The 135759-nt window shown below is 44.5% G+C and overlaps 20 protein-coding genes and 1 long non-coding RNA gene across 34 annotated transcripts; 8 read left to right on the forward strand and 13 right to left on the reverse strand.

The window, feature by feature from the left end:
- Positions 1-15912: 15912 nt before the first annotated feature.
- On the reverse strand, positions 15913-22299 carry LOC112897405 (zinc transporter ZTP29-like). Of its 3 annotated transcripts, XM_025965694.1 has the most exons (14): positions 22170-22299; positions 22025-22075; positions 21568-21626; positions 21360-21452; positions 21205-21291; positions 21031-21115; positions 20157-20218; positions 19031-19087; positions 18311-18351; positions 18035-18102; positions 17247-17303; positions 17049-17166; positions 16813-16925; positions 15913-16220 (listed from the first exon to the last, which is right to left on the reverse strand). In XM_025965694.1, exons 3-13 carry the CDS (start codon positions 21574-21576, stop codon positions 16880-16882), a joined length of 723 nt encoding a protein of 240 aa, XP_025821479.1. In that variant the 5' UTR covers positions 21577-21626; positions 22025-22075; positions 22170-22299; the 3' UTR covers positions 15913-16220; positions 16813-16879. The 3 variants fall into 3 exon arrangements, with proteins under 3 accessions (XP_025821479.1, XP_025821478.1, XP_025821480.1); XM_025965693.1 differs by having other exon boundaries at positions 22025-22297; XM_025965695.1 differs by lacking the exon at positions 21568-21626 and having other exon boundaries at positions 22025-22295.
- Positions 22300-22779: 480 nt separating this feature from the next.
- LOC112897155 (probable E3 ubiquitin ligase SUD1) lies at positions 22780-27606 on the reverse strand. 2 transcript variants are annotated; one of them, XM_025965374.1, is made up of 10 exons: positions 27321-27605; positions 26675-27175; positions 26556-26565; positions 25987-26177; positions 25690-25886; positions 25295-25588; positions 24325-24482; positions 24064-24227; positions 23700-23840; positions 22780-23516 (listed from the first exon to the last, which is right to left on the reverse strand). In XM_025965374.1, the coding sequence occupies exons 1-10, from the start codon at positions 27537-27539 to the stop codon at positions 23130-23132; spliced, it is 2262 nt and encodes a 753-aa protein (XP_025821159.1). In that variant the 5' UTR covers positions 27540-27605; the 3' UTR covers positions 22780-23129. The 2 variants fall into 2 exon arrangements, with proteins under 2 accessions (XP_025821159.1, XP_025821158.1); XM_025965373.1 differs by having other exon boundaries at positions 25987-26565; positions 27321-27606.
- Positions 27607-32220: 4614 nt separating this feature from the next.
- LOC112896674 lies at positions 32221-38381 on the reverse strand. Of its 2 annotated transcripts, XM_025964740.1 has the most exons (8): positions 38116-38381; positions 37232-37357; positions 37092-37135; positions 35148-36787; positions 34317-35025; positions 33619-33723; positions 33339-33513; positions 32221-33137 (listed from the first exon to the last, which is right to left on the reverse strand). In XM_025964740.1, exons 2-8 carry the CDS (start codon positions 37343-37345, stop codon positions 32934-32936), a joined length of 2991 nt encoding a protein of 996 aa, XP_025820525.1. In that variant the 5' UTR covers positions 37346-37357; positions 38116-38381; the 3' UTR covers positions 32221-32933. The 2 variants fall into 2 exon arrangements, with proteins under 2 accessions (XP_025820525.1, XP_025820526.1); XM_025964741.1 differs by lacking the exon at positions 38116-38381 and having other exon boundaries at positions 35148-36690; positions 37232-37325.
- A 1307-nt stretch (positions 38382-39688) lies between these two features.
- Positions 39689-43367, forward strand: LOC112897086. 4 transcript variants are annotated; one of them, XR_003229581.1, is made up of 4 exons: positions 39689-40554; positions 41099-41281; positions 41372-42430; positions 43116-43367. It is a non-coding gene; the product is annotated as an uncharacterized LOC112897086 (long non-coding RNA). The 4 variants fall into 4 exon arrangements; XR_003229580.1 differs by lacking the exon at positions 43116-43367 and adding an exon at positions 42564-42719; XR_003229582.1 differs by lacking the exon at positions 43116-43367 and having other exon boundaries at positions 41372-41719; positions 41941-42719.
- A 921-nt stretch (positions 43368-44288) lies between these two features.
- LOC112897085 (ENHANCER OF AG-4 protein 2) lies at positions 44289-54842 on the reverse strand. 2 transcript variants are annotated; one of them, XM_025965283.1, is made up of 13 exons: positions 54289-54842; positions 54112-54188; positions 50982-52859; positions 50401-50866; positions 50115-50223; positions 49907-50019; positions 49644-49831; positions 47634-48336; positions 47076-47556; positions 46901-46996; positions 46553-46653; positions 46268-46417; positions 44289-44702 (listed from the first exon to the last, which is right to left on the reverse strand). In XM_025965283.1, exons 1-11 carry the CDS (start codon positions 54400-54402, stop codon positions 46583-46585), a joined length of 4296 nt encoding a protein of 1431 aa, XP_025821068.1. In that variant the 5' UTR covers positions 54403-54842; the 3' UTR covers positions 44289-44702; positions 46268-46417; positions 46553-46582. The 2 variants fall into 2 exon arrangements, with proteins under 2 accessions (XP_025821068.1, XP_025821067.1); XM_025965282.1 differs by having other exon boundaries at positions 44348-44702; positions 46222-46417.
- A 459-nt stretch (positions 54843-55301) lies between these two features.
- LOC112898499 (B3 domain-containing protein IDEF1-like) lies at positions 55302-58766 on the reverse strand. 2 transcript variants are annotated; one of them, XM_025966836.1, is made up of 9 exons: positions 58310-58766; positions 57567-57866; positions 57033-57178; positions 56829-56948; positions 56597-56686; positions 56397-56497; positions 56110-56156; positions 55925-56001; positions 55302-55721 (listed from the first exon to the last, which is right to left on the reverse strand). In XM_025966836.1, the coding sequence occupies exons 1-9, from the start codon at positions 58491-58493 to the stop codon at positions 55680-55682; spliced, it is 1107 nt and encodes a 368-aa protein (XP_025822621.1). In that variant the 5' UTR covers positions 58494-58766; the 3' UTR covers positions 55302-55679. The 2 variants fall into 2 exon arrangements, with proteins under 2 accessions (XP_025822621.1, XP_025822620.1); XM_025966835.1 differs by having other exon boundaries at positions 57567-57869; positions 58307-58762.
- Positions 58767-59476: 710 nt separating this feature from the next.
- LOC112897630 (high mobility group B protein 7-like) lies at positions 59477-61228 on the reverse strand. The gene is made up of 7 exons (XM_025965976.1): positions 60990-61228; positions 60809-60891; positions 60586-60712; positions 60435-60492; positions 60296-60340; positions 60131-60199; positions 59477-60013 (listed from the first exon to the last, which is right to left on the reverse strand). The coding sequence occupies exons 1-7, from the start codon at positions 61088-61090 to the stop codon at positions 59840-59842; spliced, it is 657 nt and encodes a 218-aa protein (XP_025821761.1). The 5' UTR covers positions 61091-61228; the 3' UTR covers positions 59477-59839.
- Positions 61229-62114: 886 nt separating this feature from the next.
- Positions 62115-62583, forward strand: LOC112896432. Its single transcript, XM_025964398.1, has one exon. The coding sequence runs from the start codon at positions 62115-62117 to the stop codon at positions 62547-62549; it is 435 nt and encodes a 144-aa protein (XP_025820183.1). The 3' UTR covers positions 62550-62583.
- A 152-nt stretch (positions 62584-62735) lies between these two features.
- On the reverse strand, positions 62736-67327 carry LOC112896584 (choline transporter protein 1-like). Its single transcript, XM_025964602.1, has 10 exons — positions 66909-67327; positions 65698-66056; positions 65438-65583; positions 64981-65164; positions 64787-64860; positions 64590-64703; positions 64038-64394; positions 63638-63898; positions 63275-63502; positions 62736-63190 (listed from the first exon to the last, which is right to left on the reverse strand). Exons 1-10 carry the CDS (start codon positions 67109-67111, stop codon positions 62999-63001), a joined length of 2118 nt encoding a protein of 705 aa, XP_025820387.1. The 5' UTR covers positions 67112-67327; the 3' UTR covers positions 62736-62998.
- Positions 67328-68090: 763 nt separating this feature from the next.
- On the forward strand, positions 68091-72120 carry LOC112896585 (protein odr-4 homolog). 2 transcript variants are annotated; one of them, XM_025964604.1, is made up of 11 exons: positions 68093-68291; positions 68371-68577; positions 68649-68747; positions 68834-68916; positions 69203-69319; positions 69487-69592; positions 70230-70314; positions 70408-70517; positions 71070-71200; positions 71409-71505; positions 71608-72120. In XM_025964604.1, the coding sequence occupies exons 1-11, from the start codon at positions 68202-68204 to the stop codon at positions 71917-71919; spliced, it is 1437 nt and encodes a 478-aa protein (XP_025820389.1). In that variant the 5' UTR covers positions 68093-68201; the 3' UTR covers positions 71920-72120. The 2 variants fall into 2 exon arrangements, with proteins under 2 accessions (XP_025820388.1, XP_025820389.1); XM_025964603.1 differs by having other exon boundaries at positions 68091-68291; positions 70230-70517.
- A 323-nt stretch (positions 72121-72443) lies between these two features.
- LOC112896583 (flap endonuclease GEN-like 2) lies at positions 72444-76995 on the reverse strand. Of its 2 annotated transcripts, XM_025964601.1 has the most exons (14): positions 76825-76995; positions 76529-76686; positions 76381-76430; positions 76151-76278; positions 75984-76035; positions 75831-75903; positions 75621-75694; positions 75039-75098; positions 74682-74838; positions 74471-74570; positions 74215-74297; positions 74026-74126; positions 73807-73937; positions 72444-73349 (listed from the first exon to the last, which is right to left on the reverse strand). In XM_025964601.1, exons 1-14 carry the CDS (start codon positions 76890-76892, stop codon positions 72497-72499), a joined length of 2088 nt encoding a protein of 695 aa, XP_025820386.1. In that variant the 5' UTR covers positions 76893-76995; the 3' UTR covers positions 72444-72496. The 2 variants fall into 2 exon arrangements, with proteins under 2 accessions (XP_025820386.1, XP_025820385.1); XM_025964600.1 differs by having other exon boundaries at positions 76151-76430.
- Positions 76996-78638: 1643 nt separating this feature from the next.
- LOC112897017 (probable ascorbate-specific transmembrane electron transporter 2) lies at positions 78639-79821 on the reverse strand. Its single transcript, XM_025965180.1, has one exon. The coding sequence runs from the start codon at positions 79607-79609 to the stop codon at positions 78884-78886; it is 726 nt and encodes a 241-aa protein (XP_025820965.1). The 5' UTR covers positions 79610-79821; the 3' UTR covers positions 78639-78883.
- Positions 79822-81929: 2108 nt separating this feature from the next.
- On the forward strand, positions 81930-85950 carry LOC112896666 (O-glucosyltransferase rumi-like). The gene is made up of 2 exons (XM_025964719.1): positions 81930-82463; positions 84517-85950. Exons 1-2 carry the CDS (start codon positions 82050-82052, stop codon positions 85921-85923), a joined length of 1821 nt encoding a protein of 606 aa, XP_025820504.1. The 5' UTR covers positions 81930-82049; the 3' UTR covers positions 85924-85950.
- Positions 85951-86363: 413 nt separating this feature from the next.
- Positions 86364-88502, forward strand: LOC112896667 (vesicle-associated membrane protein 714). The gene is made up of 4 exons (XM_025964720.1): positions 86364-86784; positions 86994-87184; positions 87275-87438; positions 88014-88502. The coding sequence occupies exons 1-4, from the start codon at positions 86565-86567 to the stop codon at positions 88102-88104; spliced, it is 666 nt and encodes a 221-aa protein (XP_025820505.1). The 5' UTR covers positions 86364-86564; the 3' UTR covers positions 88105-88502.
- A 672-nt stretch (positions 88503-89174) lies between these two features.
- Positions 89175-89958, forward strand: LOC112896789 (casparian strip membrane protein 2-like; the record flags this gene model as incomplete). Its single annotated transcript, XM_025964921.1, has 1 exon — positions 89175-89958. A coding segment is annotated over one exon (564 nt), but the record flags the coding sequence as incomplete, so codon positions are not given.
- A 3-nt stretch (positions 89959-89961) lies between these two features.
- On the reverse strand, positions 89962-90821 carry LOC112896668 (serotonin N-acetyltransferase 2, chloroplastic). The gene has a single exon (XM_025964721.1). It carries the CDS (start codon positions 90753-90755, stop codon positions 90153-90155), a length of 603 nt encoding a protein of 200 aa, XP_025820506.1. The 5' UTR covers positions 90756-90821; the 3' UTR covers positions 89962-90152.
- Positions 90822-91283: 462 nt separating this feature from the next.
- Positions 91284-94302, forward strand: LOC112897009 (SWR1 complex subunit 2). The gene is made up of 11 exons (XM_025965170.1): positions 91284-91442; positions 91531-91600; positions 91736-91807; positions 91964-92007; positions 92107-92344; positions 92524-92599; positions 92716-92835; positions 92973-93041; positions 93180-93222; positions 93691-93756; positions 93925-94302. The coding sequence occupies exons 1-11, from the start codon at positions 91375-91377 to the stop codon at positions 94115-94117; spliced, it is 1059 nt and encodes a 352-aa protein (XP_025820955.1). The 5' UTR covers positions 91284-91374; the 3' UTR covers positions 94118-94302.
- A 326-nt stretch (positions 94303-94628) lies between these two features.
- On the reverse strand, positions 94629-99659 carry LOC112897008 (nicalin). Its single transcript, XM_025965169.1, has 14 exons — positions 99234-99659; positions 98605-98759; positions 98143-98246; positions 97940-98006; positions 97606-97698; positions 97362-97526; positions 97143-97283; positions 96979-97056; positions 96046-96158; positions 95898-95958; positions 95457-95624; positions 95289-95390; positions 95071-95160; positions 94629-94994 (listed from the first exon to the last, which is right to left on the reverse strand). The coding sequence occupies exons 1-14, from the start codon at positions 99499-99501 to the stop codon at positions 94932-94934; spliced, it is 1668 nt and encodes a 555-aa protein (XP_025820954.1). The 5' UTR covers positions 99502-99659; the 3' UTR covers positions 94629-94931.
- A 6601-nt stretch (positions 99660-106260) lies between these two features.
- LOC112897805 (transcription repressor OFP13-like) lies at positions 106261-112002 on the forward strand. Of its 3 annotated transcripts, none has more exons than XR_003229754.1 (5): positions 106261-106381; positions 108692-108786; positions 109090-109421; positions 109535-109756; positions 111616-112002. XR_003229754.1 is itself a non-coding variant. In XM_025966197.1 (2 exons), the coding sequence occupies exon 1, from the start codon at positions 110025-110027 to the stop codon at positions 110844-110846; it is 822 nt and encodes a 273-aa protein (XP_025821982.1). In that variant the 5' UTR covers positions 109977-110024; the 3' UTR covers positions 110847-111439; positions 111616-112002. The 3 variants fall into 3 exon arrangements, 1 of the variants encoding a protein (XP_025821982.1); XR_003229755.1 differs by having other exon boundaries at positions 109251-109421; XM_025966197.1 differs by lacking the exons at positions 106261-106381; positions 108692-108786; positions 109090-109421; positions 109535-109756 and adding an exon at positions 109977-111439.
- A 449-nt stretch (positions 112003-112451) lies between these two features.
- LOC112898512 (NDR1/HIN1-like protein 10) lies at positions 112452-113311 on the reverse strand. Its single transcript, XM_025966852.1, has one exon. The coding sequence runs from the start codon at positions 113129-113131 to the stop codon at positions 112487-112489; it is 645 nt and encodes a 214-aa protein (XP_025822637.1). The 5' UTR covers positions 113132-113311; the 3' UTR covers positions 112452-112486.
- A 1531-nt stretch (positions 113312-114842) lies between these two features.
- Positions 114843-116018, reverse strand: LOC112896184 (NDR1/HIN1-like protein 1). Its single transcript, XM_025964103.1, has one exon. It carries the CDS (start codon positions 115709-115711, stop codon positions 115067-115069), a length of 645 nt encoding a protein of 214 aa, XP_025819888.1. The 5' UTR covers positions 115712-116018; the 3' UTR covers positions 114843-115066.
- Between the last annotated feature and the right edge of the window lie 19741 nt (positions 116019-135759).

The raw sequence follows: 135759 nt of genomic DNA on the forward strand, positions 1-135759 counted from the left end.
GTGATTTCCTGTCACTCGCGCGATATAGGAGTTGTAATGTTTATATTCCTGCAATCACTATAAGGATGACGGACGGGATTTATGTGGAGTATCATGGTTGAGATGATACCCCGTCTGTGTTGGTGAATTTGATAAGGTCGCAGTGTGTGGTAGCGGTGGTTAAGCATTTGAAAGTACTAGCCACATGCCGCGAAATATGGTAAGCGGTAAGCCTAGTACCAATCGGCCCGAGAAGTGGACATACCTCCCACCACTCGTATTTTGGTTTTTCTTGTTACTCGATTCGACATGTAGGAATACGTGTTGCCGGGCAACCAGGAGTACGGCCGTGTAGTCGCTCTACAGGCGTACATCCTGCACACTGGATGTGCGTATAGTCCTACAGTCGCTTGTGGTGGCTCTGATCCACGAGTCGGTGAAAGTACGCCTAGAGGGGGGTGAATAGGCGATCGTCGCTTAAAACCTGCACACAAAAATCTCAGCCCGAGGCTGCCTGGCGGACGGTCGGCTGGGAGTGTCCGCTGGGCACTTCCAACGTCCGCTGGGAGGTCTCGGGAAAGGAATGCAATATTTCGAAGAATAAAACTTGTATACTAAAATCCACTTGAATAGAAAGACTCTAATACAAGTGAGGAACACTAAATGCGGAAGCAATCTAGCTCAAAGTAAGTACACAAGTAGATCAGACAATAATACTAGATGAAGGTAAGAATAACAAAAAACACTAGAATGAAGTAAGATAATCAAGCACAAGAGACACAAGATTTTCACCCGAGGTTCGAATCCACTCAAGGATTCTACGTCCCCGTTGAGGAGTCCACAAAGGACCAGGTTCCTCTCAACCCTTTCTTCTCTCAAGCAACCACAAAGGTCAAACTTGAGCTTTTCACTAGCAACAAGGGTAATACAAACTTCTCAATCCAACCACACCACGAGTTGGTTATTCTTGAGCACCTCTAACCGTCTAGGAGCCAAGCTCCAAGAGTAATAGATGTGGAAAGCGATGGAGAGTGTCAAGAGATGCCCAAGAGAGGTGAATCTCTTGGGAAGAACTTGAATCTTGCTTGGATCTTGCTTAAACCCAACCCTAGACCAAAGATTTGGAGTGGGGAAGCTAGAGTTTCACTTTGGGGAGCTTTGGAGTGCTTAGAATGTGCTTGAGACTCAGTTTCACAGGTTAGGCAAGGGTTTTTTGCGTTTGGGGGTCGTGGGGTATAAATATCACCTCACTGGAAACTAGCTGTTAGGCTGATTTCCAGTGACCTGGCGGACTGTCCGCCAGGAGCACTCGGGTTTGGGCAGTTTAAGTGAACTGGCGGACTGTCCGCCAGGCCTGGCGGACTGTCCGCTAGGAGCTCTCGGATTTGCATAAATTGCTACAAGGCTTACTCTCCGGATTTGATTTATTGGTGATCTTCCACACACTTTCCACATCCCCCTTGATAGTACGGTATACCTAAACTCAAGAAAACATAAAATAAATAAATTTCTCCGCTTGCAACTCTTTTCTTGATCTGGTACCGTTCTCCAACTTTGAATAGTCGTCAAGATTCACTCCTTTTCTTTTCTCCTTTTTGGTTTTTTGACCCCTGCTCATTATACTCAATTGAAACATTAGATACTCATTTAGGTTGTTATTAATCACCAAAATAGGTTATTAGGTCTAGATGCACTTTCAATCTCCCCCTTTTTGGTGATTGATGACAACCCAAATGAACCAATACAATGAATTCAATAGAGCTTGAGGAAATATATATGTGATGAGCTCCCACTAAATCCATGCATCCACAAGATATTCATGAACTCCATTTCATAATGAGCATACCAAATAAAGTTATAGCACCATGATGAGATATAACCAAGATTAGATAAACAAGGATAAGCAATAAGTTCACAATCATAGCATAGCATCATCCATAAATAAGTTATTACAAACCAACTTAGTTCAAATACGAGATAAGCAATAAACACATAGTCTCACATACATCCAAATATCCAAATAAGTTTTTGACGACACTCAAGCTCACACCGACTCTAAGAACACATGCTAGGATACAATCTTTTCTCCCCCTTTGGCATCAAGCACCAAAAAGAGAAAAGACAAATGGAAGCTAGGAGCAGCAATCACTCATCATCCTCATCATCATCATCATCACCTACATCATAATGCTCCCATTCAGCTGGAAAGTCTCTAGGAGGAGAAGGTGGAAATGCGGGCCAATCCGTCTCCTCAATGCCAAGGTGGCGCTCAATCCTGTTGATGCTCTACTGATTTGCCTGAGCGTGAGCGCGAACTACATCATTGGTGTTGCGGCATACCTTGAAGAGAGCTTTCAAGCCAGAAATAAAGGCATTGCCTTTCTTGCGAGGATGAGTCCTAGAAGAGGAAGGCATCACCAAAGTGGAGGGCATATCCATAGTGGGCTGGGGTGGAGAATAAGCTGATGGAGGAGACTCGCCTTCTGATGGAAACTCTTGCTCCTTGGGAGGCTGTGGACAATATGGTGCATGGACAGTGTCGTATCCAAACTCTATTCCCGTCACGGCATTTATCATCCTTTGGATATTAAGAAATCGGGCAGCCCTGCTGGCTGAGCCCGAAGCCTCCTGGCGGACTGTCCGCCAGGAGCTCTCAGCCAGCGAATTCTCTCCACTCTCACGTAACCTATCCAATTATTCAAATAATCTAGAGAGAGATTGGATGTATATGATTTAAGATATTTGGGATATAATACATGGTTTTTCAAGAGAACATCACATAAAATGACCATGTTAACCAACTCGATACAAACGATCAAGAAAATCCAAGATTTTCACAAACAAGGCATACAATATTTTGAAAATCACTTTTTGTTAAAAAGTTTACGATTAGACAAGCAGGTGTGCAACACTTCATTCCAAATTTCTAGAATCAATGATGTTTAGCTCATTCCTTAATGCACAAAATCTTTTCTCATCTAAGGGTTTGGTGAAGATATCGGCAACTTGGTCGTTTGTTCTCACATGAGAGATCTCTATGTCTCCTTTAAAGTTATGATCTCTCAAGAAATGATGCCGGATATCTATGTGCTTGGTTCTAGAATGCTCACATGGATTTTCGGCTATTTTAATGGCTCTCTCATTGTCACATAGGAGAGGAACACGGTTAAAGGTATAACCGTAATCCTTTAGAGTTTGTCGCATCCACAAGAGTTGAGCACAACAATGTGCGGCCGCAACATACTCCGCTTCGGCCGTGGAAAGAGCTACGGAATTTTGTTTCTTGGATGCCCATGATACAAGGGACTTACCCAAAAATTGGCAAGTCCCGGATGTGCTTTTCCTATCAATTTTGCATCCGGCATAATCCGCATCGGAATAGCCAACTAGTTTGAAATTTGAACCTTTTGGATACCAAAGACCTAGGTGAGATGTATGAACTAAATATCTCATGATTCTTTTAACAGCTCTTAAATGGCATTCCTTAGGGTTTGATTGAAATCTTGCACATAAACAAACACTAAGCATAATATCGGGCCTAGATGCACAAAGGTAAAGCAGTGAGCCAATCATGGATCGATATACCTTTTGATCCACGGATTTACCTCCAATGTTAAGATCAAGGTGTCCATTTGTGCCCATGGGGGTCTTGATTGGCTTTGCATGCTCCATGTTAAACTTCTTGAGTATGTCATGTGTGTACTTGGTTTGGCATAGGAATGTCCCTTCCTTGAGTTGCTTGACTTGAAATCCTAGGAAGAAGTTCAACTCTCCCATCATAGATATCTCAAATCGCTTGATCATTGTTTGACTAAACTCATCACAACAAGCTTTGTTAGTAGAACCAAATATAATATCATCGACATATATTTGGCAAACAAATAAATCATCACCGGCTCTTCTAGTGAATAAGGTGGAGTCGGCTTTTCCAATTTTAAAACCATTTTCAATGAGAAAATCCCTAAAGCATTCATACCATGCTCTAGGAGCTTGCTTAAGTCCATAGAGCGCCTTATGGAGTTTGTAAACATGGTTAGGATATACTTCTTCCTCAAACCCCGGTGGTTGCTCTACATATACCTCTTCCTTGATTGGGTCATTCAAAAATGCACTTTTGACATCCATTTGATAGAGCTTAAAGTTATGGTGAGTAGCATGAGCAACAAGAATGCGAATTGACTCAAGCCTAGCTACAGGTGCAAAAGTTTGATCAAAATCCAAACCTTCGACTTGTGAATAACCTTTTGCCACAAGCCGTGCTTTGTTTCTTGTCACCACATCATGTTCATCTTGTTTGTTGCGGAACACCCACTTGGTTCCAACAACATTTTGGTTGGGTCGCTCCACCAATGACCACACTTCATTTCTTTTGAAGTTGTTGAGTTCCTCTTGCATGGCCATTACCCAATCCGCATCTTGTAGAGCATCTTCCACCTTAAGAGGTTCAAGGAAAGAAACAAAAGAGTAATGTTCACAAAAAGTAGCAACACGAGAACGAGTAGTTACTCCCTTTGCAATGTCACCAAGGATGTTGTCCACGGGGTGATCCCGTTGAACACTTTGGTGCACCCTAGGATGTGGCACTTGATTTCTTGACTCCTCTTGTTCGTCATCCTTTTCTTCTTCATCTTGTTCAACACCTCGCCCTTGATCATTGCCATCTTCTTGATGATCGCTATCTTGAGTTGGAGTAGATGCCTTGTTTGAAGATTGTTGACCTTGATCATTGCTTGATTCTTGAGGACGTACATCTCCAATTGACATGTTCCTTAAGGCTGCACTTGGAGCTTCTTCATCATCTAATTCATCAAGATCAACTTGCTCTCCTTGAGAGCCATTAGTCTCATCAAACACCATATCACATGAGATTTCAACACATCCGGAGATTTTGTTGAATACTCGATATGCACGTGATTTTGAATCATAACCAAGTAAAAAACCTTCCATAGTTTTAGGAGCAAACTTAGAACTCTTAGCTTTCTTGTTGAGAATATAACATTTGCTCCCAAAAACTCTAAAGTATGAAACATTGGGTTTGTTACCGGTGAGAAGCTCATAGGGAGTCTTCTTTAGTAGACGATGAAGATATAGTCGGTTGATGGCGTGACAAGCGGTGTTGACCGCTTCCGCCCAAAACCGGTCGGAAGTCTTGTACTCATCAAGCATTGTCCTTGCCATCTCAATGAGCGTGCGGTTCTTCCTCTCCGCCACCCCATTTTGTTGAGGTGCATAGGGAGCGGAGAACTCATGCTTGATTCCTTCTTCATCCAAGAAGTCATCTACTTGAGCATTCTTGAACTCGCTCCCGTTGTCGCTTCTAATCTTCTTGATTTTTAAGTTGAACTCATTTTGAGCTCTCCTTAAGAATTTCTTGAGAACCCCTTGAGTTTCACTTTTATCATGCAAAAAGAATACCCAAGTGAAACGTGTATGATCATCAACAATGACTAAGCCATATTTGTTACCGCCGATGCTTATGTAGGCAATAGGACCAAACAAGTCCATATGAAGTAGTTCCAATGGTCTACTTATTGTCATGATGTTCTTGGCGGGATGGCTTGACCCAACTTGCTTTCCCGCTTGACATGCTCCACAAGGCCTATCTTTCTCAAACACAACGTTGGTTAGTCCAATGACATGATCACCTTTTAGGAGCTTGTGAAAATTTTTCATACCAACATGGGCTAGGCGGCGGTGCCACAACCAACCCATGTTGGACTTGGTGATTAAGCATGTATCAAGTTGAGCTTTATCTTTAGTGAAATCCACTACATAAAGCTTTTCCTTTAGTACACCCTTAAACGCAATTGAACCATCACTTCTCCTAGAGACGATCACACCCTCATCAGTAAAAATACAATTATAGCCCATGTTACAAAGTTGTGATACGGATAATAAGTTGTAGTCCAAGGTTTCAACAAGAAAAACTTTTGAAATGAAGTGTTCGGAAGATATAGCAATGTTACCGACACCCAATACTCTTCCTTGGTTGTTGTCGCCAAAGGAGATTAAGTCGGTTGGATCGTCGTTCTCTTCATAAGTTGAGAACATGTTTCTCTCTCCGGTCATGTGGTTAGTGCATCCACTATCAATGATCCACTTCGATCCACCGGAGGCATAGCCCTGCAAAACAAATTTAGGCTTTGTTTTTAGGTACCCAAATTTGCTTGGGTCCTCTCACATTAGTCACAAGTGATTTGGGAACCCACACACAAGTCTTTGGACTCTTGCGGTGTGTCCCAACATATTTCGCAAAGACTCTACCAAACTTGTTCCTCATAATCACATATGATGCATTAAACTCATGGAAATGCATAATAGGAAGTTTTGATGCAGTAGAGAAAGTGGGACGGGAGGCCGGAAATCTCGGTTGCACCCGAAGTCGTGGTATGTGTTCTTCGAGAAGAGGTCGTATTGGAAACAATGGATGACATCCTCATCGATGATGTTGGCGATGGTGGTGCGCGTCTCGAAGAAACGCCGTGTGTAGGACCTCAGGATCCCGTTCATCTTCTGCTTCACCTGGGACAAGTCGTGGCGAGTGCCCGCCCTAATCATGGATCCCTGGAAGTTGTTGATGAAGGCTCACTTGAGTTCGTCCCATGAGTCGATGGAGTTTGGCTTGAGGCTTTAAAGCCACATGAGGGGCATGGACACCTGAAACGCCACGGTCTAAACAACCGGAGCTAAACATGTATTTAAACACCAGAAAACAGTCTCTGGTGAAAATACATTACACAAGTGGTGCCACAGTAATACATAGCTTTATTTAATACGTTCGATTATAATAATAATATAAACTAGGAATACAACAGTAGCGGTGATAAACGCAAGGGCAAACTCTTCATCTGACATGGTGGCTTCTACTACAATGGCACCACACCAGACTTGGGTATAAGGCACTACTCACCTTCCTCAAGCACGAAATCAGGATCCTCTGCAATAAGTTATAAACGGGTGAGTACACAAGTACTCAGTAAGTTCCACCTCACCCTACGGGAGGGGAATAACATGCACGACGCACATTAAACACAATGCATTAGCAATGCAACCCATGGTATGCAACTCTTTCCGACATAACCCACAGTAGGTAGCTCACTAGTTGTCAGGACCACACCGTAGCCTGTCCATTCCGTGGACACGGTCCATTCGAATGGATTCTACACTCTGCAGAGGTCGTACACTGTACCCACAAGCTCGACTGCCCGAACGGACAACCGACATAGCCGACACCCAGCCGTGGTCACGCCCCAGCCCGGCCGCACAAACCCTCGGGCCCTGACCCCAATGGTCTATACTCATGAACCATCTCTGCGACCATCAGGCTAACCAGTGGGATTAGGCTAAGTCCGGCCCATAACGGGACCTGTGGTCGTACTAAAGTAAGCTAGGTGAGATATCAAAACAACTCGGTCCTTATGGTTCACCAGGGCAGCAACCATCCCTCAACATGTTAACTCGAGCCTACCTCCACGGTAGCACTCACCTGCCAGTCTACCACCACGGTACCGCCGGCTCCAGCATACCCAGCTGCCCTAGCCTCAGCCAAATCCCTTCATATTCTAGTCTCAACTCTAGATATGCATAACTACTCATATGCATGTATGAGCACACTCAATCACTCAAGCACCGATATATGTAATCGATCCTAAACCAGGGCTACAACTAGACATCCTCACATGGATGCAACCGCTCACGTAGGGGTCGATGAAACTTGCCTTCGCTTACGTACGCGGCGGCGGCGGCGGCTTCCTGCTCGGGGTACGGGTCTTCTGGCTCCGGCCCGCTGTACTGGCCTTCGTACTCCTTGGCAGGCTCCTCCTCGGTCACTCCATGATCTACGGTGGAAACGGCACAACCGGTAAACAAACACAAGCAAACTATAAGATAAGCTCAAATGGAGATGAAAATAGGAGGAATAGATAGTATGTGATTTGAGGAGAGTTTAGGAAAAAGAGTTATGTGAAAAGGAGTTGATATGAAGGAGATATTGGGTTTACAGTATTGGTTGGTATTCAAATAGAATGATTTGGATTAGGTGCTCACGGCCTGGTGGGTGTTTTGGGCCTTTATTAGTATTGCGGAGTTAATGGTCGGGGAGCTGCCTGCTATCTCACCTTGGCGCGGAACAGCTCGAGAAAGAGGGTTAACTGTTGGAGCTTCGTCTCGTGAGTGAGCTGGGCTCATGAGAAATAGTTTAGCTAGCGGAGTGAAGCGGCTCGGTGTGCTTGGGCTGATGATAGGGCTCGTCACGGCCTTGCTCCTTTTATAGGCGAGGGGAGTAGCAGCGGCATCGCATAGGGACGGGCGTCGGCGTGGGCTGCGGCAGCTCGCCATCAACTCAAACAGTGGCAACACTGAAGGCACGAGCGTCAAGGCGGCAAAGACGGCGAGGACGCTGCAGCGGCGTGGGCGAGGTGGGGACGCGGAGGTGGGCGGCACGGCGTGGTGCCGACGGCAGTGCGCGGTCCCGTCGTGGGGCCGGCATGTCGCGCGTGCACGAGCGAGAGCGAGCGCGGGTGGGGACGGCAGGGAGGGGCGTCGGCTTCCTTTTATAGACGAGGTGAGGCGGTTCGCGCGGCGGAAAAATATCTCGGCCGGCACTGTGTGCGACGACCTCGATTTATGGCGAGGTGGAGCCTACCAACAGATGAGTCACAACTTATATACTAAGTACTTAAGTTTAACCAGGAGACTAACACTTATAAAAACACTTACCTTATTGGAGCAACAAAGCCACGAAGGAACACACACCTTTAAGTGGCTAGTCTAGCACTCACCCTCCTAGCCTTTCCACAACTTAACTACCTTGCTCATGGGTGGATGCTATGGCAAGGAGGGGGCTCTATTTATAGGTCAAGGGAAGCCATGGTATTAGGACAAGTGTCCCCCCTTCTAGAGAATTCCAAAATTTCCTATTTTCAAAATTTTACTTATTACTAATTCTAGAGTATTCCATAGAAAATATCTCACTCTTGCTTAGTGGAGAAGGAACTGGAGGGTTGCTTTAAAAATATCCCACTCTTGCTTAGTGGAGAAGGAACTAGAGGGTTGCCTTGAAAATATCTTTCAATGGTAATAAAAACTAGGATGTTACAACACCAGATCCACCAGAAAGTAGAGAACTTTTGTAGTGTTGGATCCCCCTAAAACTTCAATGGCGACGGAGTAGCAACGAATCCACTGGCGCGGGTCTTGCTTACCATCATAATTGGGGATTCCGACTAATTTGAAGTCCTTTGGGTAGGACTTGTCGCTGATGCTGGTGGTAAAGGTGGGGAAGCGGTCGCTGTCGTTGTCATCGTGGTGCCTGTTGGTATGGTCCCTTCTCCTCGCTTTAATGACAAGCCGCTCTTTATGGCCTTCATTGATCTTCTGCCTGAGGTCGATCGTGGGAGCGTCGTGGAGGTTGGCCTCGACTGGATCTTGGCCGTGCTGCCTTGCCCCATGCTGGTTGCGAGGGGGTTGTTGTACTTCTTGTTCGTTGTTGCCACGCGTGGACGGGTGGCTCTTGTTGCACTGGAGGTTGTCGTTCCTCCGACTCCCGTGGCCCCCTCCGGGGGTGCGACTGACCAGTGCAGTATCACCATGGTGCTCAGATCTCGAGGGCTGATTCTGACTTGGAGACACTGGATGTTGCCCATCGAGTTGCATGAGTGCGCGCAGGGTCAAGTACTGCAGCCTTTGTATCTGAGGATTGGATGGGAGTTGTTGAGCTAGGAGTGCTGCTTCTACAATGGCGCCAATTAGCGTAAGGTACTCGCGATCCGTGACTGCTGCAAAACCATTATTAAGGTCCCTTGGTATGCGGGCACGATTCTATGCATTGTGCCTGTGTTGAGCGCGCTTGACGTTCTTTGCCCACCGGATCCTGCGGTGCTCCTTATCTTCATCTTGGGGAGCATCAGCTGTGGGCTTGTCAGCTGAGACGTCTGCAAGTTGTTCGTTATCATACTGGGGGTCCAGCTCGTCCTCCTCCGCATTGTGAAGGGAGGCCATGCATACTTGACGATCCGGTGAGTGGTTAGCTCTAAGGCTGTGGTCGAGTAGCTCTGTGCTACTTTCTCCTTCTTCCAGGATGGGAGAAAGAGGTCTACCCTCCTGGAAGGGTAGTTCCTGTGTGAAAGCCACAAGGCGGGAATCGTAATAGAGTAGTTCGGAGGGCTCAAAGCCCTTCCAGTACACGAAATGGCCTTGTGGCATTGATGTGATGGTTAAAACCTAGAATGCTATCCAAAAAAGATTCGGTGTGGCCGTCGGGTTGTGAGTGGTTTTCAAGGGCGAGGGACACCCAACAAGCGGTGACTCCCACGTCTCCAAGTCCTTTATGGAGCTGGCTTGAAGGTGTAGTACTAAGCGGGGAGTACTCTTCATTGGAATCCGAGTAGGTGTCAAAAATGGGGCCGCTTGGCAAGCGGTGGCGCCTACATCCTTGATCTTTAGCAGCAGATCTAAATCCTCCTCCAAGTCGGAGAGGGATTTGGATCGTGAGGTCTTTTCAGATCGGTTTGAACCCGACTCGAATAGATCTGGTGCGTCACGAGTGGAAGTCGCGTTGAAAACGGACATCTTTTCGATCTGCTGGGCCAGATCAGGAAGCAGCATATCATCGAGGTTGTCAATGAAGTCGTCTAGGTCGTTGCTTCGAGTTGATGAAGAGGCCTCCGGCTCTTTGGAGTTGGCTAGGTGGCTGTTGAAGCCACCCGAACCATTGGTGACGCAGATCCAGGAGCCGAAGATGAAAGTTGTGCCCTCGTCGAGCACAACACTGCTGAAGTTAAACGATGCCATCGAGTTCTCCGGCGGATCTTCGATGAGCCCCCCTACCTGGTGCGCCAGCTGTCGGTGTTTTACCACCACACCCACCGAGGGATACCCCCGAGGCGGTGAGTTTGTAGGTAGGGTGTCGCCGAGATTAGGAACTCGAAGGTGCAAAGGAACACAAGGTTTTAGACACGTTCGAGCCATTAAGTGCGTAATACCTTACATCCTGTTTGGTTTGTATTGCCTTTGATGATGATTCTCCCCGAGAGGGTTCCTGTCCGCCCTTATATAGTCTGGGGAGATAGGTTTACATCGAAGTCCTAGTCGGGTACAAGCCCAGGAGTCCTACCCAAGTACTTCTCGGATAGTTTTCTACTGTATCCGACTAGTCTAACTATTCTATGAGTAATCCTACTGCATTATGAGTAGTTACAATAGATGTAGAGCGTGGGTCATGTCCCATCCCATATCCTAGGAGAAGTATGCCATATGTGCAGTCCCACGCACCCGGGTCTGACAAAGGTACCTTAACGCCTAGGTTGAGTGATGTAATAGATACTAACATCTTCTAAACGCTACTTTGTGGCCTATGATCAGTGAATTTTATAAAAATCCACAGTGGCCCACTTTTTCCAAATTCAGGTTCTCTAGGGTGAGGCCTGTAATTCTAAAGCTGTGAAAAAAACCTAGTATGATCCCATGACCAGATGGCAAAGTTCTCGAGGTTTTACATTCGCCACGAAATCTGCATCGGCAGTCCATGGAGTCGGGGCCACCAAGGTACCTTAACGCCTTGGTTGAGTGATATAATTGATACTGACATCTTCTAAACTATCCATGCTAACTTTCTTTATGCCATTCCTGCCGCAACCAACTCATCTTGGAACACGGGTGGGTCCAAACATCTTCGTCAGAATCAGAAGATTTCAATGATACAAACGCTGCTTTGAGACCTACGATAAGTGAATTTTATAAAAATCCATAGTGGCCCACTTTTTCCAATTCAAGTTGTTTAGGGTGAGGCTTGTAATTCTGCAGCCGTGAAAAAAATCCTAGCATGATCCCATATCCAGATGGCAAAGTTCTCAAGGTTTTACATTCGCCACGAAATCTGCATCGGCAGTCCACGGTGTCGGTGCCACCAAGGTACCTTAATACCTTGGTTGCGCAATGTAATTGATACTAACATCTTCTAAACTGCCCATTCTAACTTCCTATGTTCCATTCTTGCCACAACCAACTCATCTCGGAACACGGGTAGGTCCAGACATCTTCGTCAGAATCGGAAGATTTCAGCAATGCAAACGCTTCTTTGTGGCCTATGATAAGTAAATTTTATAAAAATCCACAGTGACCCACTTTTTCCAATTCAGATTCTCTAGAGTGAGGCCTATAATTCTGCTACCATAAAAAAACTTAGCATAATCCAAATGGCAAAGTTCTCAAGGTTTTACATTCAGCACGAAATCTGCATCGGCAGTCCACTATGTCGGGGCCACCAAGGTACCTTAACGCCTTGGTTGCATGATATAATTGATACTGATATCTTCTAAACTATCCATGCTAACTTCCTTTATGCCATTCCTGCCGCAACCAACTCATCTCGAACACGGGTGGCTCCAGACATCTTCGTCAGAATCGGAAGATTTCAACGCTACAAACACTGCTTTGTGGCTTATGATAAGTGAATTTTATAAAAATCCACAGTGGCCCACCTTTTCCAATTCAAGTTCTCTAGGGTGAGGCCTATTATTCTGCATGCGTGAAAAAAAACTAGCATGATCCCACGTCCAGATGGCAAAGTTCTCAAGGTTTTACATTCGCCATGGAATCTACATCCGTAGTCCACGGTGTCGGGGCCACCAAGGTACCTTAACACCTTGGTTGCGTGATTTAATTGATACTGGCATCTTATAAACCATCCATGCTAACTTCCTATGTGCCATTCCTGCCGCAACCAACTCGTCTCAGAACACGGGTGGGTCCAGAAATCTTCATCGAAATCGGAAGATTTCAGTGATACAAACGCTGCTTTGTGGCCTATCATAAGTGAATTTTACAAAAATTCATAGTGGCCCACTTTTCCAATTCAGATTCCCTAGGGTGAGGCCTGTAATTCTGAAGCTGTGAAAAAAAACCTAGCATGATCCCATGTCCAGATGGCAAGGTTCCTGAGGTTTTACATTATCCATGAAATCTGCATCGGCAGTCCACAGAATCGGGGCCACCAAGGTACATTAACGCCTTGATTGCGCGATGTAATTGATACTGACATCTTTTAAACTATCAACGCTAACTTCCTTTGTGCTATTCTTGCCGCAACCAACTCATCTTGGAACACGGGTGGGTCCAGACATCTTCGTTAGAATTGGAAGATTTCAGCGATACAAACGCTGCTTTGTGACCTATGATAAGTGAATTTTATAAAAATCCACAGTGGCCCACTTTTTCCACTTCAGATTGTTTAGGGTTAGGCTTGTAATTCTGCAGCCATGAAAAAAACCTAGCATGATCCCATATTCAGATGGCAAAGTTCTCAAGGTTTTACATTCGCTATGAAATCTGCCTCGGCAGTCCACGGTGTTGGTGCCACCAAGGTATCTTAATGCCTTGGTTGCACAATATAATTGATACTGACATCTTCTAAACTGTCCATTCTAACTTCCTATGTGCCATTCTTACCGCAACCAACTCGTCTCGAAACACGGGTGGGTCCAGACATCTTCATCGGAATTGAAAGATTTCAGTGATGCAAACGCTTCTTTGTGGCCTATGATAAGTAAATTTTATAAAAATCCACGGTGGCCTATTTTTTCCAATTCAGGTTCTCTAGGGTTCTGCTGCCGTAAAAAAAACTCAGCATGATCCAGATGGCAAAGTTCTCAAGGTTTTACATTCGATACGAAATCTGCATCGGCACTCCACGGTGTCGGAGCCACCAAGGTACCTTAACACTTTGGTTGCGCGATGTAATTGATACTAACATCTTTTAAACTATCCACGCTAACTTCCTTTATGCCATTCCTACCACAACCAACTCATCTCAAACACGGGTGGGTCCAGACATCTTCGTCGGAATCGGAAGATTTCAGCGATACAAACACTACTTTGAGATCTATGATAAGTGAATTTTATAAAAATCCACAGTGGCCCACCTTTTCCAATTCAGGTTGTTTAGGGTGAGGCTTGTAATTATGCAGCCGTAAAACCTAGCATGATCCTATATCCAGATGGCAAAGTTCTCAAGGTTTTACATTCAGTACGAAATCTACATCGGCAGTCCACGATGTCGGTGTCACCAAGGTACCTTAACGCCTTGGATGCATGATGTAGTTGATACTGATATCTTCTAAATTGTCCATGCTAACTTCCTACGTGCCATTCTTGCCACAACCAACTCATCTTGGAACACGGGTGGGTCCAGACATCTTCATCGAAATTCTTCACAGCAATTAAATCTTTCGGAACTTCCGACACTATGTAGGAAATTCTGATGGGTCAGAACTTAAGATACTGGACCGGAAGAACTTCTGATAAAAGGAAAGTTCTTATACGAAATTTAAAGTTAAACTTGAAACTGCAGAACCTGGTTGAATTAAAAGTTGCGCAATGATACTAGAAGAGTATATAGATCAGCATAAAATAAACTATAGGTCAACAAGATCTGAATAAATGCAATAAGCACAAGATACAAGAGAATTATTCCCGAAGTTCACTTCCACTAAGGAAGCTACGTCTCCGTTTAGGAGCTTACAAAGAGCCGGATCTTCCACTAACCCTTTACCTCACTCAATCAACCACAACCGAGGATTGAGTCACCTACTATGAAATCCACAAAGGATGGGTAATACAGACTTTCCGGGGCGCGCACACACAAGAGGACGCTCAACTAAGCAACACCAAACCGTCGAGAAGCAAGCTTCAAGAGTAACAAACGCAAATTGATGGATAAAGATGCTTCAAGTACTTTTGAGATGAACGTGGCTGCCTTCTCACTCAAAAGCTCAAGCCTCACACCTCACTCTAGCTCTCACCTAAGCTCTAGCTCAAATAAACTAAAGAATTAGCTTTTGGAAGGATTGGAGAGGAGTAGTGAATGCTCTTGGTCTCGGGTTAGGTAAGCAGCAAATGAAGGAAAGGCTGAGAGGGTATAAATATCTGAGCCCCAAAAACTAGCCGTTAGTGTGTAGAATATGCAGAATAAGTGATTGTCGGAACTTCCAACCCTATTAAAAACAGCCGGCCGAGAACCCCTTGTCGGAACTATTAACCAACTTTCGACAGGGGTCGGAACTTCCGACACACACTGAGTCAGTGAGAAAACTAAGTGCATAAGTGTATGATTTTGTATCTTTCTTGGGTAGTTAGCATCTCAATTAAGCACTTTGACATCTTCAATCTATCCATTTGCATCCCTCTTAATAGTACGGTGTTTCCTATACTCAAATTCAAAATAGAAAATAAATAAAGATCTTCTTTTAAACTCCATCACCATCTATCAAGTAAATTGATATCTTTTCACATATATAATTTATTTCATTGAATTTTAACCTGTCCATAGCTCGATAACCATATTAGCTCCTTAATTATGCATGTCATCAACATCAAAACTGGGCCAAATGCACCTTCAGCACCACGGGTTGGTTTTGCCATCCTGTGAGCGTGAGCTGTACCAAACATTTTTTTTGCCCTTTTTTGCTTGGGGGCCATTTTCACCGTTCATGAGCCGTTTCCTCTGTTTGAACATAATCTCATATGTTAGTGACGTCTATAGCCATTCCACAGATCTTGGTCATTTTTGTAGTGGGCACCTATCGGCCTATTTTTTGAGTCCCGTTCCATGGTCCTTTCCTCCCGGGGCTGTTTTCACCCTTTCATCGATCTTTTCCTCCCGTTCGAACATGATTCTATATGTTGGCGACCTTTGTAACCTTTTCCATAGAAATTGAATATTTTTATACCGAGCACCCGTCAGATAGTTTTTGACCTCCTGTAAGTTAGCTCATTTTTCTTAGCATTTTTTGCTCGGGGCCATTTTTACCCGTTCATGAGTCATTTCCTCCCATTTGAATATAGTTCCAAAAAAATCTCCAAACACCTTCAGCAGCACCGAAGCGACTAGGAAGGACTTTAAACATGTGCTATAGGTCATTATTGACTCCTAATAACTCTGAAAATAAAAATCACCAAATTAAACTTCAGTCATCACTGTTCATCAATCATTCATCATATAGTATTTATTTCTTTTACTTTACATCATATTAGTGGTTTGTGTCTACTTCTGCTTTCTAAAAATATATACAATCTGCTTTCTAAACTGCTTGTGCTTCTTTTCTCGATGATTGTGGCCACATATCTGCAAGGATATTGATAACCACCCCTGATCTGCCACTGGCCGTCATTGTATTATCGATTATTTCTGAAACCATCTGATGATGTTGAACTGTAGACACATCCTTCCCAGTTCCCACCAACACCTATACATGATGATTCATCTGATCATTTTTTTAATGAAATACAAATGTAAGCTGGTCAATTTGTTAGCCCATGTAATGTCATTTTTCTGCATGCAGGAGAATACTAACCCATTTTATAACTGATTTATAATATCTGTTCGTAAATAGTTAATAAGTTTGTTATGTCTTTTTTTCACATAAGTACCTTTTACTGTATGCGTAGTTAAGTTTGTTGAAAATGTAGATATGAAAATATTTGAGGTACGTGTTAAATGACTTTCACTTTCCTGAGCTACATAAGATAAGACAAACTACTATTTCTATGATATCCTAATAATTTTAGTGCACAATCACACTGCAAAGTGAAATATTGTAGCAGATTCATACAAGCATTATTTATCATTTCAATGTTATTTCAACCATGAAAGCAGTGGATCTGTGTCTGCAGGAATCTCTATGGGTTTAAAAGTTCAAATAGATGCCTCTACAGTTTAAAGATAGAATTATTTTTCTAGTAAACTCAAAACTTAATATTCTTCCAAAAAAATAATGATAATTGATTTTACTTCCTCTTAGCAAAGAGTGATAATTCTATGAAGCAGTTGTAAGATACCTTGTTTGCCACACCCATGTTGTAATGCTCTTGACCATAGCATCAATTGGTTTTTGTGCAAATCATGTTAAGCACTCATCTCCTTTGGGAGGCTAACATCGAGGAAATACAAGCTGCAAAGAAAGAGATACATAATTACTACGTTTATCAAACCAACCAGATCACATTCTCATCCTACTATATCTCATTTGAGATGTCTGTGTATGCTTATTCCATATGCTAAGATCATGGCACACCTCATTGACATAAAGGCCATGCCAACAAATACTGCTTTAACAGCATCCTTGGGTCCAGCATATTCAAATGCTAATGGTAGCATTTCGTACAATGTTAGAAAAGCCATCACTCCTCCCACTGTATAAAATAAAAATATCAGTTGAGTGAATACTTTTAGTTTTTTAAAAGGAAATGATTTTTAACAAAATTGTAGTTACCTAATCCAAGTAGACCTTCCAATATTTCAGGATTCAAATTGCTTGGGAATATGTATGCTGAAAGAAATTTGGTTTCACATTCATTGCATTGAGGTACGACACAGATAGCTGTATGAAACTCAGTAACTTTTTGATATCATGATGTGTTTCCATTTGTAAAGTTTTGACATTTGGAACCATACTTTTCTTCTTTCTGTTTATATTAACTGAACATTGTATTAAATTCCATTCACTCATGCATAGCAGCATTTTCTTTATGCCTAAGTTCCTCGTGTAAATTCCGGTTAATAAGTGTACTTTTTAATGCATCTCTTGCATCATACTGATTTGAGCAATTTTTCTATGGCCCAGATAGTAACCACTAGTCACAAATAGATGTCTCACCGATCAGGACCAGTGTTCTTCTAGCATTGCTCAGATTAGTGACTTCTATCTTTATTTATTCTAATGATGATGCATTCATTAGGATTTTGGAATTAGGATTACAGAATGCTTCATAGGCTCTCTTTAGTTTATACTACTCCAAAAACTTTAGGTCTTCATTGGAGCAAGAATATGTTAAGCAACACAAAGGAACTTAGTCTACATCAGTTGCTCGAGGCTTTTTTTTTTTTTTTGTTGAGTAAGACAAAGGTATGTATTATCATGTTTTGTTGCATCATTGGACCCCCACCTCCTAACACTTGTGTTATTTTATGGTTTAAGGTACACGTTTGGTTCAGATATTAATTACACTAATGGTTTGAGCAAAGTAGTCGCTGAAGAATAACTTAAAACAGTCAACCTACCCACAATAATTACACCTAGTGGCTCTGCAAAGCCCGATAGTGTTGCTAGTTTGAAGGCTTGCCATTTACTGCACCAGAGACATGAGAAGTTAGTATTTCAAAAAAATATAAAGATTATTTATTTATTTTGCAGATAAGTGCCAAGTCATATTAGTTTGACTGTTTGTCATGCATTTAGTGGTTATTATATGATAGAATTTGTGATTCAGCACTTTGTTATAACATATACAAAAATGAAGGGGGTCATAATTCTGTAAAAAGTTATGTAATCTGTACCTGCTAGTGGCAAAGTACGCTGGGAGAGCTACTGAAATACCCTGGGGGTGAATGAAAGCAGACGCAGCAGATATTAGCATATTTGATTTGTGTTATGAACTAAACTGTGCGGTGACTGGTGAGAAGAAATATGCCTACTGCCTATATAGCTGTCTAAATTCACCATATTTTTATAACTAATAAGCGTATTAGACCAATCTCAGTGCACAATTTCATTCCATTGTTACCAAAACTATCATGTCAGCTTTACAGTGAAATATAATGGAAGTCTTTCGTTGCATAGTTAGTTTTGTGACATTGTTTTATAGATGCTGCAGCATTCAATTCTTACATGGTGTTGTGATCAAATGTATCTTGCAATGAAATGATAACATCCTCAATGCACGTTTGATGGTGTTTCATGGGAATTGGTAACCGAGCCCGCTGGATTTCGTGGGGATGAAACCCTCACCTTCTCTCTCCTCATAATGAGTTTGTCAAGTCAACAAAATTGTTGATGTATCATAAAATTTATTAATAACACGTAACTCTCATGACACCCCACTAAGACTAGCCTTATATATATACTTCCATGTTTGCACTTTGGAATGGGGATATAAAGTTTCACCTACACCCACCAAAAGCAATAGAAAGGTTGTAGGATGGCATGGGAATGGGTGAGGAGACAATTGATGTGTACCAATAGTCAGTTCCATTCACAAGCCATGTAGACTCGATTACCTCGGGAATGTAGTGTAGAGCTATAGCAAGAGCCAAATTCAAACCAACACGGAAGCCCTGATAAGTAGGTAAGATTAGTTAGCCATTCAACATTACATATTTACAATTAATAACAAAAACTTAGGTTCGCACTTGGAACCCACTTGGCCCAGCTTTGAAGCCTGGGCTAATTACATAAGCTAGAAAAAGACGGATAAATGCTTTGGGTTCTGAGGCTGAGCTTCAGATAATTGAAGCCTGGCTCCCCTTTATCATGCAATGAACAACAGGATTGTTGGCAAGACAAGAAATAGATGCATCAAAGGAGTAGCAGGCGTTCACGACTTGAGTTGTTAGACTCGAGTGTCTTAGTTTGTTTGTGTTAGTCTTATCCATGGTCGTGAGTTGTTGAGGTTGGTGGAGCAAAAGCTATTTGTTAGGAGTGATAGATGGGTTTGTTAGGGTTGACTGTATATAGTAAAGAGCTCGGCAGAAACATTTGAGATTAAGCAAGGAATAGTCCACCACCTAAATTATTGGTTGCTCAGAGCCTCCTTAGGGTGAGTATATCTCCACCCTTGTTGTTCGTCACCTAGCAAACTAACCACATCAGGGAGAGAAGCTCCTATTTTGGTTCCAGGTTTCTCTAAATTCACGCTTCTAGAGTCATAAACTAGGAAAAAGGAACTACATTCTACAGCTCAGGCAAATGGGGCCTCATTCATATATTGAGAAATGCAAAGGTACCTTTCACAAATGATGGACAATAGTTGATTGTGCTTCTACCATTGTCCATGGATTAAAATAGTTTCTGTTACTATGAAATTGGTTGGAATGTGATTGACATGATTAGCATGAATAGGAATTATACGGGAAATAATACCTGTATGAATACTTATAGTTGGAAGGTTATTTCAATATTAGGTTACTTGTATACAATATTTCATTTAATCTTGTAATCATCAACTGATAATTCAACAGAAAAAAGGGATGAGTACTCATGAGTAATTTATTCAAGTAACAACAGCATTTGGTTGTCAGAAATCATTGCAACATTTTTTTTTTGCAAGTAAAATACCTAGTTACAACATTGACCATGTACAAAGAAATATTAAGTCATCTAAACATGGGAAACAATGAACAGTACCTTTGTTGTTCCAAGAAATGCAGCTGTACCCACGGGGAAATTTTGCAAACTCACACCGGCAACTGTTGATTTTTTAATGCAATTATTAAAATCAATTAAACTTGCAGCAAATGGAATATTGTTACATGTATATATGCATATTCCCCCTAATAGATCATTTATTAGCTATGCAGAGTTTCATAAGCTTGAATATTAATTTTACTTTTATCATCTAATTATGTGAAATTTCATGAAAAAATAATGATGTTATTTTGGTATTTAATCAGATCCACCAAAATTGAAACTAACAACATTATAGTTTCATTGAATATGACCTGAAAATTTACTGCTGGTTATCACTTGCTAAATTATATCTACATGTACAATATGACCTATAAAGAAAGTGTTTTGTGCTACATTTTTCGTTCAACAAGCACTAGACAATTATGTTTTTAGTAATCCTGCTTCTTTCAAATTATTTAAAGCCAACATGTTTGATTGAGAACCAAAATGTTACATACAAATAAACATTTATGGTGAGATGTTCATTTGTGTGTAAATACTCAAAAAAAATGTATGGTATGTTTTATTCCAAATTTAATGATAAAATTAGGGTTATTGACCTAAAGAAAGTGTTTTATTGACAATTAGGGTTATTGATGTTATTTCAAACATTATGGCATACTTATTAATGATACTTAATGTTACAACACACATGGTATGTCTTATTTTATCAGTTTCATATTTCATTTCAAAGTTGAAACCAATAAATCTGGATATTGATAGAATTTATAAATTATTGTATACAAAGACATCAACAACATATGCAAATAGTTTTATTATAAAATATTGTGTACAGATACACCAAATTACGTTAGGCTTGTTTAAGGCTTACCAATTGCTGTGACAACTACGCTAAAGATCACTCTTCGACGGTGTCTCATCATAAGTTGCTTTCCTGCTATGTTGCCACCAACCGTCTTTTCCAAATGAAATATAGAGCAGAGAATCATATATTAGCTTTTCCATTCAAATGTGACTAAATGAACAAAGTTGAGGGGAACTGGACCTGTTTGTCATTTTGATCTGTCAAATTGCAATCTGGCTCAGGGAAAACATCAGCAATTGTTGAAAATAGCAGTGCTCCAGCGAAAAACTACAATTCACAAGTCGAAATTTTAAAAAGAGGTTACAAATGCCAACAGAAGATGTTTCTATTCTTACCCAAAGGTTTCCTTTCAGAAAACCAATCGCATTGATGGCATCATAAGCCAAGTCAAAGAAAGACATGCTCAGCATGAGTCCAGTAGCAAAGCCCTACAGAATGGTCAAAATGTTGGGTTAAACTGTGAACTTTGTAGGCAACCAAACTTTTGTTGTTCTTTGAACGTAACTCTGTGGGCAGTGGTTAGTAAATAGTCATAGCATCAACCTGTAACATCCCAAGTGTTTTGTTATTTGGCGCACGATTGAGTATAGCCAACAGTGCACCTGGTGAACAGAGTACAAGGATTATTAGAAAAGGCAGTAGGAAAAGGGTAGCTGCCTAGAGGTAACATCTTGTATTCAATGTCTGCCTAGATTATTAGAAAAGGCAGTAGGAAAAGGGTAGCTGCCTAGAGAGCTTGAAGTCATTTGAGGATTGAGTGAATTCTGTTGACGATCTCAGTAGTTATGGGCTTATGGCTGCATGTATATAGTACCATGAAATTATTTACTCTTGAAGAAATCTCGCTCTGTGTTCAAAACAAATATTGGCCATTGTTGGAATAAAAGCGATGCATGAATAATAAATAATGTGCTACAACTCCTGCAATTAATCCTAGCTAGAGTAATGTAGAATGAGAACTTTCGGAAGTAAAAATGGATGGTTAGTTGCCCGTACGTACCAAGTGAGGTGCTTAAGCCACCGACGAGGGACAGAGTAAGAGCAACAGAAACTTTCGGATCCATATGCATGCAATACGTATCGATCAGGTGACTGAAGGCTAGCTAGCTTGAGGCTGCTGCTGCTAGAAGAAGAGAAGCACTTACTGGATGAATGGGTGTTTGGATCGGTTTGGGATGGAGATGGATCGATGTGGGTTTGTCTCCCTTTAGGTTATTTATATATACAAAGGCAACTGATGATGAAATGGGAAGGATATTGAGCATCAAGTGGAGCAGGAGGATGGATGCTTGTTACTTTGTTAGCTTATTGAATCTGTCCAGTTCAGCTGAGTGGGGAAAGTTTGGAATGACTTTGCAGGATAGCTAGCTTAATTCTCAGACGTAGTGGTGGTTAAGGTATGTCTGCACTGCAGGCAAGGTAAGAAAGTAAAGATATTTCATTTGCCATCCATCATCAGGCAGGCAGGCAGGCAGGCTCCAGGCAGGATGCGTTGCCTAAGCAGGAAAAGCAAAGGGGGGGGGGGGGGGGGGGGGGGGGGGAGGAGGGGGTGTGGGGCGGCTTGCGTGTTTGTCTTCTTGTCCTCCCTGACCGATTGCCCCTTTAGGTTGTGTTGGGTTGGGTCTCATGTCATCATGCACTCAGCTGCCTGCACCCGGTCACCATGCATTTTAGTTCATTCCTTGCTACGTACAGCACTTGATGCAGTTTTATTAGGCAAAAGGTGAAAGACAAAGAAATACTGGCTACGCAAGCTTTGATGCAGTTGCCTTCGCCTGTAATAACTCGATGTTCAAGGGGAATTTAGGCCCCCGTACAAGTATGCTCTGCATGTATTTTTGTCTTACTTGATATCACGGTTACGTTCTGAGTAAAAAGATATTTACAAATCTGGAGGTGCTGTATCCTCCCGTGCAGTAAAACCACCAACCAGTACTTGGTATCACTTCTCGCTTGTCGCACCAATAGTTGCTGCCTATATCACTCTGCAACGTAGCCTATACACGCAGCACGAGAATAGCTTGTATATGTTCCAGGAAAAAAGATCTGGTTATCTGACCCTAACCTTGTTTAACACTATAAGATTGGGTGAATCTTGAGTTGAGCTACATATTGTCAGTGTAGTTCTGCAACCTCTGCCCGACGAGATAGCGCTCATCCCTGATAGAATCGTGGAGTCTGACGACGAGCCTGCAGAGTAACTTGGCTATATAACAGAGCACACACATGGCAAGGCTCCCTAGCCATGCAAAACGAAGCACTGCAGAGTTCACGGTAGCAGAGTAGCCAAATACTGGGGAGACGCCTTTTGCGAGCACATAAGGAACACAGAGAGCAGACAGTAGCTTCACGATGATCGGCATCAGTATATCTCGCAAGACCCACATTGCCCTGAGCCCTGAAAACCCATCCTCCCTTGCCTGAGTTAGCTTCCGATCCCACCTTTGATCGATGACATAGGCCAGGAAAGGTGCAACCCTTGTCAAGTGAACCTTCAGAAATAATAAAACCAAAGTAGTTGCATCGCTAATTAGTGAACCTGATTATAACCCAATCAAATAGTAATAATATGCATAATTAGCTAAAACCACCTCCCAGGTTAGGAAACAATTTTGCTGATCCAAAAGTTTCAAGATACAAGATCAAGAAAGCAACAAGAAAAGGTTGCTGCTCACCAACTTAGTCCAGAATTTCAGCAATTGCAACCCCAGGAACCAAGTACAGAAGACATCCAGAACTGGAACTTCATTTTCCACGAAGGGTGATATCAGTAGACAATCAACCAGCAATCCGATCAGAAAGGGAATGGTGACAACCTGACAACAGAGAGAAAGTCACTGAGCTGAATCAACCAGAAAGCAGAAAACTACTCCCTCCATCCCAAATTATTAGTCATTTTGGCTTCTCTAGGTGCATAGCTTTTGCTATGCATATATGTTATGTCTAGGTGCATAGCAAAATCAGAGTATCTAGAAAAGCCAAAACGACTAATAATTTGGGACGGAGGGAGTAACAATGAAACCACCTCAACTAACTTACCCATAGGAACAAAAGTGGAGAACTCTTCAAAGCAGTTGTACCCCAATTGCAGATAATAGAAATCAGAAGGCGTGTCCTCCCAGACTTAGCGTAAGCAAAGGCATCTCTAGAGGCAGCAAAAATAGTTGACAAGATGCAAAATCCAACAGCAAATGCAAAAAGATCTGAGCCAAAAAAAATTGCACAAGTGAGCTGAAACAATCTAACATATGAACTTAGTCCACAAAGCAAGTCTAGTGAACTGCGGTGTACAATCATTACCATTGGACTTCAAAGCACCTGCTACTGGCAACTGAGGGATGGCAAACAACAATGCACGTCCAACTAAGACTGGAACAACAAGTAGAGCAGCATTGAATATCAATGAAGTAAGCCACGCTAGCACCACAAGTAGCACCATACGAACAGCAGCAGATCTCCTGCCAGCAGAGAGAGAGGGGGGGCGCAGTTGAATGTTAGAAACAAGCTCTGCGCACAATTCCTTTGGATATGTAGCATTTGTTAATTGAGTGGTATAGCGAAGTGCATGAGAACAGCAAATAAACAAGACATTAGGAGAAATTACATATTTTTCACAAGACATCATCATTTATTAAAAAGTTGGGAAGCTAGAGTGCATGCTTTGAACAAAATCAGCAGAGATACAGTTTGAAAATTTCAAACTACATTTTAACGTATGGAGAAAACTAATGCTTGGCTGGGTGAGCCTACACTTCAAAGGGGATTTTTCTAATCTCCAGATCTGAAGAAGCTTTCAGTGCATTGAATGGGAATTATTGTTCGAGAAGATTTTTATTGTTCAAGAAGGAATTATCTAATCAGATAGCAAAAATCTTCAAGATGATGGAGTCCATATATAAAAACTATTTGCAATTTGGAATGAAAAGTTCCTTCTATAAAAAGATGCAATTTTGGTACCTTTATTTTTTTTCTTTTCTTTGACCGCATAGGTACTTTTATTGATACATGTGACTATTTTGACTAATCCAGCTCCGACATAAACACAATAACACATTAATTTGGCCATTGAATTTAGTACCCAACAAGTTACTAACTGTGCTTATGTGAATCAAAATGGAAGTACAAGCCATCAAGCATATAGTTAGTACATATTTACTGAATGAACAAACAGAATGGTCAGAAGTCAGAACCAATCTATATCAAGCCAGAGTAAAGAATTAAGATGAAAATTACAACACTGCAACTAACTCCGTACAAACAGATGGTGTACCTTTTGTCCTTAGCCTCAGCAGGCCTGTTGTGCTGATCTTTTGGTATGCCACTATTTCCAAGCTCGGATTCACCAGAGCCATCAGGCTGGGCAATCAATAAACCGGTCAAACCAAGAGCCTGTTCAGTAGTGGCAAACCAATTCCGCAGTGCCTTCTGCACGAGCGCACCAGGCTCAAGGTATTTCAGTGCATTGCAAACTAGAAACTTCAGAAGAAGAACACCTGATAGTAATTCTACATAGTTCCGTGTTGCTTGCCAAAATACTGTGCCCTGAGTTGGAGGATCAAAGTAGCTGCAATTTGCAAGCATGAACATAAATTAACAAATGAGGTGAGATGCCAAAGACTGGCAAATACCTTTTGCCACAATGAAAAGCTAGCATAGAGAACTTACGTGATGTCTAACGGGAACACAGTAGGTGCCAAATGAAAAGCAATTTCAACAGGGACAAGAATGAGCATTGCAACATAGATAACGCTGAGAAAAAGACCCAGCAGAATCTTGAAATAAAAGTTGCAGAATGGCTCCCCTATCTTGATTTGGCCTCCAGTAGTGTCGACAAAAGGGGCACTAACTCCTAGCCTCAATACCTATTGACAAGCAAAACACATGCATACAACTGGTTAAATTCTGAAACAACAAAACAACATATATACTGACATGCTGAACCAAAACTATAGTATGACACACCGGGCAAAGAAGACTGGAAAGTGAGTAGTGAAGCTTCAAACAGATGCATCCAATAAGCCAGTGAAGGGCATTAGAAGCAAATGATGAAGCAAATAGAAGTTGGAGCTTCTGAGGTATGTTCACACCAAACAATTCTGAAGTGCAGATATCAAGCAACCAGCCAAAGATCAATGGGCATATCACAAGTATCGCTGCAAGGTTAAGAGAAACATTGGCTACACTTATGATCCCCCAGAAGAAGTGCTGCAAAAAACTGCATGTCCTATCGAGCACCCCATGTATGCTAGGCAGCATTCTAAGAGGGCTAAACGGCCAGCACACCCAGTTGGTTAATACATCAAAATAAATTGTGATGGTAAGGCGCTCGCCCCTTGAGTATTGCTGGAAAGCATGCAAGCCAATAAAGAGAAGCACCACCATAAGGATAAACCCATATCCAACTAAAAGTACAGAAGCTGTTGAAGTGTAGGAGAGGGCTACATCCACAGTGGCAAAACTGAAACAGCATAATACTATTCTTCCCAGTGAGAAGGGGAGAAATCCAAGCAGAAGAGCAAATGCCACATCACCTATCACCACCTGGATATATAGAGAAAGAGGGAGATTGTTAGGAACCAAATTAGATTAAATTATTATTATTATCTGGAAAGGAAATAATAAGTAGAGAGAGAGAGAGATGCAGACATACCATTAGGGATGCTTCGACGGTGTGCAGCGCAAGGAGCTGCAAGGTATCCAATCCTCCAAAGCGGTTCTGCAGGTGAGCTTCGACCCGCGCCACCCATTGCGCAACGGGAGCAAGGGCATCGGTAGCGATCCTAGCAGGGGCGTTGAGCTGCCTAAGGTGGGGGAGCTCTCTGAGGAAGGCTCTTCTGACGGAGACGCAGGCGAGGACGGTGTCAGGCGAGGGCATGAACCTCAGGGCGTAGGGCCTGGAGAAGGCAGTGGCGCGGAGGGAGAGGAGGCGGCGCACTTGAGCCAAGGTCCTGGAGAGGGCGAGGCGCCAGACCCAGAGGGTGGTGAGCGGCATGAGGAACTCCCAGACGCAGACGGCGAAGAGGAGGGAGAGGAGCAGGAGCGTCCAGGCCATGAGCTTGTTGGCGAGGCCGAGCATGAACTCGGGGAGGGGCAGCCTGGCGGGAGCGTTCGCAGCGTAGACGGGGGCGATGGAGATGGCGCGCTTGCACACCTGAGTCGGATTGCGTTCATCGCTCAATTACATTCAAAATTCAAGTGAACCGAAGAAGAAGAAGAAGCCTAAAACCCCAATCGATTTTCTCCCCATCTCGGCACAGCGTCCGCAGCAGGTGGGGAGCAGCCAAAGGTAACCTCACCTCGCATCTGGACGCCGAGCTTCCGCGCCGCGTGGCGAGCCATCGGAGCAGGCAATCGTCGTGGACGAACCTGATGCTTCCGCGGCAGGCGCAGGGGTGGCGCAGGGGGCGGTCCGCCTCGGCCGGGAGGTGGCAGATGCGGCACGCGTCCTCCTCTTCGTCTTCCACCTCTTCGCCGGGCCCGGGCGGGCGAGGGGGCATCGCCGCCGCGTCGGCCATCGCCGTCCTCGGCTTGACCTCGAAGGAAAGGAGGAGGACAGGCCGCAATGGGCTTTGCCTGTAGCCGTCCGTGGGCTGGGCCGTGGGGTTTTCTCTCCCAAAACCATAAGTGTGATTTGTGAACCTCGTCACAATCAATGGATGATTATTTGTTCCCTTGAATGTGCTAAACCATTTGCTCTATGCGACATGTTTGAACTCAATTTTGTGGTTCAAGTTGTTTATAGAGCAGTTTGTAACTGTAGGAAGAATTAGCATCGTTCGTAACCTTAGTTACGTTAGGTTGTGGTTACCGTTGTGAGTAGAAAATGGCTAGGGATTTGAGGATTATTTATTATAGATATATGAAAAAAAATTAAGATTATACAGTATAATTTAGACACTCATAACGCAGGCATACTCACCACTATAAATACACGTACCCTACGACACTCATAGGGTACAAGCTTGAGGAGGCCACTGAGACTGCCACGTAATGGGAGAAAAAGATGGCCATCCACCAGATGCATGAGGTATTATTTGAAGGGGTCTAACTGGTGGTGGCACTGAGAAGATGGTGTCATTTGTGGGTTTACAATTCCAGGCGGTACTGACCAAAAGGCCCAAATGAGGATGGAGGAAAACTGAATGAACCAGCAAGCGGTTGTGGTTGCAATGAATTGTTAGGTAATGTACTCAAAACAGGCCCTGAGGAAGGAACTGATGGACCATAGGTCTGGGGAGTGGACAGCCAAGGAGCATTATTCGATTTATGTCTTGATAATGAATCTCACTCTGAGCATGAATGAAAAAGTTTCCATTTTGTATATTGTGTTGAAATCGATATCAAAATTGTTTACTATAAGGAGAACACACATGGCAATAAAGTGATTAGATCTGTAGAGGTTGAGAATCAAGATCAAAGATGAAACTTAAAAGTTATGCCAAAAGAAGGGCGGGCCGTCGGAAGTTGAGCGGCCCGCCGTTACCCCCCCCCCCCGGCCGGGCTCGCGTTTTCTCAGTTCGATCCGTTTTCTTTTCCCAATCGCGATCTCCCGCCGCGCCGCCGGCCCCAGCTTGCCCCGCCCGCCGCGCCGCCGCCCGGCCCCACCGCCGCCCCGGCCTCCCGCCGCCCGGCCGCGCCGCCGCCCGGCCCCGCCCCCCGGCCGCGCTGCCGCCTCCGCCCCCGGGCCGCGCCGCCGCCCGGCCGTGCCGCCCAGGTTAGTGCAGCACCATCGGAAGTTAAATAAAATATTGTATTTGATATGCATATTATAGTGATTAAACTCTAATCGCTTAAGTTTAGTAACTAAAGCTTTATAATTATGATATATCTAATTTAAAACTAATCGCTCAAGATAACTATATTTAACTTTGCAATTGTTTAACTTAAAGTATGGGTGAGGATCGACGATGGATGTACGAAGGTTGGCCTAATTTGTCAGATAAATGGATAGCTAATACTGAGGAATTTGTTAAGCGTGCTTTTGCTATGTCAAAGAATGGAAATGATGTGAGATGCCCATGTAGCCGTTGTCGTATTTGCCATTGTCAGACTAGGAAAGTTTTGTCCTCACATCTGATAAAGTATGGTTTCATGCCTACTATGAGGTGTGGGTGTATCACGGTGAAGCTTTACCTCCTCAGAATGCACCAGAAATCCCAATACCATTAGAAGTGGCGACATCACCACAAGTTCTAAGTAATGATAATGGAGAGTTGATAGAATGGATGAGATGCTTCGTGATTTAGGGGAAGATATGGAGCTCCCATACGAGTCTGAGGATCCACCTACGTCAGAGACTAAAAAATTTTTTGAGCTCCTTAAAGCTTCAGAAGAGCCGTTGCACGAGCACACAAAAGTGACTGTCCTTGCTTTCGTGACTCGACTCATGGCTATTAAGTTCAAATTCACATTATCTCACAATTGTTACAATATGATCTTGAATTTGATTGGTGACATACTTCCGGCAAATCACAAGATGCCTAAAGATGTCTACCAGTCAAGGAAATTGTTGTTTGGGCTTGGTATGGACTATAAAAAAATTGATGTTTGTCCAAATAACTGTATGCTTTTTTGGAAAAATGATATAGATTTGAAGAAGTGTCGAAAGTGTCAAGAATCGAGGTTCGTGGAGGTTGTAAATGAAGATGGTGAAAAGGTGACTACAGAGATAGCACAAAAGCAACTTCGCTACATGCCTCTTATGCCTCGGTTGAAGCGGTTATTTTTATCAAAGAATACTGCTATGCACATGAGATGGCACAAAGAGAGGGTGCGTGCAAACCCAGAGTTGATGGTGCACCTGTCTGATACTGATGCAGGAAAGCTTTAGATGATTTTGATCCAAATTTTGCTAGTGATGCGAGAAATGTTCGGCTTGGTTTGGCAACTGATCAGTGATGTTTCAACAAAATAAAACTTACAAGACGTCCAAGAATAGAGCATACTTCATGTAGTCGCTTCTGGGTATTGCTCTCAGGTCCTATAAGACCTCCAATAATACCATGTCCTGGATGTGCTTCTGCCTGCAATGGCCAACAGCAAACACTAAATGCATCATATCTATAAAACAAAGGTCTATATATATTTTTATTAAAAAAGCTAAATTTTAATATCAAGTCCAGTCAAAAACAAAGTACAGCGTATCATAAACAGAACAGATCAATAAACAAATATACTAGTCTTGGAAATAGCCCGAGTTGTGATGCATGACTCTAGTAGATTGCAAAGGCAAATTAAGATATAAGCTCCTACTGTTGTAACTTGTAAGCTGATTGTCCGTGTACAAGGAACTCTTGGAGTATCGAAAATATAGTGGCAAGATATGAATTAATGACACCTGGCAATGGAAGCATCCTACATGAGAGAATCGCAAGAAAAATGCCCGTTTCTGTCCAGTCAGGGGGGGGGGGGGTGGAGGAGGCTGGGCTTATTCCATCAATTTGTTATTTGCGTAGCCTCCAACAAAGTAAGGTTCACCCAATAGTGCGTTTTTCAGCATATCCATTCTAGTCAAAGGTACTGACTGGCCTATGAAGCAAGTTCTAGATTTCTATGGCGATTAGAAAAACATGTGCATCCTTTTAATTTGGAATGTAGATGGGCACAGGTACCAGGCTATGAAGAGAAACATATATCTTTTAAAAAATATGAGCTCAACTTAGACATTCTAGTGACTAGAAGTGATATGGAAGCTGTTTCGGGCTCTCACCGAGGAATAATATTTTTTACCAGAAAAGGATAACGTACACTAACTAGTGGATATAAGTTTGAAGTAAACACCTTGTCTATCAATCAAAATGCAAAACATGGATGCCAGCAGACTAGAGGTGAAAAATACCTGGTAGGCCAAAGCCCTTCATTTGCACAGGGCAGGGTCGGCGGCGAGGTCAGGCCAGTCTTTCTCTGAACATGCCTGCTGTTATCTTCTTCGGATGCAGTTTTACGAATTGAGGCCAGTTTTAATGGGAGTGTCATGGGAGTGGAGTTTTATTCTCATTAAATGACATGCCACGTAGGCAAGAGTGACGACATGGCAAGTAATTTATAAGGATTGAGAAGAATTGAGAAGAATTAGAATTTCACGGTTATGAAACTTGATGTACACAGTTACCAAAAGCCATGAAGCTAGATGAAACTCCATTGTGAGGATTTGAGTTTCATCAGATTCTATTCGTCACATTGCACATTTGATTACAACACCAATCAACAATTAAATATGATAGCTTATCTATGAAATTGTGCAATGAAAATTGAGGAGATGGTTTCGTTCCGGTGTTAACCTGACGTGGCGGTCTTGGTAACTGTATGATGACATTATGCATTGAGGTTGGTCTGAGCCGGCTAGCTTGTTCTTGGGTACGACGAATCCAGCTTTTGTCATGAATATCGAGATCTTGGGAGTCAAAGTTGGTCGCCGATGCTCGGCAGGAGAAGATTGATGGAGTTTTGTGGTCATCTATGTACAAGCAATAGAAAGATAGAAAGAAGCATTCAACGTCTTTCGCAAGCAGGGGACGGAGAGTAGGCAGACATGCGGTTGATGTTACTTGTGGAGCGGAGCTGAGTTCGCTCCTAAGGTAAACGAAACCTAACTGAAGCAAGCAATGACCTGAACGGATCAGATAGATTATTCGAGTAGGGTTTGGAATCGGAAGCAGAGCAAGCTAGGGTCAAGGGTTCCTTACCTGAAATCCTAAATCTAAAATCCAATCCAAGAGAGGGAGTAAGAGGGATGTGATCTCCACCCGTGGAGGATGGGAGGTGGGTGGACGAAGGCAGGCTTGCTACACCGGCGGCGGCCCTCTTAGCATTCAGCAGCAGCTTCTCGACGGAAAAAGAAAGTGGACCTCCGGCATATATTTGTTGTCAATTTACAACTAGTGATTTTGACGTGATTTGCGAATTTTGATGAATCTTTCAAAATATATGATATGCAAAGTTTCTATCGAAGGTCCCTTTTGAAAGTTGGAATGCCTTGATTTCTCTTTTTTATTACATGTCTTGAACGAAATTTAATTGAAAAGAAAACAAAGTCCATTCCATTTTACTCCGTCCGAACTATGAAACGGGGAATGCTACAGATAACCTAATGACCTTCTCCAGCTCATAGCTAAGACATCCCTAGTCCAAACGGGCCTATGCCTCTAAAACAAAACGACTAATCCAGATTATTAAAGATTGATGGCATCTGTTTCCTAAACAATATTTCCCATCCTGGGAAGGACTCCCAAGTTTCGTATCATAATCATACATACAAGCGATTTACAATCCAAGATCACGCAACAGCGTTGTTCATTTCCAGTTCTGTACCTAATAACCGCCGATTGCTCATCGGCCTCTAGCTAGTGGAAAGTTCTTTTCCAGCAAAATAAAAACGATTGGTTTCCATTTGCTAGCACAGCAACATTGGATATCAAAGAGTAGAAGCAGATAGAAGCCACAGCAAAAGCAAGCCAACCAAATGCAATTCTTGCTACTCTTCTTGTGTTGTGTATCTGTACAAAAAGGGAACACTACACCTGCAGAGTCGCATCATCGGCAACATCTTCTTATTCCAACCCCAACACCACCCCCCCCCCCCCCCCCCTCCGCCCCCGCCCAACCCCAAAAAGACACCCATCCCGGGTAAGGTGCTGCCATTCTACTACTAGGAGTACAAGCCTAAAACTCACCAACTCGTTGGCATTGGTAATCCGGTGTCAGGTTAGATTGTATGTAATCTGTCTTCTATATAGAGGGTTACACCCATCACCCGCATGCTCTCTCTCCTCTTGCATCAACTATATTATAGCCGGCCTCTGGTTAGTCACTACTTTCTATTTTTTTGTCTTTTTTTTTCCTTTGATTGTTGCACTACAGTCAGCGGGAAGCGGAACAATGTTGTTTCTTCAGAGCATAGCCACATAGCCTTAGCCGCACCGGGACAGGAAGAACTCATAATCTGGATGGTGGTTCACAGACTCCCCACTTCCCTTTGGGACAACAGCTCTTGCCATGGCCAGTGCACCCATCTTCAGTGTCCTCAGCCTTTCTTTTTGAATTTCAGCACGACTAGCCTCATCTCTTGGTGATAGCTTCAGATCTGTGCATCTCAGATGAAACCACTGTTCTCCCTGTATACAAGAGGGACGCAAAGCAATCTAAGTTAAGCATATATCATTTGCTTAATATGAGCTGACCAAAAGCATGAAATAGATACAAGGTTGGGTCTGATGGGTTATTCCTGGATTTTCAGTTGAGTTTATTGCAATATTGATGGTATGCTCAGTGATGCAAAACACTCCCCGACTCATCAAGAAAAGTCGAAATGGTACCTTGTCATTGTAACTCTGGAGACCAACAACTGGTGAAGCTACACGCGTATGCCCACAAGTCATATCCAGGGAGCATTTTCGAGGAACCAATTTGCCCAGCGAATGGTAAGTAAGAAATGCTGCACGGAAGGTTCCACGAGGCACACGATAAACAGGATACCAGGCAACACAGAACCTACAAATGAAACATACTGATCATTTCAAGTGCCAAACAACAAATCAAATATTTACTATTGATAACAGGCGCTGGGGAACAAAACATCCAGGTTCAGGAACAAACCAGGAAGCTGGATGAAGCTCACACAACTTTGTGTTTTGCAGCTTTTCAGGGTCCCCAAGAATTCGGTTGTCAGAAATGGTTGCACCGCTAACAAGCTCCTTGATCCTACATTAAAACAACTACAATAATCAGGACAGAAAAATAACAACTACAATTTTCATTGTACTATTAATTATTCTGGCAAAAAGGACAAGACCATATCAGAAATACTGCGCCAAAATGGAAACAGTACATCTCATGCTACATATTTATGAATGATTCGTTAGCAAGCTTATAAATCGCAGCTCTAAGCTACTCTCTTGGGCACAAACTAAGTTCTCTTGCTTTAGGTCATAACTCCTAAACATCCCGATCGGCTGAACCAATTTGCAACAACAGAAAAGGAATGCCTCAAAGTCACTTGGTTGTGAAAAGTGCCTCTGTTCACAAACTCACTAATAGTTTGTAGAATACTGTTCATAGCAGAGGTATTAACCTTCCTTGCCTTTATTACACTGTTTATAACAGGAACTGTTAAATCCATTGCCCCTTTCTAACAAAGAAATAGATTTGGATCCTTTTCAGTTGTGAACCCAGAAACACTTTTGTGATGGAAATGGGGCCAGATTGAAGAGACATCAAATATTTCAGAGTAAGGAGCTTAAGGAAACAGTGGAACCAGTAGTCAAACACATAATGGAGGCATGTGGACGGCTTACTTTTCAAATAACGGGGGGCGGAAAGAAGGCTGCTCTGTTTCAAAGTACTCAAACATGAGTTCTCCATGACCTTCTACAACTGAAGATGACTCTGACAAGCATGCATTGCTTTCCTCAAACGATTTATGCACCTTTGCATGCACAGGATGAGAGCTCAAAGAGCTTGCAGTATTTGATGATTTCAATAATTCTCTCCCTTGTACAGAAAAACTGTGATCCGTGTTATTCTTAGACCACCCAAACAACTGAATAGCAGATATATAAGGTACAAAGTATGCAAAGAACTCTGAACTGCTGCCGCAGGATGTTTTAGAGCTGAGATCATTTAGAGCTTTTACTCCCAACCCATAGCACCCTGGCTCTTCATACCACTCCCATATGCTCCTTAAGGAAACATTAGAGATGTCATGTTGACAAAATGAGCTGCTAACTACTTGGTCCCATGAACAAAAATTGCTGCTTCGCATGCAAGGTGCATGACCAATAACTGGAGTTGCAGAATATATAAATGTTTCAAGATCAGTAATTGGATAACCAGCAGCAAGGTGAACATCTGCAGCGACCTGAACTTTGTAAGCATGGTTTACAACCCTGAGCATCTCATCTAGATGTGTTCTAGAATTGCCGAACTCTTCACAGCCACGGTTCCCTTCAACAGCTGGAACTGTACCACATTCAACCATTAATTCAGTTGTCGTTGACTTAGACCCTGCAATATTTTGAATACAGCATCATGTTAGGTATTACAAAGCCTGCTGCAAGCAGCATACTGTCTTATCAACATTAAGGAAAAAAAAGGAAGTGATGCAGGATGTAAAGATGGAGCCATACCAAGTGATGATTCTCCAGAAATAGTTTCACTGGCATCATCGGTTCGAACGGAATCTAGCAGCCTTCGTTTCTGCAGGGAAAGAGATCCTACGGTAATATCTGTTGATTCACCAGATTCTGAAGTACAAAGGCCCCTTAAAGACTTCAGAGTTGTTGGTTCAGAAGAAGAAACTGATCTCATCTCACAATAGATTGATTCTCTGCTGTGAAGAGCATTGGATAGTTTTCTACTTAAATAAAGCTGCTGTTCTTTGTCAAAACAGCTAGTTGATTTTCCACAAGTTTGTTCTCTCAGGCCTGTAAAATGATCGAGACTTGCTCCTACCTTGGAACCATCTGCTTGAACTCCATTTTGGGTCTCCATGCAAACACTACTTGGCCTTTGCATGAAATTCTTGGTGGAGTGTTTTAGTGCAATTCCATGCTGAGGATGTACCCTACCAACATGATTTTGTCTATAGGACCAATTGTTGGTGTTGACTTCCTTGGCAATAGGCATAGGAGCACGACCAGCATATTTTTCATTTCGAACATTTGTAATTGTGGACGCACGCTCTCGATAACTCCTCCACAATGACATTTTCTTTTCTTTTCTGGCTCTCTTTCTAGATACTACAAGACAGAAATCATTGTCACTGCTTGTGTCACTGCACAAATGGACTGCCTGAATTCCATGGCATGCACCAATGCCATTTTGGGAATAAATGCCACTGTCATAATCAGACTTCTCTAGCCAATTCTCATCAAATCCACTCCTATTGCTGCAAAATTCTGTCGCTTCACATGGATCAGGTCCACATTCATTTCTTATGATCAACAGAGTCTTGGTATCATGATTACCGCTCACACTACTGCCAGAAAAACAAGTTTCTTGAGCTGAACCTGTAAATACGGAATTTTGAGCATTGTCCAAATACCTGAAGTTACTGCTATTACATTCTCCACATGACCCAGGGAACGAAGTTGCTGATCTGGACAGTTCTATCTCATCACAGTAAGATGCACAGGAAGCTGAACCACCTGAGCAGCAAGGGTACTCATTATCATTGTCACTCTCAGGAGCCTCTTCAGAAGCTTCCTTAACTGATGAACTGGGAGAAGAAGTTTCCTCAAAGTGAATGTCACCAACATGCTTAGGTGAAAGTGCCAAATCTTCACAATCACCCACATCGACAGCAGGGGCAGCACTGCTGCTCTCTGTGCATTTAGCTTCAGGCCCATCCATTGGTTTCCTACAACGTTGCCTGTGCTTCTTGCTTTTCTTTTTGCTCTTCCTTCTTGAAGTAAATCTTGCATTACCACTTGGCTTGGTAAAGCTGTTGACAAGGAAATCCGAATTGGACACGCTATTGGATTTGGTGGATTCATCTTCCAGTAGCCTTGATGAATTATCTGGCCATCTTCTGTGAGATCCATCTGGAGCATTAAGCATGAAAAAAATTGATGGCGAGGTTGGTGATAAGGATGATGATGAGGTTGGTGATAAGGATGATGACGAGGTTGGTGATAAGGATGATGTCTCAGGGCTCTCTTCTGGAGATGTCTGTTGATATGAGGGATGATTATTTCCATTCTCCGTGAGCGATGGTGATTTGTAGTCACAACAGAAATTTAAGGGAATAACTGTCACGACAATACACCTGGCAAGGAAGTGAATATCTTAGTAGGTAATTAGCAAAGGACAGATCGAGAGAATTGGCAGAGGCAAAACATGGGAAAAGAAATTCGGTTAAGGGCAGCATGACATACACAACTTGCAAGTGGAAGATAAAATTCTTTGTTGCAAAGATATGTTTCTGTATTTAGGCTTGCAAGTCATAAATTAAGGGGGAAAGAAAGATAGAAAATGAGATGAACTCAGAAAGGAGAAAAAACATGCACTTGTGGTGTAAATTGGACATGCATAGACAGACAGGTGGAGTTAGAGAAAGAACATCTGTGCACCTCTGTTGTTGCTGTCTTGATTCAAGGCGAGCTACTTGACGCTCCTGTAAAAAGGGAAGGAAGGGAAGCATTACACATAGTAGTATCTCATGGAAATAGGGAAGAGAGGAGAGAAAAGGAAGAAGAAGATGATGACATACAAACTGAAGGTTGAGTGGGTTCTTCCTCTCTGATGCTCTCCCAAAGAGGCGCCGAGGCCTCCTATTTACAACAGCATCAGCGGTTCCATTAGGCATTCCATGTTCAGGTGGCATCTCGCTTGAATCCTGCAAGAGTGATAGGGCAAAGAAAGGGCACATGAGCACAGACTAGTCAGCATGTATCCAGGCAGCTGATAGCGAAGTCAAAGTATGGTATGCAGAAGTCATCTATGTATGTTACGTAATCAGAATGAATTTTTATCCAGAACAGACGCAGAGTAGCAAGGAGGTTGAGGTAGGAGTGACAGTAGCACGTTGACCAAATAGCAGCAGCAGAAAGTTTGACTGGAAACACAGCAAGTTGCAGCACAAGAATGGTACTAGTAGATTCGATTAAAAAAATGATGGTAGTAATGAGGAATTGAATATATTATAGTGTGAGATGAAGCAGGACACAAACACTAGATGGAGAAGGAAAGCAAGGTGAAGCCGAGTTGGTGCAGTGCAGTGCAGTGCAGAGAGCAGGATGCCAAAACCCTCCCTGCTCAGGGTGGGATGAAATCGAAATCGGCATCCAAATGGATCGATGTACCGATAGAATGGGACGGATCGCGGACTATGGCTGCTAGGATGAGAAGAAAGCACAAGTCAGGAAGACCTAATCTCATCCAATCTAGGTAATTTTTTTTTCTTTTGGGGGTGGGGGCATTGCTTGATTGGTTCCTCTTCCTCTCCTGAACAATAGGAGCAGCAATAATCTAATCCGCGAGACGAGGCGTCTCAGCATCAGCAGCAAATTGGACACAATCTCATCATACGAGGAGGGGGAAAGTCGGGGGGAGACAGGGAGCAGCAATCGGAGGAGAGGAGGTGTACGCGCGCACCCTCAAGGCCAAGGAAGGATCTGCTCCGCTCCTCCGGTGGGCGATCTTCGATCTCGATCTCCAGAGGAACGAAACCTCCTACCTCATTTCATCCCATCCTCCGATCCCTACTCACGCTCATCGCACAGTCTCTCTCGCTCTGGATCAAATTCCCTCAAAACAAAAGGAAGGGAGGGAGAAGACGAAGCGACCGCCGGTGTCTCGCTCTCCCCCCACGGTGGTAGGTAGGAGAGAGAGAAAGAGAATTTGTTTTTTTATGATGATGATTTTAATTAAAAAACTCTCTATCTATCTGCTCGGTGAGGTCAGGCCGTGGGCCGCGCCTGCTGCTTTTGCTTTTGATGCTTATTATTATGAATTACCATTATTTCAAAAAATATTATTAATTTTCATAAATTTTGCTAAACTTAAAATTATTTGACTTCTCGGGAAGCGAGAGTTGCATTCTTTTGTGGACGGAGAGAGTAGATGAGATGATATGCTACGGATTTCGAAGGCAAAATAGGTGATCTCATCCTTAAACTTTTGCTCGTCACTCAAGTTCGTCTCTCAACTTTTAAATCAATCAATCTAATTCTTCAACTTTTAATTTTAGGTCAAATTTATCCTGATGCAGCACTCTACCCTAATATAAGACTAATGCGAAAAGTCTTTTTTTCACCCTTGGCTCAAAAAAAAAAACTTCCGCCACCAGTGGAAATTATTTTATTGGTGATTTAACAAAATTGTTGGAAAGATGTGAAATTATTTTGCCATGCGAGTGACAATGAGGGGATTCTGGCGAGCAGCGGTGCCGTCAGCTAGGGAGGACAACTTCTTGTACATGCAGGATGGACTTGGTTGGTATTCCCAAACAAGTTGCTAGGAAAACTGTGGCATCTGAAGCTGCGCTATTTGAAGATGGCACACCAGTGTCCAGCCAGTAGTTAGGCCTTCTAGCTAGCAGCGGAAGTTGCTATAAGAACTACAGTAATTGAAGCTGCGCTCGCATGGAACATCTTGCCAACAATTTTGTTAAATCACCAACAAAATAATTAATTTTTAGTGTTGGCGGAAGTTGAGGAGGGGAAGAAGGAGCTAAAGTAAAAAAGACTTTTCGCATTAGTCTCGTACTAGTACAGGGTGCTATATCAGTATAAGGATAAATTTAACCTAAAAAGAAAGTTAAAGGATTTGATTGGCCGATTTGAACATGGAGGGATGAACTTGACTCAGGAGCGAAAGTTTAAGGATATCTATTTTGCCGATTTCAAAACATATCAACATCTACTTCCTTTTCCAAGAAAAACGAGAAAATACCTAATCCCTCAATCCCAAAATATAAGGTATCCAAATATTTAACATTTATCCTTAAATATAAATCATTCTAGACACATTTAAATATTTATTTATTAAATTCTTCTCGGAGTTGATAAGATTAGTTTGCTGATTACGGCTCTAGCCATTAAAACCATCAGACAAACTCCCCATGTTACAACTCGAAAGTACATGCATCTTTTGACAGTCTCCCTAATCTATACCACGATAAAAAGAACGAACTGCCAACCGCTGAAAACAAAACACGCATCCCACTCACCTCCCACCATCCCCTCACGCGCGGTTCTAGCTCGCGCCGCCTCCCCCTCTCTCTCGCCACCGCCGCTGCCGCTCTGGCCTCCCCTCCCGCGCCGCTCTCGCCTCCCTCTCGTGCTCGCCGCCGACGCCGCTCTCGCCTCCCCCTTGCTCTCACAGCCGCCACCGCTCCGCCCTCCTCCACGCTCCACGCTCGCCCACCCCCACGCTTTCCAACCCTGCTAACGTCCCCTACCTCCCCCTCTACTTCACCCGGTCACGGGCCCGCCCTCATCGTTGGAACTCCGAGCGCGTCGGGCGACTCCGGTCTTCCGCGCGCTCTGCGGCCTCCGATCTCCGGGCGCCTCCGGCCTCCCCTGTCCCCTCTCCGCCGCGCCGATCCGTGCCCTTACCCGCGCTTGCTCGCGACCCGCCTCTCGGCCTCGTCGTGGCCGCAGTCCACGCCCCAAGCAACTCCACAATAGAGCCCTCGATCTCACTCGGCCGCAGTTACGCCCCCACCGCCGCCGGCCGCGGGTACCCCCCCCCCCCCAACCCGCCAACGCCGAGGCAGCCTCCCCCGCGTCCCGACCCGGCCCCGGCATCGCAATCCTGCGCAGGTCGTTCGGCCTGCCCATCGCGCAAAATTGCTTCACCTCCTCCGACTACCCTGCATCAGATCAGATTGCCTCCTCTCCACACTCTCTGCACTGTCCCTCGCCAAGCTCCACAGCTGAGAAGTTTGCCATCAGATTAGTGCAGGAGGACGTGTGACGATGCAGGGCACTCGCCGAGAAGTTTGCCATGTGCGATGTGGCTAGACCGCTAGAGCCAGTCGTCGTAGGAGGCTAGGATCGTCCCAGCATTGGCAGTGCAGATGCCAACAAGGTGAGGTCCTGCCCTCAAGATCTGCCTATTCTTTTCTTTATCTTTTAGGAATTGTGGCAATCTATTGGAACAGTCATTGCTGTACATTTGACTGCTCTCATTGAGCTTGATCTATCAGGTAATTAACAGCGCTTCCAGTACAATTATAACTTGTTCTCCACAATGAGATGATGTCTGGTTTAACAAATTTCAGTATATAATGCCAATTAGCTTTGAGATTCTGGGTAATTGAGTGATTTGGCTAATTTAAAAAGCTCATGTCTTGATCTCAAGTGATATAAAGAGGCCCTAGCCGATAGCACCAATTGGCGTGACTGATCCGAATTTTATAGACATATAAATGTTAAACTAACTCCTATGCAATCTATTCTCAAATTTAGATCTTTTAAGGTGTGAATGGTAACCACTTCATTGAATGTTTCTTTCCATGGAAGATATGAGATTCCAATACAGATGATGAATGGAGTCCTTAGTAGAGTGCTATGAAATAACTGTAGAACTTTCATGATTGGCCTGAATCCTGATGCTCTCACATGTCTTTCAGGTTTCAGCCCAAGGGAACCAGAGGAGACTTGCTGAGTTCGTACAGATCAGATCACCTTTACATGCCTTCAACATAAATGTTTAATGTTGGATGCAGATATTCAGTTATACTCGCACAACATCTATCATATGCTTAATGCTATCAGTGAGCCAGCTTCCAATTGTGAAATCTGGGACTCTGGAGGTACGTTTCTCCTGTCATTTTCCAATTCTTTTTAAATGCCATATTATTTTTGCATTTTGATTGAGAGTTTTGGTATTTTGTCTTAAATAGTGAATAGCGATGACCGGTGATGATGGGTTCCAGAGGGTCACTCAGAGGCCAATTTGATAGCGGTAAGCTCGAGCTGCATATTTAATTAGGTCAAGGCTTTTCCCTCCAAAGGATTCAGAACAGAGAAATAATATTGTAACTTTAAAATATTCTTCTAATGTTTGATGAAAAGAACATTGCTCAGTAACAGTATGTGTGTTTTTCTTGTAATCAATTCGAAGAATATTTCAGAAAATTGAACTCTAAGCTGCTATAGATGCCAGTCATTCTAGACTGATTTGGCTCGTGGATATGTGATGCATTTTACGGCAATGATACCATGGTAGGAGCGAAAGAAGAATTACAGAGGTATGCTGAAATGGTTTCTCTCTTAAGTTGGAAATGTGGGAGTAAATGAATGAATGTAGTTTTCATGCTTTGAGAATGTCCTAGATAGCAGGCCATCTGTAGCTAATATATTATTTGTCAATTATGGATCTCTATTGTTTATATTCAAATTTATTTTGCTGTTAAACATTAAATATTAATCACTGGAGCTGCTAAAATGGACTCTGCACTTATTGCATCAGCTCCTCATGTCCCTATCTACAAACAATAATGGAGCTTCAAGGCATGCTGTAGAATGCATCAGACTTGAGTGCTGCTACTTGGAGAGAATTTGTTCTGTGATGTAGACTTGTGGAGTGTGATCTCTATATTTGATTTACGATCTGAATTCATCTGTTATTTATTGCTTGTCCATTCCAACGATGTGGTTGTGGGGCTTTTAGAATGGAAAGATTTGTGGAGTAGAGCTTGCGGACGAGTTGGGTGGTAAGAAAATTATCATGCGAGGAATTGCATTTTGATTTGGCTATGCTAAACTGAAATTAGGAGTCCTTATGTGAGAAGTGAAGAGTTCCTTATAGGATTAAAAGCTACTAGCATAATATTGTTGCTTGTTTTGAAGGGATAATGATATCAACGCTTGCCGCTGGGGAAGGAGTTAAAAAATTATTGTAATGAGTCATGGCTACAGCAAGCAAGCCTGATCAATCTTTAGCCTTGCTGATCCCTGATGTATGTCATCAAGCAAGCCGTTGGTTCTGAAGTGAAGCTTTTACCTTTTTTCTGTCCTTCTCAGTTCATTTTCCAGTATCTAATGATAGTTTTTTCTTTTTCACTTGTTATTTGAAATTAACTGTATGATCAGGCTGGCAAGGTGCGCTCAGGCTGGCACCTTCTTCTCCATTTCTTAGAAGGAGTGTTGTCTAGTGTCGCTCTTTTTAAGGATGAATCATGCCTAAATATCAGGCTATTGACTAAAATAACACTAAAAACTTTTATTTGTTGAGTTCAGCTTTTGCCACATGTCTAACCACTTTCAGACTGTTGGACAACTCTGTGTTAATTTGGATTAGCCAAGGTGCTTACGGTATGGTCCAAAATTGCGACGTTGGTTCTCTTTCTTTTCCCATAATTTCTGAACTTGTAAAGTTCCCAGGTGAATTTGACTTACTGTCGGTGCTTCTATATAATAAATCATTTAAATAGTGCTTGAACTTTTGTACTAGCTGTTAGTATAATATAATTTTAACATGTGGACATTCATACATACACAATGATAAGTGACACTTTTTTCTATTGAACTAGATTTTTTTTATGATCTATTTGGCGATGGAGTCTTTATCTGCCCCACATAACGTGCCAGCAGTACTATATATATACTTTAAGATTGATGCTTATGTGTCCGAATTGTTCACAGGATGCCGTACTATGCGGCAAAACTTCGTCATTGATTCGTTGGCGTGTGACGCGAATTGTTATCGAAAACTACTTCCTGCAGACGTAAAAGATTGTCTTAGCTGCATCATAGGAAGGCATATAAATTAGAATTTGTTATACAATTGTTTGCATATTTAGTTCACCGTGATGACAATGGTGTACTTACCGGTTTAATACTTTTTGTAACAAGAACGTTATATGCGATGAATATTGTTATTTGTTGGCAGATTTATATCTTTTACACCTCATCTTTTACCCCTCCCCCCCAGCAATGCACGGGCATGAAACTAGTCTCTGGTAAAATCTCTATAATGCCTTGTGTTTCTCACCTCACTCAGCTAGGTTTTTCACATGAAATAAATAAATTTAGTCCCGATGTAGCTTACTAAAACAACACCTAGAGGTGAGCGGCTGAGCGCACACTTATCAAGTTATCAGTATGCAACTCTCAATTCTTATCAACTAAGCACAGATTGATGTCACGTATCACAACCCACCCACACATACACACACAAACATCCTACCATACCAACCACAAAGCCTCCAATCGTTTTCAGTACAGCATGCATGTTAGTCCTATAACCAAGCCCAATAATAACGTCTGATCTTTCCCAAAAAAAATGGAAGTGTCTCGTGCAACACAAGTACAGTACATCCCCTCATCCTTGAGGTGCCTTTTCTCGCGCATGCATAGCAAATTAGCAATAAATATTATCCAAGCAAGCCAAATTCCGTTCCATTCACAACAGAAGCAAAGCGAGCAACTGCGAACGCCAGACAGCTAATAAGAGTAATAGAGACATGGAACAGAATCAAACAAACTCACTCCAGCACAAAGCGTGAGGGAGCAACAGATAGGCAACCACACAACCTGGACTGGGATGAGCCAACCAACCATGCACACAGCTAATACCAACTAGCTGTCTGTATTGAAGCATACCAGCAGGGAAAAATATTTACTTGTGAATTCTGCTTGGCCTGGGAATGAAAATATGTTATGCAAGCCTGAGGATAAACCGTCCTCTTCACAACTAGCAGGCATATCGTCAATCACATACAAACCATTGTTCAACACCAAACTAGCAGCAGCATCAGTCAACCTAAATGGCACGCGCACACCTACCATTCACCACCACAGCAGGCAGCACCAATCATCTCGCAAGACACCACCAAATGAACCGATTGTGCAATGCAAAAACACACACCATCACAGATACATACAAGAGCAACATCACTAAAGCTGCTCGTCTCATTGCTTTCTCTTCAAAGATGGCTTCGAAAAACCAAAGTGTCATTGCATCGCACTACATGCCTAACTACCTGTAGCCTTTCTTGCAATTATCCAAAATGGTTTCAGAACCCCCATTAGACATCCCCAGCTTGCGCCGAGGGACTACCATACATTGTGTTAGCAGCTGTACATATCTTTTTCTACAAAATCTACATTTTACCTCTTCAAACCAAAGCGTTTAGCTGGCTACAGAAGCTCCCCTCGACTCCATCCAAGTCACCAATATCCGCATCAACAAATCAAAACTTGTCTTCATTTCAGTAACATTCTTCAGACCTGTCACAACAACAAAAAGATTTAGTCAAACAAAATATCTTCAGACAATATCAGATCGTACTCCTACATGAAAATTTGCAGCACAGTGCAAGTAAAGCATCTAGTGGCACCCACAAGGGAAAAGAGAGAGGGAATATGACCTAGCGAAGCAGTTACCATATGCAAAAGCAAGAAAAATGTGCCTCTTCAAAAAAATGCATGCAATTGCAGCCATCTTGATATAAAACTGGAATAATTTATTGCTCAATAGCTGTAACCTTGGAACCAGTGGCTAGAGCAGCCAATAAGACAAATAGAAATAAATTAGCTTTGCCAGTGCAGTAAACATGAATGATGAGAGCAAAATATTTTTGACATCCAACATGCTCCTAGAGCTTGTCAGGTATTCTTCTCATAGCTGTCATGTGCAATTTGGCAAAAAAAAAAGGAAGAAGAAAACACGTTATTTTCTTATTTGAAACGGAAATGAGCAATGATGTGCAGCATTATAGCGATAGTAATGAGAGTTCAGAATTTAAGATACTATTACCCACTAATCAACGGAAGAAATGAACCACAAAACCCAAATAACAGACATGTGCTTCAAGAGAAAAATTGGCATAGGACAAAGGTCACCGGAGTAGGAATGACACACACGACAGTTTCTAAGCCTTTTTTTTTGTTATTGTTGTATTGTAAGGTCAATGTCCTGCAGTTATGATTCGCTTCGAAAACCAAAATACACACAATTACTTTCCATCAATATGTGTTCATGAGCTAAACAAAAACCTACTTTGCAGGCGTATAAGTTAGTACAACCTGTATTATTTTCAACAATCCTACGAATTCATCATAATGAGATATATCCCCTTATCATAATTATAAGTCAATTGCAAAAAAACATAATGTCGCTGTATTTATGTCTAAACAAACTTTACACCACCTTGCCTCCATGCGACTATTATTCTAATTTACTTAATAAAATCTAGTTAGATAGGAAATCTAATTTTTTGGAAAAATAAAAGGAATCTGTGTTCCTATATGTATTACTGTGAAAAGTGTGAATCAGCATACAACTCTATCAGTCAGTCTTCGGACACACAAAAAAACTAGAGCTCCTAAATATTGTCATAAACTCCACTGCTCAAACAAACCCAAAACTAATTTCTTACTAAACTACGCGCCTATAATTACTGAGAGCACAATTCAAGTCTAAACAGCAAACAGACAGCAGTTACTAAAAAGAGTAAGGTGTTGAGGCTTTCATTATAGTTAGATGTGCTTCGCTAATTGAAATTTGGAAGTGTTGCAAAGTGAGCACAACAGTACAAGAAAAATGAGGCGCAGAAAAATAACAGACACCACGATGAAACGCTATGAAATATATAGATTTAAGTTCCCAATATTTACTACCAGACCCTCAGTTTATAACTAGCGCGCTTCTAAGCAAGATACAATAAAAACAGTTTGCAGTCCTGATCCATACTCGAAGCAACATCTAAGAAACCGAACATTTGTGTCATGTGAAACATGAGCTTACACTAAGCAAGATTAGTCTGCTGGATGTTGTTGTCAAGACTAGTTACATTGTAAATGTCCTTTCCAAATACTATGGCAGATCTCATCGTTACACCCCAGGCAAGTGCATCTCCATCACAAAACAGACTAAACAAAACCAGCACTTGTTGCACTCAATTCAAATTGCATCCAGTTCCCCGAACTTCACATGTCAAAACCTGCATAAGAGCAATAATTTGAGAAAAGTTGAGGCCATGAGTGAGCAGATAGATGAGAGAATCTAAGACAGATCTACAGGAAAGAAAACTCAGGGGAAACTATAAAGCAGCAAAGAGCAAAAGAGAAAAGAGTACCTCAAGCAAGGAGTTCAGTTTACAACTTTATCAAGAAGGCCTCCAGCAATTAAGTGTGTGGATATCAGAACTGGCTGGTAGCATCTGAGGAACAACATGGCCTGTCAAAAGAAAAATAGAAAGAAAAGGCTTCAAAAAAGAAAACCACAAGGAAACAAATAGACGCCATCCAACAGAGCTGTTTCTTTCCCTAAAGTTAAAAAGGAATAATTGACAAGCTACCATTAAAGAACATTGGACTTCAAGGGGTCTGATTCTTAGTGGATTTTATAAAAATTTCATTCAAGAAAATTCATATGAAAACATAGCCCTTGAGGTGCAACCATAAACTCTTAAGAAACCAAAGACCTGGTAGTGGTGCTCCAGATGGCAAATGGTTTAGAGCAGTATGTTGATGATTCATAGGATTCATTGAAGATCTGTCAATGTTCGACCTTGAATATCCTACATGAGAATTTTACTATTAGTACTGGTCTAAAAGCTGATTCAAAATAACACTTGCAAAGCTTATGGGAGAATATACCATCCTGCACAAATGACCCTTCTGAGCAAGATAGTGCTCTGGCACCTGCCAGCCAATTATTATGCTGGTCATCTGGACTGAAGTTACCAGATGCCATCCGCCAATGCTCTTCAGATGGATAATGACTCTGACTGTTTGGAAAGGACTGCACAATATAAGGATTGCGCGGAGGTGGTACAGCTTGTTGAGCCAAGGGATTCATGTGTGCGATACGAGAGTGTGAATGAACTGGTGGGGTTTGCGCAGATGGAAAGGCACTGAAATTCCCTTGCTGAAAAGGTACACCAGTTGGCCGAAACTGGTAATTACCATTAGACGTTTGTGGTGCCATAAACACGTTATTGTTTCCGTACTCTGCTGGCATTGAAGGTACAAAATTAACCGCAGTTTGTCCATTGGCTGATCCACCAGGAATGAAGTTTGTTGTATTTCCAATAGCTTGAATTGATGTATTTCCTGTCATCTGGGTCAATTGGTTACCCTGCAGCACAAGTCTTTTTTTTTATTATATAACCAAGAACAAATCATGATATGCACGTAAGTTAGGAAAATTATTACATTGGGTGTCCTGAAGTACTCTGGAGCTGGAGGCTGATAACCTAATGATGATGGAGATGAAGGAACAGGCGGCAGAATAGAAGGAAGAGGTGGGGCCTGGGTTGGCGGACGTGGTGGAGCAGGCTGAGGAGGTGGTCCAGAAGGCAGCGGGGGAGGTGGTGGTGGAGGTGGTGAAGCCGGCGAAAGTGGAAGCGGTGGCGGCGGAGGTGGTGTAGCAGGAGGCGGTGAAGGAGGCAAAGGAGGTGGAGGAGGTGGTGAATCGGATGGAAGCGGTGGAGGAGGTGATGAACCTGATGGAAGCGGTGGAGGGGGTGGTGAATCTGATGGAAGAGGTGGAGGAGGTGGTGAATCTGATGGAAGCGGTGGAGGGCCATCAGGCAGAGGGGGAAGCTCATTCTGATCGATCAATGCCTGCTCTGAACCAGGCTCTTGTCTAGAGTCATGTTCAATAAGGATAGCACCATCAGTATGTTGCTTATTGCCTTCCAAAGCACCTTCCATAGCAGCAACAGTAGTTACATTCTCTGGTCTAATAATGTGCTCCTCAACAGAGGCTGGAGCAATAGTATCTTCAGTTTCTCGTATGTTATCACTTTCAACAGGCTGCGAAATAAATGGTGATAATCCATTATTTCGAGGGAAGTCTTCATCATCTTCAAAGACTTTTGATGATAAAATTCCAGAAAGCTCAAAAGTTGCATTGCTGAGAACAGAATAAACCAAAAGGCATGTCAGTAATCTCAATAGTGAGTTGGATAGAGAGAATATAACATATATACATGCACTAAAATATTGGGGAATTCTGCTTCATAAGCACAACAAAAATCCAAAAGATCATCGAGGAAGCAGAAAACTTCCAATGTGCAAGTTAATTCATTTATTCAAATTTCAAAACATGTCCTTACTTCCTACCAGCATGTTCACTGAGATTCGTATTGAAGTCAACAAAGTTTGCAATATCACACCCCAGCCTGGTGAAGGTTCTCTCTTAGCACAAAGAGTATTTTGGAAATCCTACTAGCACAGCTTAATGTGGTCACATTACCATAGCATACTCTAGGCTCCACAATACTAACATAACAATCGTACTCTATGATAAACAAATAAAGCCATGCATACATGGGAAAGGTAATGGGGCTGCTGTGCTTCTAGACTTCTTAAACTAAAAGGAGAGAACATCTAACTCATGTCCAGTGCAGCTGTATCACATATGGTATTTTCAAATATGGGCCCAACATGCTTGTTACTATCCAGCATATACTAACCAACGAAACCTAAAATGCAATCCAAGGATATGGATAAACATCAAATTTTTAAGTTGCCATATATTATATTAATCTTATAAGCAAAATGACATAAATTTAAAAGGAAAAAGTCCATTTTACTTCCCTCAACAATTCACTTTGTCCACTTAACACTCTAAACAAAATTTAGGCTCAAGCTACTACCCCAAACTATTTCAATTGGTCCAATCTACCCCCTAATGATATTTCTCTTTTTTATTTCTCCGCTTACAAGTGGAATTTGAACTTTAAATTTTGCAATGTAATTTATAATATGATGCCCTATGCTAGAAAAATACATTATAATTTTTTATAAAAAATTTTCATGCAGAATTGTATTTTTGTGATAAATTTCGTATTAAATGTTTCCAAATTATGAAAATAACCATGAAAAATTGTTAATGTATTTTTTAACATATGACATCATGTTCTCTATCCACTCATAAAATTTGAACTTAAAATTCAATTCATACGTGGAGAAACAAAAAAGAGAAATATCATTAGAGGGTAGATTGGACTAATTGGAATTGTTGGGGGAGTAAATTGAGCCTAAATTTTGCTTAGAGGGTTAAGCGGACAAAGTGAATTGTTGAAGGGAGTAAAATGAACTTTTTCCAATTTAAAATATTGAGTCAATGAATCTACTAGAACTTACATCTCAAGCTACAAAAATAAAAATAGTCAAATGAGGTATAGAACTAGTAAATGGAACATCAGGTCACACTACCTTCCATACTCATCAACAAGCATGTCATCCATCTCCCTAATAGGATCATCTACAGAGCGTTCAGCACGGGATGGTCGCTTCAGCATAAAACTAGTGCTAGTATCATCATTTGGCACCTCGATATCACCCATGTACTTTCGGAGTATTTCTTCTGGCATAATCTTTCTCTCAAGCCACAATCTTAAAACCTACAAAACCCGGTAGCAAAAAAAAAGTGACCTACTGTTAAGAAGAACAATCAGAATCAGTAGTAACGTCAATACTTTGAGGCACTGGCGCCGGTTTTCACGAGCACTAGATCCAGGTGGAGCAGCAGCACCCAAAAGACGAGGCAACGAAGCTTGAACAGTGGGAACATATGAAGCCCCAGCAACGCCTAAACATTTCAAAATTCAGATAAAAAGAAAAAGAATAACTTTGGGGCATCAGATAGCTCTGAGAGCAGGATTAATGTAATAAAAACAAATTTACCTCTCTGAGAATGAGAACACTGCGTTATAGAATCCACAAGAAAAAGGAGGTCAATTCTGCGATGCAAATTAGGCTCGCTCTCCAATTTCTGTACGAGAAGCTCTACAATCTGGATTAGAAATAATAAGGATAGTGAACTAATGATGAAACAATAATGCAGATAGCATGCGTGTTTGTAAGCATGTCAGATTCAAAAATATTCGTGCGTGTGGATGTGTATGCGCATGCACGCGCGCGCGTGTGTGTTTGTGAGTGAGTGAGTGAGTGAGTGAGTGAGAGAGAGAACCTCTCCAGCAATGCCATATTTAGAGCACTCAATTGCATGGCGTGTTGCACGTCCTATACTATCCTTTGTCCTTGATAGTGTCTCTATCATTCCCTCCAAAGCATCACGAGCAATCGCTGCATCAGTACCACCGCTAGGTGAACCGCTGGCCTGCCTAGATTTGGGACTCTTTCCATGCTCATGGTCAAGCTCCATTGGGCTTTTCAGAACAATACGTTGACCAGGACTCTCAGGAAGAGCAATTCTGGGTGGGGATGGAATGCGAAAAACAGGACTAGGGCTTAGTCCTGGCAAACCATATGGTGTTGAGGTACTACCAACATTATCAGTCAAAGACCCATCAAACTTTCCATGAGTAGACGCCATAAGGTTTCTCCTTGCTTGGGCAGCTGCAATAAGATGTTTCATTGACTTGACCGAGTCAGGGTTAGGTTCAGAAGAAGCTGCTTTATCAACAGAAATGGATCTGCAAAAGAGAAAACCACAAACTATCAACAATGTGCACAGCTAAACTTTTTGAACGCAAATATTTAAGTATCAGAAAAAAAAAGTTGGTCAGTTCAAAATGCAAAGCAGTATACCTTTCCTCTTTCAAGTGATCACGCTTCCCAGCCCGTTCAGCTGACACAGTCACAGTGGTGCTCACCTTATGCTCAACAGCCTGTGCCCCAGGCTTCAATTTTGCCTTCGTGTCTTCCGATTTAGAAAGCAAGGAGTTCTTTTCTGAGGCAGGATAGTTTCGAGAATGGGAGTTCCCAGATGTTAGGTGCAACTGTTTAGAAGAACTATGAAGTTTCTTCACCTCAGAGGATGTAGGCATTTTTACTTGACTAGAGGATTTGCGATCAAGCAGGTTCATTTTGTTACCCATGCCAGCAGAAGTATCAGCTGACCCTGTGAGTGATCTTCTCCCCATTACCTGTTGTCTGGCATGCATTTTATCCTGATTCGGTGAAGAACAAACTAGCTCATGCTTCGCAGGTGACATCCCAGAACCTTTTGATTTCTCTTCTCTTGCAGGGCCTGATTTTTTTAAAGAAGCATTGCCAACATGAGATGAAAATTTTCCCCGACTACCTGCCTTTTCAGCTGGGACTATATGTGTAGAGATAGATTTGGCCGAAGTTCTGTGAAGTGGTGTTCTCTGTCCTTCATCCTCGTCATCATCAAAGCGACACGCTCTTCTCTTGGGTTTGGCCAATTGCCTATCAACACGTGAGGCACCCTCCTTCATGCTTGAACCCTTTTTAGCAGAATCAGCGATAGTTGACTGAGTTGCAGAACAAGATGCTGGTTCCAAAACCTCAGAATGAAGCCTTGATACGGGTGATACAACACTATCTGATCTCCGTGCCCTATCATCACTGATACTAGTCTTAGGAATCGTGTTTTTTCCTGTTTCTACAGCGGTAGATCTCTCATGTTTCATAGCATTATGCTTTTCATAATTAATGCTTAACTTCGCCTCACTCTTGGCAACTGTCTTATCTGTTTCACCAGCCTTGTCCATAAGTCTTGGCTTTTTTGCCGGACGTATATCAGTATTACTGTCCGTCTTGCGTTGGCCACCACCAGGCAGAGACTTCTTATCGGAAGAAAACCCACCAGATGATTTTCCAGTCAACTCCTTATCAGGCTTGCCATGCACAATTTTATTATGGTCCCTTTTCTCTGAACCAGTGGCAAGTGATTGTTTTGCTGTGATTTTTGACTTCTTAAATTCTCTGCTCTCTTTGTCAGCCGTCATGTTTAATACATCGGATGCAACCTCTGTAGCAGTCCTTCCAGTAGAACTACCAATATCAGCACGCTTATTTTCCTTCTTTTCAGCATTCCTCAACAGCTTGTTGGCTTTAGATTTCATTGGCACTTCAAGGGCGCAAACTACCTCCAAGTTAGGGTCCAGAACAAAACCTTCTGGTGGACGGCTCTCATTTTCAATTTTAACCTCTTCAGTCTCCCTTTCTGCACGCACAGAAGTTGGTGAATGCTCCTGTTCTAGGTACATGTCAAGTGCAGACTTGGATGCAACCGGCTTTTTTGTCTTCGGATGCTCAGGATCCTGTAGTGAAGATGTTTTGTTTTGAGACACTGCTAAAGAATGATCCCCTATTTCATGACCACCATCTTTCATGTCCTCCTCAGTACCTGAGCCTTGCCCTGAAGCATTCGAGTCATCAGTAGGGCTATCACTCTCCATTCGGTCCAACCCTGGAGTCTCACCATCGACAGGTGACTTCGCAAGGTGCTCTGTAGTCTTTTCACTCTGATCAAGCAATGCTCCACTTGCAGCTTCAGATGATTTTGGCAGCTCACTATATGCCTTGCAGATCTGCTCTACGGCATCATTATAAGCTTGGACATATTTTCTTTGCACTTTAATATTTGGAGCTCGATCTAACAGATCATTCTTTGTCTTCTCCGTAAATTCCTGAAGATCTGCCAGTGGTACAAAAGCACTGCAGGATGATATTTGTTCATTAGCAACCAAGTAATCATAGCAAGGAAACAGACAGCAAAGGCAACAAACTAACACCAAACCATGTGGCTATCACAGCAAGGAAAAGGTAGAAAAGCAACATTATCAGAATATATCTATTAAGTATAACTTGGCAAACAGCTAAACGAACAGCAAGTTAAAAAATTTAAGCAATCTCTGTCAGGCTTTAACAGGAGCAAGCTACGAAGAAATAAAACCTATTATTGGTTTGTTAGTTCTGCAAAACGTAGGCCGTAGGAGTTGTCCAGAACATTGTACGGACTCAGTAAGCAAAATAAGAGGCTTAAAGCAACAAAGTGAGGATATTTCAGGAAGCAATTTCTAGTAATAAATGCTTCCATCTCTCAACCTAGTTAAAAAAAAAAACATGCCTAGGGACTGGCCATGCAAACAGCAGCAAGTAACCTAACATCCACAATGGAGCTAGGAATTGCACGAGCTTTTACACTATAAAAATAAGTGAAACTAGTCAGATAAGGTAAATGTGGAGGTCGGTTGGTTAGAATTGGAATCCACAAGTTTTGAGATGCAAGTTAAATATTTACATAGGCAATAGGCAATCCAAACATGAGAATAGTCAGGACTACAACTCCACTTCTCTAGATTTGCATTCTTTCTTTAATAAGTTGACTTATGAAAGCCATTTTGCAAAAAAAGAGAGAAACTGAAGGATTATGTTCTCCCTAGAACTGCAAAATACATAACTAGCTAACAAGTACTTCCACACACAGAGATATGGGAGGCACGTGGAAATTGTAATTTTGACAGGTAGGATAAAAAATTTCAGGCGGTAAACATCTACTCCCTTGTCGTGACCTGAAACCGTCTAGTTGTCTGAGCTAAACGACACTAGTAAGAAACTGCACGCTCAACGTGATCTATTGCATGGCAAAAGACCTTTTAATCTCCATGCGGCATATGTACCCAACAGCAAACTGGGAATGTAGGTTTGCCGCGTGTTAAACATGCAGTAGTAAATATAAATGGAAGTAGAAAAGTAAAAGGCTGCCCCTGCAATCATACAGGTCAGACGACCAGGCTTGGTTATTAAACAAGTAGCAAGCAACCGTCCTAGAGTGGCATTGTTAGACGATTTGTATACTAAGCATGCGTGTTGGGCACGCATGACCCAATAAGGAATGAATTGATGAGTTGCAGGAATGGCGGTTGCAATAACGGGAAAAAAACGGTTTGCAGGGTAAAGAACTTACATCTCTCTGGTGCCATAGAAGTAGACGAAGAACTTGCGCGGCGTTGGCGTCTGGTCCCAGTCCTCAGGCCTGCTGATCTGCAGGGACGGGAATGGAGAGCGTTAGTTGAGCCGAGGCAGGAGGGATAAGGTGTTGGCAACCCTAAGCAGAAGCAATGGAGAGAAGAGGGAAGCTTACCTTGGCTGGCCAGGCCGGGTATCCCTTGATCTTGGCGAGGACGAGGTCGCCGAGTTGGGGTTCCCTGGTCCACTTGCGGCCCTGCTTGGCGCCGCGCCTACCGCCGGGAGGCATTGGCGGCGGGGGCGGCGGAGGAGGAGGACGCCCCTCCCCCCAGCGTCGAACCCTAACCTAAGCCTAGCAGCAGAGAGCGGCGGGGGGGCGGAGCGAGGAGGCGGCCCCACCCTAGGGTGGGAAGCCTCGCGGGTCGGAACCCACCCCAAGCACCCGCAACCCTAGGGTCGGAAAGGGGCGGGCGAGGCGCGGGTGGCGATGGAATCGGCGGGCGGATTGCGTGCGATCCCCTCCGCTTCTTAGGAGGTGCTGCTTGGAATCGCCTTTGGGTGGGGGATGGGGTTGGGGATGCTGCTGCTGCTGCGCGGCGGCTGCTGCTTCTTCTTCCTCCTCGCGTCGCGGCGTCTCCTCCTCCTTCCCTGCCTCCCAGTCCCTCCCTCCCCCTCGGCGCTGCGGATGCGGCTCTACTGTTGTGCGGCTGCGATGTGGTCCCCCCTTCCCTTCGCTTCCTGGGCTTCGGCCGTGCCGTGCCCAGGTCGGAGATTACCAGCATCAGCACCGCCACCAGCCGCCCGATCTGCATCGCACGGTTGCGACACATTGCTCGAGCCAGCACGGACTGCTCGTTTATTAAGCTTGTAAGCCAACACATGCAAATCAGCAAAGGCATCATCAATTTCATACAATCGACCAAAACATAGCAAGATCGGATCAAAGCCAAAAAAAGGGCTGAAGGATTTGGATTTGGCAAAACGGATGAAGCAAGTGCAAAGATCCATCAGATACTCGGAACTTGGCGAGGACGAAGGCTTTGTGCGGTCGTGCTCCTCGTTGTTTATGTTTTGTCGTCCTTCTGTGGTAACCTTCAATGTTTTTTTTTGCTTATGTTTGGATCCGTGAACTGTCCGCGGAATCCAAATTTGGGTAATACAATGCCTTAGAGGAGTTGCACCAGAATATGCATAAGTTCCAGACCAATTCCTTTATCTTATAGGTCCAAAATATTTACAAGAAAAAAGTACTGCGAATGTTGTTCAGAATGCAATGCAGAACTCGAGCATCCAAATACAACCGAATTAGAAGGGAAACAAAATGCAAACTACTTGTCCTGCTCAGATGTAGGCTCGTTGGCAGCACTTTCAATGTTCTCCCAAAATTTCTCTCCTCTCCATCCACCAGGAGTCAATAAGTCAGATTCGTGATTCTCTCTTTTCAATCTCATCCATTGTGATGGTAACCCAGTCATGAAAGTTGACAATGCCTTCAGTTGTGAACTTATGGTGAATTCATATCCTCAAAGCCATCTTTGACGCTGCTACACCCACATCAAGCTGGGTTTAGGGGTTTGTCTGCTGAATGGCCTTCTCCGCACGGATAATCTTTACACAAACACAAAGGTGAAAATGAGACATCAACAAAATATATCAAACTGGCAATTTAATCTAAGTACCTCATGAGCATAGGTTTATGCAACCAGAAATTTTGTTCTAGCTTTACATATTTTAGTGAGCTATATCACACACAATAACTGAATTTAAGGTTATGATTGCTATACGATCGCAGGGACTAAGAATTTGCATACAAATTTGCCGGGCACGGAGTTCTTGTAGATTATGAGCGCATCCCCTGCCTGGAGACCATGTGTCTTCACAAATTCACCTGACAGAGAGAATTGAAATGGTTCAATCTATCAATTTCTGGATAGCCAGTAGCCCGCTAAGCATTTGAAACTGTATCCAAATTCCACACTGAAGCTGTGAAGCATACCTGCAGCTTCCAGAATATACATTCTGCTTTTGTTGTTTGGCCAGAATCTGGAATGGCATAGAGTAAGTACCAGGACGCATTTTAATTTAGCAACATGAAGGTGCATCAATTTTTGCATACTGTGCCTATTATGATGCAATGAACCTAGAATTCTGTGCCAACTGCTTTTCCTGACCTCCAAATTTAAGAACATGAACCGATTTATACAATGCCTTCAACTTCCCAGCTTTTGTCAGGAAAGAAGTTATGATCTCTGGGTAAGATGCGGCATCTCAAAGATATCATACCTATACTTAAATTTCCATGTAACAGGAAGCACCATGTCATCCATCTGCAGTATCAGAGGATCACCTTGCACCAACGGTGGAAGACTAGCCTCAGCATCCTTCTGCAAAAGATTAAGACAGTAACATCATGCGGCATAGTTGACAGTGCCATAATTCTCCCAGAATACAAAGGACAGATAATTTAAAGCGACGGAATATACCTTGGGAAGCACAATTCGCCCAACATTTGCAACATCGCTCTTTGTCAACTCTTTGCGCAAAACAACTTGGTACTCTCCAGAGTTGAACTTCTGAAAGGCATATGTGTCCCATACGCACAGTGGCACAAGAAGGAAAATAACTCGTTAATTGCGGGACAAGTATTCTTTTCTGGTAACATACATACCACATGCAGATTCGGCACAAGAGAAGAATACGTATCACGTCACTCACCGTGGTGCAGCTTTCATGACTAGGCTTTGACTCAGGAAGAGTGGCAGCTGTGTCACGATGGACTTCATCACTGTTCATAGTGTCCATTTCGTCACTGTTTCTAACTACTGTAGGCAAATCCTGCGTGTCAAGCAGCAGTAAAAAATAAGGCAGGGTCATGAAAATAATGAAGTTTGTCATAACCACGAAGGTTGATATCGTTACCTCTGAATTCTCAGCTTCTTTGGCAGGTAAAGATCCTTCCATGGGAGACATGTGGGCGCATATGTTTGGTCCAAGGGACATAGTAGTGAAAGAGTCAAACCCAAGGCTGGATGCAGAACCTGCTGTTTCCATGGAATATGTAGAACCTAGTTGAGGTGGCATCGTGAAAGTGTCAGATTGGTTCTGCATTAGGGGGTAAGAATCCGGATATGCTAACCATTGGAACACACCATTAGTTTGGCCCATACTTAGAGGAATGCAGAATTCATAGTTATGGTTAATGGCGGTGGATTCTAATACATGTATCCATCGCAGAACCACCAAAAAAAATAATATACGGTATAGAAGTAAAGTTCCAACCTACATGGTTGTGATAGTCAGAAGGATATTGACATAAACAGAAGAAAGGAAAACAAAATTAGTCACTGCAGCGAGCTATGCCTAATTATCTATGTCTGTGAGGTTGAAAGGAACGAAAGCATATGGTTGGTCTAGCTTTTTTTTTTTGTTCCCGAAAATGAAAGGATTGCATACCTGAATCCTTGTCCGGCGGGATGTGAGTATGGCGCAGTGGGTGCAGGTTCTCCTCATGCGGTGCGGGATAAGAAGAGTAGGGCATCGCATTCTTGTTAAGCATGTAATGGGACCATAGCGTGTAAGACTGGGAGAGGTTGTACGGGAAGGGTGGTGCGTTGGTGGTAGCAGGGGCGGGCTGCGCGGAAACGGACGCGAAGGCACTGCTGGAAGCGCTCCAATCGGCAAAACCTCTTGAATGCTGAGAGTGGGGAGCAGCATTGTGGGTGGAGGCGGCTGTATCAGCTGCTGGCCCTGGCCCTGCAAATATGTATGTACATAGGTAGGGGTGAGAAAGTAGCAAGAAGAAATAGAACCATTGCTGAAGGCACACATTACATGGTAGATTGAGCAAGCGATGGAATTAATTCGGTGGAGTAGGCTTGAAATTTGAGAGGGAAGGTTGCTTGCTGCTACTGCTAGTAGGGGTGGGTTCGCATCGCAGGTTCATTTCTACTACAAGCCAATAGTACAATACAATACAATACTAATCGGTTGTCCTCCCCCGAATAAAAAAAATTAATTTTATATATAGATGAGTAGAGTGGTTTTGGTGGTGTAGAATGCAAGAGAGATGGATTAAGCAGCAGTGTGTACGTAGCCCGCGGAATTGGTGCCCTAATCCTTCCATCCCCATCCGGCATCCGGCGGGGAAGGAGAATGCGGAGGCGGCGGAGAAGAGATGGAGAGAAGGAGAGACTGACCGGCGGCGGGTGCTCCTGCTCCCTGCCCTCCTTGCGGTGCGTGGTGGAGCGGGACGTGGAAGGGGAGGGGAAAGGCGTGCAAGCCCTGGTTGGGGTTCTGCACCGCGGCGAGGAGCGCCTGGTAGTGGTACGGGTGGTGGGGGTGGGCGCCCCCGTCGCCGTCGGGACCCCCCATCTGCCCCATTCCTGCGATGCGTCGAAGGGGGAAGGAGCCGCCGCCGCCGCCGCGGGCGAGGGTGGGAAGGGAAATGGATGGGTGGATGGATGGGTGGGTGGATGGATGTGGTCGCCCGCTTGAGGCCAGCTGCAGTCACGAGATGAGCTGCTGCCTGCCTGCCTCTGCCCGCTCCGACCCCCTCTCCTCGTCTCTCCTCGCCACGGTGGGAGGGCAGGGGAGGGGATTTTGTTTCGGAAGGAAGGGCTCTCTGCCTCGGCCTGCTCTCTCTCTCTCTCTCTCTCTCTCTCTCTCTCTACCGCGCCGCGCCGCGCCGCACCCACCTGCTGTGCCTGTGCTGCAGTGCAGAGGGCAGCAGGACCCGGGGGGCACGGCACGGCAGTGCCTTTCCCTGTCTTTCTCTACAGAGTACGAGACTACACCAGGCCACAACTACAATACGATACGGCTCTACAGCTGCAAGGGAACACACAAGTTAAGCAAGCACTTTGTTCACCATCAGAGAGCCAGTCCATCCTCAGCATTTATTTACCTCTCACTTGATTGATTGGGACTGGGACCCAAATCCTCTTACTGTCCTAGTACTAAATAAACAGAATTCAGATTTGCTCTCCTGTCATTATTATGAGTAACAACATATAAGTAGTACTCCAACTAGGAACACAAAAACTGTTGAAATGCTTCCATTGTTTTTTACACACTGGTAATATGCAAGGGAAACGGGAAGGCCCGTTTTTCCCAAATCCCAACGTCATCTTCGTAGTACAACACTATCTGCTACAAACACATTTCCTACCCTATCTACCTGCTATTCACTACTCTACCGGTGCTCCTGCCTGCGTGATTTTAGCAGCAGCATCAAGTGCTGCTTCATAGCAGATGGTGTTGACGGGATGAGCATGAGCTCCTTTCAGGGAGCAACACCAGTGGATGTTAGACTTCTCAGAATGCTTGTGCTTAAAATGTTTGGTTTGCTGCATGCTAATGCGATGTAACTACATGGAAGAGTGGTGCCGAATATTTTGAATTTATCAGTATCCATAACCAAAGCAGCATGCACCATCACCTGCAATCTACCACAACCACTGCTCAGGGAGGGATACAATCTCAGCCAAGCCGTGAATGGGATGGGATGGGATGGGAACTAGATAGAGCACATCATAATTCATTCATGTGCCAACATTAGCCAGCACTGACTGCAAGCTACCCAAACGAAAATGCCATCCTCATCACTAGTGAATAGCGGTGGTGGCATGCTACGACTACAATCCAGCTCCCGTCCCTCTCGAATCAAACAAGCCACGATCTAGCACATCTGCCTGCCATTTACAGAAAAGAGCAGGTCGCTCTTCCATCTACATGTCATCATCCAGCTCGTTCTTCTCAGCCTCATCTCCCTGCCCACCCGCCTCGCCATCCTCATCATCATCGACCTTGCGGCGGCGCCTCTTCACCGGCTGATCCACCTCCTGGCCCCCCTCCGTGTCATCTGCCTTGGCTTTCTCGGCAGCAGCAGCGACATTGTTCTCCTGCATCACAAATCGACCAGATCTGTCAGTGGTCTGCGTTGCCTCCTCATTTATGCTGCTGTACATGTACCAGCAAAGCAAGCAGGAACATGGGAATGAATGCCAGCAGGGACTTACACCACTGCCCTCGCCATTCTCAGCAAGAGCCTTGAGCTCGGCAGCCTTGTCAATGTAGGGCTTCTTCTCCTGATGGCACATAAATAAGCAAGAAAGGATCATGAGCAAGAGTTGAAGTAAAGAAAAGCAAGGAGTCGAAAAGTAAAGAAATAGGGTGGTACGGACTTGGTCGGTCATGGACTTCCACTTCTCCCCTCCTTCCTTGGCAACCTGCAATGGATTGATTCATCCATCCAATCAGTGTGAGAATTCATAACAAGGTTAGCAACCAACAATAACGAGCACATGACAAAGAGGCACGTACGGTGGCGACATTCTTGTTGTCAGGATTGGCGGCCTTGAACTCCTTCCTGAAGTCGTCCCTGGAATGGAACATGGGAGTCACTCATGAGGGGATTGCGAATGATTGGTGTGAGTTGAGAGCGCATTGTCCGTAAGATGAGTGACAGACATACATGAAGAGGAAGAAGGCGGTGGGCGTGCGCTTGCGCTTGGGGTCCTTGCTGGCGGCGGCGGCGGTCTTGGAGGGCTTCTTGCGCTCAGGCTTGGTGACCTCGACGGTCTTCTCGACCACCTGCGCCTCTGAGGAAGAAAAATCGAAAATCTTAGCGGCAGCCTGGGTGGGTAGGCAGGTAGGAATCGGCTGAAGAAAGCAAGGAAGTGAAGAGAGTCGCTGACCAAGCGTCATCCTGATCTTGGCGTCGAGGCTGCAGCTGTGCATGTCGATGAGGACGATGGGGACGTCCTTGTTGCAGGCCTCGCTGGCATTTGGTTGGGGGCGTCAGTTTCAGCTCCAAATAAACGAAGAGGGGCAGCAGCAGCAAGGGAAGGGACGATGGGGATTGGAGAGCAGCCTTACCATCTGGTGAATGCGCTGCCGTCCCTGGAGCGCTTGAGGACGGTGGCCTCGACGCGCTTCCTGGTGCGCGCGGCGTTGCCGGTGGACTTGCCCCCCGCCATGGATGGGATCTGCCGCTGCTGCTGCTTGGTTGGAGGTTGGAGATTGGAGATCGAGAGAGAGGAGAGGTCTGGCCGTGAAGGAAGGGGGGATGCGATTCGATCGGATCCGGAGGGAGATTAATAGAGGAGGCGGAGGCGGGAACCGGCGGGCAAATGCCAAAGTGGCGGCGGCGGCGGCAAAGGAAACCAAAGGAAATGGAAGCAGCAGCGGGCGCGCGGGAGGGGAGGCGCCGCTTCGTCTGATCTGGGCCCTCCGAGTGCGAGCGGACGGCCCAGATGAGAGGAGAGACAAAGCTCGCTTCCTTGGTTGGCGCCAAACCAAATCCCCGCTTCCCTTCCCGCCGCCGCCGCCCGCCGCTCTGCTTTTCAATTCGGAGGCGAGGCTCCGCGCCTCCGCTCCCGCAGGGCAGGCTATTTAATTTAATTTAATTTAATTTGTTTCTCGACGGGGCCTGCCAATGATAGATATATCGACGATGGGAGCAGATTATTATTATACATGGAAAAAAAGATGAAAGAATGATACACATCGTTTCTATTTTAGCCTTTCAATTTAATCAAACTTTTCGATAGCTTAAAGAGACAAGAAAAATATTAGAAATCGATAGACCTGTGAGTCCGGTCTGACACCCCGAGCACGATCGCCTCTTCATGCAGGCACGTCAGGTACCACTGAAACTAGAATTTCGAGCACCCATGCTTCTTCGGTACACTGCGTCCTGCGTGCTGGTTCCGGTCTTGAGCGAGCGAAACTCCAAACTCGAACTGGTTTTGTTGATTTAGTTTCTTGGTCGATCTATGTGACCTGCCTTTGGACGAATCCACAACTGCGGCTACTCATGCCCCTGCCATTGCTCACCAAACCATATATGCGCACACAACACGGCATGCCCGGATTGGATTGGTGAGCGATCGAGTAGTTGCAGCACGCTCGATCCATGCCTCTTCTCTTCTTTCTATTTAATATATATACGACTAGCTAGGTACAGTTGCTCTGTTGTGCTAGCTATAGAGAGAGAGCCCGATGGCTTGCTCCCGCTGCCGGCTCGCCGAGGCCGCCACGCTGCTCGTCATCCTCCTGGCCGCCGGCGGGGCAGCATCGGCGGCCGAGCTGGCGGAGGAGAGTAACAAGGCCATCGCGGCGGCGTTGCCCGCCCGGAAGCAGGAGGACGTCGCCGTCGCCACCACCAACACCAGCACCGGTGGCGGCTCTGGACCCTCCTCATCGCCGTCGTCACCCTCTCCGGGAGCGGGAGGAGGAGAGAAGAAGGAGAGCAAGGGGGACAACAATGGCAGCAACGGGAACAAGGAGAAGGAAAAGGTCAAGAAGTGCGTGACAAGCAAGGACTGCCACCTGAAGCGCCTGGTGTGCGCCAAGAAGTGCACCATGGCCGCGCACAAGAAATGCGCCGCCAAGTGCTCCCGCTCCTGCACCGGCGGCCTCCCCATCTGCACCTAGCTACCTACCTGCCTGCTTCTTTCTTGCCTCATCATCAGACTATATATATGGAGTATATTAGATACCTTAACCAAGAATAAGCTGGACGGAGTAGCTGATTAGGTAGCTCAGCTGTTCCTTAATTTCCTTCAATTAATTTTGTCACTGCTGGATTGATATAATTAATTGCTTTTGTTGTAAACCATGCGAGCAACAAGTTTATATCGATGACTGCTGGTGCCTGAATTTCTGAAAGCATCCACACCAAGACACATGTCACAGGGAATGGCACCATCCATGACTATGATCCCACCTTAACTAACTACTTTCACCTCCGATCCACTCCAGGGATCCATATATATAAATAAAGACATGCATGCATGCATGGTCGTCTAAGGAAGTTACAGATGCAGCATCCAGAGTGTTATTCAACTCTTCTTCAGAAGAGACAATTAATGAATGCTTCATCTTCATGGCCCCTCTGTTAGTCTTTGCAGCTCACTCTCCTCGTCCAGTGTCTCCATCAGCAGTGGGGGCGCATACTGCGCGTTCCCCTGGTGCTCTTCAGTGTCCTGGCAGAATGACAGGATTATGGTGTCGATCGACATCTCCACCACTGCAAAGAAAAGCTTCGCGACTATATAACCCAGCGCCCACGACACCTGCTCAACAAACATATTAGCTTCTTCACCCAGATTGCTACGCAACCACATCCTGCAAACTAAAGCTTGGTGATGACCACTTACCAACACAGGAACCAGCGGCGATGATATCTTGTTGTGGCCAGATCTGTACTTGTGCTTATCCAACATGATGAAAGCAAACAGCGCACACAGCAGGCTTACACACAGCTTGCCCAACATGAGAATCACATCCCCAATCACATTCACTTTCCCAATGCGCAACACATTCTTCATGATCAACCCAGTTGCTAGCGCAGAAGCCTTGAAGAATCCTTTCCCTGTTATGGCAATCTGTAACAGTAGTATTACGCAATTTAGCATCAGGGTCGTCAATCCCAACTAGAATAGCAAGCATTTCTCATCATACTAATACACATGCGTGTTAAACAGTGTTAAGTAGTTTAGAAATGAATTGTTGATGTTTACCGTGATGTATGCATTTCGATTCACTGATTTCAGGGTCCAGTCAATGCACCCTAAGCAGCACTGAGATGAGGATGACACTGTCTTCCCAAACCAGCTGTCATGGGCAGAATCGACAAACTTCAGCCTGCGGCGAAGTGTCTCGAGTATAAATCGAACCCACTCAATGATGGACACAATCAGCGAACCAAGAGCCACAGAGCCAAGACTATAGCGCACCAAGCGCTTCAGGGAAGATACCACGGTATGAAAAGGGATATCATGCTGCATCACAATGTCACACCAAACATCAGTCACAGGAAAATTATACCTCCCTGGTCAAGACGATGAAAATCCCCAGAAAATTGGCATCTTAATTTATTGTGGCAATTTGTAACCAGGATGATGTTTCTGAAATGCTTACCGATATCTCACCACGTGCCCAGTAGTACGAAGCAACTGATCCAGCAATTACAGTCGAAGAACATCCGATGAAAAATTGTGTCGCCCAGTAACAGCAAAGAAAATGAAAAAGAATGGCAATGCCAATATGTGGGGTGTAGTGAATACTGTACCCACAACAGCTGTCACAATTTACTCTGCCAAGCTTGAGATCATACGAGCAGCAATCCGTATTGCAATCATTTTTTATTACTTGCCCGGCACTGAAAAGATGTAACATCGCTGAAAACCAGAATATGTAGAAGATAGTGAGGATCAAGAATGGCACAACTGGAAAAATAATAAGTGCCTGGACTTCACCAATGACCTTTGCAGCAACCTACATAAAGTTTACCCAGATGAGATCCTCTGAAAATACAACGAAAAAGCAACAGAAAAAACCTTACAAAAGGTGTCACATTAACAGTGGACAAGTCATGCTATCAGCTAAGCATATGTTAGCCATAGCCCCAGTTAAATCTTATTTAATGAAATGGTCCACATGTCAAGCCAATGGATTTAGCACAGTACATACCTTCAGGACAGATGTAGCTATCAGTATGCGCCGAGCAATAGCTATTGAAGTCAGGAAAGCCAGAATCATTATTACTGTCATCAAGACAGAAGCAGCATGAAGGTGATTTATCTCCTGATGAAAGATGAATCATGAGAAAACGAGCAGCTTGGCAGGATATTGCACAAAATGGCATCAACATGTGGCAGAAAACATACCCGTCCACCTATGTTGACATAAGGATCACTTTCACCAATTACAACAGTTAAAGGATCATGGCCAATCCAACCAGCTGTACATAAAATAGTTAGAAGATGTGAATGACGTCATGTATAAGATTATGTGCTTTAACAATAATGATCGTATTATGCTACTAAGTGTCTATAATAGTCTACAATTAGAAGCATACTACCTTTTATATAGAAGAACATTGTAACAGATATTACAAGGGCATTGAAGACTACCACAGTTATCCAAGGCATCCCAGCAACAAAATAGCGAATCATCATTAACCAGATCACAGATAGGAACAAAGGGAGTAATCCTCCACAGACGATTAACACAGGCCAGGACTTTTGAATATCTGCAACATATCTCTGCAAAAAGCGGAAAATATTGTTCTTTTCAGAAAGGAAATATAATTTTTGTCTGTATATCATTACAGGTGTCTGCTACCATCTTCTTGTCTGGATAATTCACAGTTTAATTGGCATCTAAGCATTGTGCAACTTTTTTGGAGGGTGGGGGCATTCATCTCACGAAATAAAATTTGTTGCGCACACATGCAATGATCAGCATGCATCCATTGATAAATTCTCATTACAATAGAAAAATGACAGAGTGCAAGTAGTTCCAAGAGCATTAGAAACCTTGAGAACGGCGGATTTGCTGTTGATTGCGTTGTGAATTGTTTTGTCTACTAGCATGTTTTGGTCGATGCTGACACCACCCATCTGCTGCCAATGCTTCAAAGAGACATTGGATGCCCGCGTAATAAACTGGCAGCTCCAGTACACTGGTGACAGAAAGAGATCAAGTTAGTGACCAAACTTTCGTTTCTTAAAAGTTGGTAGAATGCTGCTGTACTAAAAATCGAAGACTTGATAGTTGATACTCATGTGAGACATACCATTTACACTTGGAAAGATGACAGGGTAACAAGGACCCTGCAGCTGAAGAGAACTATTCCTCATATCTGGTGTGAGGTACTCGAAGTAATCATAGTCCCTGTTAATCCAATCATCGACAGAGAGGCGTATGTCACCTTCTGGATAATCGCAAACAAAATTCAAACCATCTTCTGCTGGAAGTGGGCATTCCATAAGGCAGATGGCTTTAGCGTCCGGTAGACTGATGTGACTGCTTTTGAGCCCACTTTGGTAGACCTGGTTGGGGTTCATCCAGTAGCGAACATCCAACTCACGCAAATCTGGATCGGCATGCCTGCTGCCACATATGTTCCCTTTGTAGTCCAGTCCGAATGTCAGCCTGTGCAGTCAAAGAAGATGAAAAAAATCATATGGCTGATAAGAATTCGGTCGCCTTTGTAGTGAGGGAATAAGGATACAAATTTACTTAGGAGACATGACACAGTATCTGGGCGTTTTCAATCTTTACTAGTACTAGCGTCATTGCGTGAACGGGGACAAAGGTTTCAAGCACAGCAGCAACAGATTCCAGTATTCCAGTATTTTGGTGGGGATAGAAATGGTGATCGCAGGGAATAAAACTGATAAGGTGGAGCATTGAAATGGAGTGTAAAGGACGAAAGCTTGATCCCTATTTATTTCACTGTTAGTGGCTGGTTGGCGGATGCCAATTTGCTTAGCCGAAGAAAAGCAATGGAAAGTTTGCAGCAACAGGAGATCCATGATAATGAACTGTCACCACGAAAAATGCTGCCTTTCCTCTTTCTTATTTCCGGTTCCCTTCTAGGTGGGGAGTCGAGCACAGCAAGAACACCCAACCAACTGTTGGCAGCTCGTTTTAGGTGTACAACAAGCATCAGCTGCAAACAGTGTAGATACGTATTTTGTTTACTGAAAATATGCAGTTAAACAGAAAGTAGCTGCACAATTAATTAGTGACAGCAGCAGTTGCAGATTTTTTTTTTTTTGCCGTCGATTGAAGTGGTAGCAGTAACGTCGAACAGCTGCGGCAATTTCAGCAGGGATATGGGAAAAGAAAAGAAAAGAAAATGAGAACTGTGGAGGAGACTGTCTCTGTTGAGCTTGGTTCTAGCCAGTAGCTAGATACTCTCTGCAGGAGTCAATGAACGTTGAACGGAACGGGATGGATAGATCTACATCATTCTACGAGGAGAAGCGAAAGAGGAACGACCTGACTGGGTTGCCCTGGTTGAATCCGAAGCTGGAGTTGACAATCATGGCGACCCAGAAGGCGGCGAAGAGGAGAAGGAAGGGCCAGTCCCGGCACTTGCGGTCGTGGCGAATGACGCCCCCGCCGGGGTCTTGGTCGTCAGCGGCGGCGAAGGAGGGGTAGCGGCCGATGATGGCGCCGAGGGGTCCTCCCCCCAGTGCCATTCTGATTATCTCTCTCTCTCTCTCTCTCTCTCTCTCTCTCTCTCTCTCTTGTTGGGGTTTTGGGGTGGGTGTCGGTGGTGGCCTCCTTGCACTTGGGTGGCCTCGGGGGAGAAGGGAAGAGAAGGGAATGAGAGGAGGGGAAAGCGATGGGGGGGCGGCGTGACGTCACTCTTCAGCTTCACTCACTGTGGTTGCTTTCATGCTCAGCTCTGCTCGTCGGCTCCTCGCCTTGCAAGTTTGCAGCGCTGCTTCTTTTCTTCTTCTCCTTATCTTAAAAAGAGAAGAAAAACAGGAGTGGAAGGCTAATGATAATGCTAATAATTAATTAGTGTCCTCGCGTCGCTCGGCCGCTGTAGGCCGCTCAGGAAGCAAAGCAAAAGAGTACTAGGAGGAGGATTACAAGAGGCCTAACTCCTGGCTTTTCTTTTTCTTCTGTCTGCTCTCCAGGCCTTCTCTTGCCCGGGGCTGCCTGCATAACCTGGAGGATATACTGCCCTCAAAAAGAAAAAAAATTGGAAGATATAACTAAATTACATCCCCAGCATTTTGCCTAATAATTTATACCAAACAAAATCAATTTGGCTGGCTATGTTTTTAATAAAACAATTTTAGAACTCCTTTAATAATAGCTTGAAGTTAGCTTAGAGCCTGTTCGGATCCAATGGAAAGAGAAAGAGAAAGTGCAAAACTTTTACTCTTTTGCACTTTTTTTGCACTTTTGGATCCAAACACCCCAAAGTGCAAAAAAGCAAATGCTACCGTAATTTTGCTAATTATGGATTAGTTAGGCTTAATAGATTCATCTTGTCATTTAATCCTCATCTATGTAATTAGTTTTTTAATTAAACTATATTTAATACTTCTAATTAGCGTCTAAATATCTGATGTGACAGGAGCAAAAATTTTATCATTTGCCCTTTTGCCATTTGCCGTTGGATCCTAACAGCACAGCACCTATAAGAGTTGACCGAAGCAAGCTTTGGGTGGGCGTGGGCCTGCGATTGGACTGGACTGGGCCCCCACCCACAACTTTGTTGCTCTGGTCAGCCTCCTTGGTCCGAGCAGAGCAGATCCCTCGCCGCCGCCGAGGATGGTGAAGGCGGTGGTCGGCGACGAGGCGCACCTCAAGGCCTTCGAAGAAGCGCTCTCCTCGTCCTCCTCTCCTCCGCCTCAAGCCCAGGTTGCCCGTGCTCCCTTCCGCTCCCCTCCCCTTGCGTCCTCGATCGATCCGCTGATTTGATGATTCGATTCGCTTCCAGGTGGGCCTCGTCGTCGGCAAGCTCAGCGCTTCCTCCGACCGTGCCCTCGTCTACTCCCTCCTTCCCACGCCGCCCACCGAAGCCGGGGCCCCCGCATGCTCCCTCCGCGCGGCCCCCAAGCCCAAGGCCTCCAAGGCCAAAGCCCCTTCCTCCTCTGACGCCACTCTTGAGTTCGATGTCGATTGGATTGCCGAGCACGCGCGACAGGTAACTATGCCAACCACAATGCCATTCACCAAACTATATCTCATCAATATCACATCCTTACTCACTTTTAGGTGTCGAGGATGCTTCTCGGAGGAATGAGCGTCATAGGTATTTACATATGGGCTTCCGAGGCATCCTTCAAGGCCACGCCCCCCGCCGTCCTATCGCAGGTTAACCCTATCATATATCCACTCCATGCTTCACTGATTTACACACGTCAGTCCTCGAATAGTTGTTTACTCATGCCATCTTTCAGGTTATTAGAGCAGTTTTCCAAGCTTGCTATGGCAGCACGCTCAGTGAGAGGCTGCTCATTCACATCTCTTACAGCCCTCGAAGGTGCTGGCACTCTTCTCAAAATATGTTTGCTTGGCCACTCATCTGCCTAGCAGTATATCTAAGTACTTGATTAACCTGGCACACGATGCTTGGTTCTGGCATAAATGGAAATTTAATGCAATCATTTGGTTTTCTGAATTGTGATTCCATGTGTTTATGTTGTTGTGCTTTTTTTTAATATATCAATAGGAGGTATTTTCCTTTGGAATTTTGTTTCTTCTGTTGCATTACATTTTAGTATGGAGTTATCAGCTAATGTTAACGGACATGATGTATTACATTACAGATGGGCCTGTCGTATATGCGAAGTTGCATCAGGAAGTCTGCGTCCATGTGATTTCAAATACAGCAAACTATTAGCTTCTCTTCAAACTTTCAGATGCAGATATAATTTTCAGATAAGGTAGCATCGATTTCTTGTATCATTATGACACAGACATTCAACTCCGCATATTAGTTTATGTGGGTCAAGTGTCCTGTAAGAGATCTCTGTATTTGTTAATATTACCCTTCGCTGCAATGATAGTCTCCTGCCACATCCTTGGCTAATTACAGCATGAATTGACATAGGTTAACAGCTGTTCAGGCTGAGCCGTTCAAGAAAGTCATTTTGAAGGCAATCAGTCATCTCACAGAGGAAGTGCAGAATGCCAGAGCTTTGGTTGATGGATGCCTAGTAAGTTACAATTCTTTAGCCTCTATTGCAGTTAGATAAGTACACAAATGAGACAGAGCTGGGAATGCTCATCACCTAGAAAAATATGGGCAGCTAGTTCCATGTAGTTTAAAAAGTTTTGTTCACATTCATAGACCTGCTTTTCAGATGCACTAATTTCAAACAGATTTGCTTCACATGACAACCAGCCATCTGAATAAAGGGTGTACCCTGTGCTGCCACCCAAGGTGGGGTCTGGGGAAGGGAATTTCTGACATAATTGAAATTTTAGTCTGCATCCTTTTGAAGTGGACAATGCAGTGCATAAATTGATATTCCATATAATTTATGTCATTCCCTTTAACCAGTTCCAAAAATTCATCATTTTATGCAAAACATTTGAAATAATAAGATAAATATTAACTGAATCGGACATAGTTTATCCATTCATAGATGACATGCTTGTATGTCTCCCAAGAGACTGATAGTTTATTAGTTCAACAATTCATTAATTGAAAATAGTTGCTGATTTATATTTCTGTCCTCCTATCAGTATCAGTTGTGGGAGAGAATGCTGCTCCTTTTGCAACAGCTTGCCAATCTTGTTCATTTTCGCACCTACTTATATCTCTTGTTTCTCAAATATTTTTCCAACTAGTTTTCAGAAGACATAAACATCAGTACAGACGGCCCACATCAAGTCGATTTTCTTGTGCCATTCAAGAATGCTGTGCCTATTGAAGGTGCCTCAGCTAATGCTTTTGCTGTTCTGTTTGATGACACGTTTTTCTTTTCTTCTTGTCATGAGAGCCTAACATTATATGCCTGCACTAAAGAATGCAGTTTAGAGGGAGTTGCTGGGCTTCTTCACTTCGCTGGATCTGTCAGCGCCTTGGCATACTTAGGCCCGAAAGAATCAATTTCAGAAGCTATATCTGATCTGAAGGTAGTTATGGAATATCAGTTTCCATTGTTCTGTCTTTTTTACCGAGTCACGTTGTTTTCCATGATGGTGCTCTACTGTATACATATTACCCAGTTCCAGTTTGTTACAAATGTTTCACAGGCAGTGTTTTAGGATAATCTACTTCACTTGTGCATTTGTTTTGAGTCCTCCAAGTAAAGAGTACAGAAGTGATCGTTGATGCATTAGTGATCAGTACAGGATATGTTGTTTTTCTGGGCATTTTGTTCTTGAATTTTGAATCTCAAGATTTGAATTCGAAATTAGTTTGACTGGGTTCACTATGGATGATCTTTTTATTTGACTATGTATATGTTATTAAGTGGGTATCGGTTTGAGTGGTGTAGAACTGTAGATTCTGATGAGTGCTGAAATTTAGTTACCTGGCACTATTGCATCATTATAGTTGAGTGTTGAGTCTCCACTAGCTGATTTCTTGTTTGAAGCTTCTCGAGCTATTGAATATTTATGATTGGTTTAAAGAAAACTAATTTTTTTTGTTTGTTTGTGCTGCTTCTCTTACTCTGTATGAAGGCAGACATAATTACAAGTCTAAGAAGCAGGTTGGATATCATCCTGGATGAGGCAGATGATGGCTCTGCCACTAATGAGTTGGAGCAATCACCATCTCAGAAGGTCACTCAAGTTGTATTTCATGAGTTAAGGTACAGATTTCTTTATACCTTGAAAAGAATTAAAAAATACACCGACTCAATATGATTTTTGTTGTAGAAGTCTGCCCTGTTGATTAGTGCTGTGGAAAATATTGATTTATTGACATAATGCCATTATCACATTGCACCTCCCTTTTCTCTGTGTATGATAGACAACAAGTCTGTGACAACTGATTGCATTTTCACCCCCTTGAAACAGAGAACCTTACTGTTTCTCGTTCCCGAGAAGAGTCCTGATACCTTGGTTGGGTGGCGCCTATGTTTGTGATTACCTGCAACAATCAGAGACAACAGAGGTACTTATGCTGTGTCACTTGTTTGAGTCCTACTTGAGCGGAAGTGTGTCCCACTCTCAATTCTGCTACAGCACTTTGACACCCTTTTGCCTCGCACTTCAGGATGCAACGGATCGCTGCAAGGAAGTAATACCACTGGAAACAGCCGCAGCAAGCTCTTCAATCCTGGAACCAGAAAGTGCAGCGGTCTGTGGCACACTAGAATCCTTTTGGGATATGGTGCCTGGAGCTCGTAGTGGAGGACGAAACAGCTCCAGCAGGCTCAAGGATAGTGGCTGCACTGGACAGGAGGAGGATGGGAGCAGAAGCCGACAAGGTGCTGGGAACTTCAACATCCTAGCAGCTATGTTTGCGCTGCTGGTTGCTCTGATAGGTGGAGTTGTATTCACCTTCTCTGCGGGTTCCAACACCTGAGCCTGCCTTGTGTTGTAACACCAGTAGATGACATGCCGAAGATGTTAGAATCTGCGTTAAAATGGAGTTATTTTGTGTAAAAGGAATTGGATAGAGATGACAGTTTCCAAGAAAATGGAGGTTTCTTGCGTTGTTTGAGTCAATTTGCATTGAGCTGTCTTATTTTTCCAAATAGGAAACGGAAAAGAGAAGTCAATATAATGACTCCCTTGCATATGAATGAGATCATGTATTGAAGACGAAGAGTGTTTATTCCTTTTAGGATGACGTCAACTAAAGCGATTCTGCGTGCCGCTGCCACCTATATAAATCCTGCCTGTTCTCATATCACCAAGCAAAGTCACCATGGGTGCCATCAACCTCCTGGTCGGCTCTCAGCATGCTCAGGGCGATGGGGGTCGGCATCAGCCTGAGCTAGCTATCACAGCATCATCTTCAGGGGTTCAACATCCGTGCTAGGGCAGGTTGCTGTGAATAGCGAATGACTGTCTGTGTGATTGGACAGCATACATTAGCACGGCATATTCCATGGTCACCACTCGGTGGCTGGACCAATTACCTTCATCTTTAACTATGTTCAATACAACTCGTTTCTTATACTGGCCAGAAACGACCTGAGCTCTCTTGCTTTCCTCTCATGTTCAGGAGACCTGTCACTATCAGCTTCACAAATGCCTATTACATCTACATTTTTTTTGCTTTTATCGCCTATAACTGGCGAAGGGGAGGACAGATCGATTGTCACAGCTTCTGCTACTGCATTATTCTCCGCATCGCTTCTCCAGGAACAATCATCAGCTTTGCCTGCCACCTCGATGCCATGGCTGATTGAGGATGATGCTTCTTCCGTATGCACATCGCTGCCTCTTGCTCCACCTTCAAGCTTGTAACATAGAGCGCCCAGCGTGTTGCCTTTCTCAGGAAAATTGCTTATATCTGAGATACAGAGTTGCAAGCCTTGAGTGGTGTGGGGTTTATGAGCAGCACAAGGCAAGGGTGAAAATAAATCAATCACGTCATTATCCTGTGTCCAATTCTGCATGTCACACAAAAGGGTGTTTTCTTGTAACTCCATTGTTCCAGGTAGCAGACTTTGGCTCTGCAGATCAATCCCATCCATGGGTCCTGCAGCTGATTCACTAAACTTTCTGGACCTCGCAATCTTACAAGCTCGTATAGGCGGGGATGGAGAAGACAGGTCAACAATATCCTGGAGCGGTGCCACAGTGTGTATATCTGCTTTCTGAGGGCTAGCCGCTGTACATGTAAGGGTACCACTTTCAGATTCAATTCCAAGCAACAATTCTTGGAGCTGCGCATCCACCTCTTTAACGGCAGCTGGAGCTGATTTCTTTGGCCTAGCTCTCCTCTTTTGCTTCTTCTGCTCATCCTTCTTTTCCAAAAATTCAGCTATTTTTTCTGGGCAAGCACTGCAGTTGCATAAGTAGGGCATGTCAGATGGGTCAAATTTCAACTGGAAACGAGAAGTTTATCACAGCTAAAGCATCACATAAAGCAAGGTAACTGATTCCATTATAAATTGAATCAAACTAGCATATGGAACCCTTCTGCATTCCTCCCTCTCCTGCACTAGGGTAAGTCTATCAGCACCGAAACTCGTTACTGAAATCAGCAGTAAGGGATCTTCTTCATGCATTTTGTCACTAAATATTACTGAAAATATAGTAATTCGTGCTTTCTGCTCATTGCTAGAATTTGTAAATGTCATGTCAACAAATAAAGTAATACTATGCAATAGAAACACGTGATATTCTATTTATTGATTTGATCGCAAAAAGTGACACCAGTCAGCGAAACACCATTGTTCAGAGGATAAGTTGATAAACAAGTGAATGACTAACTAGGGAGCAGGAAAATCATAAATACCTTCTAACAAGATCCCCTGGAACAACTGAAACTTGGAGCCCATCTATGTTTCTCCATGAAACCTCATAATATTCATTTCCTTGAACTTTTCGCTGCTTCAGAATTGCCAATACAGGGCATGGTACTGGAATCTGCAAAATAGATAATTAGACTTGAAAAGTATATGTAAAACGATCAGTTCAGAAAATGAGAAATGCACTCAGCAAGCAAAGCTTATACCTCATTTAGTGAAGGTTTAGTTCCTAGATCTGAAGACGTGGAGCGAAGATTTGAAAATCTTCTGAGTTCCCTCTCAGCTATCTTTGGAAGGATATATTCATCTGCGGACATGTTTTTAAGGAAATAATTTGGAAAGTTCTCTCATGTACAAAAATGTGATACTAACAATTTTAGGGATTTCAAGGGTACCAGTCTTCTCAGGGCTCCATTCAAAGTACTGCTCACATATCTGTTGCAGTTGTGACCGAAGATATGGATGCTGGCTGCATGCCCTGGAGACAAAATCAACAGTCAACATCAACCATAAACCAACTAGACCAATATTTGACACCCTGAGTCATTCCTTGTGGTCACTCAATAGGCTAGGAAAGATGGAAGGCAAACTTGGAAGCAATGCGCCATTCACATCAGGCGCGAACCTAAGGCTAATTCTCAAACGTCTCACCTCTGCACAGCTTCTGAATCAGGTGAATGACATTTTGGCTCCAGATATGCATTTATTATATCACGAAATTGACCACCAGAATCTTGGCTCATCGCAAGCTCTGTAACAAAGACAGTAGATTAACGGCAAATTTCCCACTCACTGCTCAATGTGTTGGAGAAGAAATATGATGTAGCTAAATAGCTGGAGAAAACAACAAAAGATTACATACTGCAGGTACTTGCTTTTGGGCATGTGCCACCAACCCTCTCAACATTGACGCCACTATTTTTTGCTTTAGATTTTCTTGTAGGCTTAACTCCATTGGACAAAATCTGATCAAGAATGGCATCATCCCCTACAGACTTAACAAGACGGCATGCTGCTTCCTGTAACAGTTATATATTATATTATAAGGAAAGAAACAGTGATAAGCTTTATTACTCCCATTTTTTAGATTAAGTATGGAGCCATGGACAGAACAAAACAAGAATAGTTGCAATACAGTCAGTACAAGACAATACTAAATAATCAGTATGACAGAGTCAAAACTGCACATGTGGATGGTGCTCTGACTTTTGGTACTTACCGGGCCGAAGCCTAGAACTCCATTAGAATAGTCACTACCAAGAAGTACTGCAAGAGATATCTGAAAAGATCCGGACAGTTCAAAGACAGGTCAAAATTTATGCATTCTTGTACGAGGTAATAGGAAGTACTGCAGAAAACTATATCGATCAGAAGCAAAGAATAGTTTAAACGAAAAGAGACAGGAAGAAAATTTAAAATATATAAGGCTTTAAGCTGAGGCAGATAGAGTGATGTTGTTATTGGCTTATTGCACAGTCAGTTTAGGACCAAGCACATTGGGAATACATAACTTCCAGTAAACTCCACCTAAAACCATGCAACTAGTGCAAGATTACGAGGACAATGGCTACCGGTTCACCGAAAGATTTCTTGTACTATCCAGATAATACAGCTTAACTGGTACTTACTTTGACAGTGTAATATTTGGAAAAGGCAACCAACATTCAATTTACCGTATCTCTCTAAGACCATGATCTTTCTGGCAAGCAAGGAGATATGGCATTGGCTGGAACATTCCAAATACTGTTCACAAGAGCTCCTGTATGTTTAGCTCACGCAGGAAAATCATACAACAACGTACCAGTGAGTTCCTGCCAAAACCAAGCTTTTTCTCAATGTCTTCCATCTCATAGCAAATTACATAGCCACCGTCTCCTGATAGTAAGCAGATCACTAGGATTTAGGTTAAATAAATAAGAACACTTGCTAGTCCAGGAATAGAGCATATACTACAATACAAGACTTCATCAACATGAAAATGATATTAGCAACAGTGCTCAGGAAAGAGTACCTATGAAAACATCTCTATAAACTGTCCTTGCACCGAAAAGGAATGAATCTGAATCTGATGTAAAACAGCCATCCTGAAACAGCATAGGCAGTACATAAGGAACCTGCATATGATGTTGGTCTTGTTAGGATCATGTGACAGTACTGTACTTACGCACAAGGAGGCAAAATTGAGCAATGCGCACTGTGCTTCCGCTTCTTCCACCCTATTAACGAACAGAACAGTTAAAAAAAGCCACAGGGCAATTCTGAACAAGACATACTGATGTTAACATGTGCTACTTAAAATTTCATTGTTTCTGGAGCAGAGAGATGTAGTACCCATCCAAGCAGGGGATGCCCAGGGCCATCCCAAGATGCTTGGCCTCTTTTATCATGCGCGAGAATTCAGAGCTCTTGTTCCGGCGCAAAGAAGTCAAGGGTTGTGAGTTGTCCTCCTCTCGAGCAGCCTGGGGTGAATTGATTCCAAAGGAGAATTTAAATGACTGAGGTTGAGGGAAAATTGAGGGGAACAAGAACAAAGCAGCAGCAGCAATCTCAGCAGCATTTACTCCGAGGCGGCGCCTGTAAGTTGCCAATTTGACAGAAGGAATCGCCCCATCTAAAAGAAAGAGCGAGAAATGAAGAAACTTTAGGCCCGGGAATGGGGCATTGCCATTTCATTTCAGGTAGATTAGAGAGAAGAAAGAAAAAGAGAACCTGTGACGAAGACGAGGCTGCAATTGAGGGCGAGGAGGGCTCGGATGCGGTGGAAGAGGTTCTTGAGGTAGACCTTGTCCTTGAGGAAGGCCGGGGAGCGGTGGGCGCTGCAGAGCTGCACGAGCCAGCAGGAAAGATCCACGCACACCTTCTTGTTCCTGAACCCACCAACAAGCATTATTATTATTATTATACGACGGGAGGGGGCTTGGATTGGATTGGGAGGAGGAGGAGGAGGAATGAATGGGAGCAGGGTTTGGGAAGGGGATACAGCCTCTGCGGGGGGATCTACTCACTGGAGGTGCTGGAGCGGGAGCTTCTTCTTGCAGGAGTCGAGGATGTCCCAGAGGTTCTTTACCCCCATCGCTGCCGCTGCCGCCGCCGCCGGCCGTCACCGGAGCCGGAGAAGGAGACAGGAAGCCTAACGGGAAACAGAAACTGCGGTGCGGTGCGGGCGGGTTTCGAATTCTCTTCCTTCTTTTTTTCTTTTCTTCTCTGGAGAAATCATTCTCAAACACGCCTCCAGTCAAATACGCTTTCCTCGTGCTGATTGCGGAAATCCGGCTGTTGCGCGTAAATGGGCCAACCTGCTTATTTGCATCTGTTTGGGCTGTCAGCAGAATCAAGAGACATTTGGGCCAGGAAAGGCCGGCCCGGCCAGTATACCACTCATTGCTTAGCTCCTACTACTTTCCCTAGGTTCCCCAACTCCTCCTCAACGTCTACTCCCTCCGGTCCAAAAAGAATGCGGCCCACAACTGAGTCAGCAGATGCTGGCACGTGGTAACCGCTTGGGTTGTGCAGCTAGCACAAATCTATCACAGAAGCCTACCGTCGCAACTTTTTTAGATTTTTGGGCTGCGGATAGAAAGAGGCTCATATTTTTCTGCTGCTGAAACTAGAGAGGTGGCAGGGTGCGCGTTTTCAGAGAAAAAAGTTCGTATCCAAGAAAAAATTATATCTCTAAACTCAACATTTTTTTAAAAAAAAAGGAGGAACAATTGTTCCTGGTTTACAATGAGATTGTTCCACCTTTGTAAAAAAAAATGATCTAAAAAATTTCGCTCAAATATAGTTAAGTTTGATCTAATTTTGAAGACAACAATAATGCAATCGGAATTCAATTCAGATACATAATTTGAAAACTACGGATTTTTTTTTTTTTGTCAAACTTTCATTTTGCATGGACAGCATGTGTCAGCCTTTTCTCTGTGAACTGCAGCAACTGCCATGTTTATATGCCCATTGGGCTAATCAGGGTCTAGGAGGAGTTGATTAAAAGGCTAGAAAACGAAAGAGCGCGGAGGCGTTTTTGTTTCTGTGACGCGTTGCAGTATTGGCATCCTTGTGTCTTCCGCGCCCGCCGCTCCCCTCCATCTCGTGTAAACACACTACTTGGAGCTTGCTTCACCGTTCGTCCCCAACAAGTCATCCTCTTATCCTCCTCCTCCTCTGGACATCCATTGGCTGCTACTATAGCTTTCATGACGTTTGCCATTCTCTCGAAATTTCCGTTTTCTAGTAGCGAGGCATAGGGTTTGGGGAGGGGCCGGACTGCCATACCTCTGCGGATCTACTCATCGAGGTGTTGCATTGGAGCATGAGCTTCTTCTTGCAAGAGTCAAGGATGTCAAAGTTCTTTATCCATTGCTACAACTTACATGAGCAGAAGGAAAAATCTAATAGCGTGCGAGTTTTTTTTTATGGGAATTGATCTGAATCCAAATTTCAATATGAACTGTTTCTACCTTGTCTAAACAGGAGCCTGCTGAAATACGTTTTCACCCTCTATTTGCGGAAATCCGGATATCACACTACTTTGTAGCGCTCTATATGATTATATTTGTTATTTGCAATTGCACATCACTTCCTCAAGTTATTATTGTCATGCAACTTACAAGATTCCTTTTTAACGTAGGGATCAAATAATCACTACGAGATAACTTAAAAGACAGTTCATCTAGAGGTTGTCTGAAAAATTACGTCGTCCATTAGACAATATCGATGTATTTGCTCTATCTAAGGGTAACAGATGTCGTGATATATGACGATTTTGACACCTTTCTTTTTTCAATAATACTCCATCCGGCCGGTCTTACATTACTGTCGATCGTCCACGGAAAGCACATGTATTATTTGACAGCCCAAATAATTAACATACATATATACAGAAGAGAGCAGTACAGAATAATACAAAGCAATACTACTAAATACATAGTAGCAGCATGCAGCATGTTTCTTAATGGGACTTCAGTAGCTAGCTAGCTTGCTTGCATTGCATATAAGAGAGACCCTCGTATCATCGCTTCGCTCGTGACGTGTCATCACATCAAGAAGCAGTTGATGTATTATTGTTCACATGATGGTGTTGTACCTTGTGCCGTCGATGGTGACCGTGGCGAGCACGACGGCGACGCCGAGGAGGAGCACGACGAGCGCTGTGAAGTTGACGAGCATCGCCTCGGCGCCGTACTTGGGCAGGCGCAGGGGCGGGCCCTGCAGGAAGGTGAGCTTCTCGAGGAAGCCGAGCTGCGCGGTGCCGACGGCGAGCGCGAAGACGAGGAGGCCGCAGACCGCGTGCCATGGCACGGCCCTGCGCCTGGTGGCCGGCGAGGCGCCCGGGTAGAAGAAGGCGAGGAAGCCCGCGGCCCACTGGAGCGCGTAGAGGGAGATGGTGGCGATGCCGACCCAGGAGTGGAGCGAGTAGAGGTTGGGGATGCCGCTCTCGACGTGGAACTTGAAGACCGCGTAGACGCCGAGGGCGCCGGCGGCGAGGCCCGCGGCGTGCAGCGCCAGGTGCGCCTTCTTCCTGGCGTCGCGGGCGAGCGGGAGGGAGCGGTAGCACAGGATGGCCTCGCCGCCGAGGACGATGGGGCCGAGGAGCATGAGCACGGGGTGGACGTTGAAGATGAGCTGCTTGTTGTCGAGGGAGCGGAGGGCCAGGCCGCCGCGGAAGTGGACGCACCAGAGCAGCACCAGCACGGTGGCGGCCACGGCCAGGAGGTGCGCCACCAGCGTGCGCGCGTCCGCCTTCTTGGACGGCGGCGCCGAGGCCCCCTTCACCTCCATGTCCATGTCCATGTCCGTGTCGATGGGGCCGGGAGAGAGGCAAGGAAGGAAGCAGTCAGGCTTGGCAGCTGGGCTTCAGGACTGCAGGAGATCATGGAAAGCAGCTAGGTGGGTGCGTGCAGGGGGGCGGGCGGTTACATGGCTGTGGACGTGGTTGCTCTGCCCGCCGCTATTGCCGGTAGCCACTGCCCGGCGGCGGCGGCCACCCACAAACCAACCAACCAACCAGCAAAAATCCACCACTACTACTCACTGCTAGTATAAACTGATCGAATGCAAGCAAGGCGATTGATTGGCGGATGTAAAGCAGAAATTGTGGCAGCTGGCATGCTCATCGATCGATCCATCTAGTCTTATCAAGCAACGACCGTGAGCAGCTTGTGATGTCACACCACGGCTCCCAGAAGCTTACTGCTGACGTATACATCATGTCAGCGTAACCGTTTTTTTTTTAGAAAAGGGAATGGTACCGGCCGGCCCCGCACACAAACATATCGATCTACCATCTTTGCAAAGACTAAGTTGTATGATGACACCAATCTAATCGACTGATGACCTACGCGCACTCGGTTTGCTTTTCCTTGTCGAAATCGGTACTAACTAGGTATGTAGTTGCGCGGCTTGACAATATGAACCATAAATTAGAGCTCGGATAAAATATACACACACTACTCTCACCATCAGCATACCACCGTGCGTATGTCCGCATACTTATTTACCATTTTAAGTATATTCATATACTAATTCTAAGATACTTCAAAGGGATATATATAAAAAAATTTCAAAAGCACCCCTATTTTTTAAATATATTATAATTATATCTTCGTACTATTATATAAAAATTAGTATGTCCACATGCTGTATGTATGGTCACATACCCAATGTATATACCATCATAAATGTTCTAGTATGATCAAGTACTTCAAGTACATGCCCCTCGCTGGGTCAGATACGTTCCACATCACGAGATACACACGTGGAAGTAACTACAAATGCGTGCGTGTAGAATAAATTATATATATATATATATATATATTCGATCGGATCGATGATTTACTAACTTTGTTGGCTGTTTTTATATATATTGATATATACATATCCCTTGGCTTTAAGAGATGCACGGATCGATGGCGACCGATTGTAACATATGCCCGACTGAGCAAGAGCAAGAGCAAGCGAGGGCCGTGCATGTTGGACAAGGCAGTGAGTCGATAGATAGCAACACCCACACATTTATAGTATTATTATATTATAATAAATTGTAATAAGTAGTGGTCCACAACCAGCAGTACATCGACGTTGCTAGTCCTTTAATTAAAAAATAAATCTATTCAAACCAATTTACAGGGGATTGAATTTATCTGTGTGGATGTCTTGTCTAGTCCTTTAATTTTTCACCAGCGACCTTCTACTATAGTTGGAGAAAATCCATCAATTAATCCTCCAAACTAATATATATATATATATATATATATATATATTATGCCTCAGGGACAATTATTACTTGTATTTGGAAAACTATTTTATTAATTAATATGTATCCAGAAAAGTCAAAACGACTTATAATTTGGGACGAAAGAAGTAGAAACTAAAATTGTCAAGCTAAATCTACGTAATATACACTGGTCATGCATGTATATATATATACATTTATACATATATACATACAAATACATATATATGATGAGTTTCATCTACACTCGCGTGTAGCTACTCTCACCATCAGTATACCATCGTGCGTATATTATGTTCACATACTCATTTATCACTTTGAGTATGTTTATATACTTATTCTAAGATACTTCAAAGGGATATATACAAAAAATTTAAAAAGCATCCCTATTTTTTAAATATATATTATTATACCTTAGTACTATTATATAAAATTGAGTATTAATACTAATATATAAAGTTGAGTTTGTCCATATATTCTATGTATGGTCACATGCCCAATATATATACCATCACATATGGTTTAGTATGTCACATACACCTTGTAGGTACCTTTTATTGGGTCAGATATGTCCTACATCACGATATACGCATTTAAAAGTAGCTACAAGCGCGTGTAGAATAGATTTTTCATATATATATATATATATATATATATTGACTGCACATGATGTATACACTAGATGGATCGATGGATGGTTGCATATATTGGGTGCGGTTGAGGGAGGAGCATACATAACACACCTCGATCAGCAACAACTGATGCTGGATCAGCAGTTCATATATTAGTCTAATTGCTGCTTCTTTTGCTGGATCGATCGGATGGCTGTCTTAATTTATTTTATATTAACCGGTACGGTGTAGTGGTCAACGTGCCTGACTGACTCTAAAAGTCTTCAAGTCTTTGAGTCATCAGCTAGTGGCTGCCTGCTCGATCGCTATATATGCCGCTATGCTGGGTGGCTAACTCCTGCAGTTCCATCCGTCCATCCATCCATCCATGAAGAGCTTCTTCTTGCAGTTCCCGGAGCGGGAGAGGCGGCAGCAGCAGCGCGACGAGGAGGAGGGGGCAGCGCTGGTGCCTCAGCCGCCTCCGGACGACGACGACGACCATGGAGGAGGAGGAGGAGCAGGAGCTGCTGCTGACCATGAGGATCCGGCGGCAGCCAAGCAGCAGCAGCTGGATGACGGCGACGACGATCAGGCGGCCGAAGATGAGCGGCAGCAGGAGGCGATAATCATAGCAGCTGCAGGTTGGAAGAAGCAGCAGGCGGCGGCGTGGTGGATGCGGTGGCCGCAGAAGCTGCCGGTGGTGCCGACGAGAGGCGTGGGTCTGGTGATCGCCGGTCTCGTCGTCCTGGCCTTGGTGGTCGGCAGCACCAGCAGCTGGTGGATCCACCTCGACTATGCACCGGTATGTATGAGTACGTAGTGATAGATGATCTGATTCAGTACCCACGCATCATATCGTGTTTAATACGGTATTTAGTTTCATTATTAAAAACTGAAGGGATTAAAAGTTCATGAACGACGGATGAGTATTCATCGTCGAGATCCAACACAAGCAGCACGGCAGGGCAGAATTCATCTATCTATCGTCAACATAGAAAGAAAGAAAGAAAGAAAGAAAGAAAGAAAGAGAGAAAGGAAGGAAGGAAACGGAAGGAAGAAAACTGCTTTGAAAATAAGACAGCTAGCTAGAAAACTGCTTTGAAAATAGCTAGCTTGGTAGTAGCTCATCTTTCAACACGTACGCGCATGATGAACTCAGCAAAGATGGAATTCTGTAAGGGACGGATGGTATCGTCGTCAAAGCCGGCCTCCCAACAAATCCGAGGCAGCCACGCATGCATGCCGCTAGACTAGATGCCCTCCAAGTAGCTTCTTGAAGATAGACAGACACGGACATCACGTTCACGTCCTCTACTAGCTAATAGTCTACACAATATCTAGTAGGAAAACAATTATATTCAACAGCAGTCGTCGTCGTCGTCGTCCCTCCGATCTATGATCTGAATGATCCTCCATTAGTTTTCTTACCTTGATTTAGCTTGAAAACAAACAAATTCAAGCTGCGTGCTGGGGCCATCAGTTCGTTCGTTCTTTCTTTCTTTCGTTCTTTCTTTCTTCTCCCTGTCCACGTGTGTGTGTCCCCCTGCAGCTTGAGACTAACTAAAAGTCGAAATAAACTGCGTACGAAAGGTCTGTATCTGGCCCATGGAATGAGCAGCACGTTCGCACCTTTGAAGAAGCTAGCTACGCGATAGGTGCTAATATTTCCATTGTTTTGACTTAATTGAGGTCTCTGATGACTTTGTTGCGTTGTGCACTGACATTGATCGATGTATGTATATTTACAACGTGGTTTCGCACAAATGGCAATTGAATGAATCTCCATCTAGCTAGCTAGCCAGAGCAACTCCAAAAGTCTAGCTAAATTCATTTGGATCTTAAAAATAGAAAAACACTGGAAAATCCATTCGGATCCATAAAAATAGAAAAACACTGGGAAAAAATGATCTAACAGCCTCTCCTTAACTTCTTCCTCTATTCTCTACTTGGCTTGGCTTGGCATCCCCTCCCCTCCGCTAGGCATATTTGCCGAGCGGCTCGGACTCGCCATCTCCCTCCTCTCGCGCGCTCCTCTTTTCTCGCGACACTTCCTCCTCCCGCGCGTCCTCCTGCCCCTCTGCTCCATCCCGCGCCTCCTGTCCAGGCAGCAACCCTGTCCCCATGGACCTGCTGCATGTTGCCACCCCATCCCTGCTTGCCCGCCGCTCGCGGCCGAGTCAAGTCAATTGCATATATGTCAAAGTGCTAGCTAGCTAGCTACTTCCTCCAGTCTAAAAACTGTTCATTTAGTTTTTAAATTTTATCCCATAAAATGTATTTTTTAGATTGCAATAAAATCCATCTAATTAAACTAATATCAAATACTAAGAAATAATTGTATAGAGAAGGGTACAGAGCCAATCAAATGTTTAAATAGTTGTTATTTTTCAGGATGCAATGCATTTGTATTTATTGAGAATCTAGCGAACCAAATAAACAACGCAATCTTCAATCACAACTGCTATAGTTAATTAGAGGTAATATGATCATTTACTGGTAATATATTTGAAATTTTCTAAACGAATAGTTTTTTGGGACTGAGGAAGTAGGGTGGTAACAACTAAGGCCAATCTCAATAAAAGTGTTTTGAGTATTAAATATCATACTATACCAACAAATTTGCTGACATACATGGCAGAGTCATTAATAAGAAGAGAGGAGGAGTTTGTCATCGCAGTTACCAAATTTCTAGCGTTGGTAACTATGCAATGACACTTCTCTTAACACTGGTCTAATATAGCATTGGAGTAGCGACTGATCCATTGATATATATATCGAGACACCCACTACGCACTGTCGGAATCAGATCGAGAATGCGAATGAAATTAATCACTGATTGATATATCTTGCTGCAGTCGTTCCTGCTCGGCGGCGGCATCAGGCAGCACCAACGCCGGCCTCCTCACCACGTTCCCTCGCCCGCAGCGGACCTGGTGCCCATACCCTTCAGCTGCGGCGGCAACGCCACCACCACTTCGCCGTCGCCGTCACCGTCGCCTTCATCACCACCACCACAGGCGGCGGTGCACCACCACCAGTCCCCTCCTCCCCCCAGGTGCCCGGAGTACTTCCGGTTCATCCACTCGGACCTGTCGCCGTGGCGCGCCACGGGGATCACGCGCGAGGCGGTGGAGCGCGGGCTCGGCCGCGCGGCGTTCCGCCTGGTGGTGGTGGGCGGCCGCGCCTTCGTGGAGACGTACCACCGCGTGTTCCAGACGCGCGACACCTTCACGCAGTGGGGCATCGCGCAGCTGCTGGCGCGCTACCCCGGCCGCGTCCCCGACCTGGACCTCATGTTCAACTGCGAGGACATGCCCGAGGTCCGCGCCGCCGACTTCCCCGTCCGCTCCGACGCGCCGCCGCTCTTCCGCTACTGCAAGGACGACGCCACGCTGGACATCGTCTTCCCCGACTGGTCCTTCTGGGGTTGGCCCGAGGTCAACATCCGGCCCTGGGCGCCGCTGCTGGAGGAGATGGCGGCCCAGATGGCGCGCCTGCCGTGGCCCGACCGGGAGCCCTACGCCTACTGGAAGGGCAACCCCGGCGTGTCCGCCGACCGCGCCGACCTCCTCCGCTGCAACGTCTCCGACAGGGTGGACTGGAACGCGCGCGTGTTCGCGCAGGACTGGGGCGCCGCCATCCGCGCCGGATTCCGGGGCTCCAACCTGGCGGAGCAGTGCCGGCACCGGTACAAGGTGTTCGTGCGGGGGCGGTCGTGGTCGGTGAGCGAGAAGTACATCCTGGCCTGCGACTCGCCGGTGCTGCTGGTGGACACGCCCTTCAGGGACTTCTTCTCCCGGGGGCTCGTCGCCGGGGAGCACTACTGGCCCATCGACCCCGCGCGCAAGTGCCCCGCCATCAAGCTCGCCGTCGACTGGGGCAACGCGCACCCGGCGCAGGCGCGGCGGATGGCCGGTGAGGGCAGCGGCTTCGCCAGGGAGGAGCTCGCCATGGACTACGTCTACGACTACATGCTGCACCTGCTGACCGAGTACGCCCGCCTGCTGCGCTACAAGCCCACCGTGCCGGACAAGGCGGTGGAGCTGCGCGCCGAGGCCCTCGCGTGCCCCGCGCGCGGCCGCGAGAGGGAGTTCATGATGGAGTCCAGGGAGAGGTACGCCGCCGACTACGAGCCATGCACCCTGCCGCCGCCCTTCACCGCCGGCGAGCTCAGGGACATGGCGCGGAGAGACCAGGAGGTGCGGGACAGGGTGAAAAAGATGATGACTAGCATGGAGCACGAGCGTCCGCCGCAGCCATAGATCGTATATTAGTACCATCTTATTACATACTGATGATATCCTGACTGAATCAGCATTTGACCGACATCCGCAGCTCAAAACAAAACAAAAAAAGAAGATGATGGATCGATCGGATGAGCAGATGCATGCATTATATTATATCTCGCAACGCAAATATTGTTGAAGTTGTCATGAAATATTGCTGAAGTTCTTCTTTTTCCTGAGAATGTAAATATTATTGCGGTGATGGGTTGATTTATATTCATGTGTTGCGTTGATGTGCGGCTGGGCATTTCTTCACTGGATGGATCACTAGTTACTTGCAGTTGGAAAAACATTTTTCTTTAATTAAAGAAAAAGAAAAAAAAAAAGAAAAATGGAAGGAAAAGAAAAGAAGGCGGGTGGGTCCAACCTGCAAAGCGACAGGCGGGTGGAGTCTGCTTGCCGACGGGGGAGGGGAGAGGACAGGGGAGTCCACGCCGCAGGCGCCGCTGCGCTCGAAATCCCCAATCCCACCCCCAGCGCCGCCATCCCACCCAATTCCCCAGGCGATCGGATCAGATCAGATCAGATCCCACATCAGGGAGGGGATCCAATCCACCACGCACGCACGTCGGATCAGATCCCCCCCCCACCCACCCACCTCTCCGATCCCCATCCCCATGGCGATCGTGTACGCGCTGGTGGCGCGCGGCACCGTCGTGCTGGCTGAGTTCGCCGCCGTCTCGGGCAACGCCGGCGCCGTCGCCCGCCGCATCCTCGAGAAGCTGCCGCCCGACGCCGAGTCCCGCCTCTGCTTCGCGCAGGACCGCTACATCTTCCACGTCCTCCGCGCCGACGCCGGCATCACCTTCCTCTGCATGGCCAACGACACCTTCGGAAGTAATATGCAACCCTTTCAGTTCAATCCACTGTCTGTATGATGCATCTTTCTTTGGGCCACAAACATTTCTCTGCGGCATACCTCGACTAGCTATCAGTTTACCTGCTTCCTGACTCATCCTGTTTCCAATCTAGGACAGCCTGCCTCTCCACCAGTTATAGTTATTTCCCCCTCCTGATTGGATTATACGCTTTCATGATTGGTGCAGGGAGGATCCCCTTTCTCTACCTGGAGGATATCCAGATGAGATTCATGAAGAACTATGGCAGAGTCGCGCACTCCGCGCTGGCCTACGCCATGAACGATGAGTTCTCCAGGGTCCTACACCAGCAAATGGAGTTCTTCTCCAGCAACCCAAGCGCCGATACGCTCAACCGGCTCCGGGGAGAAGTCAGCGAGGCAAGTACCTTCAAACTCAAAACATACCCTCACTTCTATAGTATGTACCTCGTTTATATCAATCATCTCTTCCCTCTCCGCCTCCTGCAGATACACACTGTCATGGTCGACAACATAGAGAAAATTCTAGACAGAGGTGACCGCATCTCACTCCTCGTCGACAAGACATCCACCATGCAAGACAGCGCTTTCCACTTCCGCAAGCAATCCAAGAGGCTCCGCAGAGCCCTTTGGATGAAGAATGCCAAGCTTCTGTAAGTGCTATACCTTTTTTTTTTCCATCTTTCATACTTGTGCTCTATCTTTCTTTTGTGAAGGCATTACTGCAGTCCGCGTTAGAGGTCAATCATCTATGATTATAGTGTCAAGGTCCCCAATTTACTTCACACAGTGAGCGCTTCCCTCCTGCCTGCTATAGCAATGTTACAGAAGCCTTGCAGATCCATTACCTAGATTATCATACCAGTGCTGCTCCTCGTTGGAAATTACAGTTTTGATTAAATCTCACATTCGTTTTGGTTGGTGATTCACCAGTCTGGGCCAGAAAGTAAATGAGTGATATCTTTACACACCAAAGGCGTTCCTTTTCTTTTTTTTTTTTGGGGGGGGGGGGGGGTTTAATTCATATGCCAGTGGTGGTGAGTGATGTATAAGTTGTGTATATGCTCTGTAAATTGGTGAGGTATCCTGTTTGAGAAAATTACAATCCCAGTTCTTGGTGGAAAATCCTGGCAGCAAGTTTTTTTTTTGTTACAAAAGTTTGTAAAATGAAAGTTTAAGATGTTTACCTGCTTCAGAGACATTTATTTTCTTAACATCTTTTTTGCAGAGCTGTGTTGACGGTTGCCATAGTAGTGCTACTCTACTTGCTCATTTCTGCTTTCTGTGGAGGCCTTTCCCTACCATCATGCAGATCATGATGATGGCTGTCCCTCATTTGGAGCATACAATTCCACCGGTGATGCCCGCCATGTTGAGCACCTGAGCTTCCGGAGCCATAACGGATGCTTCAAGAAGCAGACTTGCAATATGGTTTCCAGTTAGAGGGAGTTTGTTTTTTTGCCGGCATGTGCTTTTTGAAGTGCTTCCTGCACAAACGGGTTGGGAATGTACAGTATGTGAAAAGTTGTTTCAAGGAGTGGAGTTGCCCTCTGCTGTGCTCGTCTCTTTCCTGATGTGGCTGAATCTGATGTCCTGGATTGTGCTTGTGGGTTTGGGGTCTAGCGCTACCTGCTATCTATATATATTACATGTGTACTCTGCAGGGAATTAATACATATGAATATGGATGGTACCTCGCTGTTATTGTTTGGTGTTTCACTGGTTGATTCGCTTGCCTTTGAATCTGTAAGAGCTGCAGTCCAAGTGCAGTTTCTGAAAATATACCCGGTCGGAAAATATTCCAGCGTGTCGCTTCTTCATTCCGTTATGATAAGGTTTGTGTACTCCATAAAGCAGTTGTAGATCGAGTTCTGTATGTAATGTAAAATGAATGGATGCACGCTCAGCTGGAGTTCGAAATGTGGTTTCAGTTCCACCTAATCTAATACAGACAGCTGCCTTCTCTCTCCTGTAAGCAAATGAAGCAGCTGCATGATGATGGATGGAGTTGCAGAGATCAGGTAGAAAGAGGAGCAGCAATTCCACTCCCCGCCAGCATGATGGTGCAGGGGAGCAAGCAACCACTCCTGCTGCGGTATGCAAATACCATGCAATAAACAAGGTGATCGCCGCCAAACAACTCCCCTGCTTGTGCAGGTATAAATCTGCTATCATCTCATGGTGTGCGTGCAATCCAACCCAGCAAGCAGCGCAGAGCTCTCAAAGACTCTGATTGATTCGCCAGGGCAGATTCCAGGAAGAAGGAAACATGAGCGAGCCGGCCACGGTGATCCACATGGACGACGGCAAGGCCCCAGCTGCCGCGTCGTCGTCCTACGCCACCGCTCCGGCGAGTACAGCCCGCGGTGATGCGACGACGGCAGCAGGCAGCAAGGCCGCCGGTGGTGGCCGTGGCCTGCCGCTCCTCCTGCGCTCCGGCGCCGGCGGGTTCCGTCGCTGCCTGGCCGTGATCGACTTCCTGCTGCGGGTGGCGGCCTTCGGGCCGACGCTGGCGGCCGCCATCTCGACGGGCACCGCCGACGAGCGCCTGTCCGTGTTCACGCAGTTCTTCCAGTTCCACGCGAGGTTCGACGACTTCCCGGCCTTCACCTTCTTCGTGGTGGGCAACGCCATCGCGGCGGGGTACCTGGTGCTGTCCCTGCCCTTCTCCGCCGTGGGCATCGTCCACCCCGGGGCCACCGGAGTCAGGCTCTTCCTGCTCCTCTGCGACGTGGTGGTGATGTGCCTGCTCACGGCCGCCGGCGCCGCCGCGGCCGCCATCGTGTACGTGGCGCACTGGGGCAGCCGGCGCGCCAACTGGGTGCCCATCTGCATGCAGTTCCACGGCTTCTGCCAGCGCACCAGCGGCGCCGTCGTCGCCACCTTCCTGGCCGTCCTCGTCTTGGCCGTGCTCATCCTCATGGCCGCCTGCGCCATCCGACGCAGGCGCTAAGCTATATATAGCTGTTGGAGGCGATTCCACTTTTCCATTCCATGCATGGTGATTCTGATTCTATCAGTCTGTTTCAATTTAATGCTTTACTTTATTTCCAGAGTCCGGATCATATCCATCAAATGTGCTGTCTGTACAATTCCAATTCCAACAAAGTGTGTTTGTATGTGATTGTGATTGGTTACTCTGCTTGTATATTGAGATCCTTTACAGCGCACAATACTATCATCAATTTTATCATCGTCATCAGGAGAAATTGAGTATAATGTATGAGATATGTCATGTCTGCTTCTGCTTGAACATGAACTGAATCCAAGAAACAAAACAGATTAATACTACTGGCTACTGCTGGATACCACTGGTTGGTACATGCATGGTTGATGATGAGCAACAAGCAGACCTCAACTCATTCATTCAGAGCGATGAAGGAGCGGCCGCCGCCGATGATGAGGGTGAGGATGCCTTTCTGTAGTATGCCATCCCCCTGATGCCGTCGGGGTCCATGGCGAAGTCGAGGAGTCGGTAGAACCCCACCACCCGCGGCTCCGCGTAGAGCACGATGTTGCCCACGCCGTCGCGCCGCAGCTCCTCCACCAGCCGCTCCATCACGGCGCGCCCCAGCCCCAGCCCCTGGCACGACGGCTCCACCACCACGTCCCACACCACCGCGTTGAACACGCCGTCGCCGGCCGCGCGCGCGAACGCCACGGGCCGGCCGGCCTCCGACAGCCACACCACGCGGCTGTGCGCCAGCGCGCGGCGGAGCCGCTCCTCCTGGCGCCGCGGGAACCCCACGCGCGCGAACACCTCGTTCAGCGCGGCGACGTCGAGGCCCTCCGCCGTGCGCTGCACCGCGAACCCGCGGGACGCCAGCTCCGCGTCCGACACCGTCAGACGCACGGAGCCGTTGGTGGCGGCGGAGGCACGAGGCGGCCGGAGCAGCCCGCGGCGGTTGGAGCTGCTGGGACATGTGATCCCGCGGGGGCGGGGCCGAGGCTGCATGATCTGCGCTGCCATGGCGGCGATTGCGGGCAAGTATGAGCCTTCAGCTCCCTCTGCCTGCTCCGGTGGCCCTGGATCACTTGCTTATCCTTCCACTTCCAGGCGCACCTGCTTCTGCTATCCATCTGTACCGGCCGTTGGATCTATAATGGAGGGCCTAAATGCACTCAGGAACTGCAATGAGAAAAAAATGATAATTTAACGTAGAGATTATTTATTAAGTTATCTTAAGATTATGCATGGTGCATAGAAGATATCAATACCCTAATGCTCTAGCACATGCATAGGCACTAATTTTATGATCACAAATTGCGCAAATTGAGTAATTATTATTAAATCATCTTTGACAGTGCATAATATGCTTGCTCTAATTCTTTTCTTTTTCTTTTTTGCAACGCGGAGCTGTCGGGATTCAGATGAAGACAAGCATGCACTGCACTGCACCTTTTATTGCTCTGGTAGGGGAAAATATTAAAAGAAATACGCATCTCAAAAAACTACGATGAGAGCGTCTTCCATCTCAGCCATCGTTTGTAGATCTGACGGTGCTACAGGGCAGGAATCCCCTCCCCTCTTTCCTTTCCTCCCTCCCCCGGGCCCGGGCACGGCACCAATCCAATCCGCCGCCGCCGCCATGGACGCCGGCGACGACGAGCCTCCCGTCCTCCTCGACCGCGCCTCCCGCGCCACCCGAGGAAAGAGGTCAGGTTGCCCTTGCGCTCTCCCTCCCCGGCCCACCTGCTTTGCTCCTGATCGACTGAGATTGGAACCGATCGATTTGATTGCTCAGGATAACCAAGCTCCTCGAGGACGAGATCGAGCAGGACGAGGTCTTCTGGAATCAAGACGCCCTCAAGGATGTAGGTTGCAGCCCCCCACTCTTCCTTCCCTTCTCTTGGGCCGCTGCTGCACATGGGGAGCTCAGAGACTGTTGCTGCTGCGCCTGCATATACTTACAGTTCCTGTCGGCTCACGTACTCCTACTTTCCCCGCAGGAAGACAACGATGACAACTACGAGGAAGAGCAGGATGCTGGCGACGAATTCGACAGTGATTTTGATCGATATGTGAGATCCCTTCCTTCTCCCCTCTTCACCTGTTTCTGTTCCTAGCTTTCATTAGTGGACCCAGATCGCCGCTTTCTTTCTAGTTAACATTCTCTTCTCACACACTGTCGTCAACTCGGTGCCCTGTGCCCATCTAACTTCTCTGGATCTGCACAGGAATCTGGACCTGATGATGAGCCAGAAAAGGAAGAACGTGAGAGGTATACATGTTCTCCTAGCTGACAACCATGTTAGTAGATTGCACCGTGTAATCTAGCCACAAATCCTCTTCTCATGCCCCCGGCTCAACTGTGAAGCAGATTACCAATCAAAAAGCGCCTTATGTTCCCCGGCAAGACGTTGAGAAAGACCAATGCCAAGAAGAAGAAGAAGGTGACCCCAAAACTAGAAGATGACAAGCCAAGTCCATCCACACAAGCAGATTTTCCTGATGAATTAGAGACCGAGAAGACCATAAGGAAATCAACCAGAACGTCGGTCATTGTCAGACAAGCTGAAAGAGAAGCGATACGTGCTGAAAAAGAAGCAACAGTCAAGGTATGCATTCATTTGCGAGCTCTCCGATTCCTGCATCAGATGCTGTAATTGCATTCAGCATTTTATCTACTTATGGACAACAGAATCTTGTAGTACTCAAATTAATTTGTCAGCCTATGGTGGTTTTCTTTTTGGGATTTATGCTCACTTCCTTTTCACCCTCTTCTGCACTGTGCCAGCCAATTAAGAAGAAAAAGGAGGGAGAAGAAAAGCGGATGACACAAGAGGAGATGCTTTTAGAAGCAGCTGAAACTGGTTTTAAACTTTGTTTCCCTTACACCTTATCTGAAAAGTACATAGATGGAAATTGCCAGCATTGGTTGTTTCATTCTGATTTTATTTTGTTTGTTTACCTTTGTCTATGTTTCCAGAGATCATGAACTTGAGAAATCTAGAACGTGTACTGGCAAGAGAGGAGGAAGTCAAGAAAAAAGCTGTTGTTCATAAGGACACCTATGAAGGTCCTACAATTCGATTTTTCTCAAGAGATGGTAATACTTTTGTCAGATTGTCATCACAATCACTTGTTTGCTTACATATTGTGAACTTAGAAACCTCCCTCTTTCCACAATGAATACCATATCCTAGGAGTTCCAGTTACCTGATCATCAGTATTGTGCTCAATTAGGGGAATCATGTCTGGAATTCATAAATGGGGCATCATTTGGGTCGGAACTTTGTACAACATCAGCACCTTGTAAGTGTCACAGTTTCGTTGCTGGTGTGTCATTCATTCATTATCTCTAGCAGCAATTTTTAAATGTGAGCTTAGCAGTTTCAAATCAAATTGCTGTACTAAGCGCATTGCCTTTTTGTAATACTTCTGTTTTTACAGATCCAGAGAAATCTGTCTGTGTGGTGACTGGACTTCCTGCCAAGTATGTTTTCGTGACCCCTATTTATGCTATCCATTCTATGTACCTCTCCTTTTTCACACGAGTTCCTTTTTTTGGGCCGTGTTTCAGTGTTTGTATATGTTTCGTTTGTCTACAAGTAATAACTTTGACAGACATGCATCCTTTGTTTAGTAGCTGCATTTTCTTTTAGTCTGGTTTTATATGCTCTGAATCACTCTGATCTTACCACTGTGTGTATGAGCTGAAAACCCTGAGGCATTGTGCTGCTTGAATTTGATTTTTTTAAAAAAAGTGTTTTGCTTTTCAAATATGCTTGCCAGACTGCTAGTGGAACGCTCTTAATCTAGAAATTTGAGATGGTACTGCAGAGGTAGAGTTGAAGCAGGATTTCATATCTATATAACCAATTTATGTAGTAAGCAATAAGAATTGAATTTAGATTTGACTCTTGAGAGCTGATTATGCTCATGCAAGGCTTATTTCCTGTAGATACCGTGATCCGAAGACAGGGTTGCCTTATGCAACTATGGAAGCATTTAAAATAATCCGGGAGAGGTACGCTTTCTTTGTTCATGTAGATTCCTATTCTGCTCTGACAGCTAGTCATAAACTACTTGCCTGCTCCAGTGATCTTAAATGTGCTTCTTAAGCAAAACACTGGTTAGTATCTGAATGTATAATTGAAACATGCTGACATTTCATCAACTGTTCCATGGCATTCAGTTTCCTGAAAGAGGAGGCTGATAAAAAGAGACCAAACATGTCGAATATGGGAGAGCTTTTTGAATCAATAGCTGGTGAATGCTCGGCGCCTAAGAAGAGAAGGGTTGAGGTGAGGTCGCCGAGCATATCAGGAGGCTTAAGGCATGGAGGGCGCTTCCGGCGAATACCTGCTCTTGATATGGACGAGGACTAACGAGAGAGATCATGTGATTTGACGATCAGATAGGATAGGATGCTGGGTCTAGCATTAGATCCTGATGTAATGCAAAGTTGAGGATACTGCTGAACTGTCACAGCAAATACCTGCGCTTGATATGTAATGCATCTTTGTCAGTTCTCGAATAACTATGAGCAATGAGCTTGCGGATTTGGGCTTCATCTCGGCTACTTGAGGTCGATGGCTTGGCAGCAAATGCAGCCTACGAGGGATTTGTTTTGGCAACCTTGTTTCATGGTACTCTGCTGTTTCAGCTATGCATCTGTTCATTGGAGCAACAGGAATAACTCTTGGGCACCTTTGAACGTCCAAAGTACTATATTATTCAGTGACATGAAAGGCTGCCAAAGAAATGATCATTGCTACTGTGATGTGTAAACAGAAGTTTCCTCGAATTTTGCTCTCCTAGTGATGTTATTGCATGCAAGTACATTAACACAGGCACGTGGGCCTTCAGTGTTCGGAGAAGGATTTTACAGCATTCATGTTCAGAACTGGTGCCTTTTGCGGTCCGTGAGACACCCACCGGGATAATTAACCCAAAATTGTAAGCATCATAACAAAATGGATACAGTTAAATTACATTCAAAATTCCTCGCACAAAAGAAAGAATTGTTTTCGTGCTGTGGAATTCGAAACCACTCACATTGGCTGGAGGGGGGAAAACAGTAAAATTTTGCAATTACATGTCTATGTGCTGTGGGAAGCTAGCTTGCCTCTTGTCATCCTGATGTCTAGCTCTTCTAACTAGGCATACATCTCAGGCACTAATACACAAAAACAACCTAGCCTATGCTCCCTTGAGTTTGCGTGATGGAGGCCGCCGGAATATGTTAATGAGATCATCAACACCCTGTTCAAGGAAGTAATATTTTCTCAGCTGCGGGTACCAAAAGGTTGAAGTTACATCCAAAGTAGAGCATGCTTACCCGTGTAGTGATTACTAGGAAGCAGAAGAGAACGATCAGATAGGAACCAAGCACCAAAAGGAACAGCAGATCAAAAGTAACACTTGCAACCTGGGTAGTTAAGGAAACAATTGCCGTGTGAGGTAACATCAATTTGGTGATGTCTCAAAAGCAACTTAAAAGTGGGATTGAACATCAACATATGCCAAGAAGCTTGTGCATTTAATCTTTAGATATACCTGGTATACGTTTAGAGTTGCTTTTGTGGCATCATAGAAAGTGAACATGCCATCAAGGACATCATTTTGAACATGTACATCAGCAGTGTGTTCGGATAGTTCCTGCACCAGAATACCAATGTCATGGTTTGCAAGAAAACTGGGAATATTGGTGGGAACTGTTCAAACCTTTTTCAATGCTGCTATGAAGGGATCATTTTTCTGCAGAAAAGGTGCAACCCGTGGTGTCCGTGACAAAAGATCCAACCAGGACTGGATGTAGTGAGGATTAATGGCTAAGCTGCTGTTCTCTGCAAAAACATCGATGTTCCTTCCTTTCAATCCATAGATGTGTCTCTGTAAAAGAGCAAGAAGCCAGTAAATTTCAGTTTCAATCATCATCAACATGGTACCCACATCCATTGTAACATAGATGAAACAAGGTACCACATCGTGCAAACCATTGTAATATAGATGAAACTGGAGATGTCTCCAAATGGCATAACCTCAGCACCTCACCCACAACATAAAACACACCCGCTCACACACACAAAAACATGTAAACACAAAACTCAGTGCTGGACAAATAATTGTCCAAGCACCAATTGACAAATAAATGATTGAGCTTACCGCAAGACTCTCGGAAACTAATCTGACAGTTCGGATTACTGAATCGACATCTGTAGATTCTCTGCGAAAAAGGAAAAAAATATAAGTATTAAAATAGATTGAGATGGTTGCACTGGAAAGACTCAGGATACATTGGAAGTGACTTCACCTAGTGTCATGAAGACCACCAGTGCTTTCCAAAAATTCAGGGGCGCTAGACATTTCTGAAAGAGTAAGTGCAGTCACTCTAAACCTAGAGAACTGCTCGTGTTCCCATGCTACCTACAAGTTTGCAAAACATGACACAATGAGACAAAAATATAACACAGTAAAAGCATTAATGTCAATGGCATGCAAACTTGATTAGTAACGGTGGTGTGGATTGGGATGTCCATCAAAATGCAAAGTCTACTAAAACTCTGCCGTCAATCGGCAGTTGGATGAGAAGAAAATAAGAAGCATATATTGTAGTCCATATACTTGATATGTAGCGGTAGTCCATATACTTGATACATAGGAGTCTTCCAGGTATTCAAACAGGAAAGCTAATAAGATGGCAAATAAAAATAATAATAATAACTTAAGTCTCATCACAGGCTAAGCTGAATTAAATTTCACCAGGGTCCTTCAAGAATATCCTTTGAATGGTGCCCCCCTGTGATCGAATTCATACATGAGTCTTATCTACTATGTGTGTTTTTATGAATTTCAGTGGGGCCTGTGCCCTCATGAGATTGCGTCCATCAATTTATGCATATCATATGAAAACCTATTGTGGGTTTCAGTTCCATTTGATTTGAGCAAGGGTTTTGCAAATATGACTACAGCCCAGCTAGCAAGTCCAATGAGATGCAATCTGTTGAGCATTCAACTACACATTAAATGCGAGCACAACTTTAACATGGGTTAGTTCAATTTTAGCAGAACTTTAGATTTGTACTGGAAATCAAAGCTGAGGGTCCAAATGAGAAATATATTCCTAAACGCATAGGAATGCTGAAGGGATACCCTTAGTCATTGCAAAAAGATGTTATCGTCTAATGCATATTGTATGTGTTTTATTTATTCCTGTTAGGAACCGAAATAATGTGAGGGTGCATACTCTAGGATTTGAAACATTAATCTTCTTGTGCTTGATTCTGACTGAAACACCCATTTCTTTAGAAACATCCGAAAAATCCTGAAAGCAGATTCACAGATATCAATATGACTATCCTTACTGATAACTGAGGTTATGGACCAACAAACTTGAAATGATCACCATACTTCGAAGATTTGTTTGATATAGGGATTTTCAGGAGGCTTTGATACATGCATCCAGAGGTCATTGCTCCAGGAACCAACACTGTTCAAGCAGATAGCATAGTCAATGCTCTCACGTACACGCTGATCGAAACTTCTAAGCCACTGCATCAAAAAAACACACAGCTATAAGTTGACATAAAGATGGACCTTAGTCTCTCAAGTGCCCAGATGAGTACTTACCTTGCTAGTTCCATTGTAGTTGTAGGGCCCACCAGATGTTAACCCAAAAAGAAGATTGTACTTGCCCCTGGTCTTAGAATTTGAATAAAGACGTGAAAAGAGTCTTGCAATTTCTAGAAGAGCTACAACTCCACTTCCATTGCTGTCGCTTCCCACAGAAAGTGCCTGAGAAAATCCGTGTTATCGAAGACATCTAGAAGAATACTAAAGAATATTCCAGGAATATTTTTGTGGATCAACATACAGGTGCAGAACCGAAGGTGTCATAGTTTGCAACTATGGCAATAGTTGGAAGCTGTTCTGTGTCACCCTCTCCTTTCAAACCAGGTAGCCATCCCTGCAACTCAAAAATGATTCAGCTTAGGTATGTTCATAGTCCAAAAAATAACATGGAAAACAGTTTTATTTTGTTAGCGCACACATCAATTTGGGACAATCAATTCAAACAAATAGCCATCTACATTTACTTTCCTGCTTCTGAGGGGGGGGGGGGGGGGGGGGCATACCCCACAAGATACTACACTTACTAAGGAAATAGAAGTAACTTGACAAATGCTTAACCAAATAGGAGAGGCTACCTGGATATTAGAAATGGTCGGAGATGACACTTTTCTAGGTTCCGCTGAGGACACGACAAGTTTATAGCTACAAAAAGAATATCAAAAGAAAATTCCATGAGACTGACAGTTTGTATCTGTCCATACAGTGTAAGCGAGTTATACAGTTCAGAGTGCAAAATGCTGGCCAGTTTAAAATATGCACAATTTCTGATGAGTATTACCCTCCTGTTGTTGCAGAGGCTGGTTGACCTGAAGAGGCAATTTTACGGATATCTGCCAGCAGGTTATCAAAGTCGTCGTCATGCAAAGCGAAGTATACAGGATACTGCATGAGGCAAAGAACATGGTTTAGTCGAGGTCGACAGATCACATGAAAATGCAAAAATGGATTACTCAACCAAGTGGGGTGTAGATGACTAGACATATTACTTCTCAGGATCTAAAATACAATAAAAATTTAGACTGCTGAGTGGTGTAGGAATTATTTCTCAGGATCTTTAGGAAGCTGGATGCATAATAATTGTTTCAAGTTCACCATTTTAAGTATTATTTATATACTTGTATCAGTGTAGCTCTGTAATACAACTATTGAACTGTCAAGGAAGTAAAGAAGCGATATACAGATGTACAGCATCAGTAGAGCGATAGATGCATTTGGTGTTGATAAAGGGATTTGTACTTACTGGAACTTCTTCATGCACAAGCAACTTCTCAAGCTCGGCCAGCACACTCTTTACTTGCCCCTTGTCAATATTATTCCCTGCACCATCCTTGTCGCTGAGCTTTGTTGGGAGCAGAATGAGCAACCCTCCCAGATGTTTCTTCTCCGCCAGGTACTCTGAGAAGGCATTGCAAGAGTTTTCAGCGACAGAGGAAGGCAGTACTAGTGCTTTGAGATTTGGCAGTTCTAGAAGTATCATCCACAGTTGAGCTGTGTGGTGTGGATGATCACGTGATCTTGTAATGTGACATGGGCATATCATGGTTGGAAATAACAGGTAGCAACCAAACCAGATGGCAAGAAAACCATGCTCCAGTGGTAGAATAGCAGCGCTAAAGTAGTAGCAGCAGCAGCATTCGAGGACGTATAATTAGTAGCAGTGACTAAAAGCTACTAACTAGGCAACTGCGAGTCCTAGGAGATCTTGATCTCGATCCGACAGTTGTACTAACTGCTGGGAATGCGAGCGAGGACAAGGTCCGTGTGGGGCGTGTGACACGAGGCGGGGAAGAGATCTAGTAGTTTATAGTCTAGTAACCTAATGGGAACGCAAGTAGTAGTAGTAAGCAAGGAAGATGGTGGGGTGGGTACCTCTGAGGAAGGAGAGCGGGAGGTCGAGTAGCGGCGCGACGAGCGCGGAGCGGGAGAGGTCGGCGCCCGGCGGGAGCGGGAGCGCGGCGGCGTGGTGGTTGAGGACTGCGGCGCGGGAGCCGAGCGGGGCGCCTGCGAGGTCGTACTGGATGAGGCGGTAGACGCCGGCGGCGGCGGCGGCGTCTCCGAGCTCGACGCAGGCGAGGAGGACGAGGGCGACGGCGAGGGCGGAGGAGATGGAGGCCACCACCTCGCCGGAGGGAGACATGGCCTCCTCGACGAGGGATCAGCGAGCTGAGCAGAGCAGCAGATGCAGGATGGATGGATGGACGGGGCGGAGATGCAGATGCAGATGTCGCCGCCGCCGCTGCGCCTCCTGCCTGCGATTAATTCGATCTCAGGGGTGGCACTTGCCAAATTACCATCACTGTTGGGCTTCTTTGCATATTTACCTGCCTCACTTTGCCATCTCCTCAGCTTTCAAATCTTTACTCTGCATAGTTTATTTGCTCATCTAAGGAAATGTTTTATGACAAAATGGATTGATCTCCACCACAACATGGTTATCGTAATAATTTTTCTCAAAGTATGGCGGATAGTGCAACCGCAAGTGTTGTGATCTAACCTAGTAAACGATTCTGATCTCTATTGCAGCATGTTAACAATCGAAAGGAGCAGCTAGACATGACAGTTTCTAGAATCTTAGAGTTATGCAGTTCTTCACATTCTACACATGCAATTATTAGTCAATGATATTAAACATTAAACTTCAAGTGTAATTATGATATTAAGGACTTATATTCTTTTTTTTTGAAAGGTCTGCCCTTTTGTATTATCTAGTAAAAATAAGTAATTTAGGCTCTGTTTAAATCTGTCAGAGCTAGAATCTTTAGTTGCTAATTAGAAGCATTAAACATAGAGTAATGACAAAACTAATTGCATAACCTCTAGACTAATTCGCGAGACGAATCTATTAAGTCTAATTAGTCTATAATTAGCCCCCTAATTAGTTTTATAATTAACTCATATTTTAGTCTTCTTAATTAGCATCGAAACATATATGATAAGGCTAAATTTTAGCACTTAGAATCCAAACACCTATTATACCTTGTAAAAGTTTTGATGGCAGTTTTTGGACACAGGTTGGATACATGTATCCATGGAAAACCACGTTTACCCTTGCAAAGTCATGCAATCAGATGGAGTCAAATCTACCAAATGAACTTTTTCTGGTGTCAAATCTAGTCATTGCAAAAGCTTGCATCTTCTGTGGATTTCAACATAGGCACCACCTTTCATCTCCAGATTGAATGAATGCCCAGTACTTGTTGGCTACTTGCCATCGGCAGCGAGTTGGCCCAACTAAAAATGCGGCCGAACATTTAGGCCCAGCAGGCATAGTTCATTCATACCCAAAACAGGCCAATGAATAGTTGGAAGTATTTTCGAGTTTTTTTTGAAAAAGGGCTTAAAAAATAAAATTCGAAAAAAGGGTGCCGGTTATGAAAAATTGGAAAAATGGGTACCTTCCGCCCGTTGATCGGGCGGGAGGCGTGGGGCCGGGGACCTCCCGCCCATCCTGCGGGCGGGAGGTTCCAAAAATATTTCCAGGCTCCTCCCGAGAGCCTCTTCGCGAATAAGAAACTTTTCTTATTCGTGAAGAGATTCCCGAGGCAGGCATCCCGCCCGGCAGTGGGCGGGAGGCCTCAGGCCCGGCCAATGGGCGGGAGGTCCCCCTGCTTATGATTTTTGTTATATTTTCTTGGAATTTATGTTTCACAAACTATTTGAAATTCAGACTTTTTTCAAATACAAGATTTATTCGCCATACTCTTTTGTATACATATAAAATTTTAATTCAATTTTACGAATAAGATTAATGTATCTAAAACTTGTATGAAGATGGTTAAACGATAACGTTTTGCAACGTAAAATCCAAATATTACGATAGTACGATACGTCAACCAATTAAAAAGAAAATAGTATCATATAAAAACAGTTTAAATATAAAAATCCACCGAATCAGGAGTATCTACCCCGCCTGTCCTGGACCTCGCGCTCTCTTCGTCCTCCCCTCTAGTCCTAGCCCGTCGGCGTATGTGGTCCTCCGAGTACGTAAATGCATTTGGAGCACGGTGAGGACGAGGCGGAGGAGGTGCAGGCGTGAACGGGTCATCCTGGGACTGTGCACCTGGAGCGTCATACGTCTGGAAGGGACCAATGATGTCAGGTCCGGCGCCACCGCCCACCAACTCCGACCAAGTGGCGGAGCCGCTCTCCCAATCGTCCCAGTCCGGCACACCGAATGGACCACCGTGTGCAGAAGCTCCCATCGACCATGCATGCCGAATATAGCTCTGAGAGTACGGTGCAGCTGGCGTCGAACCCGACGGAAGAGACGTTCCTGGAGCATAGGCGCCAAACGTCTGAGGCTCCATTCTTGCAGGAGGAGGTCCCATTGCCGTCAAGTGCATGACTATAAAAACAAACGAAATTAGTCGTGTGTAAGCATCTAGGCCCTTAAGGTATGTTTCGGTGATTAATGACAACCATTATTGTGACTAATGAGTTTGTGCAGCCTTATAGATCATTATTGCTCATTTGGTTATATGTCAAAAGAGGCCCCTAATTTTCATTATTCAAAAAGGCGATCTCGGCATTCAACTCTATAACATGTCAAGACTAAGGATCTTTCTAGTCCTAAGTGTCATAAGGTTGAGAAGGACACTTAGGTTAGTATAGGTTTTATAGTTTTGTAGTGATCGCACTATTAAGAGGGGTTTTAGGCTTAGTAACTTGAGCATGGACATGGTCATTTGAAAATGGATGCACACAATGGTCACTCAGTTTTCTAGAAGCTCAAATAAGTGGTTCTCAACTTATATCTCAAGAATATTTGGATTTCATTCAAGACTCAAGTCAGAAAAGGCAAAATCAGAAAAATCCTTATCACCGGATTAACCGACGCCTCAAGTTTTCTATACGTCGGTTAAACGAGGTCAGCAGGTCTGGACAAGTCAATACACCGGTTAAACCGACGTTATTTGAAATTGGACGTCGGTGCAGTTGTCCAGAGACTCGGTTTTCAGTTGATCAGTGGACAACTACACTCACCGGTTAAACCGACGCTATTTGAAATTTGACGTCGGTGCAGTTGTCCAGTGACTTGGTATTTCTGTTGATCAAAGGATGATTACACTCACCGGTTAAACCGATGCAACGACGGTTAATCTTCCCAAACAGTAACGGCTAGTTTTCAAAAGGGGAGTTTACATTCACCGGTTAAACCGACGATGACTATTGGAGGGACGTCGGATTAACCGGCGCTACGCAGTTTTTCTGGCAGCTTTTTCTCCAACGGCTCTATTCGTGTGAGCTGCCCATATATACCCCTCCAATGGGTCATTCTACCACTCTTGGCACCAGGCAACATCCAAACACACATACTTTAGCCAAGAGCCACTTTGAGCTTCAACATTTCATACACTTGTTCATTCAATCATTCAAGAAGCAAGATTAAGGACTTGAGTAGAGAGAAGCTTGTGTGCATTCATTCTTTGTGATTGGTTCTTGCTCAAGTGAAGGCCTTAGCTTGTTACTCTTGGTGATTGGCATCACCTAGGCGATCTTGGTGATCGAGGTGATTCTCGCGGAGCTTGCCAAGGATTGTGGAAGCCCGGAGAAGAGACTTGTACGTGGCTTGATCTCCACCACACCGGGATGGTGAACGGAGACTCTTAGTGAGCGCCCTCGTCTTGGTGACTTCGGAGGTGACAATACTCTTTGTGAGTGTCACAACGTGGATTAGGGGTGTGTGCCAACACATCGATACCACGGGAAAAATCCGGTTGTCCCTTGTCCACTTTACTTTTTCAAGCATTATCTTTCATGCAATTCATTCATGTGCTTGATTTAGGGATCACTAGTTAGCTCTACCTTGCTAGGCTTTATCTCTTTTCATCTTAACTAGCTTGTGTAGGTTGTTTAGTTATCCGGTTGGTGAATTGGAGCCTTTCTAGTTTTTGCATAGGTTAAGGTTGTTTTATCTTGTTTTAGAAATTGAAAAAGGCCCAATTCACCCCCCTCTTGGTCCATCGATCCTTTCATCGTGTAAATCAAAAGTGATTGAAATGGCAATTATAAAGGACTTATAGCTTGAACTAGCGGCAGTACCGCTGGACGCTGCGTGCGGTGCTGCAGAGGTCGACGGGCCAGCTGTGTACATGTGGGCGGACGCATGAGACGAACTGCCGGTCCCCACGTCGTCTCTGCCGCGACACGTCAGTGCACGTAATGCTCGCGTCAAGTTGTCTTGAATCTTACGCAAGCTGTCTTTGTACTGTGCCTCCGGTACACGTACTCCACGTTCAGGCAACGTGATCTGAGATGTAGCTTCAACCTCCGCAAAGTTGATCAGATCGATCTGCATACGTAATGGGAAGTAGAGTAATATTGTTATCGATTTTTTATAAAAAAAGATTTAATAATTCAAGTTGCGAAAGATGTACCGCGCCACGCTGGGTCTGATCACGGTATGAGGGATACGTGTCCGAAATGGTCGGCTGGTGCTGATGCTCAGCGTCATCAATACGTGAAATAGTGACGTACGGACGCATGCGAGGGAGGTACCAGCGGAGGTATGCGCCGTAAGACGCCTCCGTGTGTGGCAGCGGCTCGTCCCACACATCGTCACGTGCGTCTAGCCACCCTTCTACGTACTCCTGCAGCTTGACCACCCAGTTGACCTCGTTGGCATGATATCCCCTGTGCGAATATCTGTTGCAAACATTTGAAAGACAATATTATTTTATGATAACGATTATATAATAAATACAAAATGAGTTATCACAAACTTACTCGTGTACGTTGCGCGGCACGGCCTGGAACGCTCGAGGTAGGAGAGGAAAGTGCTGTCGTCGCTCGAACTGCCTCATCACTCGCTCGACGCAGTATGGCTCGATGATAATATCGAACACTAGGTTCGCCTTTGTGAGCCAGTACGCCTCGTCACACGTGTAGAGGGAGGACAACCCGTGCGGCGCACGTGTCTGGATAGCCGCAGCAGTGTACGGGGTCCAGATGACATCCTGTGGCCGCATCCGATCAAATTCGGACACGAACTGCGGGTATGCTTTTTGGACCTGCCGATGTGCCCAGCTCATCTGCAAAATTACACAACTGCATCGGTACTTTGCATATACAGAAACGTACAACAGTAAATTAAAGAGCTTACCCTCGATCGGTCCAAAGCAAACCCATCGTGGGGCTATCCTCGTGCCACATCCCATACATCTCGGGCGGATAAGGCTCCTCGCTGATTAAGGCTCCTCGTCCAGGTGCAACAACTCCTTTGCTACACGAGGGCGCAACTCGTGAAGCTCCTGCCCCTCCACCGCTGGCAGGTACGACCTGTGCCGTTCGTCGGTGTTCGCGAAGGAGCTCCGGTGTCTGCGCCATATCTGCATGAAAAATATAAGTACCGTAACACATATTCGTACAAACAATTGAAAATACTAAAAACTATTCGAAATACAACTGCCCTAAGAAATAAATCTAACATCTATTGAAAATACTAAAAACTCCTTAAAATATAACTACCCTAAGAAATATTCCTAAAAACTATTGAAAATACTAAAAACTATTCAAAATATAACTAAACTAAGAAATATATCTAAAAACTATTGAATTACTAAAAACTATTCAAAATATAACTACCCTAAGAAATATTCCTAAAAACTATTGAAAATACTAAAAACTATTCAAAATATAACTACCCTAAGAACTATATCTAAAAACTATTAAAAATACTAAAAACTATTTATAATAGAACTACCCTAACAAATATTTCTAAAATTTATTGAAAATACTGAAAACTATTCAAAATATAACTACCCTAAGAAATATATCTGAAAACTACTGAAACTATAAAAACTATTCAAAATATAACTACCCTAAGAAATATATCTAAAAACTATTAAAAATACTAAAAACTATTTAAAATAAACTACCCTAACAAGTATTTCTAAAAGCTATTGAAAATACTGAAAACTATTTTACGTATAACTACCCTAACAAATATTCGTAAAAACAATTGATAATTATACGACTATAACGAGAATATACCTCCAAACCGACGTGTGGATAGAGCTTCACCGCTTTCTCTCCTCTCCTCTCTTCCTCTCCTTCCTTTATTTTTTTGTTGATTTTTGCTGAATATTATGAGAATTAGGGGTGGGTGGGGGGCTTAAATAGTTGGGGGGGGGGGGGACGTCCCGCCCGTTGGGAGGGCGGGCGGGATGCCGCGTCAGGGACCTCTTCGCGAATAAGAAAAGTTTTCTTTCGCGAAGAGGCCCCTCCCGAGGGCCTGACAAATATTTTTTCGATCCCCTGTCCGTTGGATGGGCGGGATGTCGCCTCCCGCCCGTTGATCGGGCGGGAGACACCTATTTTTCGAATTGTTCCAAACCGGCACCCTTTTTTCGAATTTAAATTTTTTAACCCTTTTTTTTAAAAAAGTCAGTATTTTCTCCATTCACATGTCACATGGTGAGTCTATCCTGTTACCATCCTTTCCTTTTCTACTATATAAGAAGAGAGCAGGTCAATTGGCTAGTGTCATCATTGTAAGGTGTAATATCAATGCCATGGGATCAAAATCTGGAAAATCAGATATAGTCGAAAGACCACATGACTGCTTATCTACCTTGTCGTTGGTAGGAATCGAACTGTGATCTCCAGCAGAGACCCAAGGTGTCCAGGGATTTCTCAAAAGAAACTTTATTCCTGCAGTTCAGGTGTTACTGTATCAGTCTAAATGCTCCTGCTGTGCTCCTGTTGCCTTGAAAAGCTTTTTTTGTACATTTTGCATAGCTTGTGTTGTCTTTCAATAGCGTCCCTACTGTCCAACAACTTTAGTGGTGATTTGTTGGAAAAAGAAATGAAGTGACTTACCTGTTGTCACTGACGAAAGATGGCCCCTCCCTGATCATGACCAAACTTTATCGGAGTTTTTTTTTCTTTTTGTCAGGGCCAGCAAAGCTTCACTGTTTGGATCAAGGGGAAGATTTCGAATGCAGCTAAATGCTTGGCAAGAACATGTGCGGAAACAATCAAGACAACACCACCAAATGGCAGAATTACCTTCAGAGGTAAGAACCAAAGCATATTGGCACTTGATGAAGCCTGTAGGCATGGGACGTTTTTGTTATCTAACTGTTGCAAGTAGTATAATAGCTTCTTCTGGTTAAATAAAATATCAGCTCAAAAAAAGCATATTGTGCTAATCCTGTACTTGTTGTGCCCATGATAAGGTTGCACCATATATGAGTTTACACTAACACATGTAGAGGAAAAAAAACTGATCAGAGAAATATTTAGAATCTTGCTGTCTCATGAACGAACTGTATATTGTAAGATTGAGGGGTCTTCCCCTACAACAAACACATGTAGGTTGTCTGTACCATAACAGACAGAGTAAAACTTTCATTTTTATGTTGGTTCACACTTAGTCTCCTTTGCGTTGGAAAAAAATATCGCTATATATATGAGTTACTTCAATTGGATCATGCGGCTCTGTGTCAATTCAATTGGTTCGACTTGATCAGGGAAAAACATGGAAATTGTGTAGAAGCAAATCCCAAAGGGCAAATATATTAGTTTATACATACCGCATGTTTTAGACCTTGATCACACAGGAAATCATATGAAAATAAAAAAATCCTTTGGATTCCTGCTGTCCCCCATCTGAAGAGCTTGCACCATCTGCTTCATCATTTTTCTTGTTTGTTTTTGGATCTCAATCATTCACACTTGATTGGGCGAATGCACGGAGTTTTTCCTTCTGCACCATTTGTACTGTTGGGAAAATTCCCAATTTTGGATCTTTCATTTCAGTGTTGAATCAGATATATGCAAACAGCGTTAGCATCTGTATTCAGATCCCCATATATCCTGAAGCTGTTCAATTGGGCCCGTTTAGTTTGTCCATATCTGAAGAGAAATCCAAGAATGACTGTTGTCTGTTATACATACTACACAAACACAGTAGGATTCTGTATGCAGCTTTAACCTTTTCTTTTGTCTTCTCCATCATTTCTATATGAAGAGATGTTAGAAAAGACTGATTAGACAAACTGGAGTAAGTTGAATTCATCAAGTGAAGGACGTCCATGATAGAAGTGATGAACATTAGAACGATAACCTGCTCAATTCGTGCAGTTATGCTGGGGACAAATGCCAAGTTAAATATTTTCTTTAGCCAAATTAGGAGTATATCTTGTGGACCGTGGAATCTTGCTGAAACTGAAACTAGCACCTTGTGATTTAGCTAAGAGAGGCCGGTTAGGTGCGGAGTGGCTAGCCAAGAAGGGAGCATTGATAAACATCGTCTGTGTTAGACAGTAGAAAGTTTCTCCCAATTGATCTGATCTCATTGTTCAAAATCTGAAGTAAGAGGTCTTATTCTTTCTGTAGGTATGAAGTTCGAATTATTATTGGCTAGCTAATTGCTGGTTGGCTAAATACACTTCATATTAAGCCATCATATATAGCTGCAAAAACAAATATAGAATGAACATTCAGGAGAAGCAAGCTCAGTTTTAAAATCGGTACTCTTTCCTTGGCCATGCACGCAGACATTGCGCGGTAGGGCAGCCTGACATGTGCCCTGTGGGGCCATGCTTCTGCATCTGCATTATTGCATTTGCATGATCATTTCGCCTTAATCCTGTTAGATTATCCATCATAGAAGCTTGTGAGACCAGTGATTATGATGTGTATAAACCAGTTAATGAGCAACTAGGCAGCAGCTCTGCAACACAACATGTTCCATTACAGTAGATCTGTTAGCAGCAGACAGAGACAGGCTTAGTTATTATTGTGGCCCTTACAACAGTTTTACCCTTCTGAAAATTTTTGCACGAATATACTACTGTTTCAACACAGTTTGGATATGTACAGAGGTCACAGGAATCTGCAGAATCATGCTTCAGCGGAGGAATTAGCGACTGCTTTAGCGCCTATTACTTGAGTGACTAGCTTGGTATGACAGCAATGCATGTAGGTGCGCACACAATAATGTAGACGCTAAGCTTCAGTGATTACACATGCATGGAACAGATGAAAAGAGATGAGCAACCAGGCTAGTTCAGTGGTGAGTCAAGGTCGACATCTATTACAGTTACAGATATATCCATATAGTTGATTGTTCTTCTGCTATCAGCTGAAGGACTCATGATTATGCAGATCTACTAGATGATTAGTCTGTTGCATACATCACGTTCGATACGACTCTTGTTGTCGCTAGTTTAACTTTGGTGATTACGTATACTACTATAATAGCAATGCAGATCTATTAGATGATTAGTCTGTTGCATATATACGTCGCATTCGATACTACTATGATACACTGGTGCCGTGCTATGATAATACTATATCCTTATACATTAAGTTTGTCACAGGTTTCCTGGAGCCTTGCTTGTTTGATGCATGCCATAAGATGTGGAGGTGTTCAATGAGTGGAAGGAAATGGAAGAAAACAAAATAATCCCTAGAGGTGAGCATTAAATTTGGTCTCATGCTTAGCCCTACTTGCATAAATGCTGTCCAATATATTATATTCTGGCCACTTTGCTTGTTTTGAAATGAGCAAGAGGTGGAATGGCAGCAGAAAGGAATTTTTTAGCCTCCCCTTTTGTAACTTGGGTAATGCGAATCATAGTTTTTAGAGATGATTCAAAAATTGGCTTGATATCTGACGTGAAAGAACTTGGGTTGGGTTGCAACCTTAGAGAACACCTGGAAACCACAGGTTTGAGACACTGGGATAATTTGCTAGTACTAACCAATGTCCTTGCAGCAACTCCTCGATCTCTCTGCTGGGGAAAGGAGAATCTGGAGCGTGGCACAAGCGGCCTTCCAGCAGAAAACAATTGCCAGCCGCAGCAAACCTCTACAACTTTTAATCACCTGATTGATTGATTAAACCCACCCCATCCTGTTTCATTTTCTGCACGACAGATGGGGATGGATGGATTGGCGCAAGAAATGCCTGCCGCATCGTCGCATGAGCCGCCAGAGTAAACACACACAGCCAGGGCAGGGAAGGGCACTGTGTGACTACTACTCAAAAACTAGCAGTAGCTGTATCACCCAAATGGATACAGCTACTGCAATTTTAGATGGAGAAGAGTACGTATTGTGGCACTTCCCTCCAAGTGTAATTACTTTTAAATCTTTCAACAAATAAAATGGATGGGCGGCGTAGTACATGAATCAACCATTTGATACATGCTGTGTTGCAGGTGGATTCCACGTGGAGGAAGCATGGCATTAGCAATTTGGCGTGGCCAACACAAGAGAGAAGAATGGAAGCAAAAGAAGCTCAACTAAGTACCCCAACTGACCAGGCCAGGGAACAAACAAAACAACTCACTTGACTCCGATCCATTGCAGGCAGGCATGTTCTTCCTCCATAAAAATAAGATAATCCTCCATCAGCAACCCAACTACTCTCTGCTCTCTAGGTAACCTACCCTGCTCCCAGTTTAGTTTGGCTTTGCATATGCAGTGCATGTATACTTACTAGTCGTTAGTATAAATATATATAATCCTGCAGTTGAGCTCAGCTCCCTCGCCCTCCAAATAAAAGCCGCATCACCTTCATTGCTTGCTTGCCCAACGCCTCTATTCCATCTAGCTAGCTAGCTACTCTTGTCTTCTTCTTCTTCTTCCCCAGCTCTAGCTACCTCCTCCTCGATTTCCATCCTCTCACCACAGGCACAAGTGCATGCCATGGTGAAGAAGCAGCAGCTTGCTGTTGGTGGCCTCACCTCTCTCTTCAGCACCAGCAATAAGCAGCCGTGCCACTCCTCCCCTTCGTCCATGTCCTCCTCCTCCTCCTCCTCCTCCTCCTCCGCGTGGCAATGGACCTCCTGCGGCCTGCACCCAAGAACTCTCTCCTTCAGGCAGCAGCAGGAGGAGGAGGATAACGCCAATGGCCATGGCTGCCAGAACCAGCATGTTGACAAAGACAGCCATATGGCGCTGACGAAGCAGCAGGCTTATTACAAGACCATGAACTCCGCCTACTCATGCTTCTCCACCAACTCCTTGGCCTCCATTGACAGTTTCTCAATGGCGTCGTCCGACGCTGCGGAGGCAGAGGCCGTCATCCGCGCGGTGCGCTCGGACCGCCTCCTCTTCGAGCCCGAGGAGGCGTCCTCTTTCAAGGCGGCCGACAAGGCCGACAAGCCGATCATCAAGGACACCACCACCATGAGCAAGCAGGCGGCAACGGCGGCGTTCGGTGGCGCCACGGCCATGTCGGTGGAGTCCCTGAACCCGTACCGCGACTTCCGGGAGTCGATGGAGGCGATGGTGATGAGCCAGGGGGGCGTCAGGGACTGGCGCTGGCTGGAGGAGATGCTGGGGTGGTACCTGAGGGCCAACGGCAAGAGCACGCACGGGCTCATCGTCGGCGCCTTCGTGGACCTGCTGGTGGCGCTCAGCACCGAGGCCACCTCGCCTGCGGATTCGTCGTCATCCCCGGCCACCCCTGCTGCTGCCAACTGCCGCTCCTCATCCAGCAATTGCTCTTGCTCCTCCTCCTTGTAGTTAGATACTTAGATTAGAACGCAGCGTCCACAGATGGATGGATAGATTAGCGAGAGAGGACATTATATCGTTTTGATTTCGTAGTGTTAGTTTCTGAATCATCATCATCATCTATCATGGCCCCGGCCAAGTACAATGAATGCAAGAGATGGCGTTGATCGTCGTCAAGGCCAGCTTGCTACGGTCATCCATCCCATCACTACTACTAGTAGTAGTAGGCAGTTATCTGATTTGCACCACACGCATGTTGTCCATATTCACCAGCAAGCTGATTCAAATTATGTCTTGCTGATCACAGAGGTATGTCAATCTTTTTTGGCATAACCTTTTAATTTCTTGACTTGAGGCTGTCTAGGTTAAGATTTCTTCTTGCTGGTGGCATTGAGTTGGTGGTGATGGCATCCATGACGACAACCCTCTGTCTCCTTTTCCTTGTTTCATGAACACTCTGTGGTGTTGCTGGGGAATTTCATTTTATGCCGCTAGCTGTACAGGAGATCATCGTCCTTTATGGTAGTGGTTTGCAGTAATAACATGCGGATTCACGTGATGTGTTGGAACGACAGCAATCATCGGCAGCAGATCTAAGAGAGGTTGATTAGTTTGCCTCCTTGTTGATTATTTGTGGTGCCTTTTCTTTTTACATCTTCTTGGAACAACAATAATGGTGGATCTACTGCTAACCATTTACGGGAGTCGCCTTGCTCGTCTGATGGCCTTTCAAGTTTCAACCGTGGTTTTGCCCTGCCTCTTACTTGAGGCTGTGTAGGAACGGGAGCAACACTCTTGGATGGTTATTGGTCCAAAAGTGGCGACAAGTTCTTCAAGGCAGGGGAAGCTAAGGGGCCGTATGCATGACTCTTTGTTTTTTATTGTTCCTACATATACTCTTTTCTTTTCTATGATAAACATTTGTACTATGCGCTATTGTTTCCATTTACTATTAGTACTAGATATCCCCATAAAAAAGTCTTAAAAATTGTACTAAATCCATCTAAGGGCGCATCAAATAATTTTAGCTATGTTCTAGCTGTAATGTCTATGTGCAACCTCGCTTCATTAACGACAGGTAGCATAATGATCTAGCAGGTTCATCTCCATCCACTTGTTCCTGTCTTTGCTTCAATTCTCCTTATTTTTTTTTTGTAAAATAATGGCGGACACCATTTTGGATAAGCTAAGTAGAAGGGGAAATAATTGGTCGAGTCCAAGAACCACTAAAAAATGTTCTCTAATTCTTCCTATATATATATATATTTAGCGTTTATATATGTCGCAAATAGTTCCAGGATGAAACGTCGAGATTCTCATTTTCATTTTAAATTTAACGGGCAGCTCTCTTGCTGGTTCATTTAGGGAAAAAGGTTAAAAATATTCTTAGATGGAATTCACAGGAGAAGCCATGTACATGAATCAAATTAAAGAATCAAAGGCACCTACAGTACAGAGACACACTTAACACTACTATACTAATACATCATCCAATTAATATATGTAATTGCTGCAACTAGCTAGCTAGCTAGTAATAATCTCTCTTTGTTCATCATGACATATATCTATAGAACGAAGAATGCAAGCATGGTCGATCTGATCTATCTGAGATAACAACATCCAACTAATTAAGAGGTGATCGATCGAGATCAGAACCAGACCCTGCATTCCGTTGGATGGAACTCCGGCGGCGGGCGGGCGCCGCCGTCGTCGGTGGCGTTCCGTCTCTGGATCCTGACCGGGCAGTCGATCTGGGTCTTGGGCCCCGGCACGGTGATGACCCAGAGCCTGAGCTTCATGTGGGCGCTGATCTTGACGTCCACGGAGAAGGTGGCGCCCTCGGCGGCCTCCCTCCGGAATCCTGCGGCCGCGACGCCTCCGACGAGCGGGGCGTCGCCGGCGAACTCCGGGTTGAGGGGGCTGGTCTCTCCGGTGTCCTGGAACAGGTCGGGCAGTCCGGCGTCGGCGAGGCGCTGGCCCTCGTAGTAGGCGTGCGCGGCGACGTCGAGGTAGTGGAGGGCGATGCGCTTGTTTGGGTTGTGGAGCTGGACGGCGAGGGAGAGGTTGTATCGGAGGATCCATGTCTGCGGGGTGAGGGTGAAGGCGGAGAGGTCGGCGGAGACGGCGGTGGCGCGGATGATGTGGGGGCGGAAGAGGAGGTAGAGGACGAGGGCGACGAGGCCGGCGCTGCAGAAGACGCAGGTGAGGACGCTGAAGAGGCAGCTGAGCACGCCGCAGAAGAGGCACCGGCACGGGCAGCACAGCAGCGACGACACCGTGCTCGCCTTGCCCATTATCTATAGCAGCAGCGGCAGCAGCAGCCGTGGTGGTGGTGGCCGGCCGGCGACGACCAAATTAATGCATGCAAGACGACGAGAGACGACAGAGACCAAGGACACGATCGAATTCAGAAGTAAGGTTGCTTATTGCAGCAAGTGATGAGGGAGATCAGATAGAGGAGAGTGAGCAGTGGATCGAGATGGAGATGGCGAGAGACGGCCGGCCATGGAAGTCGGAGGAGGTAGCAGCGGTGGGAGCGGAGCGGAGGGAGGAGTGTGCGATCAAGAACGAGTTGCTGCTGCTGGTTGTCCTGGTCGTCGTCTTCGTTCCGTGGACGCATGTCGTTGACCCAGCCCACCTAACTAGCTGGGCCATTTTCCAGTTTCCATCCAATGTTGGGCCTTTGATTAGCTCATCTCCATCTGCTGATTTGTGCAGCTCGACATAGTGGTGAATCTGCCTGGCGTACAAAAGCTTAGGTGGGCCTGATGAGCTCTGCCTTTTAATATTCTCTTTTCCTGTGAGATATACCCGTCTCCAAACCTGTTGCGTGCATCTCTTTCCCTTCATTTTATTTCGATTCTCTTTTAGATCCAGTAAATTTCACAGAATTCCGACTCAAAAATCCAGAGTAAAATCCGGCGGATCGATGCAGTACGTCGTCGTAGCAACTTTACAATTCTGTCCCTTGTCTTCTCGCTCGGAAGAAATTAAACAGCCAGCTTGAAATCAGTTAGGCACACACAGCTTCCTGCCATGTCATCATCACTAATCACAGTACTAGTAGTCGTGTCCTCAACTATCAAGGCATGGAGAGGTGGGGTGATAAAGCGAGGCTCCGCCTTACCTGGCTAGCTAACTAGATCAACACCGATGGATGGATATCAAAACTCATAAATTCTTATTTTTCATTTTTTTTTGTGGATCTTTCCGTCCAGAAACGTCGATCTCAGCAAGCAGCGGCCGCAGCACTGATAGTAACGTGTACAATGACGTGCCAACTGCAGCCACTAGCTAGCAATAGCAATGACGAGCTGAGCTTCTTACATATTTGTCATACCATACAGCACCAGTACCTTTTTCTTCTTCCTTCCTTCCTTCCTTTCTTTCTTTCTTTCTGGAGATCAGAGCTAGGCAGCTAGCAGCTTCGCATATTATTGTCAGCTTGGATACAAGGTCAGCATTAGCAACCAAAAAACGTTTGGCAGAAAAAGGTCGCTAGCTACTAGGAATCCAAGACTAACAGCAGCTGCTCAGCAACCAAAATACCTAGCTACATATAGGTTGACTAAGGCTGATCTATTTGGATCCGAGGCTCATATTTAATTTGGATGCCAAATAGAAGAGGTAAACATGGACTACTAATCACTGGGGGGCTAATTATACAGATAACGGTGGTTACATGCAGCCCATCGGCATGCACACATATATAGGACTAACTTTTGGTCCCCCTGTTCGTTTTATCACATCAAACAGGGTCTGAACTCGCTGAATGGATTAGTACCTTGATCTATATATCACTACTGTAACTTCTAGAAGGAACAAATAATATTAATATGATGATCCCTGCTGTACCACTGAGTTAGGAACAAGCAGCAGGTGCAGTAGAGGTCACTCAAAGCTCTCTAGTCTACCGCTCATCAGCTAGCTTTTCCCATCCACTACTCAAAGTCTCGAACCAACGACCCCCCAAATAAATGATGCCTGCTGCCTGAATTATTGATATGCAGCATGATCCATCTTGCATTATATTGACGAATGAAGAAGCTAATTAATAAGGATGACATGAACAACTATTACTTGTGAAGTAATTAGGGATGACGATGACAGTAACAGCAGAGAGCCCCCCTTACGTACGGTAAGGGATTGTATCATATATGTATTATTGAAATACCAGTAGAGACGAAGGAAATAAAATTCATGAGGTAGCTAGGCAGGCAGGTAGGTAGCTAGACGTCGACGATGCATGGCGCCGCGCGGTTGAACTTGAAGTATCCGGCCCCCCCTCCGGCGTTGGATCCGTAGCTCCCCTGCCCGTCGTTGACGGTGAGCAGCGCCGGGCAGCGGACCCTGAGGTGGTAGTGGCTGGTGATGAAGGCCCCGGCCTTCCACCGGATCCACCCGTCGACGCGGACGGTGACGAGCAGGTACCCCGCCGTCTCGTCCTGCGCCAGCGCGGTGGCCAGGTACGGCGGCAGCGGGACGCCGGCGCCGGAGAGGAAGGGCGCCCAGACGGTGGCGTCGTCGCGGCCCTGGAACATGGGCGGCAGCGCGGTGGCGACGGTGACCTGGAGGCCCCGGTACTCGGCGTAGACGTCGGCGCGGTCGTAGAAGATGCCGACGCGGGGGTTGGGGTTGCGCGCCGCCACGGTGGCCTGCATGGTGACGGTGAGGGCGGAGGAGGCGCTGACGTTGATGCAGACGATGTCGACGTTGTTGAGGTAGAAGCGGGGCTTGCTGGGGCGGAGCACCAGCCAGACGATGAGCACGATGAGGAGGGCCAGCAGGATGAGGGCGGCGAGGCCGGCGCAGAAGCGACGGTACAGGCGCTGACGCTCGCAGTCCTTGTGCTGGTCGCAGTACTTGATCGACATGATGGCTGATTCTTGTTGTTGTTGTTGTTGGATTTGATGATATGAAGATCAGCTGCTGCTGCTGCTGCTGCTTCTTCTTCTTCCTAATTTGCTTTGGGAGCGGTGCTTTTGAGCAGAGCAGAGAAGTGGAGAGCGAGCTAGCTAGCTAGGGAGGACTACGCTGACACAGTAGCTACCTACTAGCTCACTCGAGAGAGCGAGAACGGAGAAGAGGAGAGGGAGAAGCAACTACTAACATTATATTATATTTCCCAAAGCAAGGCCGGAACAATAAGCAAGGTCGCTAGCTATAGGGGTGTGCACGGGTGCCCGTGTACATAAGACGTACGGCAAGCTACCAGTCTGCTTAGCTACCAGTACCATAGTAGCACAACCAACTCGAGCTGAGTAGTGAAAGTAAAAGTAAGGCCATGAATATACATGCATGGCGAACATAGTAGCTAGCATGGTTGGCAAAGTACGTCAGTAGCATGTACTGGTAGTGTGCTGCTAGCTGGTAGCGTACAGATCCGGAATAATGTCTCTCTCAATGCATGTATGATGCAGCGTTAAAGGTGAGGAAGAACTGAGAAGGAAGGAAAGAAAGGAATTGCTTTTTGGTCCTTGTTGACGAGTTGCGATCATCATCGATCCCATCCCATGTGACCTGCTGTGCGTTTGCTGCTGGAGACTACTGTCAAAATAAAGAGACAGCAGGTACGGTACACACAGAGAATACAGAGAGAATCTTCCTCTCTTCCTATATACAGTATCACCGATCGACTAATTAACTGACGTGCTGGATTATATATATATATATTCTCTCTTAGAAATCATTCTTTACAAATATATACACACATATATATATATATATATATGTATATATCGGCAAGGACAATATATATACTAGTATATCAGAAAAAAAAACTAGCACTACCCGCAAAAAAAAACTAAAAAAACTAGCACTGATAGCTTATTTAGCAGAGAGTGCAGGCGGCAGGTAGGTAGGGTGTCCATATCAGGTCGCCAGCAGCAGCTAGCTCCAGTAGTCATTTTCAGAGCGAGCTGAGCATGCATTTCCACATCGATCAGTTCCTCTTTCTCTTCGTAATATAAATAAAACAACAAGAATCTATGAAAGATAAACAGATTCAAGTCCAGAGGCTCAGCAGACGTGCCGCTTCTCCATCACCTTATCTCCATATATATCTATCTATCGTACTAGACGTTTAGCGGCAGCAGGCTGCCTTTACAGCGTTTAGCGGGCTATAACTGGAATTTAATAGGCTATAGCCGATTTTAGCGGCAGTTATAGCCAGCTATTTAAAACCTTAAGATATACGGAGCTAGAGCTAGCTTGCAGCGAGCTAAATAAAGTATTTAGCGCGCACGGCGGTGCTCTCGCCGGACCTCTAACATAATGGCTCTGAAATTACACCCCAGCACCGCCTCCTTGCTATCAGTCCGTCCTAAATTAATGCTCGCTTGACCATGCAGTCGTCTGTTTGTACTGAGTTAATGCGCGCTTGATCAGGTAGCGTGCAGCCTTCCACGGTGCAATTTCAGTTGGCTGGTCGCCGGACCTCCGGCAAACTAAAATTTAGGGTCTTGCTGTGGGCGGTAGTAAAAAGGGTTCCGTGGCAGCCTTATTTGGTTTGGTTGGGGAGTAAAAAATTTACTACTACACGCAGCTAATATATATCGGTACACAAGTCATTTTTTCCGCCACCAAGCATGAGTTGAGTACAAAGCTATGATATGACTTGGGTTTCGGGGCGTACAATGCTAAACATTTGGAAAGTAAAAATTGTTTGATTTGGTTGCGAAGAAAAAATTTTACTACCACGCGCAGCTAATGTTTATCCCTACGCGCGCAGGTCGTTTCTGTCCACGTGGAGCTGAGGATCTGCACGTCCGGCGGCGCCTGGGCACGACTTGGGCCGTAAAATTACTCTGTTTTTATGCGCGGCCGTGAAAACCGAATCCCATCTATCCATTTTAATGCTTTTGATCTATTTTTTGGTGCCAAGTGGTGTCCGGCGTCATTGAATTGATGGTGCAGTATTAAAAATCGTCCCCTTGGTGTTTCTTCGGCTGTAAAAGGTGCAACCATGGGGAGTGCCGTGGAGATATCTACAGCATGCATGGCGGCATGAACATAGAGGTGCGTTGTTCGTCAAGGTTGGCGCGGCGGATCGGACGTCACGGGAGCCGCGGCCAAAGTGTCTGATCATGATCAGCCCTAAGCTGTCATCTTTTAACCATGGCACGGTGGTCTCTGGACGTCTCCAGCTAATGGTGTTCGCCAGCATCATGTTCCGAAGAATCCGGACAACACACAAACGCAAACAAGGAGCCCTGCTGACGGCCATGGAGGTCAAAGTAGTAATTTTTTTTTTGGTTTGATGAGTATGTTGATTTTGTTAGAGGAGTAATTTTTTGTCGGCACGTAAGTGACGTGCATGGAAGATTTCGTCACGGAAGAAATACATGGAAAAGGAGAAAAAACTACATGCATGCGGCATTCAAGATCACAAGCATACGTTTAATTAACCTTGCCTAATTCACTCTCATGCAACTACCTTGACTGATTCACATTGGAGTAAACGCGGCATTTCAGCAGACAGTTGATGCAGAGTGCATTGAATCTGTAGTTATCGTAAAATTGTAGCAAGAGGGATTTCAGGAGGGTGTTAAAGCTTGAGCGAGATTTGGGAGAGCAATATCGGCATGGATGCAAACATTCAGAACGTGATTATAGGGTGCAGTAAAAAATACATAATGCCACACAAAATATAGATGCCTTTGTATATGTGCCTTGTAGTATGTTCTATTCATTTGGTTAAATTTACGGCCACATTGGTTCCAGAAGTAGTTTCAGATTATTTGAAGATTAATATCCTATGGAAGTAATTGTTAGCAAGATATGGTCCTCAAAATTCTATTCTTTGCTCATATAGAAGTAATTATTAGCAAGATATGGTCCCCATGGCTTATCGTAAATCTGAATTGTAACTCGTTATGCGTAGACGACCCTTATGCTCCAAAGCACTACATGCGCGCATCACCTAGCAAAAGATGGCCGGCACTTTCTGCTCTACATGTCTGCATGCAAACAACGTAGAATTTGGATGATTGGTTTGCATCCTTTGCTTCCATGCATGTCTGTTGATATGCATGTGATATGGCTGCACGTAATCTCTTTTTAAATATTAATTACTTTTTAAATTAAAAAATACAGTACCATGTTGATCTAGTCATTTCAGAACAAAAATACTACTCTTAGTTATGAAAATTACTTCATTTAAGTTACTGTAAAATTACTTCTTTAGGTTTGAAAATAAATTTTTCAACGTGGAATCCCAGCTAGGTGCCCCGTCTCCTGAAAGCTGAATTGGTCCCGCAATAATAGTGGATTAGCAATCTTCGGTACAGATCACAAATATAAAAAAAATACTTGGTGTATCAGATCAGTCTTTATGTATATGGGTGAATTACTCTGTTCGTTTATATAGACGTAAGTCTTAAAAATTATTCCTTATTCTAAGAGAGTACTCCTTTGGTCTCAAAATTTTGTTCTTATGTATATGCCCAATTACTACTTGTTCTACAACATTACTCTTTTAGTCTCTAAAAAATTATTCCTTACGTGGCCAATTAATCCATTCATCTATAGAAAATTATTCCTTACAAAATTACTCCTTCAATCTTAGAAGATTATTACTTGTGTATATGGGTAATTACTCTAGGCGCCGACTACTATGCAAACAAGCCTTAAATGAAAGCGTGCAAACAAATCATTAGATCCCTCAGATGGGTTGTCAACGGTGGATTAACATTTTCCTAATAACCCCTCCCACCAGCAGCCACGTTTTTTAATTAGCCCCTGCAGCCAAGCCGATCGAAGCGTTATCAAGCCGATCTCGATCTCTAGGCCGCCGCCGTCGTGGTGCCCTCCACAAGCTGCCGCCGTCGAGGTTCCCTCCTCCACAGGCCGTCGCCGTCGAGGTGCCCTCCCAGCCCCAGGCCGCCGCCGTCGAGGTGCCCTACCCTGATGCTCTGTCGACCCGCTGCCCGTCCACGCCTTGGCCGTGGTCCTCCCCGGCGGAGGTCCGCCCCACCGCCCCCGATGATTCCCACCGGGCGTGCGCGCCCCCTCCATGCTCGTCCATGCCCCCTCGGCCTTGGCATCGGGCCGCTACTCCGGGCATCCGAACCTTGGACCAGGACGGCTGCAGTGGTTGAAGATAACGTTGATATTGTTATTTCAATTAGCAAAGCAATGACCAGTGTTCAAATGAAATGAACAATAATGTTCAATTTTGTTTCTGTAATTTCAATTGTAACTGCTACTGATAAAAGTATGTATCATGCAAAATTTCCAGGCCTTTGAAATGAAATAGATTACAATAATTTAAACACTCAAACTGTGTCGGCATCTTTATTTGGGCAATTGCGCCTATCGTGTCCAACGCCTTTGCATATTGTGCATTTGCGCGGACCTGAACTTTGAGTCCTTCCGTTTTTGTTAGCATGACCTAGTATTCTCTTGCACTTCCCCTTTGAACCAATGTCACTAGGTGGATGCACTTGCACATTTTCTAGAATGGACATCCCAATAAAAGTCTCTTGTTCCTCTTGTCTTGTGCGAGATGAAGGCTGAAACAACAATGAAAGAGACTCCAAATTCTAAAGTACTCAGCCTTATTTTACAACTTTGCACTCAATTCAAACTTAATAAAATTTTGCCCTTATTAAGGTAAATTTCTTATAACTTTGGACCTAATTACAAGCATTTATGACATGTCATGATGACTTGACCTAATTGCAAGCATTTATGACATGTCATGATGACTTGCACCTTTTTACACTTTAGCCCTTAGTAACTTTGAAAGTTACTTTTATAATTCAACTGCTTGCATAAAAGAGCTCATACTTTTGAATATTTACACCTAGGTCCTTATTTTCACAAACTTCACTCAACTTCATACAAATCAACACATACATTTCAAATGAAACTTTTGGGTAAATACACATTTTTTACAGGGGGTAAAGTAAGAAAAACGTGTTTGCAAAACCACCCTTCACTTATTTTGAAGTTACCTCCTTTCTAATTACATTTTGCAAAAACAACCCTAGTTTTTTCCGTAATTATAAAAATACCCCTTTTACTTGTATTTAAGTTTTTAAAAGCTTCACATAAACACACACAAGCTTTACACTAACAAGCACATACTTCACACTAACAAATAATGTGCCTAGCTTACCAGTACATGAACTGTCACAAGTACATGCCTGGCCTTGTTATTAACTGCATTCTCTTTATGTAGGAACGGATGGTGGCAGAGAAGGATAGAGAGCCAGAAGAAGGAGAAGCAAAAAAATCTCCCACCAAGATTGTTGATGAAAGTCTTAGCGAGATCAGCCGCTCATCCACATTTCTTCCTAACATTGGTGCCCCTCGACCATCAAAGAATGCTCAATCCTCATCGACAGTAGCACAAGCACGCATCCAAGCTGAGTTTGAGGCAAGCCTCCAAGCTGAAAGAGAGGAAGCTGCTAGGAAGCAGGAAGAGTTGCAGGCACAGCTTGAAGCTCAGCAGGCCGCACTTGAAGAAAACCAAAATTTGCTGCGGCAGACCCAAGAGGAAGTGAGGGGGGTGACTAACAGGTTTGAGGAGACTAATGCGCTGATGCGAGCTGTCCTGAAACTTTAAAAAGATTGAGGTATGACTGCAGTTTTTGAGGATGAGGCCTTTGTCTAAGCTTTTGCTACATTGTTTCAACTTAGTCTGTGCTTGGAACTTTGTGAGAACTATATGCCATCTGGTTGTATGTTAGATTGTGCCATATATTTGTTTGTTTGCTGGAACCTGGAACAATGTGCTGCAACCTAGAACCTGGAACTATGTGGTTGAACAAGTATGCTGCAAGTTTGTGGTTGGAACATGTGTATGCATGATGGCTTCAGTGAATTGTGTCGATCTGTGAATTCTGAATGATTTGTGAATTGTGGTGTCAATCCTGTGGATGATGGCTGATATATGTGTATTAATTATGCTTTTGTATACTGTGATGAAAGACCAGTGGGGCGACGCCGTCATGAATGGAATGCCAATTTGTGACGCCACAGACTCATCTGCAAATGTGTGTAAATACCATACGAACTAATACAAAACATGATAAAATATAAGTGTCACATAATCTACAAAAACTATACATGACGACACCGTGTCACAAAAAACCATCCAAACTTGTTCTTCGTCTTAGCATTTGTAACGACTCGTACATAATGTGATGCGTTGACTAGCTAATATATGACAGAAGTAGTGGTCATAAAAGGTAACAATATGTGACGCTACAAATCTTCCGTCATAAAATATACAGACATTTTGTGACCGTGGACCATAAAACCGTCACGAGGTACTTTATGTGACGGTCGTTTTGTGACGACCCTGTGACGCGGGGATTTTGGTCATAACATAATTTTTATGACCAATTGCGTACTTTACATGACAGATTCGGTTTGTCATAAAAGCCAAGATTTCTTGTAGTAAGTCGACGTCGTCCAGCTCCTCCAGTTCAACAGCACCATCGCTGGTCATCTTGATCGAGTTGATTCGGTGCGCGGTGCTGCCTTCCGTTCTTCCTTCTTCCCTGGAGGGCGGCGGCCCGGGGAGGGCACCTGGAGGGCGGCAGCCTGGTTACTACACGGAAGACGATGGTTCCTAGGGATCGAGCTGGTGATCGAGATCGGCTAATAACGCTTCGATCGGCTTGGCTGCAGGGGCTAATTAAAAAACGTGGTTGCTGGTGGGAGGGGTTATTAGAAAAAAGTTAATCCACCGTTGACAGCCCATATGAGGGATCTAATGATCTGTTTGCACGCTTTCATTTAAGGTTTGCTTGCATAATAGTCGGCGCCATTACGGCTCTATTTTCCTATGTTAACACAATTTTGAAAAGTTATTCCCAACAAAACCGGGTGGGAAAAATGCTCAGAAGCTGTGTAAGAAATCATAGACACCATCAAATTCTCCGTTCTGTCAAAATAACACAAAAAACATATGAAGAATATGAAGCCATAATCATTGAAATGTATGAGAATATGAAGGAACAGAGACAAAAAGCATACTAATCCGTTAAGAAAGGTATACATACTCTATCTGAATGTAAAGTACAACTGTAATTCTATTTAGAGAAGTAGAGAACTCCGTCCAGTACCATTTATCATTACTAAATCCTGCAAACGTGGATTGCTATGCTACCTCCCGCCGGTTCCACCGCCGGTCTGCATCATCGACCAACATCAGCCTGCCTCATCACCGTGCCATTCAAAGAATTAGAGTTTAGAATTAAGAATCAAGCAAATTATTTTGAGATTGGTATGTTGGGGCCGACATATAGGACGAACATGCAGACCTGGAGGAGTTGTATCCATGTCGTTGTCCATACATCTTGAGTCTTGACAGCTCTCGAGAGGACCTATGTCACCACCACCACTTGATCCACAGCGTCTCGCAGGTGGTCGGGAAAGATTGGTCTTTGGCGACCTCCTGAGTGGTCATCAGTTGATCACAAGGGAATGGCCACCACACCTGGTTGCGGATCTCTAATGCCTTGACTATTGAGATCACGGTCGCGAGCATGAGCATCTTTGGGAAGGGACAGGGCCACAAATCTGCTCGTTGAGAGGAGGGAGGCTGCCGGAGAGGATAAGGACGCTTGGGAAAGCTCCAGTCGCTGCGCTGATGATGCCTACATGCCATGGCTGGGGAGGCCAGGCTGCCACCTCTGCGTGCTTCACCACCGACGCTCCTGTTGAACGTCGCCGCCATTGTGGAGGTGTGGCTCGCGAAGAGAACAAAGGGAGGGATGGTGACGGTGAATGCGTAACAAAACACAGGTTGATTGCCCCCTCCTTATATACCTTGCACCATTGTAATTTTACGGTTCTATTGAAGTTTTTACAGTTGTTGCTCTAATCCATATTGTTGATCAGCAGTTTTGACGAGGGAGGAGAGTATTAAGGCAAAAAAATAATAGCAACTAATTAATTGCCACCAATCATGAAGCAAATTGACCATAATAAATGCGGCAATATTGCATGTTTTGTTTGCTCAATTTTTATTTTTAGGCTAATCACAATGGGGTTTCATAACAAGTTTTATGGCATTAATTACCATGACATATCAGCATTTTTAATGACGTGGCACTGATTTAATGAGGGAAGAGAAGGAACCAGTTTCATCCCCACGACACTATGCTAACTCGTTTCCAAGACGTTGGAAATGGCGTGAAACGACCACTGTGACCGCCGTTGTTTCATGGGGGATCCCGTGCGCATTTAATTACACTTAATTACACTGATTACAAATGTACATGCCACACTAGATCAACTAGCATTTAATTACACTAGTTAGCTTTGGAAACAGTGAAATAAAACTCTTCGTTGAGGCATGGTGGTTCATTTATCTCCCAATCTGATGTGACATTCTTAGAAACAGGGATATGAAAACCCTATTATGATTAGCCTTACTGTTGCGGGCCCGCAGAATGAGGTTGTGGTAAATAGATTGAATATTTTTACTATTACGAGGAGGTAGGAACGGGGATGGGATTCAGGAAGGAGAGGCCGATAGCAATCAATGGCACGATTTCTGAGAGTTTTGAACAGTCCTGATAATTTTTATAAAAAACCACTCCCACCACGTCACCGTAAAAGGTGATTTTTGGGGGAAAAAATGGTGGTCTGTTTTTACGGCTTTAGTTTGCATGGGCGGGTCGTCACGGTGTTTGCTTTTAATTGCATTGAATGCAGTGTGCGCTGGTGGGGGATGTAAATATCAGATGCAATGGTGTAGGATTTTTCCTCGCCGGAGTTAGGGCGGCGCCGCCGGTGCGTTGAATTGTTCAACATATAGGGTATCAAATAGTATATATATATATGTGTATATATATATAATTCTGACTGTGTCAAAAGAAAACAAAATTAAACATGTGTACATATGCACACTTAAATAATCTTGTCAGCTCCTCCCCTTCTTCTCTTCTCTTCTCTTAATCTTGCCATCAGCTCCCTCTTGTCTCTGCTTAATTACTTCATGCTGCTGAGTAGTACGTCTGGGTGCAATGCCATTCTAAATGGTTATTCAAGAGACGTACAGCAGCTCCACCACCAGCTACCATACCACGCACCTCGATCTCTTTCAGTTCGATCGTCCACAATGAAGAAATGAATGGCCCGCTTCTTGCATTGCATTCTATATGCATGGGAAATAATCTCCAGCCTCCCTCCGGCCGGGTTCAAACAAAACATGATGGCTGCGTGCTGTCTCCAATATAATCAATGGCGCTGATGGCTACATGTCGTCACATGCATGTTGAATTAATTTGCTCCCATGCATCAACCATTGCAGTTGCAAACATCATATCTACTGTGTGTGTTAGTTGTTCCTGATTATTTCATCCTTCTTATTGTTGCTAATAAGATATGGCTGGTCACAAGTGGACACTATTGCATGCATGTGCCTTAATATATGACAAGTGAACACCACTATAGCATCAAGCTAGCGTACGTAGTCTCTAAGGGTCAAGGCTCTAATAAGGACGGAGGGTCAAATCTGACTATCCACCCAAGAATTTAACGCTTTCTTTTCGTAACTAAGCAATCGTCAAACTAGCGTACGTTAGTAGCTTAAATAAGGAGGCTCTCAAATTAAATGACCCATGCATATCATGTACTAATTTCATTAGTCGTTTGAGAAAATCTAGCTAGCTAGCACAGCTGGAGAAAGGCACATCAGTGCCGGTCACAGGAAGCTTTAGTGCCGGTCCCTGTGACCGGCACTAAATGGCCGGCACTAACGTGACAGTCGTTAGTGCCGGCTACATTGACCGGCACTAAAGGGCGAGTGTTAGTGCCGGTCCGAAATACGAGCCGGTACTAACATGCCCGACCCCGCGCGGCTCCTGGCAGCAAGGTTAGTGCCGGCTGGTATAACTGACCGGCACTAAATCTTTTTTCCTATTTATCTTTTGTTTTTCGTTTTTATACGTATGGCTATTCGTATTTCTACCGTATGCGACTACATAATCGTACTTTTTGCATTGCACAGTAATATAGGATAGCATATTACACTAATATTATATATATATATATATATATATTCATCATGTATGGAACACTTAAGAGTTCAAAAGTACTTGAGATATTACAAATTATTAAGAACATCAACTATAGTAATTTATCAGCTTCCCCGTCGTCGGATCTTTTTTGGCAACGCTTGTACGGACATCGCCATAAAATTCGCCCTTAGGATTTATGACTTCATCGAGCAGGAATCCGCATATAGCTTCTTGAATTGCCCTGATCCGAGCCATTTCAATGAGTTCTTCTTTCATCCGCCAATGCTGTCACATTTTTCGATAAAAACATGAGAATAAAAGATAATGAATTAAAATAATGAGCAGATGTGATTGTGCTCACGTACATTGAATGCCTCCACTGTCATTTGCTCTTTTTCACTTGCAAAAGAGTTGATCCACTCGCATACGTAGTATCCACGTAAGTTGTTTCCTTGTTCCTGTCTCCAACACTATGGACAAATGTGGGTTAAGATATAGAATTTTTCTGATGTTTATTGCGAATGATATTAGTAGCGGGAGTATATTCATACCGAAAAATCAGTCACCCAACAAAGAGGCTCGATTTCACCTATGGGCAAGCCTATGTGTTTGCGGAGGTAGCGACGCCATGCAGTATTTACCACCTCGATGAGATATTGGTACTTTGATTTATCTTGCCTTAACGAGTCGTACACCAAGACCTTGTGCTCGTCAATCCGAATACAAAGCAATATCCAATGAAAGCTGTGCATATACATACGCATAACCAATTAATGTTGATTATAATAGTTATTAAATAGTATTATTAATACGAAGGGATTGAAAAAAAGAGGACGACTCACTGATGGTTGTATGGCAAGAGAATGAAGGGACACATGCTATTCTTACGCAACCCCCTGTATATAGCATTGACTATTTCTTCAGGCTTTTGCTCAACCGATTTCTCGTGTATAATATCGGGGTCGAAGAACTCGACGTTATGGAAGTTCTTCTTTCGGCAAATTTGAATTTTTGATCTACGGGACACAAGAAAAACGGGGATCAGTCAACACACAAGGCTAAAAATAATGAAACGAGAGACAATACTCACATGCACTATACACTCACGAGGGACTTGTGAAGGGCATCTTGATGGTATAAATCGTAAAGTGCTTCAAACTCGATATATACATCATCTGCCCCCCGCCAGAAATGCTCATCTTTAATCCAAGCTGGGAACATCTCTAATTCATTAGCTTTAGATTGCACGGCATACCATTTGTGTAACTCGGCCATTCTCGTTGGTAGGAATGGTAGCAACTCTGGCCATATCAAAGGTTCACCAAGTACAAACTTTTTCTTGCCGCGGGCATTCTGTAGGGCCTCCTCAAGCAACTGAGCCCTTGTTAGATCAGTTTGCAATATCATCCCAGCCATGGTCAACGGATCTCTTGATTCATCAGGACATTCTTCACGCGGCACTATCAACGGAGGGATCGATTGTTTGGACTGCTCTCCGAGCTGGGGAACGGTCTTTGCATTGATCCGTCGATTCTTGGGGTTGTTGTAGCACTTTCTGATCTGCCGATCATAATCCGACTCCCTTTCTTTCTCCTTGGTGGGATCTTTAATGAAGTGTTTAATGAAGTGTGCCTTCGCAACCGGATCTATTTCTGGTTTCTTGTTTGCAGCCTCCCTCAGTAGCTTGCGCTTCAGCAAGAAGGTTTGAAACGATTCTTCTGCCTCTTTCTCTTCTGGAGCCTTCGCTTTCTTCTTTCTTTGCTGCTTATGAGATGGCTGGACCGAAGGTACCGTGTATGCCTTCTGTCGCTGACTCTGATTCTGTTGTGCGGCTGGTGATGATGCCGAAATTGGCTCGCTTTGTACGGCTGGTGATGGCGGATCCATGCTGGGGTCCCGTGCAGGCGGTGGAGAAGGTGGGCCAACACTAGGATTCCTGTCAGCTGGCGTTGGTGATCTTTGCCTTGAGCACCGAGCGGAATCTGTGGCTGCTTGCACCAATCTTATGTCGCGCTTTGGCCACGCAATCCATGTGTGTACGGCATGTTGTAGTTCTGTTTCTTTAGGACCTATAGGGATCGGGAGGTCTAAGTCTTCCCAGCGTTCTTCAGTAATTCGGTCAACAAAAACTCTAGCGAATCCTTCAGGAATTGGCTGGCAATGTATTATCCTGCCTTCTTCTTGGACTTCCGCATAACCCTCGGCACAAACTTTGAGCTTTTTCCCATAAAGAACCAGAAGCTCACATTGGGTCCTAACGGGGATGTCGTCGATGGGGTCCCTCGTCCTGTCGGCACCCAAATTAGGGTGCTCTGTGGAAGCAACACTGCTACGACGCTGAGAAAGGGTGCAGAACTCCATATTGGCAGCTGGTTGGTCCGAGCGTTTCCCAACTGCTGCCTCAAGTGACATTATCTGGTTTTCTAGGCTACAGATCTTCTCTGCCACTACTGCCTTGCTTCTGCATCGGCTTCGGTAGGTTTCGAGATCTCCGGAAAAGCCATATTTCCATGGAACTACGCCCACGCCTCGGGTCCGTCCAGTGTGTTCTGCATTCCCAAGAGCGTAAGTCAGCTCGTCATTCTCTCTGTTGGGCTGGAAGGTTCCTTCTTCCGTACACCTCATTGCGTCATCAAGTCTTTGGGTAGCCTCTCTTAGTACGTTGCTAGTCACAAACATTCCAGTGTCGGGGTCTAGTGTGCCTCCATGAGTATAGAAGTAATACCTTGCTCGTTTGGGCCAACTCAAGGTCTGCGGTACGATTCCTTTTGCAATTAAATTATTTTCCATATTTTCCCATTTCGGAACAGCAACCTTATAACCTCCAGGCCCAAGTCTATGGAAGTTTGTCTTTTTGCTAGCATTCATTTTGCCTTGAATCGAGGCTGCCATGCTGTCAGCACTGTGCTTGTAATTCACGAATTCATTCCACCACTCTCGTTGCTTCTTCCAGACTTTATCAAAATCTGGTGTGAGGCCCTTGTTGACAAAGTTTGCCACCAATTTTTTCTTGAACGAGCCGAACTGAATTGCCATCTTCTTAAATGCCCATCCCTTTACTTTGTCAGTTTTGCCTGGGGGAAAGTTGAAATGCAACGATATCTCTTTCCATAAAAAATCTTTCTCTGAATCTGGTACGATATCTTCAGGTCGATCAGAGACTTTATTTCTCTTCCAAAGCTTGTACTTTATGGGGACGTTCTCCCTAACAAGATATCCCAATTGATTTACAAAGGTCGTCTTAATTTGACCAGAGGCTAGTGGCTCGCCGGTTGCTTCGTTGATCTCCGTGATGGTCGTACATCCTACCATCTTCCTCTTGGAGCCATGTTTCCATTTAGGCTTCGTCGATCCTGATGCCTGAAAGAATCGCAAATTTATCAAGCGGGTTGCTAGCAACTAGTGGACGTCGCGGCAGGTATTGACAAAACGTTTATCCTGATGCCTGAAAGAATCACTAAACTTTCATACCTCGGCTTCCTCGACATTTTCTTCTTCCTCCCCACTAATATCTTGCTCCTCATCGCCATGATAATGCAAGTTTAAAAATTGGCTGCCATCGTTCTCGTCCTCATGAAACTCTGGAGCTATGTGCCCAGTACTACCACAAATGAGCTCGTGCATTAACTCGCTTGGTTGTCCGTAGGATCCATTTCCACTACCCGAAACAATAAAAAAACATTAAATATTTTCTAGTACTAATAAAATGTATGTATTTGCAAAAATATTGTACACATGTTTATATTCATAAATGCTCACATGGTTATTTAGATCCAGAAATCAAAACACCAAGGTGCCGGCTTAAATGCACCAACCATCGTCTTAATACTTAATCAAGTTACTGTGCACTTAAATGCAATCATTTACCGAGTAAACAAAGCAACCATACTCATAAAGAAAACAGTTAGGTGCTGATGTGTGAGCTTAGTTTTAAACTGGTTTTAGCCTGAAGTGTTTCCTTCAATTACACGTTACTAAACTCGTTTCCAACAGCTAAGCACACACATAAAACAAAAAAAGTATTTAGAGTCTCCTTTTAACTAACAGGCAAATAGAATCAAGGTATATAAAAGCAACCATATTTTAATCCAAAATAAGTTAATATCTTTTACAACTGAACAAAACAAATTCCTAAATTTATATATACAGAAAAGAATTATTTAGTAACAATTAATAGATGCCTCTCCGCCCGAGGTTGACGGCCCGGCCTGCCCCGCCTCCATGCTCGGGCCTCCTGTGTGCGAATCGGGGCCAGTGCATTGCCGGAAGATCAACAGCATTCACATAGAACACAAAAAACTCAGGGCAAATCAGCATTGTAGATGCCATACTATGCTGACTGATCACTGGAACAGAAAAGCAAATCACAGACTATCATTGCAAGTTCTCAACTATACACCAAATATTAAACTAAAGCTAGAATTAGCAGTAGGCATAGACCTTACTGAAAATTCTGAACATCATTTCACTGTAGCTTTCACCAACCCTGGACAGAACTGGCCACACTAAAACTAGATCAGGTAATCAAAAAACATCATTCACCCTGGACAGAACAAATAGCTTTCACCCTGGACACTGAAGATTCTTTGATATCTACACATTGCGTCTCAGACTGAATAGCTTTCACAAATAATTCTGGACTAAACTACATGGGTCCTTACACACTGGACTAAATTACTCCTTTCCTTTCATATTTAAGCTGCTGTAAATCCTCACCAAAGAATTTATACGTCTGCTAACAATTCAATGGCCAGGTAGAACCTACTAGGATGTCCTGATTACTCAAGAGAAAGTTGATTTAATTTCCGATCCAGATGGCAGTATAAGCAATTCTTTTTCCTAATAATTTACTCATGTATAACTGTATAACAGTATAAGCAATGCTAAGTGGCTCCTTAGCATGGAGGAGCATAGTTCAACATACGAGAATTAAGAAAGCTAGCGCTTCAAATCAATTTTAGCCTTGTAGGATCTTTCACGCGAGCATCAATCCTTCACATCTGGTCATTAGCAGAACAAAGACAAATTTGAGTTCTGAGCAAGCCAAGCTAATAATAATGAAAAGTTGACAACCAAACTAGTTTTAAACTAAAGGCAGATACACGTATGAAAAAGGCAAGATATTGCACTGCTTACTAATGAAAGCTTGGTCACTGAAGTTCCAAACCTAAAGAGAATTCTGTATAAGACAATATTTGCAAACCTCCCCCAGCCAGGAAGGTGATAGAAGCTTATACTATTGAGCTTCTCAGCTCATCTGTTTCTTACTTGGAAATGTTGGGAAAACATGAAATACTCCACTGCCGTTGTCATTATAATGCCAACGAGGCAATCCATCGAGTGCCCGAATGGCTCTCTAGTCAACAAGAAAACTCCACATATAACAAAATTGGCTAATACTCTTATCATCAGACAGAGAAAATTAATTCTCACAGTGATCGACTAGACTTGCTGCAAAGATGCGCAAGTGTACAGTTAAATCTCAATTATCGAACTCAGTTTCGGTATGCATACACAGACACACACACAACGAATCGGTACGCATCCAAACAGGTTGAGAAATATGAGCTGTTTCATAGAGCTTCCTACTATGCATATTCAGATTGTAAATATATACGATGATGATGAAGAAAGCTATATAAGGACAGCTGGAACAATATCTTATGCTATTGTTGGAATGGAGAATCACATGGCTCTGAATCAAATAATTTAGGTACCTAAAACTTTGCATATGTATATGCCTTTTTTTCGCTAAATTTGTTCTTAGTGATGTGCTTTGCATAGCCATTTATAAGAGGAACTACTATCTAATTTGCTAGAAATACAGATAAAACACCTATGCTTTTTGTCAGAACAGGTCTGAATGTTGTCCTTAGTTCCGAAATGCGGCAGCCAAGCAAATAACAAACAAAAATGCTATCTAAGATTGTCGTAGACAGGTAGATTGTCGTAGAGAACAAGGTGCTCACCGCGAATCCGTTTTTGCGATTGGAGGGCGAGGAGGAGGTCCGGAGGGAGGGGTCGACGGTGGGGGCCGGAGCTTCGGGCGGCGGCAGCAATGGCGTGAGGACGCCGAGCAGTGGCGCGAGGACCTCGAGGCGGCAGGGGCGGCCGGGCTGCGCGGAACGGGCCGCGCACGAGGACGACGAGGTGCGCGGCGGCCGGATCTTCGGGCGGCGGCAGCAATGGCACGAGGACGCCGAGCAGTGGCGCGAGGACCTCGAGGCGGCAGGGGCAGCCGGGCGGCCGGGCTGCGTGGAACGGGCCGTGCGCGAGGACGACGAGGTGCGCGGCGGCCGGAGCTTCGGGCGGCGGCAGCAATGGCGCGAGGACGCCGAGCAGTGGCGCGAGGACCTCGAGGTGGCAGGGGCAGCCGGGCGGCCGGGCTCCGGGGAACGGGCCCCGCGAGGATGACGAGGTGCGCGGCGGCCGGAGCTTCGGGTGGCGGCAGCAATGGCGCGAGGACGCGGAGCAGTGGCACGAGGACCCCGAGGCGGCAGGGGCAGCCGGGCGGCCGGGCTGCGCGAACGGGCCGCGCGCGAGGACGACGAGGTGTGCGATGGCCGGAGCTTCGGGCGGCGGTAGCAATGGCGCGAGGACGCGGAGCAGTGGCGCGAGGACCCCGAGGCGGCAGGGGCAGCCGGGCGCCCGGGCTGCGCGGAGGTGCGCGGCGGCCGGAGCTTTGGGCGGCGGCAGCAATGGCGCGAGGACGTCGGGGCGGCGGGTAAGTTGGGGGCGACGTCGATCTGAATTGGGCGAAGGGGCTAATTTGTTGGGGGGGATGGCTCGGTTAGTGCCGGCTGACATTACCAGCCAGCACTAACGTGCCCACGTGACGTCAGATGGACAAGTTAGTGCCGGCTAGTCTTACTAGCCGGCACTAACGGGCTCAGCCGGCACTAATGTGTACCATCCGCGCCGAAATTGGCCACGCCAGTTCCCATTTACACTAAATTTTTAATATTCATATATTTATTCATAATAGGCTTAATAATTAGAATAATATAACAAAAATTTATATCTTATTTTTAGCTACACAATAATTATAGTAATTATATGTACACAATAATAATAGTAATTTGAAGTAAATTAACGAATATGCAACCATTATCAATTATGTGTAGCGTAAAGGGTTTATATGTGTATATGTTTCTGTTATTCATAATAAATCGAAAACATTTCGTTTTGATCCATGCAAAATTCTTCAAAAAACTTTTCAATAGTAGCCTATACAATGATGTAATCAATTCGCATATTACTTGATTATTTATTTGTAATTTAATGTTTCAATGCTTCTAGTAATGCAAAATTAGTGAATGTAAATAATATTTATACCATGCAAAAATATAATATTATCTGAAGATGATATTATGTCATATTTGGAGAAATAGTATCAAGGATTGAGATAAATACGATGCGGTGCGTTACATTACATCACTGATTGAGAGAATTCAATATATAATTTATATAAAACTACTACTCATTATCATTATCTACTGGAACATTGATAATCTTCCTTTTGACGAAAGTGCCTTGAGCGTGATCACAGCATAAGTAAGGTGTGTCGTCTTTGGATAAGAGGATGCTAGGGTCAACGTCAACTAAGAATGGAGGAAGGTCATCAATCTGGTCATAATCTTCCGAATTGTCCGAAATATCCTCAACTCCAACAACTTTTCTTTTTCCTGGAAGAACTATGCGCCGTTTCGGCTCATTTCCAGCCTTGTCTGCTTTAGGCGTCTTATCTGACTTCTTCTTCGGTTTGCTCGACATGTTCTTCACATAGAACACTTGTGTCACATCCTTGGCTAGAACAAATGGTTCATCTTTATATCCAATCTTTTTAAAGTCAACTATGGTCATCCCATACCGGTCCTTTGTTACGCCTCCTCCAGCCACCCATTCGCAACGAAATAAAGGGACAACTATGGGTCCATATTCAAGTTCCCATATCTTTTCTATGACACCATAGTAGTTGTTCTTTTCTCCATTACTGTTTACTATACACATACGGACACCACTGTTTTGGTTGGTGCTTTTTTTGTCTTGAGCTCTCGTATAAAATGTATACCCATTGATTTCGTACCCTTGGTATTGCTGGGCAGATGGTCCCCTAGCCAGCCATTGAAATTCTTGATCAACTGTGTTGTTGCCCAATAATTTTCGTCTGAACCAGCCGTCAAAAGTTTTTATATGTTGGCGTGTAATCCAAGCAAGATTCTTTTGTGGATTTTCAGACTGTATAATATTCATGTGCTCATCAATATATGGAGCCACCTTGGATGAATTCTGAAGAACCGTGAAGTTTGCTTGGCTGAATTCATGACAAGGGATGTGCACATTACATTTCTTTCCTAGTGTGCCTTTTCCCTTTAGTCGCCCCTCATGGTGCGACACGGGGAGCCCAATCGGATTGAGATCAGGAAGATAGTCAACGCAAAACTCAATGACCTCCTCGGTTCCATAGCCCTTAGCAATGCATCCTTCTGGGCGAGAACGTTTACGCATGTACTTCTTCAATACTGCCATGAACCTCTCGAAAGGGAACATATTGTGTAGAAAAACAGGACCCAAAATAGTTATTTCTGTCACAATATGAACTAGAAGGTGTGTCATAATATTGAAGAAGGAAGGTGGGAAGACCATCTCAAAACTGACAAGACATTCGACAATGTCTTTCTGCAGCTTTATTAGATTATTTGGATTAATTGCTTTCTATGAAATTTCATTCATGAATGCACAAAGCTTTACAACTGCCAATCTCACATTTTCCGGTAGAACACCCCTCAGTATAACCGGAAGTAATTGTGTCATCAGAATGTGGCAGTCATGGGACTTCAAGTTTTGGATTTTCTTCTCTTTCACATTTATTATGCCCTGTATATTTGAGGAGTACCCAGACGAGACCTTGATACTGTTCAAGCAATCGAACATGCTTTCCTTCTCCTCTTTACTCAGATTATAGCTGGCAGGTTTTAAATAGTGGCGTCCTTTGTCTCTCTTCTCGGGTTGCAAGCCTTGTCGTCCAGCTAGCATCCACATGTCGCGTCTTGCTTCCAATGTGTCTTTTGACTTACCATACACTCCCAGAAAGCCTAGTAGGTTGACGCAAAGATTCTTCGACAGATGCATCACATCAATTGCATTGCGAACCTATAAGACTTGCCAATAAGGTAGGTTCCACAATATAGACTTCTTCTTCCACATTGGAATATGTCCCTGGTCATCCTTCAGAACAGGTTGGCTACCGGGACCCTTTCCAAATACTACCTTCACATCCTTGATCATCGAGCACACATGCTTTCCATTACGGAATAGAGGCTTACGACGAGTTTCGGGCTCTCCTTTGAAATGCTTCCCTTCGGTTCTTAGGGGGTGATCGGTAGGAAGGAATCGGCGATGGCCCATGTATACTCACTTCTTACAGTGTTTCAAATAAATGCTATCAGTTTCATCATAACAGTGGGTGCAGGCCATGTATCCCATGTTCGACTGTCCCGAAAGTTTTGCAAGTGCAGGCCAATCATTGATGCATACAAAAAGCAAAGCTCGGAGGTTGAAAGACTCCTGTTTATACTCATCCCACACATGTACACCTTCTTCTTTCCAGAGCAGTAAGAGATCATCCATCAAGGGTTGCAGGAACACATCTGTAACGCCCCAAAAATTTCAAATCTAAACTACGCGTTAGGGAGCTCCGACCAAAAACTTATTCATCGCAAAACCCTGACCCTCTCCACCACACGTGCACCGTCACATCCCCGCCCTGTGCCGCTCAGTGCCCGGCGTCCCCCACGCGCACCGCCTCGACCCTCGCCACCGCGTCACGTCGACCGCGCGCGACCGCTCTCCGCAATTAACGCCGGCGCTCCTCGTGCAGCGCGCGAATCCCGTTCGCGCGTGGCCGACCGGCCGCGGTCGCCGCCGCGACCGGCGCCGAC

This window comes from Panicum hallii, chromosome 6, assembly GCF_002211085.1.
Source record: "Panicum hallii strain FIL2 chromosome 6, PHallii_v3.1, whole genome shotgun sequence".
NCBI classification, from domain to species: domain Eukaryota; kingdom Viridiplantae; phylum Streptophyta; class Magnoliopsida; order Poales; family Poaceae; genus Panicum; species Panicum hallii.

Excerpts from the sequence above, each read along its gene's own strand:
- LOC112897405 (XM_025965693.1), bottom strand. The coding sequence starts at position 22,094 with ATGCATATGGATCCGAAAGTTTCTGTTGCTCTTACTCTGTCCCTCGTC. Across the intron at positions 21,116-21,204 it reads CAGATCAAAATGACAAACAG|ACGGTTGGTGGCAACATAGC; the intron begins GTCCAGTTCCCC and ends CATTTGGAAAAG. Across the intron at positions 17,304-18,034 it reads ACTAGGTGTAATTATTGTGG|CATACATATTCCCAAGCAAT; the intron begins GTAGGTTGACTG and ends AATTTCTTTCAG.
- LOC112897155 (XM_025965373.1), bottom strand. The coding sequence starts at position 27,539 with ATGGCCGACGCGGCGGCGATGCCCCCTCGCCCGCCCGGGCCCGGCGAA. Across the intron at positions 26,566-26,674 it reads CCGTCGAAGCATCCCTAATG|GTGGTGATAGGTGATGTGGC; the intron begins GTATGTCTGCAT and ends CTATATATCCAG. Across the intron at positions 25,887-25,986 it reads TTTCCAGTCTTCTTTGCCCG|GTATTGAGGCTAGGAGTTAG; the intron begins GTGTGTCATACT and ends GCTTGTCAATAG.
- LOC112896674 (XM_025964740.1), bottom strand. The coding sequence starts at position 37,345 with ATGCCACCTGAACATGGAATGCCTAATGGAACCGCTGATGCTGTTGTA. Across the intron at positions 37,136-37,231 it reads ACCCACTCAACCTTCAGTTT|GAGCGTCAAGTAGCTCGCCT; the intron begins GTATGTCATCAT and ends CCCTTTTTACAG. Across the intron at positions 33,514-33,618 it reads GAGCTTCATCCAGCTTCCTG|GTTCTGTGTTGCCTGGTATC; the intron begins GTTTGTTCCTGA and ends TTTCATTTGTAG.
- LOC112897085 (XM_025965283.1), bottom strand. The coding sequence starts at position 54,402 with ATGCCTCCCGGCGGTAGGCGCGGCGCCAAGCAGGGCCGCAAGTGGACC. Across the intron at positions 50,867-50,981 it reads GATCACTTGAAAGAGGAAAG|ATCCATTTCTGTTGATAAAG; the intron begins GTATACTGCTTT and ends TCTCTTTTGCAG. Across the intron at positions 46,997-47,075 it reads AGGGTCATTTGTGCAGGATG|GATATTCAAGGTCGAACATT; the intron begins GTATATTCTCCC and ends ATTCTCATGTAG.
- LOC112898499 (XM_025966835.1), bottom strand. The coding sequence starts at position 58,493 with ATGGGGCAGATGGGGGGTCCCGACGGCGACGGGGGCGCCCACCCCCAC. Across the intron at positions 57,870-58,306 it reads AGGAGCACCCGCCGCCGGTC|CAGGGCCAGGGCCAGCAGCT; the intron begins AGTCTCTCCTTC and ends CATACATATTTG. Across the intron at positions 56,157-56,396 it reads ACATGGAAATTTAAGTATAG|ATTCTGGCCAAACAACAAAA; the intron begins GTATGATATCTT and ends ATGCCATTCCAG.
- LOC112897630 (XM_025965976.1), bottom strand. The coding sequence starts at position 61,090 with ATGGCGGGGGGCAAGTCCACCGGCAACGCCGCGCGCACCAGGAAGCGC. Across the intron at positions 60,493-60,585 it reads ACCGCCTTCTTCCTCTTCAT|GGACGACTTCAGGAAGGAGT; the intron begins GTATGTCTGTCA and ends GTTCCATTCCAG. Across the intron at positions 60,341-60,434 it reads ACAACAAGAATGTCGCCACC|GTTGCCAAGGAAGGAGGGGA; the intron begins GTACGTGCCTCT and ends AATCCATTGCAG.
- LOC112896432 (XM_025964398.1), top strand. The coding sequence starts at position 62,115 with ATGGCTTGCTCCCGCTGCCGGCTCGCCGAGGCCGCCACGCTGCTCGTC.
- LOC112896584 (XM_025964602.1), bottom strand. The coding sequence starts at position 67,111 with ATGGCACTGGGGGGAGGACCCCTCGGCGCCATCATCGGCCGCTACCCC. Across the intron at positions 65,165-65,437 it reads GCAAATCCGCCGTTCTCAAG|AGATATGTTGCAGATATTCA; the intron begins GTTTCTAATGCT and ends CGCTTTTTGCAG. Across the intron at positions 64,395-64,589 it reads TAGCTACATCTGTCCTGAAG|GTTGCTGCAAAGGTCATTGG; the intron begins GTATGTACTGTG and ends AACTTTATGTAG.
- LOC112896585 (XM_025964603.1), top strand. The coding sequence starts at position 68,202 with ATGGTGAAGGCGGTGGTCGGCGACGAGGCGCACCTCAAGGCCTTCGAA. Across the intron at positions 68,748-68,833 it reads CCCCCGCCGTCCTATCGCAG|GTTATTAGAGCAGTTTTCCA; the intron begins GTTAACCCTATC and ends GCCATCTTTCAG. Across the intron at positions 71,201-71,408 it reads GTTGTATTTCATGAGTTAAG|AGAACCTTACTGTTTCTCGT; the intron begins GTACAGATTTCT and ends CCCTTGAAACAG.
- LOC112896583 (XM_025964600.1), bottom strand. The coding sequence starts at position 76,892 with ATGGGGGTAAAGAACCTCTGGGACATCCTCGACTCCTGCAAGAAGAAG. Across the intron at positions 76,687-76,824 it reads CTCCCGCTCCAGCACCTCCA|GAACAAGAAGGTGTGCGTGG; the intron begins GTGAGTAGATCC and ends TGGTGGGTTCAG. Across the intron at positions 75,904-75,983 it reads TCAATTTTGCCTCCTTGTGC|GATGGCTGTTTTACATCAGA; the intron begins GTAAGTACAGTA and ends ATGCTGTTTCAG.
- LOC112897017 (XM_025965180.1), bottom strand. The coding sequence starts at position 79,609 with ATGGACATGGACATGGAGGTGAAGGGGGCCTCGGCGCCGCCGTCCAAG.
- LOC112896666 (XM_025964719.1), top strand. The coding sequence starts at position 82,050 with ATGAAGAGCTTCTTCTTGCAGTTCCCGGAGCGGGAGAGGCGGCAGCAG. Across the intron at positions 82,464-84,516 it reads TCCACCTCGACTATGCACCG|TCGTTCCTGCTCGGCGGCGG; the intron begins GTATGTATGAGT and ends ATCTTGCTGCAG.
- LOC112896667 (XM_025964720.1), top strand. The coding sequence starts at position 86,565 with ATGGCGATCGTGTACGCGCTGGTGGCGCGCGGCACCGTCGTGCTGGCT. Across the intron at positions 86,785-86,993 it reads GGCCAACGACACCTTCGGAA|GGAGGATCCCCTTTCTCTAC; the intron begins GTAATATGCAAC and ends TGATTGGTGCAG. Across the intron at positions 87,185-87,274 it reads TCCGGGGAGAAGTCAGCGAG|ATACACACTGTCATGGTCGA; the intron begins GCAAGTACCTTC and ends CGCCTCCTGCAG.
- LOC112896668 (XM_025964721.1), bottom strand. The coding sequence starts at position 90,755 with ATGGCAGCGCAGATCATGCAGCCTCGGCCCCGCCCCCGCGGGATCACA.
- LOC112897009 (XM_025965170.1), top strand. The coding sequence starts at position 91,375 with ATGGACGCCGGCGACGACGAGCCTCCCGTCCTCCTCGACCGCGCCTCC. Across the intron at positions 92,600-92,715 it reads TTTAGAAGCAGCTGAAACTG|AGATCATGAACTTGAGAAAT; the intron begins GTTTTAAACTTT and ends CTATGTTTCCAG. Across the intron at positions 93,223-93,690 it reads GTGACTGGACTTCCTGCCAA|ATACCGTGATCCGAAGACAG; the intron begins GTATGTTTTCGT and ends TATTTCCTGTAG.
- LOC112897008 (XM_025965169.1), bottom strand. The coding sequence starts at position 99,501 with ATGTCTCCCTCCGGCGAGGTGGTGGCCTCCATCTCCTCCGCCCTCGCC. Across the intron at positions 97,527-97,605 it reads ACACCTTCGGTTCTGCACCT|GCACTTTCTGTGGGAAGCGA; the intron begins GTATGTTGATCC and ends GGATTTTCTCAG. Across the intron at positions 96,159-96,978 it reads TTAATGTTTCAAATCCTAGA|GTAGCATGGGAACACGAGCA; the intron begins GTATGCACCCTC and ends GCAAACTTGTAG.
- LOC112897805 (XM_025966197.1), top strand. The coding sequence starts at position 110,025 with ATGGTGAAGAAGCAGCAGCTTGCTGTTGGTGGCCTCACCTCTCTCTTC.
- LOC112898512 (XM_025966852.1), bottom strand. The coding sequence starts at position 113,131 with ATGGGCAAGGCGAGCACGGTGTCGTCGCTGCTGTGCTGCCCGTGCCGG.
- LOC112896184 (XM_025964103.1), bottom strand. The coding sequence starts at position 115,711 with ATGTCGATCAAGTACTGCGACCAGCACAAGGACTGCGAGCGTCAGCGC.